The 122756-nt window shown below is 39.7% G+C and overlaps 2 protein-coding genes across 3 annotated transcripts; one reads left to right on the top strand and one right to left on the bottom strand.

Annotated features, from left to right (window-relative positions):
* Nucleotides 1-434: 434 nt before the first annotated feature.
* Nucleotides 435-32028, bottom strand: SMIM13 (small integral membrane protein 13). The gene is made up of 2 exons (XM_004432188.3): nucleotides 31484-32028; nucleotides 435-4762 (listed from the first exon to the last, which is right to left on the bottom strand). The coding sequence occupies exons 1-2, from the start codon at nucleotides 31557-31559 to the stop codon at nucleotides 4575-4577; spliced, it is 264 nt and encodes an 87-aa protein (XP_004432245.1). The 5' UTR covers nucleotides 31560-32028; the 3' UTR covers nucleotides 435-4574.
* A 33629-nt stretch (nucleotides 32029-65657) lies between these two features.
* Nucleotides 65658-120490, top strand: ELOVL2 (ELOVL fatty acid elongase 2). 2 transcript variants are annotated; one of them, XM_087437998.1, is made up of 8 exons: nucleotides 65658-65758; nucleotides 98239-98302; nucleotides 103081-103268; nucleotides 107465-107542; nucleotides 111242-111413; nucleotides 113587-113711; nucleotides 115007-115141; nucleotides 117301-120490. In XM_087437998.1, the coding sequence occupies exons 1-8, from the start codon at nucleotides 65756-65758 to the stop codon at nucleotides 117424-117426; spliced, it is 891 nt and encodes a 296-aa protein (XP_087294124.1). In that variant the 5' UTR covers nucleotides 65658-65755; the 3' UTR covers nucleotides 117427-120490. The 2 variants fall into 2 exon arrangements, with proteins under 2 accessions (XP_087294124.1, XP_087294125.1); XM_087437999.1 differs by lacking the exon at nucleotides 103081-103268.
* The last annotated feature ends 2266 nt before the right edge of the window (nucleotides 120491-122756 follow it).

Here is a 122756-nt window from a genome sequence, read left to right as displayed (position 1 = left end):
ACTGCAATTAATGGTTTCCTATCTCACATGGGTTTTCAAAGGCATTCCTCATTCTTTTTCCTTGGCTTTGGTCAGTTTCTTCACTCCATCTTCCTGGCAATTAATACTAACAAAAATGTGAGACATGATCTCTGGTAAACAGTTTACCAAAACAATCTTGAGGGTGTTGGATAAATGCATGAGAAGAAAACAAAAGGCTAACCATGGTAAATGTAATTTAGCTCTACGGCTATATGTCCTTAGGTTCTAAGTCAATTACTTTCATGGCATTAAGAATACTACTGCTATCTGGTCTTAATTCTTACAGATTTTCAGAGGTTGAAAAACGAGGTGAAGGGTAGACCACTGGTAAAAATGGCTGCTTTCAAATCCCCCACGTTCAAGGTCCCCTTCATACTTACTACACTTGATCAATGAAACATACACAATTTCTGTTTTCATTTTAATTTATTTTATGCAGTTAAAAGTGAAAGTTAAAACATCATACAAACCACAGAAGCTTTATATTACTGACCAGTTTTAAAAAAAAAAAACAGTGAATGATCATTTACATACATTCTTCATCTCTAATTTTACGTCTCGTTATACAAAGGTACTAGTAACATACACAGTTCTAATTCCTTAAAAACCTATTTGCCAAGCAGCAAGATGACAATGCAGCATAGCACAGCACAGAAGGTTTCCTTTAAGAAACCATAGCAGCAGTATTTGGTAAATGGTTATGCATAGAACTGACTTAGAGGGTAACATTAAACACTGGTCATAAAACAGGCAGCACACGTACATTAACAAATAGAAAATGTAACTTTTACTAATATAAGCTAAAATGTTACTCTTTACGCTTTAATTTAAAAACTACAGGATACTTTAAAAGAAGACAATACAAGGTGCCTTCATTCTAGACTCCATAACAAGATACTATTCCATTAATTGCTTGGGAGTCTATAACCTTTGACACTGCTCATTGGCTTCTTAAAGTCAACTTAAAATATAAAAGCACTTGAAGTTTACCATCAAAAGCTAAAGTTACATTGGTTGCATGTTACATTAAAACACACCTTTTAAGAAAAACTAACATTAAAAAATACCACATTGTTGACTTAATTTCAAAAATTGTTGCTCTTAAAAGTAAAAATGCACTACTTTCAAATCTTTCAACACATTTTGGTTTAAAATGCCATATTTTGTGAAAACGTTACTTGAAGTATTCCCAACTTTCAGCAAAATAACAGTTTGAAGTTGTTTTTAAACCTAATAACATCTAAAGAAATGGGTCAGCACATGTGTGAATTGGCTCTCCACCAAATAACAAAATACTTGTTTCCTCCACGAAAACAATACTACAAAATCCATCGGATGAATTCTATTTTTAGTTTGATGTAAATATTAAAAACCTCATTTAACAGTGCCACACAAATATTTAGTGTTTTTTGGCATTTAAAATCAGAGCAATGCTACCAATACATTTGATACAGGCAACTTTCACAGACATTTCAGAGGCAAAAAAGAAAGATTTGGAAATGGTTGGTTGGGAAGGAAATGAAACAACCTGCCAGTGTCCTCAATTTTAAAATTAATCCTCAAAAGATGGCATACTTGATCACCATCATTGTTTGTCAGTAGTCAGACAAAACTAATACTTGTACGTGTTTTTAATGCTCAGAACCTTCTAAACTTCTAAACCAAATTAACCACAGCCTAGTCTGTCTCCTACTGCGAAACTGAAAACGCACTTATGATGAAGTTCTGGTAAGCTCAGCTACAAAAGCTCTACAACAGGAAAAGAACAGAAACACCATACCACACAAATAACTCTGTGTTAACAACTATTTCTTCTGTCTTTCATAGTGGCCTTAGAAATAGGTACTATGTGGGGGAAGAGAGGTGTAGGGGGGAAAAAGATGTTAAACAAAGGAAATTAGTTTGTAGAATTTTCATATTGGCATCAGTGATTTCTTTTGACTCTCCTAAGAGTTAAAACACGGCAGGATGTGAGCTATTAATATGCTTTTGGGTATATTTCCCAAGTAAGTTAAGCAGAACATTTCTTAAGATTCTATTAAGACACACATCTTTGAAGCATAAATATTAATAAATAATACCAACACGTACACCTTTACATGAATTTGTAGATGACCCTTGTAGATTTGGGGAGGTCATGTCAGCCACCACTCTTTAATACTGACACAATATGGAAGTTCATCAGCTACTTAAAAGTTCGTCAGCAACTATTATTATCTAAACCTAAGATTATCCACTATAAAGCAGAATCCACAGCTCAAAATGTTAGACTATGAAAAATCTAATTTAAATATCCTCCCAGTACCGAGCTTTTTAGTCATTTTTTTCCTAACTGATGATCATTTTAACACATTTAGCTAGTATGAAGCCCTAAAATTAATGCTCAAAACTTGTGTCACTGTTTTGTTAATACCTAAGTCACATAAAAATAGAAAATTGCATCCAATAAGGAAATGAAGACAGAAAGATTATGCCCCATTCTCAGCTGCTGGGGATTTTCCCCAGCAAGCACTTAAAGTTATTTTCTGTAAATTCCCTTTTAGTATACCCAAAGGGCTACAGTGACAGCAGAGGTGTTCATCAGGAATAAAACTTGAGGCAGAACAAGTGAACTGTTAACAAACAAAACTATCGGCATACAGTATGAGGTATCAAACATAAAATTACATACCATCATAGAATAGAGGTGATATTCTGTGATGAATAGTTTTTATGAGAACAGGTTAAAAACACAAAAAGAACTTAGATTAATAGGACAAGTTGGCTTTGCAATTCATTCTAGTACAAAGGAGGTAACACTAAACAGGAAGGTTCTTTGATCCGTATCTCTCTCCCCAGTAAACACACAGTCCAAAGTTCAGTGAAGACAAACATGGGAACCTGGTAAGAGTCATTTCACAGGGAAGCAGGCATTTTCACCCGCTCTCTATTTTTCCCTCTATACCCTGTACCTCTGAGGTCTTGTCACTGAATTGCTGCTTGTGAAGAAATATTTTCTCCACAACACAGGCCTTGAGCATGAAGTCCTCCCATAGAAAGGGAGTAACTAATCCTACTCTCCCTAAAGTAGAAGACAGTTCTTAGGTTTCTAAGTTACTACTCTAATATCTTGAGTGAGTTGCCAAAAAAATGTATCTCATAGAAGATAACTATTTTAGCAATATTGTTAAGAGGCAGGATTAAGTTCTCCAATAAATAATTATCATCCTAGAAAGAAAAATAAATTTACAAACTATTTTTTATCTAAGATACCATCAATTGTAGGATGCACCTTATGTATCACTAAGAAAAAACACAGGCAATTAAACTACGACACAATGCTTTCGTATCATGTAGAATGTTTATATTTATTGAAACAGAGCTTTTAGAGTTAAACAGATTTTACCACGTCAATCCTGTGCATACGTAAAGAGAATATATGAAATACACTGGTTAAGTTATAACTATAACCTCATATTCTGAGTCCAACTCTTCGGAATCACTTCTCAGATCACAGTCGTCGACGTCTGCACGCTTCCACACAACAGCACCCTTGGTGTCACCAAGAGCGCTGATGACACAGCATTTCTCAAAAGAGTGCTCCACCACTGTCTTCTGTTTAAGGTCAGCAGGAAGCTTTGGACAAAACAATGTTTGACGCCTTAACGACAGTCCTGCTCGACGCATGAATCGATCACACCAGCCTCGTGTTGCTCTGAATTTTGTTTCATCTATTCCAAGGGTTTTGGCAATTTCTCCCGCCTTCAACTGCATCGCCTGGCGTGTGACACGCAGTCCTTTTGCACGTGTCTCACTGACAAAGTATAGTACAGCTTCGTCTACCTGTGGGTATCTTCCTTTCTTAGGTTCCGTAAAGCATTTTGTTGTTGCTTTACAAGAAAATATGGAATTTCGGTCATTCCTCCAGTGATGGACATTTGCTTCACTGATATCAAATGTACGCCCCGCTGCTCTGTTTCCATGTGTTTCTGCATATACAATAACTTTTCGTTTCAATGCTGAATCATAGTGTAATCTTTTTGAAGACATCTTAAATGCCAATTAAACCTGACATGTCTGATACCCACAATACAGTGATGACGCTATGATAAGCTATAAGTTCACACATGCAGGCTGGATAATTACATCATGACTATTGCCTAGTTGACAGTAATCGTGAGATGCATTCCAATTTTAGACAAGGTAAAATGTGAAAACAAAAACCACAAAAAAACAAAAAACGTACATTATAGAATTAATATGGTTTTTCAAGCCTGTAATGTTTACCAGATTCATACCAGTCCAAGAAAATAAGCCCAATAGCCAAGGATTAAGTACATAAGTAAATGCTAGTGAAGCGAAAGGTTATCTTTAAGATGAAATTTGCAACGGTCCAATTTGGTTTTAATTCCCTTTACTTTCATATGGCTTATATGTAAATCTTTTTTTGAATTGGACTTAAAACCAAGTACAAATGTTCTTCAATCTTTTAAGCAAATTGCAAAGCCGAGTCACTAAAGACAGAGGCTCCCAACTGCCTTTCATCATTCACTAACACAGGACTATGGCCGGGGTCAGCGGCCTTCATCAGCAGGTGCCCTTCTTTGGCGAGCGGATCTGATCCTCTGCGGAGACGATGAAGTGTCCTCTTCTGTTTCAGACCCTGAAGGCTCATGATCTCCCTCCTGGGATCCTGTGTCTCCCACCAGTTCCCGCAGAAACTTAAATTTCGATAAAAAGAGATGCCATACAAAATACCAACCTAAAGAAAGAGAAAAACATTAAAGAAAAATTATTACACACAATGTTATCAATTGACAACATTCCAGTTAATTGTGGGGAGGTATATTACAAAATAATATGTATAACATAAATAAATATATAAATATATATGTATATTACAAACACTTAAGCATTTACTAAGGACAAGGCATAAGGATAAACTCTGGGAGTATACAGGGACAGCAAAAACAGTTTCTGCCTTTACGAAATTTAAAATCCAAGCTTGGTCCATCTACATCAAAATTATAATGAGATTATGATACCTAAGTGAAAGTGTTTATTATATTAAAATTAAATTTTTGAGAGAATTTTTCTGGGAAGAAAGAATACACTATGCTAATATTTACTAAAAGCCAAGTTTTCTTCAATCAGAATGCAAAAGACATTAAATAGGAAGAATCAACCACACTACCATGAAAACCTCTCAGTCAGGACCAAGCTATTCATAAGTTTCTAGAAATAAATTTTCACAGAAAATTAATAAATTTTCTTCAATTACATGATGAAAGAATAAAGCCAGAGCACCAGCATCTTAAGTTCAAGATTTTAAAAAATACAGTATTCTCTTGTCCAAGTCATTAAGAAGTTTGAATAAACTCTCCTTAAAAAAAAAATTACTAACCAAATTTTGCTTATTTTTGCAAGGAGTTTTAAGTGTACTAAGTTTTCGGTGCCCACTAATAAGGAACAAAAAATCAATCAAGGAGCACACAGGACAAACCTCTGGGCCCACAAGTGGTTGCTCTGAAATCTTAAGAGCATAAAATAAACCAAATCAACCACTGTAACCAAGTTTTTCATGCTAGCATGTTTCCTTGATGCCTTCTACTTTAAACTCTCTAGTTTCATTGAAAAGCAATGGATCACAGCATATTCTGATGAGTAGCATCTAACACCAGGCCAAGATGAATGGCCACTTTAAGGAAGTTCCTAATTTTACTTGTTTCTTTCTTACAATCTCTGGGAAAAAAAGATCAACATAAACTCCTTTGTACTAAAGGACTAACTTCAGAGATTTAACCCATTTCTCAAGTTTTTGCTTTAAGCTTGAGTGCTGAGTACTAACTGAACCATACCACAAATATATTTTGGTTAACCATGTGTTTGAGTAAAGCACTTAACTTTCTAAAATAGTATTTTAATCAATGTTCCAAATTAGCAAGCTCTCTTTTCACCCAAAATTCTTTGTAAAAATAGGCAGAGCATATTAGTGGAAAGAACACTGGCGAAGGAGTCAGGAGTCTCAGTGCTGATGGAAGATTCATCAAGCTATTGGGAGGGAAAAATGAGAAGGTATCTAAAGGGCTTAGGTGCCTGGCACTGAGTTCCCATTTTGTAAAACGCTCAATTGACATGAGCTGTGGTTGTCCCTGTGCAGCGGAATCTGAGGTGGCCTCTATTTTCCTGTTTAATTATCTTTTTTTTAATTGAGTTACAATTCACATATCATAAAATCCTCCCTTGTAAAGTATACAATTCAGTGGTTTTTAGTATATTCACAAGGCTGTGCAACCATCACCATTAACGAACTCCAGAACATTTTCATCAACCCCAAAAGGAACCACATACCCATCAGGAGTCATTCCCCATTTCTTCCTTCCCCTAGCCCCTGGCAACCAATAATCTACTTTTCTGTCTCTACGGATTTGTCTATTCTGAACATTTCATATAAATGGAAACACAATATGTAGTCTTTTGTCTGGCTTCTTTAGCATATGTTTTCAAGGTTCATCATCCATGTTGTTGCATGTATTACTTCGTTCCTTTTTGTTGTTGAATAGTGATATTCCATTGTATGGATACATCACATTTTGTTTAACCATTCACCAATTAATGGACATTTGGGTAGTTTCCACTTTTTTTGGCTATTATCAAAAACAAGGTTTCCCTATTTTGTTTGTTTTTTTATAATTTTATTTATTTTTCCCCCAAAGCCCCAGTAGATAGTTGTATGTCATAGTTGCACATCCTTCTAGTTGCTGTATTTGGGACGTGGTGTCAGCATGGCCGGAGAACTGGTGCGTCAGTGCACTCCTGGGATCCGAACCCGGGCCGCCAGCAGCGGAGTGCGCACACTTAACCACTAAGCCACGGGGCCGGCCCAAGGTTTCCATATTTTGGCTGCAATGACCATTGTGTACAAGTTTTTGCATGGGCATGTTTTCATTTCTTTTGGGTATATATCTAGGAGTAGAAATGCTGAATCATATTGGTAACTTTACGCTTTGCCATTTGTGAAATTGCTAAACTGTTTTCCAAAGCAGCTGCACCAATTTACATTCCCACCAGCTACGTACGAGGTTCCAGTTTCTCTACAACCTCACCAGGACTTTCTACTCTTCACCTTTTTCATTATACTCATCCTAACAGGTGTGAAGTGGCATATCATTGTGGCTTTTATTTGCATTTCCCTAATGGCTAAAGATGTTGAAAGTCTTTTCATGTGTTTATTGGCCATTTGTATATCTTCTCTGGAGAAATGTGTATTCAAGTCCTTTGCTCATTTTTTAATCAAGTTGTTTGTTTTTTTATTGAGTTGTACAAGTTCTTTACATATTCTTGATTCTAGGCCCTTTTCAGATATATAATTTGCAAATATTTTCTCCCATTCTGTGAGTTGTCTTTTCACTGGTCTGATAATGTTTTTTTAAGTACAAAAGTTTTTTATTATGATGAAGCCTAATTTATCATTTTTTCTTTGTGAAATCCAATTTATCTATTTTTTTTCTTTGATTGCTTGTGCTTTTGGTGTCATATCTAAGGAACTACTGATTAACCCAAGGTCATCAAGATTTATACCTATGTATTCCTCTAAGAGTTTTAGTTTTAGTTTTTACATTTAGGTCTTTGATCCATTTTAGTTAATTCTGCTGTGAGAGTGAGGTCCAAATTCATTCTTTTGCATGTGGATATCAAGTTGTTCTAGAAGCACTTGGTGGAAAGACTGTTCTTCCCTTCATTTAATTGTCTTGGCACCTTTGTCAAAAATCAAACAACCATAAATCTTACAGGTTATTTCTGGACTCTCAATTCTATTCCATTGATCTGTATGTCTATCCTTATGCCAGTACCACACCACCTTGATTACAGTAGCTTTGTATTAAGTTTTGAAATCAAGAGTATAAGTCCACCAACTTTGTTTTCTTCAAGATTGTTTTGGCTATTCTGAGTCCCTTGCATTTCCATGTGAATTTTAGAATTATCTTGTCAATTTCTGCAAAAAAGGCAGAGAGAAGTTTAATAGGGATTGCACTGAATCTGTAGATCAATGTTGGGACCTACACTGTTTTTTCAATAGTGCTCTGTACTTACCCAATTTTTCCACGACGGACACACATGATTTAGAAAATCAGGAGAAAAGTCAGAAACTGATAAGTAAATCATGAATACTCTATAGATTTATATGTTTTAAATACCCCAATGCTATTAATTGGCCCAAACTAATAAGGCCAGTTGATTTCAACAGATACTAAGGAAAACCCCTAACTCTTACGTTAGTTTCGAGAACCCAACCTAAAAGTTAAGAGAACTCATTTGCCCAAGGTACTGCACTAAACAGAGATTATGGCAGTGAATTTACCACCAGGGAAATTATAATCAAACTCAAAGAGAGTAGTCTTGACCTCATAAAAACCAAAGATTCCAACAGTAGCTACAAGGTACAAAATCATAAAGAAAAGTAAGGAAGGTTACTGGAAGTCTTTTTACTGAAAAGAGACTATGGTGAAGGGCTGTCACCACTGAGGTTCCCACCACAAAATACTACAGTGCCCTTGGGATGGTTAAGAGAAAGCGAAGTCTCCCAGCACAGAAATCTACAAAATACAGAACTGAGGATAGCTGCAGCAGTCATAAGAGCATTCAGCTAGATCACAAACTCTCTTTCCCAATTTTAATAAAACAAACCAAAAAAAATTTTTTCTAAATCACTGCCAGCAACCAAACAATGTAAGGGATTCAACGTCAAGTCAAAACTCAGAATGTGTTGGCCAATGAGAGATACTCTCGAGTTTGGAGCAGCAAAATACAGCCACTACCTCCAAACTCATCACTCCCCTCTCTACCCACACCAGCTAAACCACTCGACTTCAGACCTCTTTAATTTTTACCCTAAATCTAGAGTAAGCAAACTTGAAAAGTACGCTAATTTTTCCCTATTCTGCCTGAGTGTAAGGTGTGTGAGGATTGGGGTTAGAAGGGGAGAATGTGGATAGTGACACTGCTTCCCACAAAAAATCAAGAAGTAGAGAATTCCCCTAATGCAGACATGGAGTTCATATGCTGGGCAGCCAAAAAGAAAAACACCCACTGTGCTTGGTTTTTTACAATGACTACTGTAATGACAGGGTGGGAATGTAAAGCTAAGAGATAAATTGTAGTGTTGATAAGAATTGCAGGGGTATCCACTCAATTGAGGGAAGTTCAACAAGTTGCTCTCCAAGTAAAATGACTAAGTTCTTACACAGCTGTAATTTTGGGGAGAGAGATGGGAGGAGGAGGGGAAGGAGGGGGATTTCCAGATGATAATACCTAGGATTGGTAAGATCTCATGCTTCTATAATAGATCTTTTATCAACGAGTGTTAACAGTCTAAACAAAGGATGATACTAAAACTTCCAGGCAGTTTGATCAGAAAAACAACTATACACAACATATTTATTTTGGAAAAAGAACCATTATTAAAAGCCCAATGAGTATATACCAGGAACAGCATGACTTAGCAAAGAAGAAACTAATAAGAGAGGTACTATAGTACCAGATAAAACTGCCAATAAGATATTCACTGGCTATGTTAATTAGATAGCTAACTTTTTTTTTTTTTTTAACTTTGGGACAGGTACTGTGAAGAAATGCTTTGCACATATCATTTACTGGCCAGACTAAAGTGTCCCTTCACATACTTATGGTATGTCACACTCCCTGTAGCTGATTAATAGGTCCCTGACCTATTCATCCACAGCATTTTACTTGTACTGATCTTATGAGAAATACAAAGTAGAAAGTCATATACATAGTTGATCTTCTGTTATTTTAATAAAGCAGCTTTTAGTTCAAATAACAAAAATCCTGACTTAGCTTAACCAAAAAGGAGGAATTTGTTATTAGCTTACAGGAACGTCTCAAAGAGTGCATGGGAGGAAGAACCCTTACAGGGACTAGAACTAGGAGAAGGCTCTTGTGAACTGAGGTCATTCTCTCAGCATCTGTTGCTCTCTACATACTTGCTTCATTTTTTCTAGGCTTCTTTCACACACAGCTGCTGCTTCACACTTGATATGACTTCTCGTTCATATCCTCAAAAAAACAGCTTAGAATCTCTCTCCCAACTTGGGTCAACTGTCATCCCCAGCACCACCGGGCACTACCTGGGTCAGGCATTGTGAACATGGCTATAGGGCCACCCCCAAGAGTTCAAGGGTGATTTTAGAGATTGGAGGGGAGTGGATAGGATAGCCTGGCAACAGAACTTTAATAAAGACGTCCCCTCTACTTTTATTAGGCAATAGCCTCCTGAAGGATGGTCTCCTCTAAAGAAGTCACCAAATAAACCATCCCCGATCCAGGCAGGCAATTCTTTTGTTGGATCAAGTCTAACCAAAACCTTCAATCTTCTTGGGATCTGCCTTGATTCCTTCAAAACATCAACACAATGTGACCTTTGATGAATGTCCACACTGTAAGAGGTCCTCAACCTCCCGAGCTGAGGAACTATTTTGGGTGAGGGTAAGGTGGAATCAGATGAGGCTAGGAGTCATATTCTCCCTTTTAGGAAAAAGAACACATGTAAATGTAAGGCAAGTTCAAAAGCATTTATTATCCAATGGAATGGCCCTAGTTGAGAAATCTGATTATCACACTGCAGCGATTCAGAAGAAGAATCACTCAAACTGTCTACTCATCATATTTTGCTAGGGAGCTTTTAGAAACTATAGATTCTCAATGACTCATCCCAGATAGCTCAAATCAACATCCAGGGATTATGCTTACTCTTTTTTTTTTAAAACTCCCTAGCTGATTCTGATTCACATGCAGGTCTGGAGAAGAGAAATAGAGTGAAGAAGAAACACGAGTATTGTTGTGGATCAACTATGGAGATTGGCCAAGGAAAAGGAAAAAACAACTAGCAATGGAGCACCAGTGGGAAAAGACGGAACAACAGTTGACCAGATCACCTATTTGAGAAGATCCCACTTGGGAAATGGCAACAAAGCCTCACTAGTACTTACTAATTGGACAAAGTGAGTATTAAGAGGGAGCTATAAAGAAACCGCCCAAGCATCACTGATGAGTGGGGCAATGCTGCTGGGGGACAATGGATGTCTGATGAATGATGAAATGGATAGTCAGAAGTTAGACATAAAGAATGATTATATCTTTGCTCCAAGTAGAATTGTATTGTGTCAGGTTAACAAAATGGTTTAATATAATACTTATGTATTCAGAGTTCATTATCTTGTAAGAGACAACAAGTGGAAATTTATGTAATATAAAAGCATCACACTCTATCTGCATGTTATTTGTTGTAAGAGAACATCAAATAAGAGAGGTGAGGGTGTGTAAGAGTGTGTTCTGGGAGAGGGAGAAGCATCACAGAAACAAGGGATAGAATCACCAGTTCAGATTTACAACTCTGACTTTCTGTAAGAACAGACCAGCCTAATTTGGACTCCGGGCCCTAGTGACTAACTTCCCCCAGCTGTGTGTATTATCTTTGGGAGAGAACAGGATAGGAGGAAGAATAACCACTAAAATCCAGGCTATCTTTTACTGAAAGGGACTCACCCCTTGTACGCTACATGCCTATAGAAAACAGGACCTCTTAGGGAAGTATAGCTCATACAATTCCTCCCACCCAGACTGATATACAGACACCAGAAACTCCTTACCTACCCTTATTCTATAGGGCATGTGTCTTGTATCTTGTCCTGGGATTTAATAAGAGAGAAATGGGAAGGAGGAAGGGAGAGAAGAAAGGAGAGGTAGGAGGAAAAGACTGTCCACAACTATATGCACTTATAATCAGAAATTTATGCTAATTGTTCAAACAGGTACTGCAGTTTTTCATAGTTTAAAAGGCAAGTCTGCACCTTGCTCCAATCTCACACTGGTAAGCACTATATGTCAGAAAAACGGGCTGGCAACAGAGGGTATATATTCTGGGATAAGCAAAGGAGCATTCACTTGTGTGCGCCAATAACCAAGTGTTAGTTCAAAGGATGAATTTCATGAAACACACTGTACATTGTTTTTCTATGCAAGATAAATGTGCTGGCAGCAGAAGGGTAGCAATGGCAGATGAACTTGAGTGATGAACCTATCACCATCAACACACCACAAACCCAGGGGATAGTTGTAATTATAGAGTTCTCAGTTCACAAAGGGCTTTTTCATTGAACATCTCATTTAATCCTCCCAATAGTCCTCTGAATTAACTGGAATAGGAATCATTAACCCCATTTTCTAGATAAGAAATAAAGGCTCGAAGTGACTCATAACCATGGAAGAGGCCAGTTAGGTAAAATAGAGCAATGAGTTTAAAAACTACCAAATTTCTCAGATTTTCATGGTGCAAGTAGAGCTAAAACAAAAAACACTAATTAGGGAATGAGAATTTGATTTCAGTACCCAAGATCTTTTTAGGTCAAAACCCAGATGCAATATAACCACAAATTCTTATCTTTGTGGAATCATTCCAGTGGAGTTACATAACCCTACCTTCATGACAGTATCCAAGTGGTTAACTAACTGGTTCAATACTAATCTCAGTTTGTATAAAGCTCGTTTCCGTTTTCAATCCTATTACCTTATTTTCATTTTATTCTGAAGGCAGCTAAGGGCTCACTTCTAAGATACTATGCCCTAGCAGGCTAAGTAAAAATAGAGCCATGCTCTTCAAACTCCTACCACAATGCTCCCTCTACTGCACACCCCTTTCACAATGAGACACTGGGCAACACCAGAAGCTAAGCTCTTGGAGATACCATTACTGAATCAACATAATGTTGAACCATAGTACCTCCGCATATCCAAAACTCTTTTATCCAATAAATGTAAGAAATTTTAAAGTTGCCTGTTAAAACCTCCCCTCTATTTTCTTTTCCCTTTGGTGATCACAACATTCCCAGGGATCCAAATACCTCTATTACAAATGATGACCAAAGTTTTCATGCATACTTTCTACCATTCTTGAACCCCAGGGAAGGAATCTCTACCTGGTTGGCTTAAAAAAGTATATACATCCAATAGCTCCTTCTGATTTTCCTATTTCTGTGATGTGTATTGTGTCCTCTCCCCATCTGTCTAGTGGAACATTGCCCCTCCCCTACTTTACCTCAGTGCTATAGATTCTACCTTAATAAACCCTCTCCCATCTGTTTCCTTCTCTACATTCTCTATCCGAGATCAAATCCTTATTATCTGTCAACTGGATTATCACCATAATCTCGTACATCTCTGAGGCATGTTGGAGCCACACTGCTTGGTTGAATCCTAACTCAACAATTTACCTGCACCTTGGGCAAGTTAACCTCTATGTGCCTCAGTTTCCTCTTCTATAAAATGGAGATAACAGTACCCACTCCCAACCAGTCAATATGGTAATAAAAAGAATATACGTAACATGCTAAAAAGAACGTCTGGCACATAGTAAACACTCATGAAATGTTAGCCCTTGTTACTGTCTCCTAGGCTCCAGTCTCTTCCCTTCCAGGACAAACTCCACAGACACAAGGCTACTACCACTGTTACTGAGAACTGTAAGCACCATTAATACATAATTTTTACATCTTTCTACTATATTCATCTCTTTAGTATAGTGCTCCCTTAGGTGACTGCTTTAGCACTTCATGCTCACTTCCACCCCTCGTTGTGTTAATAACTGTCTGTCATCTCCCCAAGACAGAAGTTTCTTAAAGAAGAGAAATGTATACTTTACTAATGTTTTCCACTGTGCTCTCTCTGTCTTGGAACAGTATCTGACAGAGTAGATACTCAAAACAAATCAACCAACCTCCAACATCCCCCCACCAACACACACACACACACACACACACACACACACACACACACACACACACAGAAAACTACCCATGAATTTAAAGGTTTAATGACTTTCACCAATTATCCCATTTCAGAGCTCTGATGATGCCTACTATATAATACAGTAGCTGATAAATGGAGAGAACTGTTGGATGCCCTTTCACAAAAATATTGAACAACCGTATCAACCAAGTTGACCTGACATGTACAGAACATTCCACTCAATAACAGCAGAATAATCATTCTTTTCAAGTATACACAGAACATTCACCAAAACAGTCCATTAATTAGTCTCATTAAACTGAAGGGTAAACCCTCTTAAAATTTTATTACACAAAATACATTTTTCTGAACATAAAAAAATTAAACCAGAAACTGATTAACAAAATGATATATGGGGAATAACCAAATATTCAAAATTTAAACAATGTACTTCTAAATAATCCATGGTTCAAAAGAGAAATCACAAGAAACTAGAAAGTATTTTGAACTGAATAAATTTTTTTTAAAAGTCAAAAGCAATACCTGGAAAGAAATTTGTATCAGTAAATGTCTATTTTTTAAAAATAAGAAAGGTCTAAAATCAATAATCTAAGCTTCTACCATGAGAAACTAGAAAAAAGTGCAAATTAAACTCAAAATAAGTAGAAGAAAATAAAGACACAAGCATAAAGCAATAAAATTGAATATGGACAAATAACAGAGGGAAAAAAAAAATCGATGAAACCAAAGCTGATTCCTTAAAAAGATCAATAAAATCTATAAACCTCTAGCCAGACTGATAATGCAAAAAAAAAGGAAAGAACAGAAATAGCCAATATCAGGAATGAAAGAGAAGACATCACCACAGATCCTACAGATATTACAAGGATGAGAGATTATAAACTTTATCCCTGTAAATTATACAATTCAGATTAAATAGATATAGTGTGCTTGAAAGACACAAACTATGCAAGTTCACTCAAGAAGAATAGACAGGGGAGATCGGCGTCAAGATGGCGGCATAGGTGGACTCTGAACTCACCTCCTCCTATGGACACAAAATACTTACAACTACTCTTGGAACAATTACCCCTGCGAGAGAACTGAAAACTAGATACGAGGAACCCCTGCACCACACAACAGTCCTGACTGAGGTGGAAGAGACAGAAATTCCCTTCTAGAGAGAAAAAAAAGCCACCTTCACAAGCAGCAGCGCCTCCTGGCCACCCAGGAGCAATCCAAAGGTACACAGCCTTCCCTGGAGGAGTGGGGGACCTGAGCAGGGACTGCTGCTGCTATAAGCATTTTTTGGACCCAACACAACCGAGACAAGTGTCACAATATCTGGCTTTGCTGGCTACTAACAACAACGGGGAATATCCCCAGAAAAGCTACCTGACATAAGAAAAAAAACTAACCAGCTCTTAAAGGACCCACACACTAATTCACCCATTTTGGAAAGCAATCTAAAACCACCAGAAAGAAAGGTGGACAGTCCTTTGGTGAAAAGAGACTCACCTGATAGGCCTTGAGTGCATCTTGGTGAGAAGTGAGACCTCTCCAGGGACTGAGACATTGGTGGCAGCCATTGTTGTGACCTGGTGCAGGCATGCTGACAGAGCTCGTGGCAGACACCCCTGAAGTTCTCCCCTGGCCTCTCCGCCCAGGGACTGCTCCACCCTCTAGATTACAGATTTAATCCAGTTCAGCCAGGGCAAGCAGCTCACCCTAGGGACTGGCTCCACCCAACAACAAGCCATCAGTCAACTTTTGGGCCTGCATAATCTAGGTGCCTGGATTCTCTGCTGCCAGGCGAGTGAGTTCACCTCTGTGGTGCAGGGCGTGCGTGAGGAGTGTGCAGGGCATTGGGGGAGTGTGTAGGGCCTCTGCTGTGTGGTGACTGGGTCCACTTCAGGGGTCAGGAGGTGCGCATGGGACAGGACTGTGTCGATGGTGTGTGTGGCCCTATGGGTGGTGGGGATTGTCAGCTGCAGAAGACTTGTGCTTCCCAAACAGCCACACAGGGGAACAGCTCCACCTTCCAAGGCCTGAAACAACTGGGTGTTCCCCTGCCTGGGGCCAGCCCTCCCAGCTGCAATCCTGAGAGAGCTGACAAAAGCCTTATAGGCTAGAGGGCTACAGCAATTATAAACCCCTGAGACTAGCATCCAGCTATGCTGGGAGCCTACTCACCTAGCAGAAAAACTGCAACAGGAATGTGCTATTAGACCTTGCAGCCAACTGTGCTGGGACTCCCCACACCCGATAAAGAGACTGAAAGGTCCATAACAGCCACAGGCAGCTGAGCATTCCAACCAGCCAGCCAGGGGGACAGTTCAGCCTCCCTGGGCGTCTGCAAGAGCAACCCTGCCACAACAGAAGGACATACGTGGCCCACACGGGGGTCACTCCTGGAACATCCGGCACTGGTGATAAGACAGAAGCACACTGCTGGGCCTTGTAAGGCATCTCTTATATATGGTCACCTCTCCAAGATCAAAAGATGTAGCTAACCTACCCAATACATAGATATAAGGACAGAGAAAGAGACGAAATGAGGAGGCAAAGGAATATATTCCAATTAAGAGAACAAGACAAAACCCCAGAAAAACAACTAAAATGAAACAGAAATGAGCAATCTACCCAATGAAGAGTTCAAACAGAGTCATATGGATGCTCACTGATCTTGGGAGAAGAATGGATGAACTCAGTGAAAACGTCAACAAAGAAATGATAAATATAAAAAAGAACCAATCAGAAATGAAGCATACAAGACTGGAAATGAAAAATTCACTAGAGGGACTCAAAAGCAGAGTAGAGGATACCGAGGAATGGATCAGCGAGCTAGATGAAAGACTAGAGGAAATCACCCAAGCCGAACAGACAAAAGAAAAAAGAATTAAAAAGAGTAAGGACAGTCTAAGGGACCTCTGGGACAATATCAAGCACACTAACATCCGTGTTATAGGTGTTCCAGAGGGAGAAGAGAGAGACAAAGGGGCAGAGAATCTATTTGAAGAAATAATAGCTGAGAACTTTCCTAACCTAAGGAAGGAAACAGACATCCAGGTACAGGAAGCACAGAGAGCACCAAAAAAGATAAAACCAAAGAGGCCCACACCAAGACACATCATAATTAAAATGCCCAGAATTAAAGATAAAGAGAGAATCTTAAAAGCCACAAGAGAAAGGCACAAAGTTACATACAAAGGAAACCCCATAAGGCTATGAGCCGACTTCTCAGCAGAAACCTTACAGGCTAGAAGAGAGTGGCACTATATATTTAAAGTGCTAAAAGGAAAAAACCCACAGCCAAGAATACTCTACCTGGCAAGGTTATGATTCAGAATGGGAGGAGAGATAATACATTAGAGTTTCCCAGACAAGCAAGAACTAAAGAAGTTTATCACCAATAAACCATAAAGTTGCAGGATACAAAATCAACATACAAAAATCAGTCGTATTTCTATATAATAACAATGAAGTAGCAGAAAGAGACATTAAGAATACAATCCCATTTACAAGTGCAATAAAAAGAATAAAATACCTAGGAATAAACTTAACCAAAGAAGTGAAAGACCTGTACACTGAAAACTATAAAACACTGTGGAAAGAAACTGAAAAAGACACAAAGAAATGGAAAGATATTCTGTGCTCTTGGATTGGAAGAATTAACATAGCTAAAATGTCCATACCTCCTAAAGCAATTTACAGATTCAACAGAATCCCTACCAAAGTTCCAACAACATTTTTCACAGAAACAGAACAAAGAATCCTAAAACTTACACGGAACAACAAAAGACCCCGAATAGCCAAAGGAATCCTGAGAAAAAAGAACAAAGCTGGAGGCATCACACTCCCTGATTTCAAAACATACTACAAAACTACAGTAACCAAAACAGCATGGTACTGGCACAAAAATAGACACAAAGATCAATGGAACAGAATCAGGAACCCAGAAATAAACCCACACATATATGGACAGCTAATTTTTGACAAGGGAACCAAGAGCATACGATGGAGAAAGGAAAGTCTCTTCAATAAATGGTGTTGGGAAAACTGGTCAGCCACATGCAAAAAAATGAAAGTAGACCATTATCTTACACCATACACAAAAATTCACTCCAAATGGATTAAAGACTTGAATGTAAGACCTGAAACCATGAAACTTCTAGAAGAAAACATAGGCAGTACACTCTTCGACATCCGACTTAGCAACATATTTTCAAGTACCATGTCTCACCAGGCAAGGGAAACAATAGAAAAAATAAACAAATGGGACTACATCAGACTAAAAATCTTCTGCACAGCAAAGGAAACCATCAACAAAATGAAAAGACAACCTAACAATTGGGAGAAGATATTTGCAAACCATATATCTGATAAGGTGTTAATATCCAAAATAAATAAAGAACTCATACATCTCAACAACAAAAACACTAACAACCCAATTAAAAAATGGGCAAAAGACCTGAACAGACATTTCTCCAAAGAAGATATACAGATGGCCAACAGGCACATGAAAAGATGTTCAACATCATTATCGGGGAAATGCAAATCAAAACTACAATGAGATCACCTCACTCCCATCAGAACGGCTATAATTAACAAGACAGGAAACAACAACTGTTGGAGAGGATGTGGAGAGAAGGGAACTCTCATACACTGCTGGTGGGAATGCAAACTGGTGCAGTCACTATAGAAAACAGTATGGAGATACCTCAAAAAATTAAGAATCGAACTACCATACGATCCAGCTATTCCACTGCTGGGTATTTATCCAAAGAACATGAAAATACCAATGCGTAAAGATACATGCACCCCTATGTTCACTGCAGCATTGTTCACAATGCTAAGACTTGGAAGCAACCTAGGTGCACATAAAGGGATGAATGGATAAAGATACAATATATACACAAAATGGAATACTATTCATCTAAAGAAACAACGAAATCCAGCCATTTGTGACAACATGGATGGACCTTGAGGGTATTATGCTAAATGAAATAAGTCAGAGGGAGAAAGTCAAATACCATACGATCTCATTCATAAGTAGAAGATAACAACAACAACAAATAATCACATCGAGACAGAGACTGGACTGGTGGTTACCAGAGGGGAAGTGGGGAGGGAGGAAGGTGAAAGGGATGATTAGGCACATGTGTGTGGTGATGGATTATAATTAGTCTTTGGGTGGTGAACATGATATAATCTACACAGAAACTGAAATATAATGATGTACATCTGAAATTTATATAACGTTACAAACCGTTACCACAATAAAAAGAAAGAAGAAATAGATAACTAGAATAGCCCAGTATCTATTAAAGAAATTGAATTGGTAGTTAAAAACCCTCCCCAAAAGAAAAGTCCTGGCCCAGATTAATTCTACCAAACTTTTAAGAAAGAAAGTATATGAATTATGGCAGACACATCTTAATAACCTCAATGAGCCAAGCCTTTGTACAATCCTCGCGTGACCTGTTTCCTTGAGTGTGGGCAGAACCTGTGACCTGCTTCCAACCCACAGTATATGGCAAAGGTGATGGTATAGTTACTCCCTTTATTAGGTTATGCTATATGGTAAAGGTAAAGGGATTTTGCACATGTAATTAAGATCTCCATCAGTTGATCCTGAGTTACTCACAACGGAAATTATCCTAGGTGGACCTAACTCAATTTTACGCGAAAATCTTTAAACAAGAGACTGAGACCTTCGCTGGTGTCGGAGAGATTCTCTTGCTTGAAGAAGCAAGCCACCATGAGTCCTACAGTCACAAGGAACCGAACTCTGCTAAGAACTACGTGAGCCAGGACAACGCCTTTACTGTAGACCTGCGAGATGAGGAACAGAGAACCCAACTAAGCCATACCCAGACTCCTGTCCCACAGAAACTGTGAGCTAATAATTATATGTTGTTTTAAGATGCTAAGTTAGTGGTAATTTGTCATGCAGCAATATAAAACTAATATACCAATTCTATGCAAACTCTTCCAAAAAACAAAAGAGAAAGGAACATTTCCCAACTCATTTGATGAGGTCTGCATGACTCTTACAGCAAACTAGACAAAGGCATTTAAGAAAACTACAAATATTCCTCATGAATGTCAATATGAAAACCTTAAATATTTAGTAAATCAAATCCTGCAATATATAAAAAAGATAAGAAATCATGAACAAGAGGGTTTATCTGAGGAATGTAGAGTTGGTTTAACATTCAAAACTCAATCAATGTAATTCACCATAGTAACTGACAAAGAAAATCCACATGATCTTCTCAATAGATACAGAAAAAGCATTTGGAAAAAAATCCAACATCTACTTCTAATTTTTTTAAAAAAATCAGCAAAGTAGGAATAGAAGGAAACATTTCTTCTTCAACCTGATAAAGAATATCTACAAAGAACTCATAGCTGACATTATATTCAATGGTGAAAGACTAAATGTTTCTTTCCAAAAGATCAGGGAGGAAAGTGTGCTCTTATCCCTTTCTTTCAACACTGTACTGGTGGTACAATAAGGCAAAAACTACAAGACATACACACTGGAAAGAATAGGTAAAACAATCCTCATTTGCAGTTAACATGAGCCTCAGGGTAGAAAATCTGAGGCAATTTACAAAAAATAGGGGTAATAAATAAGTTTAACAGTTTTGCCAAATACACTGTCAACATACAAAAATCATTTGTATTTGTATATATTAGCAGCAAACATTAAAAGAATACCATTTACAATAGCATAAAAAATATGAAATTTTTACAGCTAAATTTGACAAAATTAGTGAAAGACCTATATTATACATGGAAAAATATAAAATGTTGCTGAGAGAAATTAAAGTCCTAAAAAAAAATGGAGAGATACAATATGGTCATGGATCTCAACATTAACATGTCATTTCTCTCCAACTTGACCTATTGATTTAATAGATCTATTTTGAAAAGCTGATTCGGAAGCTTACAAGGAAATGCAAAGGATCTAAAATAGCCAAAACATTTTGAAAAGAATAACATTGCATAACCTACACAACTGACATAAGGATAGACACACAGGTCAATGAATAGAAGAGTTCAGAAATAAACCCATACATATAGGGTCAAAAGATTTTCAACAACTGCCTTTTCAATAAATGATGCTAAATCAGTTGGATATCCTTATGCAAAAAAAAAAAAAAAAAAAAAAGAGGGGCCAGCCCTGTGGCGTAGCGGTTAAGTGCGCACGCTCCGCTGCTGGTGGCCCGGTTTCGGATCCTGGGCACGCACCGAGGCACCACTTGTCAAGCCATGCTGTGGCGGCCTCCCATATAAAGTGGAGGAAGATGGGCACAAATGTTAGCCCAGGGCCAGTCTTCCTCAGCAAAAAGAGGAAAAGGATTGGCATGGATGTTAGCTCAGGGTTGATCTTCCTCAAACACACACACAGACAAAAAAAGAACCCCAATCCTTAACTCAAACCATACACAAATTTACCTCAAAGGAGATGACAAACCTATGAGTAAAACCTAAACATCAGGGAAATGCAAATCAAAACAACACTAAGATATCATCACCTCACGCCCGTTAGAACGTCTATAATCACCAAGACAAAAAACAACGAATGTTGGAGAGGATGTGGAGAAACAGGAACCCTCCTACACAGCTGGTGGGAATGCGAACTGGTGCAGCCTCTATGGAAAACGGGATGGAGATTCCTCACAGAATTAAAAATAGAGATGCCCTATGATCCAGCCATGCCACTACTGGGAATCTATCCAACGAACCTGAAGTCAACAATCCAAAGAGGCTTATGCACCCCTATGTTCATTGCAGCATTATTCACCATAGCCAAGAAGTGGAAGCAACCTAAGTGTCCCTCGACTGACGACTGGATCAAGAAAATGTGGTGTATATATACAATGGAATACTACTCAGCCATAAAAAAAGACAAAATCGTCCCATTTGCAACAACATGGATGGGCCTGGAGGGGATTATGTTAAGTGAAGTAAGCCAGAAGGAGAAAGACAAACACCGTATGATCTCATTCATATGTGGAATATAAACCAACACATGGACAGAGAAAACTGTATTGTGGTTACCAGGGGCTATGGGGGTGGGGGTGGGCACAAGGGGTGAACGGAGTCATATATATGGTGATGGACGAACAAAAATGTACAAGCCAAAATTTCACAATGTTAAAAACTATTAAAACATCAATAAAAAATAAATTAAAAAAAAAATACATCTCCCCTACACACCTATTAGAGTAGTCAAATCCGGAACATTGAGAACATGGAATGCTGCAAGGACGTGGAGCAACAGCAGGTCTCATACATTGCTGGTGAGAATGCACAATGGCACAGACACTGTGGAAGGCAGTCTGGTGGTTCCTTACAAAACTAAACATTCTCACCGGATGATCCAGCAATCACGCTCCTTGATATTGACCCAAAGGAGTTGAGAACTTCTGTCCACAAAAAACCTCCACAGGGATATTTACAGCAGCTTTGTTCATAATTGCCAAACCTGGAAAGTAACCAAGATGGCTTTCAGGAGGTGAATGGATAAACTGTGGTACATCCTGACAATGGAATATTCTTCGGCACTCAAAAAAAATGCGCTATCCAGCCATGAAAAGGCATGGATGAACCTTAAATGCCTATTACCAAGTGAAAGAAGGCAATCTGAAAAGGCTACATGCTGTATGATTCCACCTAAATGACATTCGGGAAAAAGCAAAACTATAGAGACAGAAAAAGATGAGTGTTTGCCAGTAGCCAGGGGTCAGGGAAGAGGCGGGTATAGAGATTTTTAGGCCAGTGAAACTTCTCTGTATGATCCTATCATGGTGGATATATGTCAGTGTACATTTGTCGAAACTCAGAGAATGTGCAAGACCGAAAAAAAAAAAAAAAAACTGCTGGAAGAAAATGTAGGAGAAAATCTGTGACCTTGGGGTAAGCAATGATTTCTTAGGACTTAAAAAGCATGAAATACACAAGAAAAAACTGATAAATGGGACTTAAAATACAAAACACTTGCTCTTCTAATGATACTTAAAAATGAAAAGGCAAGACATATATTTGAAGAAAATCTTCATAAAAAATATATCTGATAAAAGACGGTACCCAAAATACATAGAAAATTGTTACAACTTAATAATAAAAGACAATGCAGTTTTTTAAAATGGGCAAAAAATTTGAACAGAAACTTTACCACATGGCTGTTTGGAATGCAAAATGTCTGGCAGTTTATTATAAAGTTACTCAAGAGAAATGAAAATATATATTCCCACCAAGACTTGTAATTGAATGCTAATGATAGTAATAATACTTGTAAATAGCTAAAAGCTGGAAACAACCATAACATCCATCAATAAGTAAATGGATAAACAAATTGTGGTATATCTATACAATGAAATATTATCTATCAATAAAAACAGTGAATCACTGATATACACAGCAACAGATGGATTTCAAAAGCATCGTGCTAAGTGAAAGATATCAAACAAAAAATATGTTGTATGATTCCATTTATATTAAATTCTAGATAAGGCAAAATTATGGTTACGGAAAGCCAGGCAGTTGTTGCCAGAGGCTTGAGGACTGACTACAAAAGGACACAAGGGAACTTTCTAGAGTGATGAAAATGTTCTATATCCTGATTGTGGTGGTAGTCACACTACCACATACATTTGCTAAAGCTCATCAAATTATACAATTTCTGTTCACACTTTTCTGTGATCAACACATTTTATCTTATTCTATCATTACCTTTGAAATATATATTATCCTAAGTAAAACCATATTAAACTAAGGATAGTTTAAATTTCTAAAACCAGATTTAATCTTTGGAAATCTATTTTTCAAACATCAATTAATTTATATTTATTCACCTGTACCTCAATTTAAGACAGATAAGCAGAAATACAGTCGCCCCTCAGTACTCCCAGAGTCTATTACTTGCAAAGTCATCTACTGGCTAAAATTAGAGAGGATGAGTGCGCTGCTCAAGTCACACAGTTAATAAGCGTCAGTGCTGGTAGTCTTTAAAGCTAGATCAGCCAGAGTCCGACTCTGTTCATTGACTCCCTGACCCTGTCAGGCACAGCAGGAACCTGGGACTGGGTACTAGACAAGGCCTGCAAATTTCAGTCGGCCAGGGTCTGTTGAACTAGGGCACACAACCAAGCCAACCTCTGGAGAAGGGAGGGTCTGCACACCAGACAAACAACTACTTCTCACTCCTCAGGTAGTCCCACGCTGATAGTCTCCTAGGACCTAAAGACTTCAAATCTCACAGAGGCAGGCAGAGCAGACAGAATTGGCGTCACTGTCGCTGGGTCACACTACAATCAGAAAGCCACCACCATTCCCAGCCCCTACTGTTGGCGCCTTAGCTCAAACTCATCAACTCTTAACACAAGGTCTAATTGGTTTCCTTGCTTCTAGCCTCCCACTCTCCACACACTGTAGTTAGAGCAGCCTATAAAATTCTAAGTTCCTGCTAAAACCTCTTAGACAGCTCCTCATGGCCTATCAGAAAGCATAAACTCCGCAGGTGATGCATATAAGGTGCCATATAAGGTGCCATAACCTGGATGCCTCCTGTCCCATCTATAGCCTCATCCTAGTCAATTCTTCAAGGGCTGAAAATTCATTCATTTCTTCATTCATTCAAACATTCATCAAGCACCTACGACGTTCCAAATACCACCCTTACTGCAACATATTTGCCCAATGATAATGAAGAACTAGAGGAAAAAATACAGCAGAGGAAGGGGAAAGGGGGCATGTGTGCCAGGCTGGTGTCTTACAGAGCGGTTAGGGAGGCCTCACTGACAACTGGAATGACAAAGTTGCCATTTACTGAGATGGAGAAGGCTGCAAGAAAAGCAAGATCAAGAATGTGGTTTTAGATATGCTAAGTTTGGAATGCTCATATAATCATTGTTCAAGAATTTTTATAACCCAATCTCTAGGTCTCCTCCCTCCCGGGAGGTCAGAGGGTAGAGCTGAAACTTCCCACCCACTAATCATATGTTCTGTCTCTTTGGTGACGGCCCCTCATTAGCATAAACACAGGCAAGGTCAAAAGGGGCTTGCTATGAATAACAAAAGATGCTCCTTTCACTCAGGAAATTCCACCGGTTTGGGGAGCTCTGTACTAGAGACCAGGGACAAAGACCAAACATATTTTTTATTATCCTACCGAGGTAAATTCAGTGTTTGCTGATTGCTCTTGGAGCCTTAGGAAAAGAAAAAGCTTGTTTCTATTGGAAAGGAAGATGTTAACAAGGAATGAATATATACATGCAAGTTGATGAATTTCATATAAAAAGTACAGTGTACCTACATTAGTAGACCTTTTCGTAGACATTTGCAATTTGTTGTTGGAAGTAATGACTGTATCCTCTTCCAGAACTTGTGATTTAGGCGTGGGACCAGGTTTCAGTTATCTTTGTATCTCAGAACCATGCTTACAAGAGATGCTCCAATATCTGGGGGATGAATGTGTGTATGACATAGGGCCCAATGATTGTGAATAAACGAGGAAGGTAAAATAACGCCTACGGTTTTGTGCATAAACTGAAAACAAGGAGTTGTTTCAGGGTAAGATTCTGAGCTCTATGAAACAACCAGAAAAAGGAGTTAAGAGTTGTGAATGCAGAAGTGGAGCTCAGAAGCCTAGGTTTTACCAGTTATCTTGTACGCGCGTCTTCCCTACTGGAGTATAAGACCCTCAGGAGCAGGTATTATGCTTTATTAATGTTTGGAAACCCATGACCACCACCACAGCTCCTGAACATAAGAGCTCATTAGGCATATTTTATTGAGTAATATAAGGGTTATCCATCTTGAGACAACCCTGGTTGTACCACACGTAAGACTTATTTTGTCACGGGAATTTCACTTAATAATTTATATTGAGGAATCTTTCTTCATTCCTTCTTCAAATATATCAGGGCCTACTACACGCCAGGCACTACTCTAGGATCCAGGGATAACACAATGAACAAACCAAACCAGGGCCCCACCTTCATGAAGCTTACACTCTAACTGGGGGAAACAAACATATAAAATAGCTCATTTCAGAAAGGGTGAAGAGCTCTGAAAACGAAGGGTCAATGAAATAGATGGGCTACCTGAGGTGGTCAGGGCAGGTCTCTCTGAGATGACAGTTGATGTGAAACCTGAATGAAAGGGAACCAGCCATTTGAAGAACCAGAGGAAGACTGAGGGCAAAGGCCCTGAGGAGAGTAGAAGGTTGGCCTGTGGTGGAATGTTGAGAGTAGTGGGGAGGAGAATGGAGAGGCAAGTGGAGAAGTGGTAGGGGGCTACATCACACAGATGCTTGGAGGCCATAGTAAGAAATCTGGATTATATTTCAAGGGAAATGAGAAACCATTGGAGGATAGGTTTCAAGCAAGTAGTGAAATTTTTTTTTTTTTTTTTTTTTTTAAGATTTTATTTATTCATTTTTCCCCCCAAAGCCCCAGTAGATAGTTGTATGTCATAGGTTCACATCCTTCTAGTTGCTGTACGTGGGACTCGGCCTCCCGTTGGACGGAGAAGTGGTGCCCTGGGGCATGCCCGGGATCCGAACCCGGGCCGCCAGCATCAGAGCGCGCTGAGTAGTGAAATTTTTAAAAGGGTGATAACTGACGTAGCAGAGTAAAGGAAACAAAAATCCGGATGGCAGAGGAGGGGGATACCAAGTTGAGCCAAAATTCAATCAAGAACCATGGAAAACATCAGGACTTGGGATAGGAAGAGGGGAGGGAAGGAAAACGGATTAGCTGAAAGTCTATTTACAGAACTGTCATGTAGGCAGCTAAGTTTATAATTCCCAAGCAAAAAAGGAGAGGATTCATCTCTGGAGAGATGGAATACCTACAGAGAATAGCCCTCCAGACACTAACAATTGGGGATTCCCCTAGAGAAGAAGCCAACTTTCTGCCCAGTCACCCTGCAGTGAGCCCAGAGCTGACACTGAGAATTTACCACCATCTTTTACTACCTCACCCTTAAACATGAACAGAGAACAGATCACTAGACATGTGCAGAAAACCTCCCATCACAAAGAGAGTCCAAAGCAAAAAAGCAAAAAGAAAATACACGGAAGAAACAAAGGCAATGTAGGGAGAAGAAAAACACTAAAAACAACAATAAAAACAACTGTAACTAATATGCTTATGGAGATGAGATATTACATACATGAAGCAAGAACAGGTACTACAGAAGAAAAGTCATCAGTGAACAAGCAAGCTCTGAAATTAAAAACTGGATATTAAAATAAAAACAGAAGAGGGAGAAGACAAACCCAAAACAGCAGAAGAAAGAGAGAGGAGGAAGATAAAAAATAGAAGATAAAAAGATAAAATTAAAGAATCAGCCCATAAAGTCCAACATCCAACTAACAGAAGTTTCAGAAAGAATTAAGAAAATGGAGGAGAGAAAATAATCGAAGACCTAATAGAAAATTTTCCCAGAAATAAAGAATAAATCTGAGTCAAAAAGGCCCAGAAAAATGAAAGAGAAACATACCCAGGCATATTATTATGACGTTTCAGAGTAACAATGATTAAAAAAAACTATCCAGAAAGCATCTAGAAAGAGAAACTAAGTCACTTACAAGGACAAGGAAACAGAAGGCATTAGATTTTTCAAAATGAGGCCCAGGACGCTACAAATAAATGGAGTAATAATTTTTAAATTCTGGATGAAAATTATTTGCAACCTGAAATCTATTCAAATTATCAATCAAGTATAAAGGTAGAAAATAAAGAAGACATTTTCAGGCAGGCATTAACTCAAAAAATTATTTTTCATGCATTGTTTCTTAGAAAGCTACTAGAAAATGTGCTCCAGCAAAACAAGAGTGTAAACTGAGAAAGATGATGACACAAGATCCTGAAAACAGGGTTTATAGCAGAGAAATAAAGGGTAGGCTAAGAATGAAAGCTGTTGAGAAGGAATGGGGGTTTTGGCACTAGGTGGGGGAATTGGAGGAAGGGTTCCGGGAGAGGAGAGGAACAATTCCCTTGAACATATGAGATATATTACTGATGAGTATGTGTAAGAGATTATGGAACATTGGTGGGGAATGAATTAACAATGTGTACCCGCAAAAAAGTAATACTAGGTAAATTAAAAAGGAATTATTAACTTTAAGAAAATGGAGAACCATATAAGAAAGGACGTGTGGTCATATTACACTATTTGACCAGCAGGGACTATTTACATAGTCAAAATATAAATCTTGACTATCAAATCACCCAAAAGCTGTTGTTTTTAATGGCATGCAGGGAAAGAAATGGGGACTCTACCATGGTTAATAAATATCATGTCTAAAATTACAAAATCAAAAGACAGCTATGAATAAATTATTTAGGAATATGGAAGTAAATAACTAAGGGAAACAGTGAAACTGAGGGTTGAAAGGAACTACTTTTTTATGTCTTTTACTACTATTGACTTTTGAAACTTTCTTTTGTTAAAAACTTTCAAGAAAAGCACTGTCTTAATAAAAGAGTCTGGCTAGTATATGAAAAGTGGCTTATAAAGAAAAGAGGAGGTGGAAAAACACTAGTTAGGAAACTAAGGTAAGCCAAAGAGGGTGGGGGTGGTGGACTTGGAGAAGAGGACATATTTCAGATTTTTTAAAAGAGATAAAAACTGAAGAGACTTCCAGATGGAGTTGATATTTGTAAGGGGCGGGGGATGGGGAGTAAAGGAAAGGGCAAAACGAAGGAAATCAAGGATGACACCTATGTCCTTGGCTGCTTGTAACATGTGAGATTGGGGGCGGGGGTCACAGCAGGTGGAGGGGAGCTGGGACAGAAGGACGGACGGGTGGCTGATCTCAGATGGGAATGGAATGGGGCCGGGGGACAGGTGGTAGAAATCAAGAGTTCTGTTTTAGATGTATTACATTTGAGATGCTTCTTAGATCTCCAACTGGGGTATCAAGAAAAAAAGTTTGCTGCATGAGCCCAGGGTGCAGGAAAGAAGTGAGAGCTGGATATTAGTCATTAGTTACAGTTAATATTTAAATCTCTAGAACTGGATAAGAATCCATAGAGAGAGAACAGGAGAAATGAGAAAATAAAAATATATATTTGTATTATAACATATTATAGAAATTTAATAGAAAATAGCACGCATTTCACAGAGTAAGGGCAAGTATTAGTCCATAAATTTTTTATTTCAGAGATATGATAGGTAGATAGATGTATATATAAACTGATTGATATATGTAATTTATATACTTATGAATGTACTGGGAATAATGTAAAATGATTTCCTATGGTAGACTGTGATCAAAAAAGTCAAGAAATTTTAGAGGATGAGAAGCCAGGAAAAGATGAACAATTAGCTACCATGGCAGGAAGAGTACCACGCAAGTACAGTGTACAAAAGCCGAAAGAAATGCTTCATGGAAGAAATGCTCACTTGTATTGAATGAGTATGAGAGATGAAGTACAATTAGGGCTAATAAGTAACCATGGACTTGGCAATATGGAGGCCACTTGTTACTGACCTTGACAAGGGCAGCTTCAGTGAACAGTGGGCATGGAAAACATTATAGAATGAATGAGAGGCGAGAAAAGAGACATAACCAATATAGATAGGAGAAGGAAAACCTCCCTAGGAACCTGAAATTTGAAAATCAGAATTAGCTAGGGTATGAGGTTCTTGCGGCAGACCATGTCATAGATTTCTAACCCCCAATGTGACTGCATTTGGAGAGACGGCCTTTAAAGAGTTAATTAAGGTTCGATTAATTCCTAAGGGCAGGGCCCTAATCCAATATGACTGGTGTTCTTATTAGAAAAGATTAGGACACAGAAAGACACAGAGGAAAGACCATGTGAAGACACAGGGAGGAGACGGCCATCTACAAGACAAGGAGAGAGGCCTCATGAGAAATCAACCCTGCTGACACCTTGACCTCAAACTTCTAGCCTCCAGACCTGTGAGAAAATAAATTTCTGTTTAATGTCTGTGGTAATGTAGTTTGTTAACGGCAGCCCCAGCAAACTAATACAACGCCCTAGTTTCTCTCTCAAGTCTGGTCGGATCCTTCCCTCCTCTCCCAAATCCCTAGTCACAGCATGAAGCTACGCCATCATTAGCTCTCCCAACAAAAAAGGGCTTGGATTACTTCTTCATAGAGTCATTAGTTCTTGACCATTCCAATCAAAATGAGGTGTTCTTTTACTTACCACACCTTACCTCTCATTCCATAATGTTTTCTGAAATGAAACGCAGGGCACTTTTAGAAAAATAAGTAAAATTTAAAATCAACTAGCTATTGGGAGCTGAGAGAGCAAGTCTGATGTATGTAGCAATTAGGAATTTTTATGCCCCAAAGGCAAGTTTGGCAAATATTCTATCGAAGGTGTTGTGTGGTCCACGTGTCACATCTCCATCTCCAGGTAGCCTGCATCTCCAAATGAGAAAACAAAGCATACGCCCTCTCCTTTTTCTCTTCTTCCTCACATCCAAACAAATCACAAAGATCTGGGTTTCCTTACTTGAAGAATCTTAAACCTCTACAACTAGCCCCAAATCCTGATATCACAAGCAGGAAATTGAGAAAGGATTTTCAATTGTTTTATTATCAGAAAAGAAAGACTGTAAGTGAGAAGCTTTAACTCTGGTGCCTTAGTAAAGCAAGAAAATTAAAAATACACATACAAGTATATAAATACATAATATGCATATGCACAAGTGCACACATATCTTCTCCAAGCACAGCTGATAATGCACATTTAGCAAATTAATCATGTAATGAACAAGCCCAAATAGTATTTATTTTGAATTCTGGCCAATTATTGCATCAACCTGAACCCATACTTCAATATCATGATTATAAAAAATTCACTGACATCTGGTTTTAAACACTTCCCAAATTTTCACAATTGCTCACTTTGCTAAGAGACCTGCGGTTATCGGTTACTGTGTATAAAGAAATCAAAAAGATCTAATATTGCTCTAATACTACCTTGAGAAGAAAGTTTTATGTCCTCTCATTCCAAGAAGGAAAAAAGCTACAGCAAACAAAATAGCACCGTTATTACAGAAGACTCAGGTTACCTGACCGTGGAAGTTTAATATAGCCGCTGTTTTTAAGTTCTGCCTACTCTCAATATTTCTGTTTGGAATTTAGTTTAAGCATGAACTCGAAGCAAACAAACAATTTCACGTGTGCTTCAAACCCCACTCTGTCCCTTCCCTTTCGCTGATTAAATGGAGAAAGCGAAACCTCTCATTATCATTAGGGTCAGAACCCGTAAAAAAGAAAAAAAAAGAAAAAGAAAAAGGAGTAACCAATCAATCACTTCACCTTCGAATACAGGCCAAGGTTAAAATCTGGGCAGACTGTGATAAGAACGGCAATCAAGAGCAGACGCTGCCGGTGAAGCAGTTATCTGGTTTAACCCCGAGTCAAGATGCCCAGCCCTGGATCCTGTTCTTTCCCTCTCCAGGATGCCAGCGGGCCTGTCACGCGTCAGGGTCCCTCTCCTCTGAGCTCACTCCTGAGAAGTGGGCAAGAGTGGACAAGAGATGATTTTAAGACACTTGTCCATCCACGCCTTTTTCAAAAAAAAAAACAGCCAAAACAAGCAAGCCGGCAACATGAGTCGGGCAAGCGTGTGGACTGCGGTGCGGAACTGCCCCCGGCGGATGCCCCACTCACCGCACACCATCAGCAGCAGGACGATCAGCAGCGTGGCCACGAACACCAGCAGGGTCAGCCCGACGTTGTGCCACATCTTGGGGGGCGGCGGGGCGGCGGGCGCAGGCCGGCGGGCGGCGCGTCCTGAGCTTCAGTGGCGAGCGCCGGGCGCGGCTGGCCCCCGGGCGGGCATGGGCGCCTGGCGCCCCTCGGCAGCGCCCCCAGGGGGCGGGGCGGGCAGCCGGCCCGACCGACCCAACCGACTCTCCTTCTCCGCCGGGCAGACGGAGCGCGGACGGGAGGCGAGCGCCCCTACTCCCTCATCGCTCCGGGGAGCCGGGGACGCGGCGCCCGGAGACCCCGGCAGCGGCCGGATGCGCTTCCATGGCGAACGCCGCGCGCTCGTGGACAGGAGAGAGGGCGAGCACAGGGACGCGCGCTGGCCACCAGGCCCTCGTCGCCACCCGCCCGAGGGTCCCTCGGCCCCCAAGGACGGCAAATGTTAACGTCTCCCGACGGCGGCCGCGGCAGCTTCTCGGCCCCAGGCCCCCTCCTCCCGCGGCAGCTCATCACCGAGCGCCCCCGCCACTCGCCTCCTCCGCGGCGCGGGGGTGGCTGGGAGGTGGAGTGCAGAGCCGGGTGAAGGCTTGAGGAGGCAGCCCCGTAGGGACTACAACTCCCAGAATGCACCGCCGATTCAGCGGCTTTGCTTCTTTCCTCTCGCCCCCTCTGCCTTTGGTTTTTCTCAAGCCGCAACCTCTGTCTACCGACTGCGGGTTGGTGTTCTCGGAATCCGCGCAGTTAGTTGCTCCTCTGGCGTGTACCAAAGCGCCAGAGTGATTTCAACCATTACCCCACACACAAAGTCGTTTTGTTTAAAGCCATGATCAACGAATCACGAAGAGGGAAGAAAGGGGAGGCAATTGCCTTAAAAACTGGTTTCGTGTAAACCTAGCCCTATTGCTGGAGGCGAAGGCTGGATAAACGGGACTTTTGAGGAAACACCCCCATTCCTGCCAAAGAGAAGGGCTAGAGACAGGAAATCTCTGTTTTTCACCTGTAATAGGGAAACTGTTCTGTTTTCATAGGTAACATTTCAGAAATGGTCCACGAGGGAATTAAGAACATCTGCTTTGCCCTTAATTCACTTGAATTGTAAATTTAATTCAGCTCCTTCCTTGAGACCACGCGACAGATGACCCACAGCTGAAGATTTTGCTGCACTGGCTTGAGCAAACCACTGTGAAACAAGATGCTTCAATAATCTCAAGTACTCTATCTGTACCTGAAATTAAAACTCAATTCCGCCAGATTACATTCATTCATTAAAGAGGTGCCCCCAGAAGAGGAGAGGATAAATGTGTAGCCCACTTTCAGAAGGAACCAGATATAGCCTTCACGTTTTCCTGTGACTATTGCTCCCTGCACTACGTTTCCATTTTTCTGCAAATTTACTGTCCTGTCTCCAAAAACAAGTAAATAAAATCTAAGCAGCAATTCCTTGATTTAATAGATATATCCTGTCCATACCCAGCTGCCCTACTCTCTGATCTGTATTCTCTAAGCAGCAGTATTGTGAACAAATATTGTATATGAAAATACATTAAGGGATAATGACTTTGTAGCAGATTTAATACAGGGTTCCCATGAAGAGAGAATGAACCCAGTGCAATTAAGATACATTTACAGAAAAATCAATTGATGCTTTTTTCATACATGGTTCAATTCTATTGCATAAATAAAACACATTTTATTAAAACCCAGCTGAATAATTGAAAAGCACACACAAGAACTGAAAGAATTTATTTTAAAGCTTTTTATTTCTCTTTCATTCACATGTATTGAATACCTGATAGAAGCCAACCACTGTGTAAGTGCTGAGGTTACAGCAGTGAATCAGACAAGCAAAGGTGTTTATGCTCAAGATGCTTATTATAGTTGGAAGATACAAATGATAAGCATACATAGGGAAATCTCACGAACTGCTAATTCCTATAATGAAAAAAAGCAAGATAGTGTGATAAAGATAGGAGTGTTATTTTAGACTGGGAGATCAGGGAAGGCCTACCTGAGAAAGCGACATTTAATCTGAGACCTGAATGACAAGAGGGATCCACCCAAGGAAAGACCTACCAGGAAGAGTGTACCAGGTGATAGGAGCAGCTAGAGCAAAGGCCACAAAGAGCAAACAAATTTAGCCATTCCTGTAAGCCTTTGGAGTGTTTCTCAATCCTGGATGCACATTTTGAATCACCGAGGGAGATTTAAAAATTATGAATGGCCAGACCTCGTCCCCATACCAAATGAATCATAATCTGTGGCGGTCAGGCCCAAACACAGTAATTTCTAAAAGCTCCCAGGTGATTCTAATGTGCACCCATGGTTAAGAACCATTGCTCTAAAGCAGTGGTTCTCAAAGAATGGTCTCTGGACCAGCTGCATCAGCATCAGCTGGGAACTTGTTGGAAATGCAAGTTCTCAGTCCCTGCCCCAGATCTACTGAATCCAAAACTCTGGGGTAATCCAAAGGAAAGGTGGTGTCTTGGATTAGGGTAGTAATCAACGGAGTCGGTGAAAGGTGGACAGATTTGGGCTATGTTTTGGAAGGAGAATCATCAGGATTAGTTGACGGATTAGATGCAGAGACAGGTGAGAAAAAGTAATCAAAAATAACGCCTAGGTTTTTAGCCTGAGCTCCCATGTGAATGGCAGTGCCATTTCCTGAAATGGGGAAGACCGCTCAACCATCTCCCCAGAATGCTTTAGGAACTCCTGTCTCTACAGATGACCCTTAAATATCCTGTTGAAGGATGTTGTGACTGGGCCAAAGTCACACAGCCAGGAACCAAAGTCTCCTAACTTTCAAAAGCCCAAGATCTTTTCCACTAAACCATGTGGCCACATGTAATATCATTTGCTAGATTAGCATAGATCATTTTTCCAAGAATAAATCTGTGAGATCTTGAGGTTACTCTTGAGCCATGGTTATTTCTGGAGTCCCTCTACTTACCTTTCTCATCCCTGTATAAAACTTCTGCTGCTTCCTTTCTCACTACCTCAATCTTACTTATCCCACAATGTCTGTCCAATTTCCCTCCCAGTAAGACTTCCCGGATTCCTGTTCAGTTGTCTGTCTAGCTCCTCTAAGCCAATGGTTCTCAGCCTTACCTGTACAATGGAACTACTGGGAAGCTTAAAAAACCCTGGAGTCTAGGGTTTTAAGCCAGGTGTACTGAAGGGGTGAGGGGAATATAGAGAGTCTGTAATTATTTAGTCTTCTCCAGGTTTTGATGAACAGTCAGACTTGAGAAACACAGTGCCAACTACATTTAGCAATTAATTATGTACCTACCTTGTGATATTCCTTGAATTGTTTTATAGTACTATTCAATATTTCATATATATGAATATACATATATGTCTTGTTTCCCAAATCTGATTCTGAGGAACACTTACCTCTCCTCTGCTGTTTCCTTCCAATGGAGGAATCTCAATTGGTAATAATATGTGTGGTCTCTCTATGCTCTTTTATTCCCTCTGTCCCTGGTCAGTGGAGAAATGACTTATGTAATTGGTGCATTTAGGAAAAACAAGCTGGGTTTGCTGAGCTCAGCTCCTCCCACATTCCTCTTGGGTGTGGGCTGCCTCATGCCTCCTCTGCATAGGCCGTCAGCATAGGGAGGGCCCTCTTAGTTCAGCGTTGCCTCAATTTAGGGTTTAATAACAGGTCTGACTGGCTCTCACATTATTATGTGTTCTCTGACACTTAGTTGTTATTATTAATAAAGGTGCTATTTTGGCCTCCATATGTCTTACTCCTTTTTTTAATTTCTCGGTAGGGCAACATTATTGATCGGACCCTTAGCAATCCCACACTGCTTTTAAGATAATTAAGGCAAGGAGCTATGAATTCGGTATTTATGTATTGCCACATAGTAGGTGCTTGTCAGATATTGATTGATCCAAATGTTTAATCTCTAAAGTTTGGCAATAGGCCTGAATTTTAGCCATTTGGTCTCCAAATATTGTGGGAAGAATTATGCTAAATGTGGGATGGATACAAGGTAACTAAGACAAAGATTCCTGCTCTCAAGGAAAACCCAGTCCTAGGCTAAGTATTTACCAAATACCTACTTTGTGCCAGGCACTGCGCTTGCCAGTAGCAATACCAAAACATAGCAATACAAAAACAAATCAAATATGCTCTGTTACATAAACGAACCCAAACGGGCACAGCGTTTTTAACATTGACCCATCTGTGCTTCGTGAAATCAATTTAGTGAGTCATGACCAGCATCGTAAGGGATAGAATAGGAAGAATTAGCATAGGATAGGATAGGATAGGATAGGATAGGATAGGATAGGATAGGATAGGATAGGATAGGATAGGATAGGATAGGATAGGATAGGGTAGATCAATGTGTGCTACAAGGAGAGAGGGCAAGCACTATTCGTGAAACTTGTTTGTTATCTATGTATACGGATGTATGGATCTGTGTAGGGAGTGTGTGTGTGTGTGTGTGTGTGCGTGCGTGTGTGAATTGAGTCGCAAGGCAAAATATATTCTTACTGTGGGTTGTAGTTCTTAAAAGGTTGAAGATCCATAGTCTGTCTAGCAGGGAGAGCCAGACATGTCTATAAGTGACTATATTATTTTACATGTATAACATAAGAATTTTACAGATAAGATCGAGGCTTAGGGAATCTAAAAAATTTGAGGGTGGGGGTCATGGCCGTCACCGCCAGCTCTGCACCCTGCGACCCTGACCCTTCGCGTCCCCCTCTGCCCCTCCTCTGGATGCGCCAGGCCAGCCAGGACTGCCTGGGCGGAAGATTCCGCAGCAGAGGATGGAGATGGAGAAGGTAATCTGCTTGTTCAAGGACTTCTTCAACTCCGAAGACTCTGGCTGGGGCGAGAACCACAGCAGCCTGAGAAATGACTTGACTAGTTTCAAAACCCAAATAAGACAAGGCTGAGAATATAAGGCCCCTTTTGAAAGCTAAAATAAATAAATAAATAAAATTTGGTAGTAGCAAGAAATGGATAGAGCTGACATTCAAAACCAGGCTAGTCTGACTTAAAAAGAAAATTTTGTTTCCCTTGTACCAGAAGACTGGGGGTTTCACTGGGGAAGTTCCTGGGAAAAGGGGAATATTAAGGGAAAAGGCACGAGCAAAGTCTTGAAGTCATGAAAATGCATTTTGTGTGGGGGTGGGGTGGGGGAGGGTCCTTAAGATTCCGTGGAAAAGATACAATTCCTTTCAGTTCTAATGAATTTGGAGTGGAGGTTTACTATGGTGGTTGACAATTCCTGTTCTGTAATTAGACTCTGGGTATGAATTCTGACTTGGTTGAATTACTTTATCTCTCTGAGAGATTAAGCCTCTGTTAACATTTGTAAACATTTGCAAAATAGGCATAATAATAGTACCTTCTTCATAGAATGGTTTCGAGAATTTAATAAGCTATTAATCTTAATAACCTAATATATTCTAATATATAATGAAAGGAACTGGGGAGTAGAATTGATTTCATTCAATTCATTTTTACTTAATTTGGGAAACAGTCTGTTAGGGTTTGATCAGAGAAGCAGAACCACCGTGTGTGGTATGGAATAAAGAAATTATCATAAGAATTAAAGGCAATTGTGTGAGTGGTGGGGCAGTCTATACCAGCAGTTGCCTCCATGTCTAGTGTTGAGTCTACAGGGGCTACACTGGCAGTTGGGAAGGAAAGTTGGATGTGGACCAGGCTAAGGGCAAACCAGAACCAACAAAGACGATGATTACCCAGAAAGACTAACTGGAACCCACGTCTGCCTCTCCCCACCTCCAACCTCGATATGTAGGAGAAGCAGGCGCCCTTCACTATGGAGCTGCTCAAACACTCAGTCCAGGAGGTGGAGAGACTGGAGGAGGAGATCTGCCAGGAGCTGGAGTGTATTTGTTTCTTAGGGCTGCCATGGCAAAGTACCAAAAACCAGGTGGCTTAAAACAACAGAAATTTATTCTCTCACAGTTCTGGAGGCTACAAGTCTGAAGTGATGGTGCTGGCAGGGCACCTCCGAAGGCTCTACGGGAGAATCCTTCCTAGCTTCTGGTGCTGGCTGGAAATTTTTGACCTTCCCTGACTTGCAGCTGCCTCACTCCAATCTCTGCCTCCATTTTCACGCTGCCTTCTCCCCTACGTGTATCTTTCTGTCTTCACACAGCCTTCTTAAAAGGACACCAGTCACTGGATTTAGGGCCTGTCCTGATCTAGCAGGACCTCATCTTAATGTAACTAATTACATTTGCAAAGACTCTATTTCCAAATAAGGTTTCTGAGATTCTATGTGGATGTGAATTTTGGGGGGGGTGGGGAGCGGAAGGGACAATACCAGTCAACCCCCTACGTGGAGGAACTGTGGTTTGGGTGCTTCCCTATGACAACAGGTGGGCTAGCTGCAGATCAGAGATGACGTGCCTGGCGCCTTCCACCAGCCATTAAAACATTAAAAAAATAATTAGCAGCTGCCTTATATCTACCTCCCAAATAGAGTCCAAAATGTCTCTATTAGCCAACACTGATCCAGAGCCATACAGAAAAGGAAACTTTGGGAAATTCCAGTTTAGCTAAGTTGATACAGTACAGAGCCACCACACAGTGAGAGTCATTGAGGATTTTTTTGAGCAGGGAAGTGACTTGATGGAAATATTTTAAAAATATTGATCTGGCAGGAGAGTGGAGGAGAGACTGGGGGTGAGGAAAGATTGGAGACATTAAGAGATCATTGGCGGGCCGGTCCCGTGGCTTAGCGGTTAAGTACGCGTGCTCAGCTACTGGCAGCCCGGGTTCGGATCCCGGGCGTGCACCGACGCACCACTTGTCCCGCCATGCTGGGGCCGCGTCCCACATACAGCAACTAGAAGGATGTGCAACTATGACATACAACTATCTACTGGGCCTTTGGGGGAAAAAATAAATAAATAAAATTATAAAAAAACAAGAGAAATCATTGGCATAGTCTAGGATAGTGGTCTCTAAATGTTTTTTAGTTGAACTTTTGGTAATAGTAGGCTAGATAAATGGGGCCAGCTCTCTGGCTGAATACAACTTAGAAATCTGAATTATAAACAAATCTTTCTAAGTGTCAAAGAACTAATAAAATAATGAGAAATAACTGGGCCAAGATTGGGGAGCAGGCGGAAATGGAAATCCAGAAAAGTGAACCGGGCCTTTGGGAGCTCTCTTACCTAGGGGAGCATTGGAAGGTCCGGAAGAGGATGCTGGGCAGTGTTTTTCACAACTTTGGGGGACCGGGGCGAAGCTGGAGTCCTGGGCTTGGGGCGTTGGGAGAACACCAGGCCCGTAGGGCTAGACCCAGAGGGCTGCGCTGCAGGAGAAGGGAGAAACAAAAATAAACCTGCAGCCTGGGTCCGCTTTGACTGATCTGGCTGACCCAGAAAATTTCAAATCCTGAAATTGGATTAAGGGAATCCTGGATTACTATGGCTCAGCCCCAAGGCCTGGCAGAAACAAACGAAGCTCAAGATCCTAGGCTTCAATTATTTCTACAAGTAACTTCAAACACAATTTCGAGCACATACTCAAACATTTTTTTATTGCTTTGCCATTCTTAGTTAAAAAAAAAAAATCAGTGCACACCTTTAACCCCTGTTAATTTGCTTACAAAGATGAGAGAGAGATGAAATAAAATATTTAAGTTCTTAAAATTTTATTTTATTTTATTTTATTTATTTTTTTTTTTTAAAGATTTTATTTATTTTATTTTTTCCCCCCAAAGCCACAGTGGATAGTTGTATGTCATAGCTGCACATCCTTCTAGTTGCTGTATGCGGGACTCGGCCTCAGGATGAACGGAGAAGTGGTGCCTCGATGCGCACCCGGGATCCGAACCCGGGCCACCAGCATCGCAGCGCGCGCACTTAACCACCAAGCCACAGGGCCGGCCCTTAAAATTTTATTTTTAATGGTAGGAAACATTTTTAATATCCCTGTTTAGTTTGCTAGGGCTGCCATAACAAAGTACCACCATCTTGGTGCCTTAAAAAGATGGAAAGATATTCTCTCACCGTTCTGGAGAAGCGCACAGTCAAGTGGTCAGCAGGGCAATGCCCTCTCTGAAGCCTCTTCTTTTGGCAGCCCCGGGCATTTCTTGGTTTGTGGCAGCATAAGTCCAATCTCTGCCTCCTCTTCACATGGCTGTCTGCCTTCTGTGCCTCTGCCTTCTCTTCTTATAAGGACACCAGTCATTAATTTAACTAATTATATCTGCATTGACCCTATTTCCAAATAAAATCATTTTGAGGTACTGGAGGTGAGGATTTCAACTTATCTCTTCATGGGCCACAACTCAACCATAATAATCACCAAATAGTCTTCATGGCTTTAAAAACTCTTTTGAAAATGATTAATACTTTGAGAATCACCAGCTCAATGATCTATGTTCGGTTTATCTTAACATTTAATTTTAATGTTTGTCATAATTGTAAAAGACGCCTCGAAAAGATCCAGAGATCCAAACGAAAGCAGAGCGTCTCTGACTGACTTTCTGAATTGTGATACATATTTTTTCAATCTCATCCACTTACTATACAAAGATTTTTGTTGATATTCAGCTAGTAGATTTCCATCTTTCCTCTGTTAATTAGTTTTTCTTGAACACCAATTGGAAGATGTTGCATTTTTATTACTTTGATAAATAGGCTAAAAATCCATGAGAATCTTCGTTTGGAAAATTTTTAAACGTGAAAAAATTCTGGTTCCAAGTTTGTGTGCAGATAGGCAATGCAATTGTGTAGTTTTTGACAATTCAGTCATAAAAGAGTGGACGTGTTTTCCAAATATTCTCTCCATGGGGTGTATTTCTTTCAAAAATAACTATGTTCTCATTCATTGTTAAGACACCCTATTTATCTTGAGGAAACAGATTAAATGTGTTTATTTTTCCAAAACCATCTGCTGCAGAGTATGCTATAGAGAGCCACTCTATCATCTCACTGCAGAAAAGGCCAGCAAACTTTGTATGGTTGTCTTCTGTGATGGACACTGGGATCCCCCACCCATGCACGTGCCCCTCGATGTCGGACTGTGGCTCCAGCTGTAGTGAGTGCTGGTGGCACTTCAGGACTGCCTTGCCACACCCCCTCCTAGGCAGCCCACCACCAGGATCCACGCAGGAAGATAAAGATCTGGCCATCTCAGCCCAACTCAGGACAACCTGGAAGGCTGTTGTAGCTCCAGAGCTCCTGCGGGGTCAGCCAAGGAGTCTTGGCCTGCAGTGCAGCCCGACTTCTCTCTCTGCTCAGTCCTGCTCCCTTCTTCCCCTTCCTTCTACTCATGTCGAAAACAAGGGTGTGCCCTCATCATTTGTGTCTCAGAATTTCCTTTTCAGGAACCCAAGCTGTGACACCTTCATTTAAGAGGAAAAAAAAAGCATAACCTATCTTTACATACTTTGCCAAGAGAAAACCAGAAGACTCCTGTATGGTACAAAAGGTCTGCATGGCCATTGTAGTGATGACCCATTTTAAAGTCTTGCTTTTACAAAATTAAGCCCATTGAAAACAACTCATATCAAGGAAACAACAATGCATAGAGATACACTGGAAGTGGAACTCCTCCTATGCCCTCAGGATATTTCCTAGTGTTCTATTTGACATATGACCATGTAACATAAGGACCAAGTGAGGCCCCAGTGCCAATCCTTATAGTAAATAGTAGGGAAGCTTACTCTCTTACCTTCTAAAATAAAAATATATACTTTCTCATATTTTCTTTCTATGTCCTCAATGTGTTATACTGCACATTCCACTCATCCAGGCAAAAACCCACAAGAACTGAACATAGGGTGTGGCAAAGGAAGGGCAGATGGGAACAACACTGTGGAGACACGACCTGTGAGTTGTCTATGCTGCTGAGGATGCAGAAAGAGCCAGTGATAACTTCCAGACTGATAGCCTGGGTGACTGAATGAAAGTTGGTGCTTCTGAACAGAAATCTTTGACTTGGGGATAAGGTGACATTTGCCGTGCTGGATTTGGAGTGTGATGATGGGACCTCTAGATAAAGATGTCCAGCAGGAAGATCTCAGTGTGTGTCTGGAGGGAGTTCAAGAGAGCAGTCAGGTCTCAAGCAGCCATCTGCAAATTTGGGAAAGTTAAAGCTAAAGGAGTGACGAAAGTATAAAAAGAGAAGATGACAAGATCAAAGCAGTGTTTTTAAAAGATTAGGCCTGAAAAAAAAAGAAATTTTGGAAAAAAAATAGATTAGGCCTAGCAGTGGTGTTGAGGTATGTTGGAAAGACCTTAGATCTTGTAGGGGTTCCGAGCATGTCAGCCCAAAATATGGCACTTTGGCATATTGTTATTTTGGGTTAAAAGCACTTGAGAAATAGCAGATGCAAGGACACTTTGAGCCTCCTTTTTCTTCCTGACAGCAGGAGATAAAACTCCCAGGTGAACGGTGCCCTCCCTGTACCAGGAGGAAGGAAGACATTCTTATCACCAGAGACAGGGAGTCAAGGCTGAGAGAAATCTGTACAAACAAACCTTGTTAAACTAATCGTTATCTTCCTAGTCACTTCTCCATGATTAATTGCCCTAGCCCAAACCCCTTTGTTTTGTCACATTTTCACAATTTACTATCTCTGTCCAAGCTAGTATATAATCTTGGACTCTAACTGCATCTTTGGGTCTTCATTTTTCTTGTAAAGGCTCCTATGCACATGTAAAAATTACTAAGTAAAATTTGTATGCTTTTCTCTTGTTAATCTGTGTTATGTCAGTTTAATTCTTAGGCCCAGCCAGAGACCTAAGGGTAGAGGAGAAATTTTGCCTCACCTACAAGTCTTAAGGTGACATAAAGGAGGCTGCAAGGATGCAAATGGAGGCTACTGAAGTCTGAGGCAAGGGCATGGGGAGGGTGGAGGGGTGGAAAGGAGAGGATGGGTTCACGAGTTCTCATTAAGAAGGGCAAGCTTTGTGACTAACGGGAGTGAGGAACCAGGAAAGGAAAGAGTTCAGATTTTCCTTTTAGACCTTACTTGGAAAAATATCTTCATTTTAAATATGCTGTCCCCTACTCTCATTCTGACCTCATGGAAATCCACTAAATATGAAGCCTTTAGGGTTCAAGTCTTAGGAGTGGTTTGGTTAAGTTGTCATTAAGCACTGAACACACAACACTTTCCCTATGGGAATTTAAACAGCTAGCTATAGTAATAGATTTTTATCTATACAGACAGCAACAATTTGTCATGAGCAAGAAGACACATATGGCTGATACTCATTTCCTTTCTTGGTCTAATCATTCCGATGACAGGTAGAATATTCGGTTTTAGACCATATGTATAAAAGTTTATAGTGTAGCTGTTTAGGGTAATTTGTTAGTTTTTTTAACGAAAGGCTAAACAATTTAGAACTTTAAAAGATAGCTATACTATTATTTTCACAATTTAATAGGATGAACATTTATAATGGATGTCATCTTCATCCATTTGGGCTGCTATAACAAAAATGCCATAGACAGAGTGGCTTAAACAACACACATTTATTTCTCACGGTTCTGGAGGCTGAGAAGCCCGAGATCAAGGTGCCAGCAGATTCAGTGTCTGGTGAGGAACCACTTCCTGGTTCATAAAAGGCTATCTTCTGGCTGTGTACTCACATGGCAGAAAAAGAACGAGAGCTCTCTGGGGCCCCTTTTATAAGTGCACAATCTCACTGAGGAGGGCTCTACCCTCATGACCTAATCACCTCCCAAAGGCCCCACCTCCTAATACCATCACGTAGGATGTTAAGATTTTAACATATGAATTTCGGGAGGACACAAACATTTAGTCCGTAAGACATATCATATTTCTTTCCTTCAGCAGCTCAACTTATCTTATTTCTAAAGTACCATAACCACTTCCATCTACCAAAAAATTGGGTAACAACAAAGGGGAAAAAAGGGCACTAAGCAAAAAGAAACAAATTCCTAAATCATGTCATGTTTTCCTTGGTGAAAACATGTTGTGCTTGTCTATGTTAATTCATTTAATCTTTACCTCAATTCTATTAGGTAGGAACTATTATTATTCCCATTTTACAGATGAGGAAGCTGAGGCACGAGAGGCTAAATGACTAGACCAAAGTTACATAACTAATAAATGGGAGAGCTAAGGTGCAGACCCAGATAGTCAGCCCGAGCTCATGCTCTAAACCACTCTGCTATTCTGCCTCCTTAAGTGAGAGGTAAGCGGTTACAGGGAAAAAAACACTCCAGCTTGCCTCCATAAAATTCTAAGAATCAAACACATAGTTATGCTGTAGATTGGGGGGAAAAAATCAAAGAATTGGGACGAATAATATAAACTGCCCCTGGAAGACACGGCACAGTCTGTGCCGTCCAGCCTGCCCTGGAATCCCATCTTCCAACATTCCATCTCGCACAATAAGAAAGACAAATGCATGATTCAGGAACTTAAATGCAACATAGTATTATGACATTTTATTGACGAATGGTGATCAAAAGTAAAAAGACAGCTGAAAGTGGCCTCTAGTTCAGATTTTTCAAACTTCAGGCCACCACGCATTCATGAGTTGTGAGAAGTATGTTTCTAATGAATTACAACGGAATAAAAAAATATCAAAATACCTTTCATAGTGTAAAGATATTGTCTTATTTGTGAAACTTTTATTTACAGGATCACAACCTAAAATATATTTCTTACTCTGAGTTGCAAACAAAAAACTTGGATATCTACTGATATAGTCTATATCGCCCTTCCTGTGGGACTAAGACCAAACCTTCACTCAGCCATGGCTGTCCATCTGATCTTAAGTGTACCCTTACAAATTCAGGCCTAGCACTTACCACTTGCTTTGACAATTTTTATTGTCTTAAAAATAACTCTGGAGTATGTTAAAGACCGTTACTTAACTTTTGGATTCCTTGCCTTGCAATGTCCTATTTTTTCACCTAAAACTATATCGATTAAGCTATAAGTGATTTATAGGTGAATACTTCCAAAAAGTAGAGAGTTTTTCAAACAAAACAATTGCCAAGAACTGGAAAGGACTACTGGAAATCATCCAGTCCCTTGCTATCTCAAGTGTGGGCCACAGACTGGCAGATTCAACATCACCTGAAGCAGAACCTCAGGCTCCACCCCCGTCTACTCAATCAGAATCTGAAGATTCCCAGCTGTTGCTTATGCACTGCTCTCATCCTTAGCCTCCCTTCAAGTCAGGACTTTTAGTTATTGGCAGGGGGAACACATCATCTTAGATTTTATAGAGCTTTTTCCCAAACTAGAAAATGACAAAGGAAAATAGTAAGTACAAGGTACATCTTGTCATATATATATATGTAGATATATAGATACAGATACATAGATACGTATATATGTAAAATAGTTTCTCTGTGACTATTACAAATCTGTTTTCCCAACTCCTAATGTAAATGTACAAGAAAGACACAGTCGTGTGAAGCAAGACTTTAACTTTATAGATAAGCCTGGTTATTCCTGTCCTCCTTCTCTCGTCACTTCACTTACTACTCACCCTCTCACCTGCTTGCCCACCTGCTCTAACTCACCTCCTTGCTCATTCCCACCTCGCCTCCCTTTCTCTACTTTCTACTGTGTTCTCTCTCAACCTAAGCAAAACATTAACCTTTTGCCCATTCTGCTCTTAGGAGTGCATATCTAAATGTATTTATGTGTGTGGATGTATCCTTATTAGTTTGTATCTAGGGTAGATTTAATGAAATTTATTAGGGAGTATAATGAGATTTCACTTTAAAATGAATTTGTTGAGTTTAAAGCAATGATCTAGGAAATATGGGGAGGAGGTAAAGAGGATATTGTCTCTATCATATCTTTAACAATCTCACTGGGGGAGTGAAGTGTGAAACGTGTTGTGTAGAAATGCAGATCCTTTGTTATGGAAGTGTAGAGGAAGCAAAAGCAGAATTCATTTTGAGAGACTCAGAAAAAGGTTCCCAAAGGAAGGAGGTGGTTTTGCATTGGTCTTTTAAGAATGAATAGCATTTCTATAGGTGGAGAAAGGAGAGGGGAGAAAAAGAAAGGGCATTTCAAATGAGCCTAGTGGGTGTTCTTAGGGAACAATAAGCAATCATAGACAGAACCTATGGAAGAGTGAGATTGGAGAAATAGACCGTGCCTAGTGATGGAGAACTGTGATGTCACGCTTGCCAGCCCTGGTGGTCTAGTGGTTAAGATCCAGCGCGCTCTCCACCATAGCCCAGGTTTGTTTCCGGGTCAGGAAACCACACCACCCGTCTGTAGATTGTCATACCGCAGCAGCTGCGTGTTGCTGTGACGCTGAAAGCTATGCCACTGGTATTTCAAATACCAGTGGGGTCACTCAAGGTGGACAGGTTTCAGCAGAGCTTCCAGACTAGACAGACTAGGAAGAAAGTCCAGGTCACTCACTGCCAGTAAAACGGGCCATGATAACCCTATGAAGAGCGGAGGAGTATTGTCTGATGTAGGCCGGAAGGTGAGAAGATGGTGCAAAAAGACCGGGCAGGGTTCCGCTCTGCTGTACACAGGTCGCTAGGGGTTGGCTAGGTTGCACTAACAACAGCAATGTTAGGCTCAGGCACAAGATTCAATTTTAGAGTCGAAGGGAAAGCTCTCGTGTTGTATCCAATCAGTTATTCCTTCTCTAAGGCCCAGCAGGAGTAATTCTGTTTTGAAACACGGAGCTGATAGTGTCCTGCCTGTACCGTCTACCCTACCTCCCACCCTCCTTTCACCAGCTCCCATTGTTCTTAAGTCCAAGAGCACAACTCCCTCCCATGACCCAGAGGGCCCCTTGGTCTGGCCATGCCTCCGCTCCTTCCCCTCTCCCCCTTGATCTCTTCAGGGAACCTTGTTTGTCTTTCACTCCTGGAACCACCCAGGCTCCCCCTCCAGGCAGAGTGCCGCTCCTGTTGCTCTCTGTGCCTGGAATGCTCTTCCCGCCACCCAGCTCTTTAGCTAGTTAGGGCCTGTCCATCAACTTCAGTTCTTCTCAGCTCAATCACTGCCTTCTGACTTAGCCAACCGAAGTTAGGTCTCCCCGCTACATATTCACAGAGAATTGTATCCTTTCAATTAAACACACTGATCTCTTCATTTAGTGAAAGTTGGATCCCCAATAAGATTGTAAACTCCCTGAGGACCAATTTAACATCTGTTTAGCTCACAATGGAATTCCTGCCCTTAGCACTACGTCTGTCACATACTTTGCTGAATGAATGATTGGGAATGACATAATTTGTAATGAGATTTGGCACATAACTCAGAAGACACTGTAGAGAGATTGGAGGCTGATAAGCGCAGGTGTGTGAGCATAGGGGAGGGGTGTTGGGGAGGGAAGCGTGGTATGACAAATTTCTAATTTTCACTAAGGATATTTTTACATTGTGAATGTGTAAATTATACACACATTAATGACCACATGTGAATCTGTATTTCTTTTTCCACGGGATCTGCCGGAGACACATACCATTGGTAGATGGATAGTTTGTCAGAAGGTTATTTGTTTAAAGGAGAAACTTCTTTTAGTACAGAGTATAAATAATACATTCTCCAGAGCCTATATTTGAAAACCAAAAGTCAAAAAGATCACATTGGCAGGAATCGCCTATATTTACCAGAGGTGCACATAATTTCTCCAGCAGAGGGTGCTAAAATATAAATTTGGCACAGTGAAGCTTAGCAAAAGTTTTAGTTGAATAATAGATTTGCCTCTTCAGTCTTGTCAGATTCTTATAGTAAATACATCTAAAAATGGCTAGTTTTGTAGAATATAGGCATAGGAGGTCTTAAGAACCAAAGTTTTAAAAATGTAAAATTTTTAATATTAAATCAAGTACAAAGATTATTTCCTCCACGTTGCCTTGTCACTCTGTTAAACTTTTCATGTTCTTGGGGAAAAAAAAAACTTGTTGTATGGTGCCATATTATATATTATGTAAGTTACCAGAAGACTGGAAAATGAGCCTCTTTAGAAAGCTTGGCAAAGTTATCATTAGTCCCTCAAATTTGTAAAGGGTGAGTGTTTTAAGACACTCATCAAGCCAAAAGCTTTTCTGAGGTTATCTAAAAGCTTATCTGGAGGCTCATTTGTTTAATCTTCAGAAGTTTTTATGAAATCCTACGTATCAGCCAAACAAAGCTAGATAGTGCTGGGGTAACAATCTCAGTTTCAGTAACTTAACCAGCAAAGGTTTATGTCTCGCTCACACTTTATGTCCATCATATCGTTGTCTGGGGGCTCTGCGCAGTGTTGTCATCATCAGGGGAATCAGGTTGATGGAGTAGCCACCACCTTGAAAGTCACCAGTCACATGGCAGAGGGAAAGGGAAGCATGGGCAATCATGCATTGGCCCTCAGAAGCTTGTCTGGAGGTGGCATCCAATATCTTCACTCACATTTTCTCAACTGAAGCAAATCACATGGCCACACCTAATTTGTCGAGTTCTGGAAATATAAATACTATGGTGCAGCTGGGAGGAAAATCAGAAATATTTGATGGATAGCCCTAGTTACTACCACACGCTACAAATGTAATAATAATAAAAGTCACTGGAAATAATATAACAACATTGATTTTGAAGTTATCATTATATCTTCCAAGTAAGGGCTGGTAGGCTATATTGTTAACTCAACTTTCTTCCTTAATTGTAAGAATTGCTGGCATGGATAATTAAATATTTTGCTTTGGGCTTTTAAATTCATTGCTACACATGATTTGGAGGGGAGGAGTGGATAGTAGATTTACTTGTCGACTTTGGTTTTGCTTTGATTAAAGTTAAACCTATTTGTCTTTTCCGAGAGCACAATACCTGCTGTATGTATGAGCAGATGGGAAGGGGAACAACAAGGCTGGGGCAAGAGGGTCAGGCAGCTGGAGGCTAACCTTTTGCTGCTGATGGGTAACAAAATAGAAATAAAAACTTGCTGCTCAGCGTTCTCTTTTCACGTAACCTCATAAAGCCAGACAAACAGGTTTCTCTAATAAGGATGTAAAATGAAGTAGTCTTTCCAGTACTGGAAAGAAGAGCTTTGTTTCTTAATGTAACAGACCTAAAAGGAATCTCAGTTGGATCTGCCACTAAGCATGGGGCTTGACTGTCTCCTGCAGTGATAGCCAGCACTGCTCACCAAGAACAATCCAGGGTTGTAATCAGGTTGTAATCAGAGAGGCACAAAACTGGCTATCTCGGGAAGTGAGGCTCTCCTGCCAAGATGGAGCTGGCAAGTTGCCTGACCTCAACAAAACCAAAGGATGCTTTAGGTCAGAAGCAGGCTGGTGATATAGATGGCAGCAGGGGTCTCAGGGACCATGACCACTAGTATTTGGCCATTGTCCAAAGACAATACTGTGCTTTTTTAAAGGGACGGGCAAAGAGATAAGTGGCAGTTAATATGCACGGTCAATATGTCCTTACTATCACCACCCCAACCAGGAACCTGCCTGGAGAGAAGGCGAAGGCAGGTGAGGAGCCAGTTCCCATCTGCCTATGGTGCACGTTGATGAGCTGTGGAGAAAGCTGCAAGGAATGCTTTGTGCATTTCCACAAAATCAACAGAGGAAACAGAAGACCCTAATGAACTTCATTAGAATGTAGTATTATAGTTCAATATTCATCATCTTTACTCCCCCTCCATCTAAACTTTGTTTGCTAATATCCTACTCATCATTCAAGGGACTTGCAGCTCCCATGTTCTCCAAAAGCTTTTTCTAATCCCCCAAATTGGAATTCTTCTTCTCTCTCTGCTGTGCATGACTTTTTATTGGTAGCTCTGTGATAGCACTCACTGCGGTCCACTTCTCATTGCATCTGCTTGTGTATCTGTCTGCCTGTCTCCACACCGACCTCTGGATTGTGAGCCTTTGGAAGGCAGTGATTAAATATTGTTTATCTGCTGAGTCTGCCCAGATCCTACCCAGTTCTGTGTACACAGAAGTTGCTCAATACATGTCTGTTGATTTAGATTGACTACATGGATGTTTTATGATGACATTCAACTTCGTTTGTTAACCTAAGAAATATTTCTAACATCCATAAAAGAAAGGAGAATAAGAAAGCCCACACTCAGGGTGGCATTAATTTCTCCTAATGTGTTTTCCTTGGGCAGTATAACCTAGAGGTTAAGAACATGGACTTTGGAATTAGAATGATGTGGTTTTGAATCTCAGCTCTGTTTCTTATTAACTGTATGTTTTCAGGCAAATTACTTCATCTTCCTAACCCTCAGCTTTCTGTCTATAAAGTGGGGTTGATAATACCTACTCACTGGCTTGTTGTAAGAATTAAATAAGATAATATATACAAAGCACTTGCCACAGTGCCTGGCTCATAAAAGGCCTCACAAAAGGCAGCTACTGTTAGCATCATATACATTACCACAAGCTCTTGTGACTCTAAGCATGGTAATCATAAAAGTGGAAAAGTATACTGTTTAAAAACTGATGAGAGAGAGAAAGAGAACCTGTAGACCAAAAGAGCATTAAAAGATCTATCAATCAGTGGCAATGTAGGGGACCTTATATAGATCCTGATTGAAACTAACTGAACACTGACTTTGTTGGTATGAAGGAATTGTTGTTAATTTTTAAAGATATGATACTGGTATTGCAGTTATGGTTTTTAAAAAGAAGTATCCTTATCTTTTAGAGATACATCTTGATATACTCACACATTAAAATTTATGATATCTGGGATTTGCTTCAAAATAAGCTAGGGTGGGATTAGGGGAAGTGAATGAGGGTTTAGATGAAACAAAATTGGCTGTCAGTTGATAGTTGTTAAAGCTGGGTAAGGGGTACATGGCAGTTCCATTCATTTGAAATTTCGGAGTTTTCCATAAATATTCAGCTACTTGAACATATCTGTCATGGGTTGGTTTCCCCCTGGGAAGCAGGGGAGATAGAGAAAATTTCCCGGGGAGCACTCTTGGGATCAGCATCTGTGAGGGAACAAAGGAAGCAGGACGAGGCAGTGGGAGGAGGACTCATTCGATCCTATGGGGTGCTCTGGGGGTGGGATGGCCTTCAGAGTCATCCTGAATTAGGTCAAGGAACTGGACCTTTCCATCCTCTCGTAACCAGTCGCTGGATGTGGGCATAACCTGGGCAAAAGAGGGGTGTAACCTTTGAGCAAGGCAGCAAGACTCTCCAGCCTGGAGTAAGTCCAGAAATACACTCGGCTATCTGAAGCCAACACTCTCAGCAACTGGGGCAATAAGTGGACATGAATAATGATACCTATTGGTCAGTAACAAAAAAGCCCTTATTTATTCCATCTGAAGTACGATGACTGGATCTTTCATATCCTTGATAAAAACTGCCTGATAGCAGGTATTTTATTTTTGTATGTATGTCAGGAAGTCATATTTCTCTTCATTATCCACCAGTCATAGCCCGAAGAAGACATTTCTGTCATTCCATAGAATGGATGCAAGTGAGTGAGGCATGCAGGCTAATATGCTTTTTCAGGTCCATCATGAGTAGCTTTCTCTTGAAACCTTCCTTAAGAGGAAGCTAGAGGAAGTAAATAAAAATATTGAAAATTCCTAGATAGTCACATTAATTGACTCATGGTCACAGCCAGTTCTGTTTTCTCCTAAGGCTGAATGGCAGGCTTCTGATTCCATCTCACAAGAGAGCGTCATCTTGCTAAGCCCAGACACAATGCTCTAGCCCTTTGTGTGCATAACCAGCTGAAGGCTTGCAGCCAAAGAGCATTACTCAGTTTCAGTGAAGAATGAAACCTCTCTTCTGCCACAAAACACTTTAAAATTTGAATGAAGAAAAAAATGCAAGATTTTTTTTTCAACTGAATAAAATGCTAGTAGATCCTTAATATCTGAACTTGGTGAGTGCAACCAATGAGGAGATGTAAATTGTATTTAATGAAACTCTGTTAGTTGACTGTACATAGAAAAATTACTATTGCTAGTCCATGCAATCAGCTAGGAGACACCTAATAATCCTGAATTACAAGAAAGTAGGGGAACTAGTGCTACGTAATTTTAGGGTTTTCACTCTTATTCAGTGGCTTATCAGCAGAGGGGGAAGCAGTTCTATCTGGTGCAAGCAACAAGGGAGTGGACTGTTTGTCAAGAATGTAAACACATTTTTTAAGTGGACTTAACATCTGTCTGACTTTTATTATCACCATGTGATGGAGCTGGGAATCTGGGCAGGGAAAAGATGGGTGGCTCTTCTGCTCTGTGTGGAATCGGCTGAGGTCACTCTGTCAATTGAATTTAGCAGATAGCTGAGCTGGGATGGAAGGCCCAAGATGGCTTCACTTAGATGTCTGGTGCCTGCTCTTCCTCCGTGTTGCTTTTTTCTCATCACACAGTATCTCATAAATCAGTAGTGTGCGTGAGCTTCTTTACATCCAGGTGGCTGGTCTCCTCAAGCAAATGCGGAAGCTGCCAGTCCTCTTATAGGCTAGACTCAGAACTGGCTGGTGATTACTTCTGCCATATTCATTGATCACAGCAAGTCATAAGAGCATCCCAGGTTTATGAGGAGGGGAAATAGATTTCACCTCTTAATGTGCTTATGGAGAAAAAGAAATTGATGGCATTCATCTTTAGACACCCATCTCAGGTAAAATATTTAAAACGTCATGTAAATACCAGCCAAAAAAAAAAAAAAAAACACAAGAGAATTAATTATCAAAGGACCTATACCACAAGAAAAAATCAAGGAAATTCTACGGGCAGAGGAATATGATGCTAGACAGAAACTTGAATCTATACAAAGAAATGAAGATTTTCAGAAATGGTTAAACTGCAAGTAGAATATAAAAGACATTTTGTTTTTAACTGCTCTAAAATATAATTGATTATCTAAAGCAAACATAGTAGCAATGAATTGTAGAATTATAGCATATATAAAAGAAAAATGTATGCCACGCAAAAGATAGAAGCTGGGAATTGGAAATATACAGTCATAACATCTTATACCTTATGAGAAGCAGTGTAATATTATTTGAAGGTAGACTGTAATTAGTTAAAGATTAGGGCAACCTAAGTATATAAAAGACCACATACCATGAGCCAACTTGACTTAGCTGACGTTGGCTGAAACCAACATTGCACCCAATAACAGCAGAAGACACATTCTTTTCAAGTACACATGGAATATTCACCAAGATAGGCCATATTCTAGGCTAAATGAATAGATTCATATTCTTAAATGCTTCCACAAATTTAAAAGAAGTAAAGTCATACAAAGTACGTTTTCTAACTATAACAGAATTAAACTATAAATTCATAACAAAGAGATATCAGGAAAATCCCCAAATCTTTGTGCATAAAAAATTACTAAATAACACATGAGTAAAAGAGGAAGTCACAGGGAAAGGAGAAAATATTTTGAATTGAATAAAAATGAAATCACAACATATCAAAATGTGTGGGATGTAGCTAAAGCAATGCTTAGAGAAAAAATTATAGCATTATATGCTTACATTAGAAAAGAAGAAAATCTTAAGTCAATAATCTGCTTCCACCTTAAAAAATTGGAAAAAGAAAAATAAACTAACCCAAAGCAAGAGAAGAAAGAAAATAACAAAGGAAGAGCAGAATTCAATGAAATTGAACAGTAAAAAAAAAAAACAAAAATAGAGGAAACAATGAAACCAAAAGCTGATTCTTTGAAAAGATCAATAAAAATGATAAACCTTTAGCAAGACTGACCATGGATATAAGAGAGGATTCAAATTACCAATATTAGAATAAAAGAGGGAAAATTACTACAGATCCTGCAGACATTTAAAGGACAATAAGTGAATGTGATGTACAACATTATGCCCACAGATTTGACAATTTAGATAAAATGGACAAATTCTTTGAAAGACACAAATTACCAAAGTTCACTCAAAAAGAATATATGACCTGAATAGTCCTATGTTTATTAAAGAAATTGAATTCATATTTTAAATTTTTCTAAGAAATTTCTGGCTCAGATGAGCTTAATGGTATGTACTACAAGACATGGTAAAGAATAAATAGCACCAGTTCTACACAAGCCCCTCCAGAAAATAAAAGAGGAGGGAGGACTTCCAACTCATTTATTGAGGCCAGCTTTATCCTGATACCAAAACCAGTCAAAAAACATTATAAGGAAACAATAGAATAATAACTCTTAAGAACACAAATGCAAAAAAATTCTCAACAAAATATTTGCAAATGGAATTCAGCCATGCATAAGAATGATAATACACTGTGACCAAGTGAGCTTTATCTAGGAAACGAAAGGTTAATTCAACATTCAAAAATTAGTCAATGCAATTTACCACATCAATAGACTAAAGAAGAAAAAAACATGATTATCTCAAGAAACATTGCAAAAAAGCATTTTACCAAATTCAACATCCATTTATAATATTTATAATAATATTATATATTATATTAATTATTATAATAATTTAATATTATTTATAATAATTATTATTTTAAAAAAACTCTCAGCAAACTAGGAAAAGAGGAAATTTCCTCAACCTGATAAAGGACATCTACAAAAAAATTTCTGCAACCATCATCACATTTAATAGTGAAAGACTGAAAGCTTTACCCCTGATATCAGGAACGAGGAATGGATGTCTGCTCTCATACTCCTATTCAACATCCTATTGGAGGTTCTGGTCAGTATAATGAATCAGGAAAAGGAAATAAAAGGCATACAGATGGGAAAGGAAGAAATATAACTGTCTCTGTTCACAGATGACATGATTGTATATGTAGAAAATCTCAAAGAATCTACAAAAAAGAACTAATAAATAAGTTTAGCAAGGTCACAAGATACAATGTCAATGTACAAAAATCAATGGTCATTCTACATACTATGCAACAAACAATCATAAATTGAAAAATTTTTTTAAATCATTTACAGTAGCACCAAAAATCATTAAATACTTTGGTGTAAATCTAATGAAATATATGCAAGATATGCTTAAAACTATGAAACAGTGATGAAAGAAGACAAAGAAGATCTAATTAAATGGAAAGAAATACTAGTTCATGGAGTGGAAAACTCAATATTATTAAGATGTCAATTCTCCCCAAATTGATCTATAGATTCAACACAATCCCAATCAAACTTTCCACAAGAATTATTGTGGAATGTTGACAGTTGATTCTAAAATTTATATGGGAAAGAAAAGGAGCTAGAATAGCCAAAACAATTTTGAAAAAGAGAGTGGGAAACTTACAAAATTTGACTTCAAGACTTACTCTAAAGAAACAGTAATCGAGACAGTGTGGTATTGGTGAAAAGACAGACACATAGATCAATGGAACCAAATAGGAAGCCAGAAATAGACCCACAAACATATGGTCAATTGATTTTTGACAAGCTGCCAAGCCAACTCAAAAGAAAAATGATAGTCTTTTCAACAAATGGTGCTGGAACAATTGGACATCCATATACAGAAAAAAAATAAAGAACTTTGCCTCATCCCTTATACCAAATACAAAAACTAACCAAAAATGAATCACATAGACCTAAATGTAAAACACAACACTATAAAATTTCTCTAGAGAAATCTTTGTGACCTTGGGAAAGCAAATATTTCTTATAAAGAAAAAACAAGCCATAGACTAGAAGAAAATATTTGCACTATGAATATCTGATAAAGGACTTATATACAGAGTATATGAAGAATTCTTAAAACCCAACAATAAGAAAACAACCCACCCAATAAAAAATGGGCAGAAGATTTACAGAGACTCTTTACTGAAGAAGGGATGCTGGTGGCAAATGCACACATGAAAATGCTCAGAAAAACCTATTTAATGGATGAATGAAAGAGCTTTGGCCTTTCTGAAAGTATTTGCTACTTGACTAACTCTTTAGAATTTATTTTGATGATTGTTCTAGTAACTAGAACAAGTGAAAATTATTCTAGTACAAACATATATACTAAAGCCAGATTTAAAAAAGTTGTAAGTATCTCTGGTCCCTTCAAGTAGGGGAAATAATGAAAAAAGTTAAGATAAACACAATAAAATATTTCATAGAGCTGCTTCTTATGGCATTTTTTTGTGTGTGTGTGAGGAAGATCAGCGCTGAACTAATATCCATGCCAATCCTCCTCTTTTTTTGCTGAGGAAGACCAGCCCTGAGCTAACATCTCTTATGGTATTTCTTAAAAAAATGATGGTATCATGCAAAGTTCATTTCAGCGAAACAATTTAGTGGGGCCAATTTGATTTGGTCCACATCCTCAGCTTTCTTTTTTTTGTGTGTGTGAGGAAGATCAGCCCTGAGCTAACATCCATGCCAATCTTCCTCTTTTTGCTGAGGAAGACTGGCCCTGGGCTAACATCTGTGCCCATCTTCCTCCACTTCATATGGGACGCCGCCACAGCACGGCCTGGGAAGCGGTGCCTCAGTGCGTGCCCAGGATCCGAACCCGGGTCGCCAGCAGCAGAGCGCGTGCACTTAACTGCTACGCCAGGGGCCCAGCTCCCATCCTCAGCTTTCTAAAGATTTGGCTTAATGCAGGGATAGATTTAGACTATTTAGACAAGACTGCAAAAATGACAAATTCCCATAAAAAAAATTCCTCTCTGTTAGGCTTTTGATACTCAGTATCAGTGAGTTCAAGATACTACTACTAAACCGAGTGCAAACATCCATTAATGACCCCAACAAAGACGTGTCTGAGAAGACCACTCCACTACGACAACTTGGCTACAAGTTGGAGTTTCTGCTTTGTTTCATTGCTAACAGTTTATTTCCTCAGCTCTCCTCATTTGCAGAAAGGAGCAAAGAATTAAAAGTAGTTATTACCTTGTTTTCACGAAGACTTTTTAGACGATCTTTAGAGGTCTCTGAGATTATGTACTTCTCCCTTGGTCTCTATTATTTCATATTTTAAATTTTAATTTGCAACCTATCTTCTGGTAGAATCTTAACTAGTCTCATTGAAACATGTTGATGTTGTTTTCTATTTGTTTTTCTTTTTCCTGAAGTGGAGTAAAGGCTATTGACTTGTTCCTCAGCCAGTTCCAAAGGATATCAGTTTAAAACTGTTTAAGGAATTCAAAAGATGGACAGGCCTTTGTATTTATTTGTATGCTCTGAGTACTATTATGAGAGAGCACGCTCAAGTTCCAAGACATAGTCTAGCTACTGAACACAGCTTAGTCTGGATGATAAAATTATGTAGAGTCAGCAGCAGAAGTTCATTTAGCAAGGTCCAAAGCTATGCAGTACTTGCTGGTAGAGTTTGGAGTTGGAGTGAGGGTTGGAGGAGCAGGGTGAGTCCAAAGTTGCATGGTGAAGGAGGCCATCCTCCCAATGTGGGGTCCTTAATGACTACTGCATATGAAAGTTCAGGAATTTAGTGACTTCAGTTAACCAGAAATGATGGACTATAAATTGTTGCAGGAATTCTAGCTATTGGTATATTGCCTTTTAAAGCTACAGACCTTTGTAAAAGAGCAGGTGAGCACAAATTCCATTGGAAGCATCACCATGCTTCATTCAATTTCACTACAGGGAAGGTGATCAGGATAGGTACATAGGAATTTCAGTATGTGTTCTTTTAAGGACAAAAAATAGAGAAAAATGCAAAGGAGCTAAATTCTACTTCTTTCATTGGCAATAAGAAATAAGTTATGTGGCCGCACACTTGCTAGCTAACCTTCTCTCATGCCCTAACACATGTAAGTTTCTTAGAAGTGAACTTCTAGTTCACCAAATTGCAGCTACTACTAGAATTCAACAGGCCCCATGGGCACTAATGGTGGGGTTTTTCGCTGCTGGTACCATGTTTAACGCCCCTATCAGAAATGTGGAGATAATGCTAGAACCTATGAAATTCAAACTCCTAATGCAAACATCATGCTTAATAGATGATAGCTGGAACCAGGTCTCCCAACTTTTTTGTAAACACCTCATTTGTAGCATGGTGCAGCCTTTGAAAGTGTAATGACCACATTTTTTCAAGATATCGTTAATATAAATGATATCACTAAATTAGCATTTGTTCAGGGACTACATTCCCACCAGCTAATAATATACTTTTCAAAGACCTTTGAATCTAATGAGATTCTCATTAGAATGTCACAGAAACTTTAGGTAGCATGGAGTAAAGGAGAGGTCTGTCTTAAATATTAATTGAATGTCTACTATGTGACAGAAACTATCAGACAGTTGGAATTAACATTTTAAGTCAAATTCTGACGTAAGGTGAAGTATTTGTAGAACGAAATTAATTACAATTTACCTTTAACAGAACTAGTTATAGACTGGTGACAGGGTATATCAAAATTATTGTCACATGTACCTTTCTATCCAACTAGTTTAATGTGAGAACCAAGTAATATTTTACTCAAAAAATTCTTCATGACTCATTCTCCTGAGTTCTGACCTATTCCCTTGAAAAGGACCAATTACACAAAGCCCTGTGTTCATTTTTTTTCCTTTTCAGAGCTTATATAAATTAAAAAAAATTCTTTGAAAGTCACTCTATTTTCAGATAAAATATGGTAGATGTAAAAAAGCCAAGTTGGGCAACAACAGTTAATGTGGCATTGTTGGTATTGGCAGCTGGCACAAGTATTTCCAAATGTTATTTATTCTTATTTTCATATCTAAATTTTGAACTCTCTAAATCTTTACATTGCTAGTGAACCAATTCTTCATTTTAAAACTATCATTTAGCCTGTATTTTCTATATGAAGTTTACCAGGTAACCAAACAGTATATAAGGGGAAGTCTCTGGAAGTACTCTAGCTAATAACTGACGAAGGAATGATAGAGGTAGAATATCACATTTTTGCAGCCCCTAATGAATCACTGGATGTAGGTAGTGAGCATCAACTGATGCCTAAACATCACAAAAAGAGTGACAATCAGATATTATGTGCCTCCTGAGGGAAACATATACTACCCCAATGAAGTATTCTTGTCAAAAAAATTCTAACCAGAATCCGATCAAGCCTCTAGAGCTAGTTACAGTTATCAGTTTACAAAAACAGAGGTCAGAAGCACATGTTAAACTGTACTCTGGGGACGCCATCAACAAAATCCAGACTGGGGGAAATTCTACGGTATACACAAATAAATTGCAAGAAAATAAAAAGAGATAGAGAGGGGGGCCTGGCCCAGTGGCGTAGCAGTTAAGTTCACACGCTCCACTTCGGTGGCCCGGGGTTTGCAGGATCAGATCCTGGGCGTGGACCGATGCACCGCTTGTCAAGCCATGCTGTGGCAGCGTCCCATATAAAGTAGAGGAAGATGGGCACTGATGTTAGGCCAGGGCCAATCTTCCTCAGCAAAAAGAGGAGGACTGGCATCAGATGTTAGCCTAGCACTAATCTTCCTCAAAAAAAAAAAAAAAGAGTTAGAGAGGGGAAGTAGAGATTGAAAGAGACTTACAAGGGCCGGCCCCGTGGCCTAGCAGTTAAGTGCTCGTGCTCTGATGCTGGCGGCCTGGGTTTGGATCCCGGGCGTGCATCGACGGGCCGCTTCTCTAGCCATGCTGAGGCTGCGTCCCACATACAGCAACTAGAAGGATGTGCAGCTATGACATACAACTATCTACTGGGGCTTTGGGGGGGAAATAAATAAATAAATAAATAAAATTATTAAAAAAAAAAAAGAAAGAGACTTACAAGATTACCAATTGCAATGTTAAAAAAGACAAATTGCGGAAATTTGTACACTCAATGTCTATAATCAATGACATCAAGAAATTATGGTTAATTTTTAAGGTATTGTAATGGTATTATGACTATGCATGTTTTTTTAAAAGAATTCTTATCTTTAGTGATAGATACTGAAATATTTACAGATAAACTATTACATCTGGGATTTGCTTCAAAATAATAGAATGGGGGAAGTAGGTAGGGATATAGATAAAACAAGATTGGCCATGAGTAGATAATTTTTTAAGGTGCATGATAGATGCATTGGGGTTCCTTATTATTCTGTCTACTTTCATAGCTTTGAAAAAAAATTAGATTGCCAGAAGGCTCATACTTCATCTTCTTTTCTGACTTGCAGAATGTGAGTGTCTCTGCCAAGTTTATAAGGATTCTCAAAGTCAGGATTATTCAAAACAGCACAGTGTTGTAGAAAGAATCTAACAGGCCTCAGATTGAATCCTGGCTTCCCCACTTTCCAACATGCCTGACCATGTGACACTGCGCACTTAACGTCCTTGGGCCTCAGGTTCCTCATCTGTACAATGGTCACAGGACTGTTGTGAGGATTAAATGAGCTACTGTTGTAAGGCATTTAGCATGGTTTATGTTAGACACTAATAGTTACCTGCAAATACCACACTTGAGCTAAAAGAATGATGAGGTTATAAGCTGAGGCTGCTTGCTATGACTTCTGGATTTATTTCAGGATCCCTTTGGCCTGTTTCCCAGAGGTTGAAGAAGTTGCATGGGTAGCAACAAATGCAAGGTTGAAATCTGTGTCAAGCAAAAGGCTCTTCAAACTCTTGAACCTCCTTTAGGTTCCTCATCTCTATTTCCTCTAGGCTCATTCACCAATACACTGGTGTAATAAAATGTTAACTTTTTGGGGACTGTTATTCTATATACTCACTGAATACCAATTAGAACAAATATAATAATGTACTAGCTAATTTTTAATAAAACTATACTCTTCCAGCTATTTTTTATTAGCCTATCGTAAAACATTCAAATGCCTTACTTTCATTTAGATGGAATCAACAAAATTTGTGAGTAAAGTTTTTTGTTGGCATATATGGTTTTAATACTGAATGCCTTTTTTTGTGGATGAGGATAGAAAGAATATGCAAGACAAATCAGTCCAAAGAAAGGTAAAAAGTCAGGGGAGGAGTCCATTGCACTTTATGTGTTCATGCAAATTCTACCATCGCCTATGTTCAGGTTGCTAACATCTCAATAATTTACAATAATGTTGTAAAAATGGTTTATTATAGATCAGCTATTTCTGACCAAGTTTTACTGTGGGGCCAGAAAATCATAAACTTCGAAATGGTTAATTATGAGGCCCTAGTCTCTAGTCTACCTCTCTCTCTCCAGGCATGAGCATTTCTGGCAGAGAAGGATGTGTGGCTACACACCCTCTCCCCTCGACATACACACTCACACACTTTTAAGGGGGAAAGAAAAAGGGGGGTGCATGCAATGTGACCCTCCTTGAGACCTGAATGGTTGGGTTTTAATCAGCAATTTCTCTCTTTCCTCAGTTGATTTCTAGGTTTCAAGTTAGGTGTGGAGTAGGTTTGTAACAAAAATAAGCTGGGGGAATACTGCCTAGGGTTAATCCCAGAGGGTACACTTGAGTAAGGAACAGCCCCCCCCCCATGTGGGTTGGAAAGGTTATTGCAGGTCATCTGAGGGACTGTGACATCTCACCTTCCTTGTGAAATAGGCTAGCCAACTTTATGCCTGTGCTACTTGACATTTATAAAAGAATTCTTTTTTTTTTAAAACTTTTATTTTTATTTATTTATTTATTTGTTTGCGAGGAAGATCAGCCCTGAGCTAACATCCATGCTAATCCTCCTCTTTTTGCTGAGGAAGACTGGCCCTGAGTTAACATCTATTGCCAATCCTCCTCCTTTTTTTCCCCAAAGCCCCAGTAGATAGTTGTGTGTCATAGTTGCACATCCTTCTAGTTGCTGTATGTGGACACGGCCTCAGCATGGCCGGACAAGCGGTGCGTCGGTGCGCGCCCGGGATCCGAACCCGGGCCGCCAGTTGCCAAGTGCACTCACTTAACCACTAAGCCACGGGGCCAGCCCTATAAAAGAATTCTTAAAAAAGAATATTAAAAGGAAATCAATAAATGCAATTTAACTAAAATGGCATATATGAAAGACAAAACGGTAAAGTAAATGAATGCTTCAAAATGAACATAACAAAAAGACAAAAGATAAAGTCAAACAGCCATAAGAGTACCCAGTAATGGCCCCACTAGGGTTTCTTGAACTGGGATGGCTGCAGGTGACCAGTAGACATCATATGAGAACGTCTAGGGATTTCCCCTAGACGTTCTCATGGCTCCATAGTTGGCTTGTTCCACCACTGAGATCTCAATTCAAATATCATCCACTTAGAGACGCCTTTGCTGACCATCCTATCCAAAGTGCCTCTTCCCAACAAAGTCACTCTCTCCCATAATATTATGTCTTCACGATGCTTCTCTATCTAAAATTATTTTGTTTATTGTCTCCTTCCTTCCCACCAAAATATAAGCTTCCTAAAAGAAAAGGATCTATCTATATTGTTCCAGGGCTTATTCACAACATCTAGACTCTACAGGGATCGGCACACTTTCTTTGTAAAGGGCCAAACAGTAGATATTCGAGGATTTGCTGCGACACAGTTTCTGTCACAACTACTCAGCTCTGCCATCGTAGTGCGAAAGCCACCATAGACAATGTGTAAACGTATGGGCATGGTTGTGTTCTAAGAAAACTTTATCTATAAAAACAGGCAGCTGGCCAGGTTTGGCCTGTGGCTGTAGTTTGCCAACTCCTGCTTTAGAACATTGTGCTGGAACTTAGTACTCAGTAAACATTTTTAAGTTAATGAACATAAATCTCTTTTTACTTGGATTAATACAGGGTAATGACTGTCCACGTGTTACTCCATTCCAACCAAATAAGCGATATATACATATATTGCTTTGTCAATTTATAATTTATTGTGATAAATAATTATAAATCCTTAGCCTTGATAATATGGAGTAAAAGATGCACGAAATTTGTTGGGGTAACCAGTTGTGCTAATGTGACTTGGGTCTGGATTTACTCTTCATCTTAATATTTTTCATTTCTAAATTCATGAGTACAGAGCTTTCTTTACACAAAGGCAGAGTATATGGCCAAGGAAAGGATGTGATTTCCCGAGTCTGTTTCTATTATTAGCCTAAGAATACAAATACTCTGGAGAAAAGCAGTGGATTGATTTAAAATCACAATAAATTATAAGTGAGTATTTTTCTCAGGATAAAATAAAAAGATGCTAAGTGCCAAAAGAAGCGATGCTTCAGAAGAAGAAAACCACCCAAGATTAGACTCACAGAAGACAAAATTTGCCTACTTCATAATTTTGATGAGGCCTAGAAGGCTGGAACTGTGGAGGCAGCAATGACCCTGAGAACACCGACCCAGGGGTCAGGAGATCAGGCTTTAGTACTGTGACCTCTTAGTTGTCGGCCTTCTCTAACTTCTCTGAGATAGACTTTCTTCACCCGTAAAACATAAAATATATATACATAAAAGAGAGAGAGTCTGATCTCTATGTCTAGGTTTAAGATTCTTAGGTTATGCTAATGACTACTTTCTATAGCACAACACCCATGTGAGTACCTAACACACGATTAGGCTCTAATTCTGTGACTGTGGGGCTTTAGCTGATACACATGCTCAGGACAGGCTTGCCCTACAGCTGAGAAACACAAGCAGATGCCAGGTTTGGTGTGATCCATACTAGAGAACAAATCATAAAGGGAAGCAATCTTATTATCATATTAACATGCCTTTCTTGTAGTGAGAAGGAAAGCCATAAAAATAATATTTTAAGGAAGAGATAAGATATAGTGGACTTTTTAGGCCTCTGTCTGCCCCTGGGGGTTGATGTGTGTTTTTAGATAATAAAGGTAAAATAACGATTATCAGGCTAAATGGTAGCGGGAAGTATAGAGCTAATTCAAAGTTTAAGAGTTAATGTGTGTTAACCTGGTGTGCTTTGCAGGGAACAGATGACATCAATGGTACAATTCCTGCCAGCAAACAGTGGAGTGTTAGAGGCTAGTTGTCACACTTTTATCCCTTAATGTTGTTAGAGAAATGGACTAAAGCTTTTCCTGAGTAGATGATGGACGTAACGTTCTCAAAAAGTGATCTATGGGCCACCTGCCTGCACCAGCATCATTTGTGATGCTTATTAAAAGTTCGTAGTCCTGTCTGCGCCTGAGACTACCTGGAGGGGTCCCAGGTCTGTAGTTGACTAAATCCTCAGGTGCAATTTACACACAATAATGTCTTAGAATCACTATCTAGATTAAGAATTCACATTCTACTGCATCAGATTAATGATACAGTGAAATTCAGATCCAGTATTTTTATAGTTCAACACCGCAGGAATGTGGAAGCTATTTTTATGGCTTTAAAAATATAAAATAATGGGGCCGGCCCGGTGGTTAAGTTTGCTTGCTCCGCTTCCAAGGCCCTGGGATTTGTGGGCCGGGATCCTGGGCGTGGTGGACCTGGCTCATCAAGCCATGCTGTGGAGGCATCCCACATACAAAATAGAGGAGGATTGGTGCAGATGTAAGCTCAGGGACAATCTTCCTCACCTATATATATATATATTTATTTATATATATTTAAATAATATATTTAAATAATTTATTTATATATATTTAAATAATTTATTTATATATATTTAAATAATATATTTAAATAATTTATTTATATATATATAAATAAAACAATACATGTAAAAAATCTGAAAAATGAAGAGAAAATAGAAAAAGAAAAAAATCATTCCATAGTACTGCTATCTGGGGGAAAAACACTTAATATTTGGTGAATAATTGGGTGAATTTCCTTCCAGCTTCTGGATGTCATAACATGGATCATCATAGATACTGAAAACTCCTAATAGCAGGATTTGTTCATTGTTTCCCCAGCTCTTACCACCGTGCCTGCTGTACGAGGCACTCAAATATTTGTGAAATGAACAAAGTGAATGAATGAATAGAACTGGCATCAAATTGTTGATTTGGTTTTGGCCCTATGGACACTTTTTATAAAAATACGCCAGCATTAAATAGAACATCACTTTCTGAATCCCACAGGCATCAGATCAATAGCAACATCAATAATTACTTTAGCTCCATTTTTTCTAGTGTTTTACTCATATTAATGTAATCCTGACAAGAATATGTAGTGTAACTGCCATTTTTATCACCATTTTATAGATCAGGAAACAGGAGCACAGAGAGGTCAGGTAACTAACCCAGTATCACACAGCCAGTATGTGGCAGGGCTGACTCCAGACCCCCTGCTAGTGAGATTTTATGAGACTTGGTTAACAAATACGTACCTGCTCATGGTCTAAAGTTATCCACCCCTTATAACCAAATACGTACCTGATGTTTAACACTCCAACGACAGGAAACTCTAAATATTAGGTGATTATATGACAATTAAGAGTTAGCCCTGGCACCTATGGTTATTCACTCTGCTACTTTACAAAACTGCAAATACGTCTGCATTACTTCAGGTGTGGAGTGCTAAGTGTATGTCCATGCACATCTCGATGTGGTGTTCCCAACTCCAATAAACATGGTTACCTTGGCTTGCATTTTAGTTTACCACATCAACCACATAAAGGAGCAAGCACACATTCTTAATGCTAAAATAGAGGAAAGATCATGTAACACTCTTAAGTCTACCTTTCCCAACATCTTTCACACGGGCAACAAAAAATTAAAAGCCCAGGATCCAAGATCCCATACTTTCTGTTCACAATTAAGTGTTAAACTAACCATTCAGGGCATTAGCTAAGAAGCCCCTGGAATAAGATCCTTTGGAGGTAGCGTCGTGTGACACAAGGAATCTCCTGCTCATACTGATGCTCCCCGACCTCATGCCAAAAGGAACCCGACTGATCCCCAAATCTAAAACACCCACATCCCGCAAACCTGCATGAGCAAGAGCTATTTTCGCTTTAACATGTGCTTGAAAGCCAGGGCGCCCAGCTAAAAGCTGGGACCAGTGCCCTGGCCCTCTGAAGCCTTCTCCTCCCCAAGATCCCGCAGCCGTCGCAGCCTCCGGGGGCGACAGACAGAGGCCCCTGTGGACGGGTCCTCGCCCAGGCTCTGCCAACACTGAGCCGTAGCGCGCGGCGGGAGCCAGCTGGGCCTGCAAATCGCCGCCCTCCCGGCAGGGGGCGCCGCGGCCGCGCGGGAAAAGCCGGGCGCCCGGGAGGGGGCGCGCGAGGCCGCACGTGCCGCCGCCTCGTCTGCCCCCGCCCCTCCCCCGCCGCCCTCCTCGCGACACGGCGACGAGGCCCCGGCGAGGGGAGGGGGCGGGAGCGGCGGGCGCCCGAAACGGCCCTGAGCTTGGAGCGCCGCGCGGGAGCGGCGCGAGCCCGAGGGGGCGGGGAGGCGGGCGTGCGCGCGCCGGGCGTGGGCGTCGGTGGGGGTAAGTGGAGCGGGCGCCGCGGGAGCGCGGGGCAGAGGGACGCTGGGTACCCTGGACAGCGCATCGCCGGCCGCCGGGGTCGCCGCCGCGGATCATGGTGAGTGGGGCCGCGCGCCGCCGCTGCTCTTTCTTTCTGTCCCCGACCGACGCACCGGGCGGGAAGGGGCCGAGCGGGCGGCGGCGCGGGGCTGCGGGTTCGACCGCTGGAACCCGTCGCTGGCGGCGGGCCCGGCCCCCGCAGGCCCGAGGGGCGCGCGGGCCGGGCCGGGGTCCCCCGCCGGGGCCGCTGTGTCCGGTCCGCGGTCCGCCCGGCCCCTCGGCGCGCCCGCTCGCGTCCAGCCCCCTGTTGCATGCACGCGGCCGGCGGGGCACGCCGACGAACGGCCCCTCCGCCCGCGGCGGCCATTCTTCCCCCGCCGCCCACCGCCCGCCGGCGCGGGCTGGGGAGTGGCGTTGACCCTACCCCGCCTCGGGAAATGCCGGGTTTGGGGGTCTAACGGTTGAATTCATGCCTCCTCTCCGCCCTGCACCGTGCCTGGCGCCCGGGGGTGTGTCCGTGTGCCTGCCCGCGCCTCGCCGGGTGTGCGTAGCGGAGTCGGGGCAGGTTTCCACCCGTATCCCGGGATGGAGGGGCCTTGGGTGTGTTCTTCCCAGCCACTCCTCTCTCCCGTTTCCCAGGCCGGTACTGGACTCTGAATTCATAGCGCTTCTGCGCGCATTAAATTCTGTTCCTGGAGAGAGAGACAGGGGTGTGTGTCTGTGTCCCTGTACGTCTGTCCCCTTGTCTGATGAACTGCCTGAGAGTTTTGGCATCAGAGCCAGGTTCCGCGACTACAAAAAGAGAAGTGTGTCGTGCCAGGCTCAAAGGACCAGGCAGTCCTGGGCCAAATGGGAAGCCCGCGTTTGTCCTCAGTGGTCCATATTTTATCTTTGCTTCTCTCCTCCCTTCCATATGGTTTCCTCTCCACTTCAGGGCTTGTTAAAATATGCTAATCTCCTTCTTTTCCCTACTCCACCTGACACTAATCAGCCCTAGATTTTGCTCTCTATCCTTTCCGGCGCACACTGTCTACCTGATTATATGTGAAGTTTTGTCTGACCACTTTATTTAAAATTCCAGTCTTTCCCACCCCACCCACCACAGTTCATATTCCCCTTGAGTGCTTTTTTTTTCTCTTCAGCATCTAATATTTAACATACTATTTTGTTTATTTATCTTGTTTATTGAACGTGTTCCCCACCAGAATGTAAATTTCAGTAGGGCTGAGATTTTTGTCATTTGGTTCACTGCTGTATTTCTAGTACCTACAGCAGTGCCTGGCATAGTAGGTGCTCAATAAATTTTTTACACAAGTAACCCAATAAAGCAGCACACTTCATGCTAAAGAGAAGCAGCAATGCAACTACAAGGATTATCTGTCCAATTGACAGTAGTAATAATGAGGATCTCAAGTGAAGTTTGAGAGGAGGGATACTCTTGGACAGGAGGGACTCAATTTGGTGGCCCTCAATGATAAGAGCATAGGTGGCCATCTCTTATGCCCAGGTTTATCACTTCATGCTCTAGACACCTTGGCACCTGGTTGGACTAGGCATTTTTAGGGCCACCTAGCTCTCTCCTTCAGGGTCTGACTCTTTGTTCCAAATTATTGTGAACTGCAATGAGCAAGGGAACAAGTCCAAGGATATCTCCCTAATTGGATGGAAGAGTCCTGGGAATTAACCTAAAAGAGCCAAAATAAAGGGCAAGCTCTTATAAGCTCTACCCTATACAATTATCATACTACCTCTATAGATAAGCGTGTTTCAGAAACTTTGGGTCTTCAGATGAGATATTTTTATAAATGTGTCCAAATCAAAGTCATCTCACTTAAGAAAAAAAAGTGAGGCAGGGAGTGGGAAGGGTTGGAGTTTAAATTCATAAATAAATTAGTGGGTCAGTTGAGAGAGATACCGTCTTGGATCCATGTCCAACATGAACCGTCTCTCACGACGTCTGCTAATTAGTCTTATTCTAAAACAAGTATTTTGCCTTCAAATTCTCTTTTGTTTTTCCATTCCATGGTGTAAATTGATGGCAATCCTTTGTTTCAAGCCTGGGGAAGTGTGTTTTCATAATTTGAGCCAAACTGCTTTATAAAATTTACATGGGCAAGTTCCTGAAAATGTCGTAATTATAGCCATCATTGTATAAGTTCAGTGGTTCTGTGATTACTGTTTTGTCCAGATAGGTGTTAGACATTAAAGGTAAAAAGAAAAGAAAGATTCAAGTTTGTATTTGAAATTAAAACCAACCAACCAAACGTAAATGAAAGAGACCTCTTTCTTTTGATCCCAATTTATATTTGTATGAGATTTTGCTATGTTATGAGTCCAGTCAAAATATCAAGCCATTTTTGTTTTCAAAAGTGTTGAATTTTCAAGGAGTTTGAAAATTTGAATTTTCAAATCCATTTTTAAAGTATCCGGTTGGGTAAGCTTAATTTTTGGTTCTTCAACAAAAGGTTGGAATTTAATCCAGCTCCCTGCAGAACATTTCATCACAGTTTGGGAGGTTCAGGTGCTTTCATAGTTTGAAAGCGAGTGTTTAAATTTGAAGTGGATGCATATCATATATCTAGTTATATTCAGAAAACAGGGCTCTGCTGTCCAGGGTTGTGCCCACGATCATTTCTGTTTGATAGTCAGATGTGTACTATCTAACTTGACAGGTTTGGGTTTTTAGGAGTAGACATTGGTAAAGGACAAGAAGTTGCACTGGAAACTCTTAGTTAGGTCCAGCGTGGTGAAAACAGGCCAAGATCAGTAACTCATCATAATTCTAAAGTTACAAACTCACACGTTTGTATCTTTTCTTAATCAAATTAGGACGTCACTGGTATATCACTGACTCTGACAATGAACCATTTGAATAAAATGTTAGTTTAAATATGACCATGTAAAATCTAACAATTTAATAATTGCAAAGTATCAGTTGTTCTGGAATCAACGATGTGGCAGTTTAGAACTTGAGGTCTGGAGTCAGTCGTGGGTTTGAATCCCAACACCAGCATTTAGCTGTGTGACCTTGGACAGATTAACTTCTTTAGGTTCAGTTTTTTCTTTTGTAAAAGAAGACTGTAGTATTATTTCATAACGTTGTTCAGAGGAACAAATGAGATGATGCACTTAACGTGTCTAGCAAAGTACTCAGAGTGCTCAGTAAATATTGACTATTATGGTGATGTATGTTCTTTCCCCCATACCTGACTGTTTTTGATTGAGACTTCTCAGAATGATGGCTGTGATTCCCTTCAGAGTTCTCTTCCTCTTATGTGATCCTAATACATCTCTAGCGTTGCTCTATATCAAGTGTCCAGTAGAAAATATAATGCAAGCCACATATGTAATTTTTAATTTTCTAGTAGTTACATGAAAAAGTAAAAAGAGACAGGTGAAATTAATTTTAATAATATATTTAACCCAATCCATGCAAATATTATTTCAACATGTAATAATGTAAAAAAAAATACTAGTGAGATATTTTACATTCTTTTTTTTCGTATGATATCTTCCAAGTCTGGTGTGTATTTATACTTCCGGCGCATTCAGTTCAGGCTAGCCACAATGGCAAGTGCTCAGTAGCCACATGTGGTTAGAGGCTACTGTAGTGGACGGAACAGCTCTAGGTGATGCGTGTCTTCCAAATTTGCCTCTTATCTACTAGACCCTTTCCACTCCTGAGAACCTTACTGCCACCTTAAACCAGCATTACGGAAAGAAAGCTCATCTTTCAGACTCCTCTCTGCTGCCTTTTGCTGTTAGTAATTCCACCAGCTCTCAAGTCTACTGTGTCTGAAATCTGATTCTTACTCTCTTTTTTGTTTTATATTGTTTATTGTATAATATTCTCATATTTTTACTTGAAAACATCTTTAAATCTCTTTTCCTCTCCTCTTCAGCCTCCTTTCCACTATTCTTGCCTTTTCTACAGGTTTCCTCTTTTGTGGTCTCTCTGTTTTTCTTTACTTGAAGTTCATTATTTCTTCAAGGCCAGAATCATGGTTTTTATTTAGTAGCTTAGTGTTGGGAGGCACTAGTCCTAGTGTGTTCCAAAGGTGCCCCCCCCACCCTGGAGCTCTGCTTCCCTTTCTCCTGCCCCGCCCTCCAGCCTCTCTCAAGAAGTGGGGTTCTCTACCTCACAATCACTGGGCTCCACATTCTCTCCACTCTTTCATCAGCTCTTTGCATGTTAACATAAATGGTTTCTATTTTATAGCTTATTCGTATGCTTCACACCTTTCCTAAATATCCAAAGAAATATAATTACTTTAACTGATAGTCTGATGTTAAAATGATCTATTCAAGAAAGAAAACACAGATAAAGGAAGAAGAAAAATAAACCATAGGAAGGGAAAATGAAATTATTCTTTGAGCTTTATCTACCTTTCAAAAGATATCAACGGACCTGATTAATAATAATAATCACCACCACCACAGCAGTGATGACACCTTACATGTACTCAGTGCTTATAGGAGGCAGAGCACTTTCCTCTGTGCCTGGTGAACAAAGCCACAGCACAGAATGAAGGCACTGGACCGAGAGTCAAGGAACCTGGTTCCTAGTCCTGGCTTTACTGTTGACTAGCTTTATTCCCTTGATCAAGTCACTCTGAGACACTGTTTACTAACCTGCAAAATGGGTATTATCTTTTTCACAGGATTGTTTTGTCAGAATCAGATGGGGCCTTTACGCTGGCTGTTCCCTCTGGCTGGCTGGCTCTTCCCCCAGAGAGCTGTGTGGCTGTCTTCTTCATACTTTCTTCATTAGACCTGAACCTCTCTGTTTAAAACTGGAACCTGCCCTGCCATATTCACACAGGCCTGATCCCCATACACTGCTCTCTTTTTTCATAGCACTTATAACCTAGCAATTGACTGACTCACATAGCATTTGAACCTTCTAATAATTTACTTATTTGTTCTGTGATTGTTGTTTGTCCCTTCCTACCTGAATGCACGCTTTGTGAGGACAGATTTTTGTCCGCGTTGCTCAGTAATGCATCTCAGGCACCTAGGCTGCTGCCTGATGTACAGTCAACAGTTGTTGATAAAGCGTAGGGCAGTTCTGCCACTTCCCAGGGCATTGCTCTTTTCTGTTCACATCCCATTTACCACCCATAAAGGATGAATTGAGGTGCTCAATAAATGTTTTTGAATTTGTGAAGGCTGTAGACCAACAGGATTATGGGATGGATCAAGTCAGATTTTGACAAGGCTTGAATCTAAGGCTTTCTCCTAGATTTATAGGTAGTAGAAAACAGGTTTTTGAAATGGAGAGTCAAATGAAAGCAACATTTAGGAAGATTAATCTGGTTTCCATAACATCTAGGTCTGGGACAGCCTGGATAAGGAGGTTATAAAGGGGCTGAACTAATATGTCAGTTCCTCTCGCTTATTTTCATGTTGTCAACTTTTGAAAACTTGTCTCTTTAACCACACAGTCCTGGGTTCAATTTTCTACTCCATTTATGTCATCTATAAAATATATATAATAATATACATAGTAAAGATTGGAATATATATGAAGTCCCTCGTAATATACAAGCTAGATGCTCAGAAGTGGTGGCTGTTACCTGCAGCCACTTCATCATGTTCTTCTTTACAACCCTAACTTTTTTCTCTGCCTAGAATAGAGATATTTTTAAAAACTAACTTGATCGATCTACATGTATTTACATTTAAAAAAATCCTTATATTCCTGTGATAATGGATTTTCGTTTTAATGTTTAGGACTTTTTCTGGAGAGAATGAAAACATGATAAAGATTTCATTCTCTGATTTTTGATTCCTTTTCTTTAGGCTGCATGGATTCTATTAATTGGGAAAAAGGAAAAACTAAACTATGTGCTTGTTTCAAAACAGTTTTTCTTATTGAATAGTTCTCACCTATACATGCATTCATATTATAAAACTGAAAGTATTTTGAAAATTGTTTCATGGATTTGAATCACAACTTTAGAAAATCCCAAGAGTTCCACATAATCAGATTAACTTTAGCTATTTGCCCCACCGCCTACATCAAATTGCCTATGTCTTGAGCTTCTTAATAGCGCTGAATCTAATGCTTTAACTCATAAAAATTTGCCCTATGAGAAAACATAACCTCCATTCTCTGCCTTTCCCACAGGGTCGCCATTATTTCAGTTACTAAAATCCTAAATATAGCAGATTATTGGATTTGTATATTTTATTGGAAATAATGAGGAAAGAGAATGCATATATGTACACAGCTTCTTTTCCCTGTCAGTTTGGAAGTAGTAAAATTGATGAGAAATTTAAGTGCGTGGGTAAAACTGAAATAAGTTGACAATACAGGACTGACTTTGTGTGATGTAGGAGGGGACGATGTTAGAAGAGGCTAAGATTAGGTGGGAAAAGTGGAAGACACGGTGGACATGTTGAGAGCAGCAAACAGACCAGCCTGGCTGGCCTGAAGTTGCTGCCAAGACTCGTCCAAGCAAGGCTGGAGGAGCGCTTTGAATGGATGGAGTCTCTGGGTTTCTGGTCAAAGTCCACATTGCCCTGCAGCGTGAAACTCTTTCCTGCCTGGTAGACTTATTTTGTCTTGTGTGGCTTGATTGTCTATTAGTTCATTTTCAAGTAAAATAGAGTCATTACACCTTCAATTTGTGAGCAACTTTAGAGGAACTTTCCACGGCATCCCTAATGATGGGACTCATAATACCATATTTTTGTATAATGCTTTTTTTGCAGAATACTTTTACAGCATCATCTCCGTTGCATGTTATTTAGTTAGTTGCTTGTTTATTATCTTTGTTGACTTGTTTATCATCTACCTCCCCCACTGCAAATAAGCTCTATTAGGGCAAGAACTTTGTATGTCTTGTTTACCACTGTAATTTCAGCATTAGAATGGTGCCAGCACATAAGACACTCTCCAAGAATACTTGTTGGATAAATGAGCAGATGTGTAAAGCTTTCCCATGTTTGAGGAAACTGAGACTCAGAGAGACTGTTTTGTTGAGTCATACAACTAGTAAATGGTGGATTGGAGATTCAAACCCACTTCATACCTATGTCTCTTGTCTTCTACCCCGTTGCTTGTTTTCATTATACCAATTGGCTTTCCATGATACCCATGGCATTTTCAGCAAGACTGAAAAGACACAGACCATAAAAAGTGACAGGTTTGATCATATCAAAATTTAAAATTTTGAAATGACAGAAGACACTATAGGCAGAGATTAAAAAAAAACAAAAAAACAAGCAACAGACTGGGAGAAGGTATTTGCAATCTATATAACAATATAAATTGTTATATAGACAAACGACTCTTATAAATCAATAAACAGAAGACAGGAAACCCATTAGAAACATGGATAAGGGTTATTAATGGCAGCTCACGGCAGAGGAACCCTGCTCAGCCAATAAACATTTAACGAGATGCACAACTGCAGTAGTAATAGGAAATGCAAATTAATACCATCCACACCCATGCACTTGGCAAAAATTTAAAACACTGACAGTAGCAAGTCCCATAAATTTTTTAGAGTAATATGGTGGTTTTTACTAAAACTAAAAATGTATTCCCCAAACAACATAGCAATACCACAACTAGATTTATTTCCAGAGAAATTCTCACTTGTGAACACAAGGAGATTTGTAAAAAGCAGCATTGTTTGTAATGCCAAAAAAATGGAAACAACCTAAAATATCCCTCAGTAAGGAAATGGATAAATAACAAGTTGGACTATTCATATGATGGAATACTATATAGCAGTTACAATGAATGAACTAGATCTACATGTGTCAACATGAATAGATCAAGCTGCAGAAAGATAAGTATGATATGTTATAATTTATATAAATCCTTAAAATGTACAAAACTGCTATTTTTGTTTGTGAATATCTGTGTATAAATGCATAAAAACATAGAGAGGATGGCTTGATATCAAACTTATCAAAATAGTTATATCTGAGGAAGGAACAAGGGACCCAGGGTTGGGAGCTATACAAAGGGAATGACAGCTTTATCACTTATCTTTCTGAGTTCCCATAATAAATATTTAATAAATATTAATAATTAATTTAAAAAGATTTGAAACAGATATGACACAATTTTAACATATGTGATATGTTTATTTTATTATTCTCTACATTTTTATGCCTTTACATTTTTTCCCATGTCAAAAATAGGTTCGGATTTGAGATCTGCATTAGAATCTCAGGTCAGAGACCTATTAAGCATCACACATGTAGGACAGATGAGCCACAGGGCAGGAGGGCCTTCTATTGTTTCCTTAACGCTAATCCTTTCTTCTTGGCTGGCTGAATCAACATGTGAAAGGCCTTACAAGGTCAGACTCCGCATCCCTGCACTTCTAGAGAACTAAAGGACGTATGTAGAAGGGCATGTTTGTCATTCTCAACACCAATTAAAGGAATAAGGATATTTTCCCATGTGCGAGAAGAGAGAGAAAAGCCCAATACTAACAGCAGCAGCAACTAATCACATTTATTGAGTTCTTACTATGTGCCAGGTACTGTTATTAGCACTTTTCCTGTATTCATGTATCCTCAGCAACCCTGGCAGTTGGTACTACCATTTTGTTTTTGCATATAGGGAAACTGAGGCAGGCTGGGGAAAGGAGCATAAAGGAACAAGAGCATTTTTATTCAAACAAGTTGTACGCCATGAATATTTGTGTTTCCTAATCGAAGTCAGTCGTCAGGGGCTCTTGAACCCCCTGCATGTGGCATCCTCTCCCTTTCCCCTCTCTGGTACCGAATTACTGAACGTGGTCTTCGAGAAGGGCTCTGTTGAATATCCTTTGGATCCCTTTCCAGTGTTAAAACTCAAACTGGAATTGTTACTCTTTTTTACACCCCTGCATTCCCTCTTCTAATTTTTTTGAAAAAGATATCACTGTTGAGACAAGCACTAATTAAAGACAGTTCTCCGATATGACGTCACTGCCTTTAGATTATCCAAGTGTGATGGCAGTGAGAGATAAAAGGATATGACACTGTGCCGCTAAGTTGGGATTTGAAAATGCAGGACACTGAATGAATGATTGTCTGTTGAGCTTCTAGTCAGTATACAGGCCTGTCATAGATAGTTTTACAATTATGAAATCCTTTAATCTTCACAACACGATGCAGTTAGGATTTTCTCATTTTATAGATAATGATGATGTTGCTCAGAGATAACATTTTGCCCAAGGTTATGCAGCTACTCAGTGTCAGAACCAAGACTAGAATCTGTGCAAAACTCCCGTTCTTTGCAGTGAACCACACTGAATGCCAGGCTACCGCTTTCCAGCAGAGCATTCCGTGACCTCTCCACACACCTGCCAGACACGGGGGTGGCTAAAAATAATCGCCACCTGAGTGGGTGGCAGAGAGACCCGCATTCCTGGAAACAATGACGGTTCATCATTTACTAGCTCTGGGAAATCAGGCAAGTTCTTTACGTCTCTAGGCCTCACATTCCTGACCTGTCAAGGGAGATGAATAATCCTTATCTTATAGAGTAGTTGAGAGAATTAATTGAAATAATAGTATGTAATATTGCTCAATAAATACAATGGCTAATACTTAGTAAACACATTCTAACTATTTTCGTTTATTATTAATATTATTATTACTATCATCTGTAGTTTCTACAATGAAGAAAGCAGTGACAATGGGGGTAATTCTGAAATTATAAACTCCTTAATATATTTTTTAAAATGAAAAAAGTACCATTAAAGAAAAGCAAGCTTCGTGGCAGCTGTAGGTAGCTAGTGAGGGAGAATTGAATCCTTTTCTTTATAAACCAATAAGTAAAAAAGAAAGGAAAAGAAATCCTATAACTGTTATTACAACTTGGAGGCAGTTTATTCTTCTGATGGATCTAGTTATTCTAGACTGAAGCCATCAATCACAGATCAGCCTGTGTGTCCACACCTGCGTCTAGCCAACAGTAAAATCTCTTTATAAAGTGGCCAAACCAGAGTCAGATAAATAGCAAGTTAAATCAAGCAATAGTTTATTAGGGCAGCCATGACAAGGAAGGCGTACGGTGTTCTGGAACAAGGACCCATTTCAATCTGTTACAGATTTAAAATGGTGTATCCAAACCTAAAGCAAAACCAAATCCCCAAGAGGAAAAGACGTCCTGTAACCAAAGCAACTTATACACAGATGTAGAGAACCTCTATAGTCATCATTTGGTTGGTAGAAGAGAAGAGAAATCCATGTGTCTGTATATCCCCTTGCCCACCAAAACTCCAAATTCGGCCCATTTGGAGTTATGGTATTGGGGGAAAGTTTTTAGCTAGGCACAGGCGAGAGGAATTGGCTATATCAATAGAAATATGGCTTTCAGAGTAAGAGAGGTAATAATTCTGCCACATTCTGAAATTGTTCACTTCTGAGGTCTCTATTAAAAAAAGGTGTTGACAAACTGGAATAAATCCAGAAGATGAAGAAGGTGAGGGTCTAGAGCTCATGTCGTGTATGCACGTGTGTCTAATACCTAGTATATTCAATTAATGCTTGTGGAAGGAGGAAGGAAGGAAAGCAGGAAAGGTCAGACAACAAAGTAGGGAAGAGAGGGAGGGAATGAAAGAATGGGAGAAGTTGAATTTCCTGAGGTTCTTTAACTGGGAAAGGTGAAGGCTTGGTGTGAAATGATGCCTATCATCAAATATCTGAAGAGCTCTCATGTGGGGAAAAAAGTTTTGTGTGATTTCAAAGGAAAGAACTAAGAGTGATGGGTAACAGTTGAATGGAGAAAGATTTTTAGCACAAAATAAGAAAGGGTTTTCCAAAACCAAGAAACATTTAAAAAATAGAATGTGCTACCCTGCAAAGTAGAGAGAAGTCTTTCTCTGGAGGTTTTCTAGTAAGGTGGGTGAATTTCTATCAGAATTATTGTAGAAAGCAATTATTTCCAGCTTTGGCTGGAAGGTTGGATTAGATGCCTGTGATTCTCTCATAACTGCGAGAGCCAATAGGCTGCTCCTTGATTCCTCTGAGGTTTAAAAAAGTCATTCTGAATTTCCCCTTTCTATGTTTCTGTTCACAAGAAAAAGTCTGGATCATGCAGAGCTAATTCTTATGCCTTTATAGTGCTATGTGATGGGAAATGAATCCTTATAAATAAACATGTTACTTTTTACTATAATACATTGCAAAGTTATTTTTCATAGAACACAGAAGGGTAAATTTGAGAAATGGAGGAGTAATCACATCAAAACTTTTCAAATATTTTCAAATATTATTTTACCTAAAGATATTAAATCTCCATGTAAGGCAAGAGAGTTGCTCTTTAGAGTAAGATAGTTACTTTTAGAAAGATAGTTACCCTGTTAGATATAATAATATTAATACTCCATATAGCTATGTTAAAGTTTATATGAAGAAATCGGGCTATAATGTATAAACTGGCAATAAATCCTGTCACTTCTATTTTTCATATGCTGGATACGTATGAACTTAGAGACTCTTTTGTATGAGTTGAGAGTGTGACCAAGACAAAAATTTCATATCATTAATCCAGTGATTGTATTGGAATTACATGTGAATAATGACACAAAGATGTACTTATTTTATTGATTCTAAAATGTAGTTGGACATCTTGAGGCATATGTTCCATGGACACTTGTCATAAAATCTTTGTTTCTAGGTAAATGACACTCAGCAGTAGCTAATTCAGTCATCTTAAGAAGGGAGGTGGGGGCCGGCCCTGTGGCATAGCAGTTAAGTGCATGCGCTCTGCTGCTGGCTGCCCGGGTTCGGATCCTGGGTGCGCACTAATGCACCGCTTGTCAAGCCGTGCTGTCGTGGCGTCCCATATAAAGTGGAGGAAGATGGGCACAAATGTTAGCCCAGGGCAGTCTTCCTCAGCAAAAAGTGGAGGATTGGCATGGATGTTAGCTCACGGCTGATCTCCTTCACAAAAAGGAAAAGAAAAAAGAAGGGAGGTGGGTTTTTTCCCTTGTATTATGTAAATGATGTTCAAGGCCACAAAATTTTTGGGTGCCAGAGTCAAAACAAGAACCTGGGGCTCTTAATTCATATTCCAGTGCTTCTGCCTCATTATGATGATTGCTGACTTTGTAGTAAAGCAGTAATCTTTACTAAGTGGCTAAATGTATGAGCATTCCCTTTAAGCGATTCATGTGGAATTGGGAAAGCCCATTTTGGTTAAATAGATTTTTAATTAATATATATAACATTGAGTTCATCCTACACTGTGACATCCTGCTAAGTGCATACAGGTTACCTTTATGGGTTTGATGTGAATATGTTTTATTCTAAAAGATTTGATCCTAAGCTAAAATAACCATTGCTGTCATGAAGTTAAATAGCTTTCTCTGGGAATATATTTAAGTGACTCCTATATTAGAGAATTCTAGAGACTGAAGGAATAGCAAGCTAGAATGAACAATTAGGTGAAAATCAGACAACTCCTCACTCCAGTCCTTCAAAGTGAAGGGTTAGAGAAAGTGGCAAATGAGTGTGTGTGTGTGTGTGTGTATGTGTTTGTATGTATATGTGCATACCATTTTAAGGTTTTCTCTTCTGATTGCTTTCAGCTGCTACCTTCATAGTAAGTCTTTTGGTGGATTTAAGAGCCCTATACTACTGAGACAATGGACGTGAAGAAAATACTAATAAACAGCTTCCATTTTCCCACAATTTCTATTTTGTCTGGTGAAACAAAAGTGGCTCTCTATGTAAGAATCAGTTTCTTGGTGGCTGTCCCAGAGATCAGTAATATAACACTTCATCCCCAATCCAGGATTAACGTATAAGAGTTGGCTTGTTCCCCCTGTTACAACCAAGAAGGATCACAAAAGATTTCCTGCCACGTGCTGCCCGCTGTGTCTTTGCAGCCCAGGATGGCATGATCTGACCTTTTGCCCAGCTTGCTGTTGGCTACGGGAGTCTTGTACATTTTCAACCCTTGGGCTATTTTCAAGCTATACAAATGAGTTGGCCAGACTTTCTCCTTTAAAAAACAAACAAACAAACTCATAGTCTAATATCTCCTTCTTTCACTTTTCTAATACAGTTATGTGTCACTTAATGACAGAGATACCTTCTGAGAAATGCATCATTAGGCAGTTTTGTCCTTGCACAAACATCATAGAGTGTACTAAAGGGGAACACAGTTTTCCATCCCAAGTGTGTCTCTTTAACATGAGGATTATTTTAGGCTGATAATTTCTAAGAAACAATGGACTCAGAAAATTTTTCTTGTTACCTCCCCCTTAACTGCCTAAAAGAATTCAAATAAAAAAAACCTGTCTCAGGAAGGGAGCTATCACCTTAGCATCACCTGAATTAGTGGTAGACAGGGAGGAACCCAGCCTGTTTATTGGACTGCCCTCTGTATTCTTCTGTTTCTGTGTGGCCAAACGCTTGTTTTCCAAAATGTTTCCTCCTTTTCACCTCCCTGTGAATTGTCTTCCTTCCCTTTGAAGTCCCTGACTCTCCCCACCTCTAACATCTTTCTTTGTCTTTAGCTGAGGATGGTATTTAAGGTGAAGACTTTGGCCATTTTGACGAGTTACATGGTTTTCCTGGGTTTCTCCCATGTGTACATGTAATTAAACTTTTGTTTTTCTCCTGTTAATCTGTCTCATGTCAATTTAATTCTTAGGTCAACCAGAAGAACCCAAGGTAGAGGAAAATTTCTTCCTTCCCTACAGTACTTACACAAACCTAGATGGTATGGTCTACTACACACCTAGGCTGTATGGTACTGATTTTACGGGACCACTGTCGTACATATGATCCGTCATTGACCGAGACATTGTTATGTGGCGCATGAGTGTGTATCTAAATCCAGCACACGTTTATTTTCATACAATCAGAACAGGAAGCTTTCTTTAAGTCTTTATCTCTCTCAAGACTAATTTTGGCCACAATGTGAGAAACAACTAGAACCACTAATTGAGATCACTAGTGAAGTGGAAGACATACTCTCATAACTGTTGCAATTGCTCCTTCCATTGTATCTTCCTGAAAACATGTCTGCATCAAATATCTCCTTAAAGAAAACTGAGGAATGTTTCTCAACCACCCCTTCCCCTGCCAAGAGTCACTACCCATTAGTGTTCCTGAATTCATCCTTTCTCTTTTAGAGGTTGGGAGGGAAAACACTATAAATCTTTCATAGCTGCATTAGCTATAGTAATTAACATTCTCTATAGTGATACAATTCTAAAAAGCTATATTTAAAAAGAAAAATCAAATAATATTTGAGTGCTGAAAGGCTAAAACTAGGTGAAGACTTCTGTCAAGAAAATATTTTTAAAATCATAAGATCATGAAAATAACAATTAGAAAATAACTTTGTGCATGTTTCTTTATTTTATAGAATTCAACTAGTTTCTAATAGACAAAGGAATAGATTGATGCTCACACTTTTTAAAGAAAATTTGGTAATATTCTCTTAAATTATTTATATAACTTAAAATGGTTGTGCTTCTCTAACTCCATTTTAAATTTTGATACATTTATAATTGTTTCAAATAAGCATTTATTCACTTTAAAACATTTCTTCTACCCTATTAAAAGTTACACTGAAGATAAGCATTCAAAAGAAGACTGCCTGCATGCAGTTGAACTAAAATTACTGAAGTAACCCAATTTACCAAACAGAAATTGCTCAGTGTTAATTTAAAGGACTGCAGATTTCAGTTCTGTCTGCCCAGTTCATTTCCAAAAATTACATATTAGTTCTACATACTTCAGATACTGGCACCATACATGAAGGTAAAAATATATTAATTTATATATAATTTGTATATTTATATATTAATATATATTAATTTTATCATTGCCTTTATTATGTTTTATATTATTTCCAGTAGTAGCTTCAAAATTTTTATATAGGTAAAGAACAGGATGGCTGTCTGGTTGGAAGCTGGCATGGAGGATAGGGACTAGAGGGTAGGGCGTCAAGCTTCTATTATTAGTACTTTAAAGAAAGTTGGGAAAACATACTATAAAATGCTTTCTATTATCTGTTGAATAGAAGTGATTTATCAATAAGAAAAAGGGTAGTAATATTTCATAATAGTGCTCATTTAACAGGATTCAAAACAACAGCTAAAGAAGAACCCAGAGAGAAGATTGACACAATGCTAATAAAAAAATGGGGGTCAGAACTTATATTTACATAATTTCCTTTATTTTGACACACTCTCTTGGCAAAGGCAATGGGTTTAGCCACACGTGGTATATAATTGTAATAAATCACTTTGTCTTCTGCGTCTTATCATCTGTAAAATAGATAATACGTGTCACCTCTTTCTTCTCTCCTCCCCATAGAGTTGTCTGTCTTTGTCCATGAGCCCAATGTTTTGGGAGACCACGTTGGGCTGATGATTGAACGTGAATGAATGAATGAATGAATGAAGATATCCCAGAAAGTGCTCAAAATAACATGAGATTCAAATATCTAAAATTCATTCTAAAACTGTAACCATCATAAAGGTCAAGAAAGGTGTCCTTGCATTTTTTTCACACACAGCTCAGGCTGCATTTGCCTTTTGATGATTTATTTTCCTCTTAGAGCCTGCTAATGACACTCAATTTGATTTTACATTATCGGGATTAAAATGCTAAGGGAAAGGTATGATTTTCCTTCACCTCTTAGAAAAGACTTTACACAAAGAAGTGTGGCTCAGGTGTCACTGTAGTGATAGTATATTGCCAAACAAAAAAGTATGTGATAAAGATTTCATTCAGTAGGGAAAGGATCTGGATTGCTCAATAAATCCCCATATTGGTTGATTTTATAGCTTGAAAGAAGCAAAATATAAAACAGTCCATCCATATGACTCACAGATTGTCTCTTGCTCATATTAGCAGTAAAAGAACACATCTTTTGATTTTACCATAACTATACTGAAATACTCTAGATATTTTTAGAATATGTAGAAATAATATAGGTATGATTATTGCTTTAAAAATTAAAAATAAAATCTGGCCCATGTTTTTCCCAAGAAATCATTAAAAGCTTTCTTTTGTTTTCATATTCAAAAGGATACCACTTGTACATGCAGAATAGCCGACCTGCTTCCCCTCTGGTCAGTGCTTGATAACCAGAGCACATACAAACAGAATCTCCTTTCATTGCTATTGTTAACTGTGAAAGAGCTTTATTCTTCCCCATGTCCCTAAGTTCAGAAACTGGTACAGTTCCAAGGCGTCCTGAATACAGCTATCTGGCCTTGGGTTAAATCTCCAAGGAGTTTTGTATTCACTCACTACTTCCTGTGGAAGTAGAAGTTGTAGTAATCGTTACAAATATCTTGAATTGCAACCTTAGCAGCATCATTAGCTTTTTTTGTTCCTCGTATATGCGGTGTTGAATCACTGTATGACTTTATTTTCTAATTGTGAAGTTGAAGCTCTTTGTTTTTCTGTATAGTGGATTTCATTTTATTCACTTGAAATTAAGGCAAGTTATTTAATATCTTTTAATGAGACCAGAATGTTATTAAAGAAATATGTGTTTGGATTTTACTTCCATACTCTTGGAGAGAAGGCTATAACTTGCAAAATGACTAGTATTATTATATTCATTGTTAAGAATATGTATTTGTTTAGTAAAATTTCAGTTTCTATGTAACCGGTGAATTTTCACATCATTTTAGCCTTGTGAATATATTTTAAAAGTGTTTAAAAGTCTATTTTTGAGACTTAATAAAGAAGATATACTTATCTCCTATCTTTGTTAACCAAGGACCATTCTGTGCTCCAGAGATCACACCTGAGCAGTAGCTCACGACACTTGGTGTATCTATAATTTGTCTCACCAGTTCTTTCCCCAGCTCCTCATAAATTGCCTACACTATTCTCCACCCTCGACGTACACCCGTACCCAGACAGTCTTTTCAGAAGTCCTCATAGGGTTGTTCATGAGTAGTTCTAGTCAGTTATTTCATGACGTCTATGGGGGTAGTCCTCTTGCTCAGATCCCTTCTGCTGGGTAAGGCTGGTGCCGCCATATCTACTGAAGCCCCGCCACTACATCTGTGGAGTGCTGACTGCCTGCTGAGCACTGCTGCTTGGCAGAGGTCACTGTTGCTCATACCAGGTATCCCAGACTCTGCTGGGTACCAGTGCTGATGCAAAGGAGCCCTGCAGGTACCAGCTTCTCTGCAGTATTTTGTGGAGAAAAGCTGAGGAGAATTCCTGGCTCTTCTCTTCTGTTCTGTGTTGGAGAGATCACAAAGCTCTCTCTTACGACCCCAGTATCTTATGTAAATTTAAGTACATCCCATTATTTTTTCATCACTGCCTTCTCTCTCCCTGGGACCCACAGGTGACTGAGCTATGAAGAATCCCAAGGAACAGACTCTTTACTTAACATTGCTTTACTCCTCTCACGTCCAAAGCTTTGTTACTGAGACAATTTTGTCAGTGTCTGACCACACCATCAGTGCACTTCCTTAGGGCGGGTTCCCGCGCAAGAGGTAGCTCAGGCTCTCATGCAAAGTGGACTGCCTCACCAGTTTGTAGAGGATTCTGAAGCCAAGAGGTGAGCCAGCAGCACCACCCCAAATGTATAGATATAGCAGGTGACCGAATGCATAGATGCCCTATAGCATGCTAGAAAACTGCTACTTAAAATACATTATTGAAATTAGTAATTCTACAACATTGGTATTTATCTCTTAAAAATATATAACAAAAAAAGATATTTAAGAGTTCTACTAGTTGCTTTCCACAGAGTCATAGGTCTCTTTACAATTTTGGAATTACCACTATCTTAATATCCCTCTGCTTTAAAATATAGTGATACTTTACCAAAGCTCTTTCCGTGTCTCATTCTCTGTTCCTACTCCCCAGCAGGAGTAGGAACACATACATGTAAAGAGTATGTGTTTACTTGCCATATATATGTTCATACATGCGTAATCCTGATAACTCTCTGAACCTGTCAAGGAAGAGTGTTGTCAAAGGAAAAAGAGGTCAAAAGTGGACCCCTGAAGCTTGCCAGCCACAGTCCTGGTATGATTTTGGCAAACTCATTCATTTGTTACTAAATGCATTCCACAAATGCTCACTGAGTGCCTTGTATGTGTGCCAGGCACAGAGGATCTTAACTAGTTGGGAGGAGGAGAGGGGTCAGGGAAAACCAGAAAACGATTAGGAGTCATCCAGGCAAAAGGGAGAAGACTTGCAGAGGCACAGGAGAGGGCACCTGATGCGCTGGGGGAGCCTCAGATCATTGGATGTGCCCAGAGCAGGGTGCACGCAGCGTCTGCAAGGAGGAGGCGTGGAGAAGTGGGCAGAGGTCATGGAGTCGTGGCCCCGTCAGCAAAGAACTTAGTAACAATTATTTGATTTTTAAAAAATTCCTCAGATTTTATGCTGAACAGAATGCAAATTCTTCCTACAACATCCAGTTGGATGCCAAGGAATAAAGGTTAAAATTCATAGTGCATATGTCTGGACTACCTTGGTAGCCCACTGAGGTAGGCTTTCCTTCCTCTGAGCTCTGTACTGTACTATTTGCACTGTACTGAAATGATAGTAACAGATGATAATAACAGTAACAACACTTGTAATGATAAAAATAATGAAATTGTTACTAGACAAAGCTTGCTTTGGGGCTTTGATTTTTATATAATTTTAACTTACACGGGGAAAAATACTGTTTTTACTTTTAATGAAATGGTGATCTGACCAGTACTCTGAGGAAAGACTGCTGAAAACCCACTGACGGAAGCCCTATGTGGGTTTATTTGTTTTGATTGAAGAAAAATCCTTCTCTTAGTGTGGGCATGGGTCACTCTTCACCCAGACACCTTGTTCTTAGGGTGTGTGTGAGTGGATAAAGCAGAGTGGAGTAACTGAAGAGTTGACCCCTCTCGTCCCCTTCTGTGAGCGTCTCTGAAGGACCTAGAGAGAAGTATCAGAGTAGACAGCTGCTGGTGGTCCTGATCTTTTGAAGATAGTTGGATTTTGGTAGCTTAGAGTATGTGACATGAGATTCAAGATTTAACCAAACACTTACTGCTAATTATTGTTGAGAGTTGGGCTGATTACTATTGTTTTCCCAGATTTATTGAGATATAATTGACATATTGTGTAAGCTTAAGATCTTGATTTGATACACTTGTATATTGTAAAATGATTATCACCATAGTGCTAGCTAACATCTCCACCCCATCACATAATTACCATTTCTTTTTTGTGGTGGGGACATTTAAGATATACTCTCTTAGCAACCTTCGAGTATATAATACAGTATTAACTATATATACAATGCTGTGTATTAGGTCCCCAAAACTTGTTCATCTTATAAGTGGAAGTTTGTACCCTTTGACCAGTATCCTCATTTCCCCCAGCTCCCAACCCCCTGGTCACCACCACTCTACTCTTTTTGTTTCTATGACTTTGGCTTTTTTACATTCCACATACTTGTCTTTCTCTCTCTGACTTATTTCACTTAGCCTAATGCCCTCAAGGTTCACCCAAGTTATTGTAAATGGCAGGATTTCCTTCTTTTTATGGCTGAATAATATTCCAGTGTGTGTGTTTGCCTGTGTGTGTGTGTGTGTGTGTATATATATATATATAGATATATACACACACCACAATTTCTTTATCCTTTCATCTGTCAGTGGACACTTAGGTCATATCCATGTCTTGGCTATTGTGAATAATGCTGCAGTGAACATGGGGGTGAAGATATCTCTTCAAGATAGTGATTTCATTTCCTTTGACTATATACCCAGATATGGAATTGCTGGATCATTTCATATAATTTTTTTTTAATTTTCTTTTTGAGGAAGATCAGCCCTGAGCTAACATCCAATGCCAATCTTCCTCTTTTTTTTTTTTGCTGAGGAAGATTGGCCCTGAGCTAACATCCGTGCCCATCTTCCTCTACTTTGTATGGGACTCCGCCACAGCATGGCTTGACAAGCAGTGTGTTGGTGCGCACCCAGGATCCGAACCTGCAAACCCCTGGCCGTCGCAGCGGAGTGCACACACTTAACCGCTTGCGCCACCGGGCCGGTCCCCATATAAATTTTAGAGTAAGTTTGTCAAGTTACTTAAGTTCACTGAAATTTTGATAGGGATTGTATTAAATATATAGATTAACTTGAAGTGTATTGACATCTTTAAAATATTAAATCATCCTACACAAGAATACAAAATATCTCTGCATTGATTTATATCATTATCTATGTTCTTTATAGAGTTCTGAAGTTTTCTGTATAAAGGGCTTATGTAGGTTAATTCCTAGATATTTATAGTTTTGTTACTATTGGTTTTTACTTGGTTATTGCTAAAGTAGAGAGAGTCTATTGGTTTTTAGTCCTGTGTCTGGCAGTCTTGCTGAATTCTTCTTAGGTCTAATAGTTTATTTGTTGATTCTCTTGGCTGTTCTAAGTAGATGATTCTATCATTTGCAAATAGTGATAGATTATCTCTTTCCTTCTAATACCCTGTCTTTTGCTTTTCATTCTTCATAGCATTGGCCAATACCTTCAGTATGTATTAGATATAGCAGTGAAAGTCTGCGTCCTTGTCTTATTTCCAATTTTATAGGGAATGCATCTGAAGTTTCTCGATTAACTAAAATGTTTGCTGTCAGTTTTTAGTATATAATCTTTGCCAAGTTAAAGAAGTTTCCTTCTATTTGAAATTTGCTCTGAGTTTTTTTTAATTGAGATATAACATTATATTAGTTTCAGGTGTACAACATAATGATTCAATATTTGTATATATTGTGAAATGATATCCACAATGTCTCCTTAACATCTATAACCACACATAGTTACAAATCTTTTTTTCTTGTGATGAGAGCTTTTAAGGTTTATTCTCTTAGCAACTTTCAAATATACGATACAGTATTATTAACTATAGTCACCATGCTGTGCATGACACCCCCAGGACTTAATTTATTTTATAACTGGAAGTTTGTACCTTTGACCCCCTTCACCCATTTTGCCTACCCACCACCCCCCGCCTCTGGCAACCACCAATCTATTCTCTGTGTCTATGTGTTCATTTTTTTGTTTTGTTTTTTAGATTCCACATATCAGTAAGATCAAGTCTTTCTCTGTCTGACTTACTTCATAATGCCCTCAAGGTCCATGTATGTTGTTGCAAATGGCGAGATTTCCTTCTTTTTTAGCTGAATAATATTTCATTATTTATCTCTGTCTCTCTCCCCCCCTATATATAGGGAGAGATATGTATATGTATATGTATACACCTCTCTCTATATCTATCTCACATTTTCTTTATCTGTTCATCCTTTGATGGACGCTTAGGTTGCTTCCAGTCCTGACTATTGTAAATAATGCTGCAATGAACATGAGGGTGCATATATCTTTTCAAGTTAGTGTTTTTGTTTCCTTCAGATAGATACCCAGAATGAAATTGCTGGATCATATAGTAGTTCTGTTTTTAATTTTTTGAGGAAACTCCACACTGCTTTCTGTAGTGGCTGCACCGGTTTACAATCCCACCAATAGTGCACAAGGGTTCCCATTTCTCCACGTCCTCACCAGCACTTGTGATTTCTTGTCTTTTTGATAATAGCCATTCTAACAGGTGTGAGGTGATATCTCATTATGGTTTTGATTTGCATTTCGCCGATGATTAGTGATGTTGAGCACCTTTGCATGTACCTATTGGCCATCTGTATGTCTTTGGAAAAATGTCTATTCAGATCTTCTGCCCATTTTTTAATAGGGTTCTTTGTTTTTTTGCTATTGAGTTATTTGCATTCTTTATATAGTTTGGATATTAACCCCTTATCAGATATAGGATTTGCAGATATTTTCTCCCATTCAGTAGGTTGCCTTTCCATTTTGTTGTTGGTTTCCTTTCCTGTGCAGAAGCTTTTTAGTTTGATGTAGTCCCACTTGTGATTTTTGCTTTTGTTGCCTTTGCTTTTGGTGTCAAATCCATAAAATTGGCCAAAACTGATGTCAAGAAGCTTTTTCTCTGTTTTCTTCTAGGAGTTTTATGGTTTCAGGTCTTATGTCCAAGACTTTAATTCATTTTGAGGGGTCCAGTTTCATGTTTCCGCATGTGGCTGTCCAGTTTCCCAGTACCATTTATTGAAGAGACCACCCTTTCCCCATTGGGTATTCTTGGCTCCCTTGTTAAATATTAGTTGACTGTTTATGCCAGGGTTTATTTCTGGGCTCTTGATTCTGTTCCATTGATCTAGGTGTCTTTTTTTATGCTAGTACTGTACTGTTTTGATTACTATAGCTTTGTAGTATAGGTTGACATCAGGAAGTGTGATGCCTCCAGCTTTGTGCTTCTTTCTCAGAATTGCTTGGCTATTCAGGGTTTTGTTGTTCCATATAAGTTTCAGGATTGTTTTTTCTTTTTCTGTGAAAATGCCATTGGGATTTTGGTAGGGATTACATTGAATCTATAGACGATTTTTGGTAGTATGGACATTTTAACAACATTAATTCTTCTGATCCATGGACATGGGATATCTGTTTGTGTCTTCTTCAATTTCTTTCACCAAAGTCTTGTAGTTTTCAGTGTACAGATCTTTCTCCTCTTTGGTTATATTTATTCCTAAGTCTTCCTAACTTTTTTCTGACTTAGTCTAGCTAAAGTTTTGCCAATTTTGTTTATCTTTTCAAAAAATGAGCGTTGGGGTGATTATTATAATCACTAATCTGTTTGTATCAGCAGAAAATAATAAAAAACATATTTGATGAAAATTCAAGTACTTGTCACATACTTAGTCAAGAATTTCTCAAATAGAGTCATGCCTTTTAGTCATTTTATTTAATATCATCTACTTCATCTCATCTTTTATTTTAAATGAATAGGAAGAAACCAACCTATTAAAGATTGTGATTTTTTTAAAGACTTATGGAGGAAATTGCACAACTTTCCTCTATAAGTCATTTCATTAACAATATTTACTTTAATTTTTAGGTGTAATATTTTAATTACACAATTAATATATTGACAATGATTTATTATTGAAAACTAAAACATAAGACACTTTCCCACTACCCTCCACCCTTCTCCCTTCCTCCCTGGAGGTAATCATTGTTAACAGTTTGATATGTGTCCTTCCAAAACTTTTCCTATACATATGTATACTTGTACATATACATGCATAGGCAAATAGATTCGAGTTTATTAAACAATTTATTTATCTAAACCAAATTTGATGATGTGAAGCTTGTACTTCACTTTGGATGATTTCAAGCCATGATTTTCTTTTATGGTTTTCTTCAAAGCTATTTTTTTTGCTTTTACTCAGTGTCTTATTCAGCTCAAGCTCTAACAACAGAATACCATATCCTGGGTGGCTTAAACACAGGAATTTATTTTCTCAGTTCTGGAGCCTGAAGTCTGAGATTAGGTGCCAGTGTGGTCGAGTTCTGGTGAAGGCCCTCTTCCTGGTTTGTAGACAGCTGCCCTCTCACTGTGGCCTCACATGGTTGGGGGAGAGAGCACAAACTCACTGGTGTCTCATCTTATAAGCGCACTAATCTCATCATGAGAGCCTCTTCCTCATAACCTCATCTAAACCTGATTATCTCCTCAAAGCCCCATCTCTAAATATCATCACATTGAGGGTTAGGGCATCAATGTATGAATATTGAGGGACATAACATTGACTCTCTACCACCCAGACTGTGCGACTTCTTTTCATTAGTAATTTGATTAAAGATGCCGAAATTTTTAAATATACTAAACCTAAAGAGAAAACAAATATGTATTTAGGAATTTGGATAATCTTACCAGAGTGCAAAGGTGGAGCTGAAATGAAGACGATAAATTCAAAAGGGATAAAAGTTTAGTCAGAGTTTTTTTCTTTCCTTTTATTTTGTTTTGAGGAAGATGAGCCCTGAGCTAACATCTGTTGCCAATCCTCCTCTTTTTGCTGAGGAAGATTGGCCCTGGGCTAACATCCATGCCTATCCTCCTCTACTTTATAAGGGACACCGCCACAGCATGGCTTGGGAAGCAGATCCCTAGATCTGCACCAGGGATCCAAACCTGGGAACCCTGAGCCACAGAAGTGGAGCGCTCGAACTTAACCACTATGCCACCAGGCAGCCTCCCGAAAAGGGATAAAAGTTTAAAATTCTATTTAAGTAAAAAAAAAATCAGCTGTGTAAGTATACGGTGGGTAAGGCTTGAATTTGATGGCAATGAGCATGAAAAGTATCTAGTGACGTTTGTTGACAAGGACTAACTGATGCAATATGCAAATACAATCATATGATACTTTAACAGAAATATAATATCCTGATCAAGAGAGGCCACTAGTCTTTCTGCACTCTTCCCTGAGTAGGCCGCTTTCAGCAAATATAAGGAAAAATACAATCAAATCAGTATTACATTTCTGTTTAGAGCAATGTGGATACTAAGTGGGTTTGTATAGACAGTTAATGCCTGTGAAATTAATGGTGATGTAATTAGTATATAGCAAGTTTCAATTTCATAGAGAAGAATGTATAATAAAATTCTTGGTAGATTTGTAGAAAGTAAGCAAGAATGTGGTATTTTTTATAATAAAAGCACATCAAAAAGTTAACACCTTAATTATAATCCAAACAGATTTCAAGAGACTCTCATCTAAATTATTGCTACTCAAAGTGCAGTCTGTGGACCAGTAGCCTTAACATCACCTGGGAGCTTGGTAGAAATGCAGACTCTTCAGGCCCCATCCTAGAACAATGGGATGAAAACCTGTACTTTAACTAGATTCTCAGGTGATTTGTATGATCATTAAAATTTAACATGAAAACTTCTGAAGTTGTAAATGTGTTCAATGAAAGCTTTAAAAAGCTATAAAGATGATGTCCCCAAACTTCTTTATATCTTCTTAAAGGATGATGCAATACTTTGGTTAAAGTAGTAAGAAAAATGAAGGATGATGTCACAGTGATGGCTTATTTGACGATTGCATTGTCCTTCTAGGCAATTCCATCATTCTTACATTTTCATATATTTTTCTTTTTTTTTAGCATAGATTGAAATGATTATTAATGAGGTAATTCCTATGTTGATTAAATAGCAAAGTGTTTTAAGATAGCAAAAAATAAGATCACTAAGATCCCATAGTGTATCTTAGATTTATAAAGGATCCACTGGACTCATATGTTAATTGCAAGATAGGATGAGTCTTCTACTTTAAAAATACATAAACAATTTTTTTTCTTTGTTCTTTGGAAGAATGAAACTTCTAAAAAAGAAACTCAAAAAATAAAATTGGGTCCAATAGACCCTGATGATATACTGAGTGTTTAGTGTTAGGGATCTTTCAAAATATATTGGAAACAAGATGACATATATGAAAATATAGCTAGGAATGCAAAATAATATGAAACAAGTATCAAGTGAGTACTATGAAGGTTTAAAAGAATGAGAGTTTCATTAGTCCATGCAACAAATATTAAATGCCTATTATGTGCCAGGCATTATTCTTGGAATTGGGGATAAAATGGCCTATTGGAGCTTATATTTTAGTGGAGGACACAGAGTACAAACAAATTAACTAGCCAGTGAAAGTTTGTATAATGACAAGTGTTATAAAGAAAAAATAGAGCAGGTAAGAGGATGGAGAATGATTCTGCACCACAGACCGGAAAGTTACAAGGCAGATGCTTTCCTCCTCCTTTGTAATTAGGCCCAGGAGAGATGGATCAGGGAAACATGTAAGGAGTTTCCATCTGACTATACACTGAATAAAATGAGATAGAAAGCCATTTGGGGGAAGTGGAACATAACAGAAAAGCCTGCAGTAATATTTTCTGTTCTAAAAAAGACCTTTCATCTCCTTAATTGAGTGAAACTGTTCTACAGTGTCAGGGTTACCCAGGATGCAAATAAAATCAGCCCCTATTTTCTTTGTCAACTTAGTGTCCTGAGATGTACTGCAGCACAAGAAACATGAGCATGAGCTTTGCATAGAGCCCTTCCTCTGCTGTCCCAGCTCTGAAACCTTTCAGTCTGAAGGTGTAAAAAACGCTGATTGGGGCTGGCCTGGTGCGCGCGCTCTGCTTCGGCAGCCGGGGGTTCGCAGGTTCAGATCCCGGGCGCACACTGACACACCGCTTGTCAAACCATGCTGTGGCAGCATCCCATATAAAAAAGTAGAGGAAGATGGGCATGGATGTTAGCTCAGAGCCAATCTTCCTTGGCAAAAAGAGGAGGATTGGCATCAGATGTTAGCTCAGGGCTGATCTTCCTAACAACAAAAAAACAAAAAACACACTGATTAGTTGTTACTGAACTTAGTTCAAGTTTCAGACAACAGTGCCACTCTTGAGCTTGCAGTCTCAATTTTCACATCTGTAAACTGGGAAAAATACCCAACTTGCAAAGTTATTGTAAAAATCATAGATAATGTACATCAAATGCCTGGCACATATTAAGTGTTTGATAAACAGGAGCTATTATTACTCACCATTAGGGTTAGTTCATTTTGTAGGGGCATAAAATTTTTCCCTTCTTCCTTTCTAGGTTCTTTGGCTGGCTTAATATTCAAATTGACATAAGACAGAGTAACAGGAGAAAAACAAACTTAATTTTGTATGTACGGGAGCCCCATAAAAATATGAGACTCAAAGAAGTGACCAAAGCAGGCTGATTTTATACATTTTAGACAAGGAAACAATAAATTTCTGAAGAATCTTCTGACAAGACAAAGGGGCTTGGGCTTTGGCTGGTAAATTAGTGAAGAAGTAACAAGGTTTATTTATACAGCCTTCGTGGCCCTAAATTTCCCATCTCTGATGATAAGGATGCCTTCTATTCTCCTGGTACAGGGAAGGTACCTTTCACATTGGAGATTTATTTCCTGCTTTCAGGGGAACAAACGAGGGTCACAGTGTCTTTCTTGCACCAGCTGTTTCTTAAATAACTTTAATTCCGAGTGGCATATTGGGGTGGCCCTCCTTTGATTCATATCTATATTAAGATGTGATAACCAAACATAAATGTTCCTACAGATTCTTCAATACCTGACTTAGTTTCAGTCTTGTGAAAATTACACCATAAGACACATAATAACAATTTAGAGTTCCCGTAAATGAATAAGAATTCCCTACCTGTTGCCTACCCTCAGCTTCACTTAGTATTGCTCCCTCTAGAGTACAACAGTGGGAGGTCGAGATGTTAAGAGGGTAGGCCTCTCAAAGGCAGTTAGGAGTATGAGTGTAAAATATGCATGAATACACATGGTGTGAAGTCAGCTGCTTGAAAGCCAGGTAATTTTATACGTCCACTTTTTGCTATCTAAACCTTCTAGTTTCGTTCACAAATGTGAACACGTTTAGACTCTTCAAATACATGAGAGACTGGCTGGAAACAATCCCTGAGGAGTCTGCCAAAAGAGCTTGCAGCATTTAACAGCCATCCTGAGCCCCGGGAACAATGTAGAAGACTCGTTGTGTGACAGTACGCAGTCGGTGTCCCCTGCCCCTGGGGGAGATGCCATCTCCTTGTCTCTCCTTCTGTACAACTCAGCCTGGCTCATGAGGTTCCCAGGGATCTTTCAGAGTTGTGTGTCATTACTCTGAACTAGGATATCTTCCTGAGCTGGTCAGATGCCATTTCTTGATCTGCTGTCATTGGATACTGCAGATTTAGTTTTCTCTGCTATATACAAAAAAAAAAAGAAAGAAAGTAAGGATTTGGATACTATGTCTTCCAAACTTAATAGTCAGTTGCATGATCTTAATGGCTTTTGCTCATTTTTAAAGCAGTGAGGAAGGGAGTTGGTGGTGGGAAATAACTATTCTGATTGAATAAGAGTCTTTAAAACATTCTGTAAAACTGTATCAACAAAATAGGACAAACACCGAGATCTTGAATCATTGGATTTTTATGCAACATAATGCCCATGGTAGATAAATACTAACAACCACAAAATGGCTAAAACATAAATAAAAGAAGGAATGTGAAGAAGGAAGGAGTGAAAGAGGGAGGGAACAGAGGAAGGAGGGGAAGGAAAGGAGGAAGAAAAAAAGGTGGAATGAAGCAAGTAAAGGGAGGAAAGAAGGAAAGAAAGGAATGGAAGGCAAGAAAAGGAGCAAGGAAAGTAACAGACGAGAGAAAGAAGAAGGGAAGAAGGAAAGGAAGAACGGAATCTGGAATCCTATCCTTTAGCGATCAGAGAAAGCACAGACAGAGTTTTTGTGGTGGGGTTGATTTCTGCCAGGCTTTCTGTTGTGGCTTCTATAGAATGGCCCTTAGTCGTGGTGATAGCGATTCTGATTGCAAGACTGCCTTTGCTGAAGAAGATCTGAGCCATCAGGTTGTTCAGGTTGAGGCTGTCCCCACAGTAATCACAGAGGTCATACCTTCAGGAACCGAGTAGGAAATGGCCTCCCATTTGAGATGCCCCTGGTTTATGAGGAGCTGCAACAGGTGCAGTTAGGGCTGGGTGGAAGTCCCAATCAGCATCATGGTGGCAGAAACAGGCGTGCCCTTCATGGCTCTCCTGTTTCCCAGGTACTCTCAGAAAATGGTAGCTGAGGCAGGAGTGCATGGTGATCCAATCCACTAGCACTGGGAGTTGCATGTCACATGGCCACTCAGCTTTCTATAAGAAGTCAATCCAGTGGGTCTGCCTCAGATGGGTCACCATTACCTCCGAGTGGTCATCCTGCTGGCAGTAGGACAAGGAACAGGTGCAGGACATCACCTGGGTGTTATGCAACACTGCTCCTGATGGCAGGAATGAGCATGGTGTGACAGGTGATGATGGCAGTTCAGTGGATGTGATGAGGTGGTAGAGGCTAGCTTGCTGTGGGCTGCTCCGAGTTATGGCTCTTTGATTAGATCTGTTTCTGGTGCTCTTGCTTCTTTTCTGTAAATGCTGCTTTCCATATGGAATCATTTCCCTTTGGCATGAAGAACATCTTGAGCATACCTTGTAGTGTAGTTCTGCTGGCTACATCTCTCACTTATGCATATATGAAAATGTCCTTATTTCAACCTTCATTTTTGAAGAATGTTCTGCATATTTTGAAGGATATTTTGAGGATATGCCCTCCCCTGCAGTCTCCACGCAACCACTGATTTGCTCTCTGTCGCATAGATAAGTTTATATTTTCTAGAATTTCGTGTAAGTGGAAACATATAGAATGTACTCCTTTTTTTTTTGGTTTAGTTTCTTTTAATGCAGCATAATAATTTTGAGACCTATCCATGTTGTGTGTGCATCAATAGTTCACTCCTTTATATTGCTGAGTAATGTTTCAGTGTGACTACACTACCATTTGTCTATCCATTTACCTGGTGATGGACATTTGGGACGTTTCCTTTTTTTAACTATTACAAATAAATCTACCATGAATATTTGTGTGCAAGTCTTTGCATGGATATATGCTTTATTTTCTCTTAGTAAGTACCCAGAAGTGGCATGCTGGATCATATGGTGGGTGAATGTTTATGTTTTTACCAAACTGCCAACTACTTTCCAATGTGTTTGTACCATTTTACATTCTCACCAGCTGTGGTAAGTGATCAGGGATACACAGTTAAATAAGGCCCTACTTCTGATCTTTCCATCCTTCAGCTACTGCTGAACATAGTCACAAGCTGAATTCAAAGCCATGGAACATGGACTTTATTATGTGGGCAAGGAGAAATCACTAAAGTTCTGGAAGTGGGCTCAGGTTTGTTTGGCAGAGAATTCTGTGGCCTGGGGAATTTGGAGCATAGTCTGGAGAAGGGAAGCTGTGGCCGTGAGTAGGCACTTCCCTTGGCTCAGAAGTCCTGTGTGGAGGGCTATAGCCAAAGGATGACCAGAGTGGGGCCTCTGAAGTGTGGAGTTCCGGACAGCACCCCTCTTGCCCACGTTCAAGGGCAATACTATTCCCCTCTCTTCTAATCTGTCCAAATTCTAAACATCTTTAACAGCCCATCTTTGGTCCTCACTCCTTTGATGTCTTCCATTATTGTGGCAGTTCTGTGTATCTCCTTCTCCTCAATTGTTTGCTATTTGCCTTTGTATTACTTGTTTTCTCAATTTGTCTACAAGATTTTTTGTCAACCTCTCTATCCCTTTTTTTCCCATATGTCTGACAAAGTATTATATACAGAATAGCTGTTCACGAATGTTGGTTGAAGGAATGAAGGGCTGCATGTAGTTGGTTTTTCTTAGCTCCTAGCTATGGTGTTAGTCATGAGAAATTGTCCAGCATACTTTTACACTTACACATATAGAACCTAATGCACAGCTATTAATTCCTTGCCCAAGCTCTGCTCCATCATCCTTTGCTAAGCATTCATCTTTAGTTGACTAACCCAGACTCTGTAGTTACACTTAGGTTTTACTAATCCAGGGTAAATCTTAATTTGTTCTTCTGATCTCATCTCATCGGTGTCTTTTTAGCCTATATTCTTTCTATATTAAATAACCCAGAAATAAAGAGGTAATTTTTTTCAGATTTCTGATTTTTCCCAGCATTGGCTTTATTTCTATCTGTCATGTATGTCACTAGAAACCCTGGCCTTAAATATTTCCCCAAAGAGTCATGCCTTGATGTATTTGTATATGCTGACCCTTCTTCCTGAAATGCTCGCTCTTTCCTTCTCCATCTAGATGATGTCCTAGAGTCTTCCAAAACTCGGTGACAGCAGCACCTGTTCCTGGAAGCCTTCTTTTTTTAAGAGATGCAAATTGAATTTACTTACTCTATGTTCTTATAGTACATCCCTGTAAACCTCTCTCATCATATTTAAGATGCTGCTACTGTAATTTTTGACTTCCTTGTCCATTGTCCTGTGTGAGGATGAGGACCATGTCTCATTTGGCTTTGTGTTTCAGCACCTAACGTGGTGCTGGCACATCGTGATTCTCAGATAATCAGTTAATGAATCAGTAAGTTAATGACTGAAATAATGGAATGCCCCTCCTTATTTATCTCTGTCATGCTCTCTCGTCATATCTTCCCCTCTCTTACTTATCTTTTGTTTCTACCCTTCTTCCACTGTGACTAAATTTCTCCAAGATTATAGAAATAATACAAGCTTTGTGACCTTTAGTTAGAGTTTTCTTAGCTCTACAAATGTTGGAAAATGGATTTTGAACCTTAGCAAACAAACTAAAATAGTTTAAACATTTGCTGTGGATGTGGCAATGAAAGAAAGATTTCACTGGTATTTGTTAGGAGGCCGGTGCATCAGTGAGGTTAACATTCTTTGCTCAAGAATGAGAGGCCTCTGGACAGATCTGCCCTGTTCTAACGGCAACACGAATCTTATTCCGTCACACTGTGCTGTTGGGTAACTGACCTTTCTCAAGTCTGGAGGTCTCCTGAAATGTCCTTCATGGAAACCAGAGATAAGAATCCCTATTTAAAAACTTCCATGCTTGGTTTAGCCCAGATACTTTTTATAGAGATACTATGAAATAATCAAGTTCCTAACACACTGGCCTGCAGTAGCAGGTGCTAATAAATGTTAGCGTGTAGTTCCCATCCTCCTTCCCAAGTTTTCTTGAAATTTCTCCCAGGATCAGAGTCACAGATAAGGAATGGGTCCAAACAGTATGTGCCAATCACCAAACGTGTAGATCTTTTAAGATGCCAGTAAATTAATTCTCCTCTTTGGCACTTACACTTTCTTTGAGAATGAGACGCTTTTGGTGTCTTGACTGCACTCCAACTGTTGACTGTAGAGAACATTCTGTGTGAACTTCCCTCCTGAAGGCCGTCATACTCGATTCACATTATAGTCAGGGACCAACTTGCTGGTCCAAAATCCTCATCAGAGATGCCTTTCCTGGGACCGTTGGGTAGTGCTCTGTCTCTTCCTCCCTTTGCTTGAGGAGGTGCTGGACCTTCGTCGCAAGGGGAAGGAACACATTTGCAGGTGTTTTGAGCAGTATAATAGCAGGCCAGCATGAATAGGAGCTCAGGAGGGAGCAGCCTATTTATCCATCTTAAGATTCTTAGCAGAAATTCTCCAGTCCCAACCTGAATCCAATTAAAGTCACAGTAATCAATCTGGTGCACCCAAGTGACACTATTTACTGTAATATTAAGTAGATGTTAATGTATAAAAAAAAGTTTTGAAAACAAATAGAACATAAAGGTAATAGAAAAAATAGCTGTAGTGCTTAATTTCCTTACTTGAAAAACAAGTCCTCTTGAAAGCTTTAGATTCAGCTTTGTGAAATACAATTCAGCTGAATTTTCATTTAATAATTACATTATATCCTGTGGGTATAGGCTTTCCCTGTTGCTTGCACACAACTCCTGTTAGTTGCAACAATGGAAGTTGCTTATAGAATCAGCATGTTAGAGGGAAATGCAAGCAAGGTAGTAACCCTTCAGTGTTTAAGTATACCAAGACTGCTTTCCAGGACTCCTCTTGCCTAAGCAAATGAAAGAGAAGTTTCCTTCCAGATCCTTACAAGCTTGTGAAAGGTGAGGCTGCACTTACTGGGCCACTTTCCTTATGTCTTTGCAGTCAGAAGTCCCTGAGGCTAGGAACCTTGGAGAGTCTGTCAACTACACCTTGTCAGTAGTGGTTTGTTTTGCGAGTTCCCCAAAAACACCCACTTAAATCATTTTTTCTTTATCTTTTCAGGAGCATCTAAAGGCCTTTGATGATGAAATCAATGCTTTTTTGGACACTATGTTTGGACCTCGAGGTGAGTGAGCTTCTTGAGAACTTAATGTGGAAAAAATACAGTTTAGTTATAGAAGGAGTATGTCTGCTCTAGTGTTTTGAAAATAGTGTGGTGACTAACATTTAGAGACTTAATTTCCCTCACCTTTGATATCCTTCTCCCAGAACATCCAGAAGCCTCGTTTCTCCTGCTCGGCCTCTCCTGGGATTACAGTTCTGGGAGCAGGAAGCAGGAACAGAGTGCAGTGCAGTACTTTCCTCCGGTGTCTCTCTGGCTACTGGAGCCGGTTGTAGCTTTCCTTCGGAACTGCACTACTGCTTTCTCTCCTCTCTCCATCGCCCATTCACCTTCCACCTTCCTCAAATGCACAGTCATATATAGTCTTCCTGCCCTTACATGTCTTAGTTCTCTTTAAAGACTTGTGAGTTTTCTGTGCCAGGGCCATGAGGTGGAGCCTCTAAGCTCTCAGTCAGTCTGAGTCTCTCATCTCCCTCCATCGCAGTCCCTTAGACCACTGCAGGGACCTCCTCACTCGTCTCCCTCTTCCACACTTGCCCGCTTCCAGTCGTTGATTAATTATCAGCTGGAATAATATTTTAAAAGCCTAAATCATATTTGTGGTACTCTAGCTTAAAACTCATCAATGTCTTCCCAGTGCCCTTAGGATAAAAACCAAATTTCTTATCCTGGCCACATACCCCTGTGTATCCACCCTCAGCCACCTCTCCAACAGCCGGTTGCATGCTCCCTCACCCCCTTTGATGTAGCCATGCTAGATGTACTTTACCTCCTCAAAGATGTAACATGCTTTTGTATGCTGTTCCTTGAGCCTCGGATTCCTTCCCCTACCTCCCACCCACCTCCCAGTACAGTCAGCCCTTCTCATCCTTCACACCTTCTCAGATAGGCTTTCCTGGCAAGGATGGCAGGGAAGTTTTCCCTCTAAAGTAGGCCCCTCATTATTCTCTAGTTCCACCGGTGTTTGTTTCCTTCAGAGACTTTATTGTTATTAAAAGCTCTTTGTCCCATGAGGGCAGGAACCCTGACTGTTATCTCCAGTGCTTATTACAGTTCTAGGAACATATTAGGCACTACATAGTCTGCAAATAAATAAATTCTAAACAACATGTTTGATTTCACTTGAGCCTTGCTGGTTCACAAAGCTGTGGAAAATATACAAGTAATTGGGTGGGGGGAGGAGGAAAATAAGGAGCTTTACCTGTTTCTCAAAATCTTTAAACAGAATCACGTAGAGATTATTTAGGCCACACTCCAGTTTCTGTACAGGCTCCATAAACTATTCTCAGTGAATGACTGTTTATATAGTTTTAATATAATGATACTCAGTGAGATTTTACAAAAATACTTTCACATAGTCTTTGTTTTGTTTTGTTTTTTCCATTTTGTATTTGTGATGATCTTGTGGGGTAGGCAGGTGGGATATCTGTATCTTGTAACCCACTTTATTTAATATGTTGTCTGCCTCACAGTTCTAGTGGGTAATGTAGAGAGCATGACCGTCTAATTTAAGCATGTAGTATTTCTTGGTGACTGGCTTTCGATTTGATCCTTCCATTAGAGGGTTAAACAACATTCTCTCTGAGCCATTCTCACTGAACTTTGCCATCAGTAAGGTCACCAGGATCTGGAATTATGTAGAGATGGGATCAATTAAGGATAAGATTGCAGGTGTTTACTCAGCTTTGGTCATTTTTGTGGAAGTTTCCTTTGTAGCAAGGAGAGTATAGGATTGACAGTTGACAACCAGATCAGGTGACCTGCACAATGACAGGGAGCCTGGCATCCAGACCATCAGGAATCCATTGTCCCTTCCTAAAAGTGGCACAAGCTTAGGTTGACTGTCAGGCCACCCAGTGAACGTCTAGGTGTCCCCTAGTCTTTTCTGATTTTACCTACGTCATATTAGTACCATCAGGGGATATTGTTCTGGGCAAATGCCTGACACAGATGCACAGCTAAGTCCCAAAGATAATAATACTGCAAGTATTTGTTCCTGTCTTTTGGTTGGAACAGTTATGATTCTCCTTAACAACTGCAGCAAACATTTACAGGGCCATGACAAAAGAAAACAAAAAACTTCAGGTGCTATGTTACTTTTGCAATATGTGCTTGACTCAATGTGCCAATTGATATATATTTAATGACCCTTTCCTCTCAGCAATAAGTGGATATAAGTTAGAAGTGAGACAGTAGATAGGTAAGACCTAGTCCCTGTCTCATGGAGTGTGTCCTGTAGTTGGGGAGGTAAAACTAACATCTGAAACAGTTGGAAAGCAATGAAGTGAACCACACATGTTCATTTCCTAGGGCTGTAGGAACAAGTACCACAAACTGAGTGACTTAAAACCACAGAAGTTTAGTCCCTCAGTTCTGGAGGCAAGAAGTCTGAAATGCAGGTGTTGACAGTGCCGAATCTGTTCTGGGGAAGAATCTGTTCATGCCTCTCTCCTAGCTTCTGGGAGTTGCCAGTAATCTTTGACATTCCTTGGCTTGTAGCTGCATCACTCCAATCTCTGCCTCCCTCTTCACACGGTGTTCTCCTCTTTCTGTCCCTGCATCCAAATCTCCCCTTTCTATAAGGACGCCTGTCACTGGGTTAGGGCCCATCTGAATCCACTGTGACCTCATCTTAACTGGTTATACCTGCAAAGACCCTATTTCCAAATAAGATCACAATCACAGATACCAGGAGTTAGGGCTAGAACATAGTTTTTTGGGGACACAGTTCAACCCATAACACCATAACAGGAGCTACGGTAGCAGTTTAGTGCAAGTTATTTAGCTTTTTCCCCTCTGTGGCTCAATTTTTCTCAAACGTAAACTGCAGATAATACTATTACCTGTAATAAAACTGTTGCCTTGACTATGGTGATGGCGTCATGGGTGTTTTCATATGTCCAAACTCATCAAATTGTACACATTAAATACGTGCAGGTTTTTGTATATCAATTATACCTCAATAAAGCTGTTGAAACTAATATCACCTACATAATAAGACTGCTTTGAGAATTAAATAGGTTAACACATGTAAAAGGCTTTAGAAGAGTGCCTGGCACAGAATAAGTACTCAGTAAGTGTGAGTTATAATAACAGTATTGCAGCCATAATAATATGTAAATTATAAAATGATAATAATTATTTTGTAATGCACATGAGGAACTGTACTTACAAAAGAGCTCCCTTAGGAAATGGCTCCCTTAGAAGGCAGGACTTTTTCTGAGCAGTAGAGGAGGAATAGGATTTAGATGTGGAGATGAACATTAGGAAGTGGCAGAGAACACGGACTTTTATGGCAGATGATTACGAGCTAGCTGTATGAAAGACGATATCTATTAGACATGTGAATGCTGAGAAGAGCTCCTTTCTTACCTTTTTATCTTTATCACAAATGACAGAAGTTTACAGAAGTAGTGATGGGACAGTTAGAGCTTGAGAAGGCACTTTCCTCATAGAAATGGAACTGTCCGTAGGGCGGGGTGGTTTAAAGAGAGACTGGGGGTCGATGGGTTAGAGTAGAGCAGAAAGAGGGACAGAGATTGGGGGAGAACCAGAGAGATCAAGAAAAGCCCTGGTGGCGTAGTGGTTAAGTTCACGCACTCTGCTTCGGTGGCCCAGGATTCGTGAGTTTGGATCCCAGGCACAGACCTACACACTGCTCATCAAGCCATGCTGTGGCGGCATCCCACATGCAAAATGGAGGAAGATTGGCACAGATGTTAGCTCAGGGCCAGTCTTCCTTACCAAAAAAGAAAGAAAGAAAAGAGCATTATCCCCTGGAGAAACCAGCTCCTTACAACTCTATTTATGGAGATTAAAAACAGCACGCAATTTTTTTGTAATTCTGGGCCAAATCACTTTCTTTCTTTAAACAACAACAAAAAAGAGCAGAATAGAGAACAAAAATCATTGTGCCTACAGTTATTTTCAGGTCTTCCTAATTGTATTATAGCTCTATTATGTGTGTTTCACTTAGGAGTTTACACTTTGACTCCAGAGAGTAAGGCACACTTGATGTGTCCAGGTTCTTGCCTCCTGGCTCTTTGTACTTCTAGTCCATGGTCAAGTTTGGGTTCTTAAATTTATTTTCTGCTCTCGGTTCCGAATCATCAGCTCTAAGGCTTTGCCTTCACCATCTTCAGCTTCCCATGCTTGCCGTTTTGTAATCCCATTGCTGTGTTGGGATCAGCTGAACTCTAAACCCATTCCTGGTTTACTGCACAGTGATCACAGGCAAATGCTGGGGAGGGTGGGTTTCAGCCATTAGGATTCAGTATCAATAGCCCTTCCCTCCTGCCTACTCAGATCTCCTCCGTGGGAGGCAGCAACAGGTCTAGTGGGCTGGGAGTCAGATGTGAATTCAAATCCTAACTCTGCTGCTGATGAGTGTATGGCCTTTTGTAAGTTACTGAAGCTTTCTGAGATGTTTTTTCATCCATAAAATGGCATAATAGTACTTACTTCATATTTTTGGGTTAGAGTAAATAAACATAGTAACTGTTCTAGAGCAGACGTTCAAGAACTGTTGCTTTCCACCTTCATTACATTTCCCTATCATGCAGTGTTCAGCTTAATTCCTGTTTGCTCCATGAAACCTTCCTTAACTATTCCAGCCCTCACTGGTTTCTTCTGAATTGTAACCCAAATCCAGCTTACTTAATGCTATGTCATAGTGTTCCCTGTTGTATTGGGTATGTACAGATAAAACATATGTGACAATATCTTATAACTAGACAGAAGTGTTACTCTTCAGGATGCTCACTGTATGTGTTTCTTTTCAGATTCTCGAGTCAGAGGATGGTTCATGTTGGACTCTTACCTTCCTACCTTTTTTCTTACTGTCATATATCTGCTTTCAATATGGCTGGGTAACAAATGTATGAGGAACAGACCTGCTCTTTCCCTCAGGGGTACCCTCACGTTGTATAATCTCGGAATCACTCTTCTCTCCCTATATATGCTGGTAGAGGTAAGTGTTTATGTAGCCAAAGCTGGAGTCCGGTAATTGAGTGATTTCTAGAAGCAATTAAATCTAGCAAACTGGAACTATCCAATGTTGCCATCACTACCGTTCTTTAAGATCTCAAGAACTTGTTCAGCGTTTGATATTATTCCTTCCAAAAGTCCTGGAAGTCTTTGTTTCTAACTTGAATTTTTCTTATCCTGCTTGAGGCCTATTTCTTTAGTCCTTAGTCTTTCATTATGGTTTAGAATCACAACTTAGATCTGAATGGGTCTTTAAACAGCATATGTTATAATTTTCTCCTTTTTCAGATTATGTACTGAGGCTTAGGAAAGTTACATGATTTGCCTGAGAATAGACAGTTATTAACAGAGTATTTTTTTAAAATTAAATATCAAATGCAGTTAGTTTGACTGAAATGCAAATGCATAGTCCCTTCAAGAAGACTCCCGCTTCCTTGGACACTGTGACAGTGGCATAGCTGTTCTCAGGACTGCATTCTGGAGGCTGAGTCAACATTCCAGCTTAGCTCTAGCAGCCCTCATGTACTCCTCTGTCCTGTGTCAAGTGCCAAACCTGAGTAATTTTACAGGAAAAAGAACAAGTAATCATTGCCCTGCCTATACAACCAAAGGTTAGTTTACTATAATACAAGGGAAAATCTACAAGTGTTAAATGAACCTGCTCTAGCGAGCAGCCCCAGAAAGAAAAAGAGAGAATGAAAACATAACAAAACCTTTTTTAGGGAAAAGTTAAGATAAAATCATTCATATAAATTATAAATGGCTGATAATGGTATAGCTGCCTTCCTGGTGTCCTTGAATTCTAAAAGAAAATAACTCCTTGCCTAAAATTTAGGTCCTCTCACCCATAGAATTTAATCTGTGCATTAGTCTAATATGCACCATTCTAATAATGGTTAATAACCATTACCTTAAATGATTATAATGAAGCTCTAATAATGGAATTTTAGGCATCAGAGTGCAGAAGATGGAATCTGGGGTCAGGAAAGCCATGCTAACAACTCCAAAATCATATCACACAGGTACTCACTCATTTACCTGACTCTGAAAGGGGAATTTTTGGTTTAGGTTCTCTACCAGTGAATTTTAGTTCACTAGATGAGCTTGCAAGAGCTTGTAACTTGTGGGGTCAGTTTCTCTGTATCACAAAGGGAAAGGTACTCCTCCGTGGATTGTTTTCAGAAGCAGCAGCTGCGTCGAGAGGGCCGGCCTGAATGTCTGACTGCCTTGGAAGCTCCAATACCTGCTAGACACTTTGGGGCAGTGGGGTCGGAAGACCCGAATTCAAGTGTCAGCTCTGTCACTTTCTCTGTAATTCTAGAGGAGTTACTTAGGCTCCCTGAACCTTAGGCAACTTCTCCTTAAAAAGGAGATATGATATTTTTCCGACTTAACTCATGAGTGAGTTGTAAGGATTAATCAGTCTGTTCCACCAGCATCCAGTGAGCCCCTCCTAGGTGCTGTGAACTGCACTGAGCCCAGGGGATACAAAGATGGGTGAGACACAGTTTCTGTACTTGAAGAGCGCACAGACCAGTACAAGGTGGAGTTAGTAAATGTGAAAAGGCATGGTAAGTGTTAAAGTGAATATCAGTCACCATCAGCAGGAGCGAGAACAACAGTTTAGTGTTTGAAGAACCAAGTAAATGGTTTCTGTCTTTTTTAGGGAGAACATGTGCACTGAGCTCATTCCCTACGACGAATTTTATCTCCTGCTTGTCCAGGAGATAAAATCTCACACTCTTGGTTCAAAATCACTGCTGTTGATTGCCTCCTAGTCTCCCATGATTGTAACCTCTTTCAGGGCAGGCATGAGGTTTTTTCTTTGACACTTTGGGGGTATGTTTAATAGATACCAGTGGAGTGACAGGTTGATTTAACCTTGCTAACCTGTTTGCTCAGGCCAGATGTTTGCTTAGGCCAGGAAGTTACTGCTAAACTTATTAATGTTCTTTCAACAAATATGTATTGAGTTCCTACACTGTGTCAGATTCTATTCTAGATTCCAGAACACAGCCTTTGCCCTAGTGCGATAGAGTGAGGGGCTGCTGGTGGGGCACGAATGCCTCTCTGAGGAGGTGATATTGAGCTGAGACTGAATGATGAAAATAAGCCAGGCATATAAAGATCTGGGGAGAGTGTGTTCATGCAGAAAGAGCAGCAAGTGTAAAGGCCTTGAGGCAGGAACAACCTTGGGGTGTTCAAGGACCATAAAAAGAAGCCATGTAGCCAGGATCCCGTGGACAGAGGAGAGAAGGATTCAAGATGAGGGGAAGAGGTGGCGGATTGTATAGGGCCTGGTAAGGAATTTGGCTTTTATTCTAAGTATAACAGAAAGCCATTGGAGGATTGTAATGAGGGGAGTGATATGATCTCCCTTTTTAAATAGATTATTCTGGCTGAGACATGGAAAATGGACTATGAGAGTGAGTTGGGGGCAAGAATGGAAGCAAAGAGTTCAGTTAGGAGACGATTGCAGTACTAGAGTCAGCAGTTGCTGGTGGCCTGGATTAAGGTGGAGATGGGGAGAAGCCAGTGAATTCTAGACATATTTTAGAGTGAGTTAGCCCACAACTCCTTAAGGCTAATCCTGTTTGACAGCCTGGTTTCCTTTTCTTCAGTGCCTAGGTTGGATGGCTCCTTACACCAACGCAGCTAGGGGATTAGGAATGGTCCAGAGTGAGGCAGATAGAGCCTCCTGTAGCCTGGCTGTTTAATTCTGCTATTTAGGTGTTAAGTTGTCAGGCAGTTCTGCAGATGTGCCACGGGGGTGGGGGACAACCTGGATAAATCTGACTAAAGCAGGAAATGTCATAGGGTAATAGAGAATACGGCCTGTCCTCTCCCACTACTGTACTGTTAGTATACAAAGTAGAGACTAGAGCCCCTTACTACAAAACTACAGCCTGACCATAGAGGTTTTTAATTAATCTTTCTGCAGAAAGTTAAACAGCTTTCTTATTTTGCAAAATGTACCAACACACAAATTTACATATACTTTTAGGTTTTCCTAGATCCCCTCTAGCCTATCACTGGTTCCCACTTGGGAATTAGGCACATAAAGCTCTGAGGAGTATGGAGGGTGACTTGATTTGTAATAGACCCTATGAGGAAAATTCAGTCTTTTTTACTTTCACTGGATTCGTTTATCCTGACAATCTATAATTATCAAGATGTTAACTGAAAGCTGCTTTTGTAAAAAGGAAAGAGAGGTGGTAAATCAGGATAATGGAGAAAAGACTCACAAAGATTCTAAAACATTCTAAATGTTTTTTAGTAGTTCATCTCTTTAATGTTCAGTTCATTAACATCTCATCCTTCCCTGCTCTGTATGTGTATTTTAACAGTTCTATACCTTTACACATTTCTGAAGCAACAGAAAATAGGCTTTTGCGTATAATCCCTTATGTAAATCAAAGCCAAATGCCTTATATTCTAGAATTTTAAGTTTCTTCAGTAATAGTGGGAAAGAAAGGAGACAAGTTCTTTTGTAGAATTTTTCACAAAGAATAAAAAGGCTCATTTTCTTATGATGTTGTGGAAAGAACACTAGACAAGGAATTAGAAGATCTGAATTCTAGTCATTGTTCTACCAATTTCCAGCCATGTAATCTTGAGCAAGTCATTTACTCACCGTGTATTGATTGAGCACTTTCTGTGTGTCAGGCGTTGGGCAAGGAAGTGCAGATGCAGAGATGAGCAAAAGAGGAGGCGGAGATTTTATGGAGCTTTTTGTTTTGTGAGCACAATGGAGAATACAGACATTAACCACTTACAATCACACAAATGAGTGATTACCACATAGCAAAAAGACAATGAAGAAAACGCAGAAAATGGTTTAAGAACCTTTCTGAGCCCTGGTTTTCTTATCTGTAAAATGGTAAATATGTACTTCATAAAATCATTGATGATCAAATAAGATAAATGTTGATATATAAGGCAATATAAAGGTTAGAAATAAGTTGTATTAATTAAGGAATATAACCACTGATATCAGTTCAACAGCAAGAATTAAATCCTTTGATAGTGTGTGTGTGAGGACAGGATCGAGTCAAACTCAAATTCTAGGAAGTTTCTACTTAAACCTTGAATAGCTGCCAATTAGAAACATGAATGGGAAATTCAGTTTTTGTCTAGATTCTTGTGTTGATTTTTCCCCCCTTCTTGTTTCTTTGGCAGCTTATTCTCTCCAGTTGGGAAGGAGGCTACAACTTACAGTGTCAAGATCTTGCCAGTGCAGGGGAAGCCGATATTCGGGTGAGTCATGAGAAGCAAATCAACTATCTATAACCATTTCTCACTGAAAAGGAGAGAAGGCTTTCTCCTTCCAGATATGAGGTTGGGGGCTGAGATTAGATAAGAAAGGGACTCCTGTTCTAATAGAAGTGCTTGGTCACAAAAATGTTTTCCAAATGTCCATCTATGGGACTGACTGAATACACCATGGCACATCCACGTAGTGGGTCCCTTTGCAAAATGGAATAAGGAAGATCCTTATACTGTGATAGAATAATCTCCAGGATGTATCTAAGTGAAAACAAGCAGCCTGCAGACTGTGTTCATAAGATAGCAGCTTTTGTGCAAGAAATGATATGAATATATGTGTGTGTATGTATTTGCTTATGTCTTTAAAAAGAAACAATGGCAGAATAAACCAAAAGCTAACAAAATGGTTTCCTTTTTTGGGGAGGGAACAGGACAGAGGGGATAGGCATGGAAGCCAGACTTCTCTGAATGTACCTTGTGTATCTGGTTTGGGAACTATTAAGTGTTTTACAGAATTATAAAACAAAATTAAATTTAAAAAGAAAGTAAAGCAACCTCCCCGAAAAAACTTGGAAATAAACTAAGATAAATGAATCTACCCATATATTAAGTTGGTGACATAATCACCCAAAGAATTATTATTTCAGCTGACTTTCAAACAGTGTTTTGACTGGACATCCCTGGGGAGATATGTCTTAACATATTCAGTAATTTTTTTGGATGCTATTATTAATAAAAATATTGGTATTGTTTTTGAGACTATTATAGGTATACTGTAGGATAAAGTAAGTATATAATAATAATCATTACAATTGATTACATGTAATCAATGTTAATATTGCAACTAATATTTGAAACATAGAAGGAAAAAGATACCAATAAAAAAGTTAAACTAAAACCCAGTAATCATAGACTCAAATTGGAAATAGCAGAATTAACTTTATTTTTTCTAAAACCAAAACATGTTTTTTAGCTCTGTGTATAGAAAAGCCCTCACTTATGACAACCCAGTACAGTGAGCAATGAATACCCAGATTGTGCTCTCTAAATATAATTTCTACCAGAAGGGATTAGAGTTCTTAGAGAATTGGCCACTTCCTGGTTTGGGCTGGGAAATGTACATAAAAAGAATCCAGGACTTCTTGTGACAGAAAGCAAGGAAGCTGTCCAAGACTACTAGGGTTATGACAGAAAGATATGGGAGCCACCTTGAAGGGACTCCCACTGCTAAGGATGGGACAATTTGAGTCGTCAAAAAGAAGACTGACTGGAATGGATTGAAACATTTTAAAGATTTTATTTATTCATTTTTTTCCCCCCAAAGCCCCAGTAGATAGTTGCATGTCATAGGTTCACATCCTTCTAGTTGCTGTACGTGGGACTCGGCCTCGCGTTGGACGGAGAAGTGGTGCCTCGGGGCGCTCCCGGGATCTGAACCCGGGCCGCCAGCATCAGAGCGCGCGCACTTAACCGCTAAGCCACGGAGCCGGCCCTGAAACATTTTAAATTTATAAAAAACCTTGAGTTTAAAATGATACAAAGAGAAAACAACCCTCATTGTTACCTTTTGAAGGTTGCTAGAACACCAGCTCATTCTAGAAAAAAAAAAGGGAAAGAATTAAACATTTATCTTGCCTTTCATATGTGAATTTCCAAATAGATGAAGAGGAAGAGTTCGTCTCTGTAGAAGAGAAAAATGCATAAGTAACAAGAAAATGAGAAAATCACGGTTTTGCAGCTCCTACTGAAGTAATGGACCTAGACAGCAGTCATTGGTACATGGTAAAACTACTCGGTGAAAGTGACGGAAGCTTCATAACGATTGGATTAGGCTGACAACACGTGTACTCGCTGTTCCTCTGAATATCAGTGGACCAAGCAGAGATCATGTCCCCCTTGATGTGAGGCGATAGGAAGGACACAGAACCACCCGTGATGTCTTCTGGCCAAAAACCTTAAACCTGAATCCAGTGGAGCCTCTACATCCAATTGCTAGTTACAGAAAATGTGGGAGAGAGAGAAACAAGTTAGATAACACTAGGAAGAAACAGTCATCCAAATCTATGATATTAGGAATCCTACACAACAACTGAGCTGGTTTGTCTAAGAAGAGCGAGCTGTGGGAGAAAAGGGAGGAGCAAGGAAAGGGAACTGTTACTGATGAGAAGAGACTGAACAACCACATCAGACAGATGCAAGCCGGCCCCTGTTTGGGTCCTGATGCAAACAAACCAATTCTAAGAAGACATTTTTGAGACGGAGATTTGAACGTGGGCTGGGCTATTAGAAGATAGTAAGGAAACATTAATTTTATCAGATAATATCTCGGTGGTTATATTAAAACAAAGTCTCCCCATCTATTAGAAGTTTTTATAGATAAAATTATATTTTGGATTTGCTTATAATACTACACTCTCTCCCAAAAAAGTGGTGGGAAATAGAATTGATTCAACAATTGTAATCATATTGAAAATTTTGAAGTTCAGTGCTAGACATCGGGGGGTTCGTTATACTTATTCTCCCTGCATTTGTGAATGTTTGAAAATTTCCATAATAAAAAACATGGGTTATTAATAATAGAGATGGTAGAAACCTTTTAATTAAAATCTTTAAGATATACACTTTCAAAACACCTATAAAGCTATAATACAAAAAAGTAAGATACATAGATTTCTCTATACCCATCTTATTTCTAACGTATTATCACAAACCAGTGCACTTTGGGATACCATACAATTCTCTAGAGGCCATTGTTGTATTTAGTTATTTATGGTTTAATATTTTGGAAGTTAACTATTCCCTGCTGCTAATTTAGTTAATCATGACCTATTGCTGTTGGGGAGGAGGAAGAGACATGAAAGAAGTAGTATAATGCTACTGCTCTTGGGAGGATAATGCTTGAGACAAAACATATGTACATTAGAGGAATAGAGAAAAATTGAAATCTAGTGTAACCAACAGTAGTGCTCTCCTGTTGAGTGCTAGGCACTGAGCAGCGGTGAATGAGACAGTCTCTGCCTTCAAGTGATTTACAGACTATTGGAAAGATAGATTCATGACACTACCCTTTATTATAGTTACTGATGATAGAGGCAGAAAGTAATTTGCGAATACAAATGAAGAAGTGGTTGATTCAGCCTGAAAAAAGCAAGGAGAGGGCCAGGTAGAGTCCCAGAGAAGAGGTGGCATTTAAGAGGAGTGTTAATCAAGGATGACTAGGAATATGCCAGCCATGAGGGAGGGAAGGAGAGTTGGAGGCGGGGAGCAGAGTATTAAGAGGCATGGTGCAGAGAGGGCAGCAGGGCTCGAGGGGGAGCAAAGCCCACTTTAACAGCACGCAGAATTCCTTGGTGGTGTGCTCGGAGGAGGATGGTGGAAACAGCAGTCAGCGCAAACCCGGGAAAGATCCTGTGTCAGACTAGGAATCATGGACTTGGTTCTGTAAGTGCAGAGGAAGAACTTGATCAGATATGTATTTTGGAAAATTAATTCATGTTCAATAGAGTGGGTGGATTGCTGGGAATAGGAAAAACGAGGCAAAGATATCAGGTAAGGTGCTTTCTCGAAAGTCTGCGAGAGCAATGCACGCTAGCGAAACACAGCAGCACGCAGAGTGCTGAGAGGTAGGGCAGCACGGGGGCGTTTTCATTGCTCACCTTTTTTCTCTTTCCCGTTGGAAAATTCTTGTAGGTCGCCAAGGTGCTATGGTGGTACTACTTCTCCAAATTAATAGAGTTCCTGGACACAATTTTCTTTGTTTTGCGGAAAAAAACCGGTCAGATTACTTTTCTTCATGTATACCATCATGCCTCTATGTTCAACATCTGGTGGTGTGTTTTGAACTGGATACCTTGTGGGCAAAGTAAGTTATTTTGTTAAATTTTTGGTTCTGGGTAATGAATCTTGCCAGAGCTCTAGTGAGTCTCTTGTACTGAGCACTGCATGCGGTTCGGGAGGGAGGGAAGGGTGGCCAGGCGTGGCCGGCTGTGTCACACGGGGAAGTGCCGGTTTGCCAGGGGCCAGTTAGCTTCTGATACTGACAAAATCTGAGTCTTACCTTAAATTTTAAAAATATTTTCTTTTCCGTCCACCAAGTGTCCGATGCCCAGAAGCACGTACCTCAGCTGGAGCAGTTTTACTCCAGTACCTGAGACTGTAGAACTAAATATAGCATCTTCCACAATCACCACTTGGCCATGGTATAGATTGAGTCGTTTCAATTTTTAGGGCTTGTTTTTCCGTTCTGAAAAATTAAAGTCACATCACTGTGACCCACCAAAGCAGTGGCTTTCAAATTTTTTTTTTTTTACTGAAAACTACAATAAGAAATACATTTTATATCACAGCTCAATGTACTCATTCATATGGATATATTTTGTATGAAACAAATTTCATAAACAATATTTACGCTGGCTGTGTGTGATGTAATTTTTTTTTATTCTATTTCACTTTTTTAAAAAGCTGATGACAACTCTCACTATGCTGATTTCACAGTTCACTAATGGGTCAGTTATGACCTGCAGTTTGAGAAACACCGAGCTAGAGAGAACAGTACTTTCTATTCAATGTTGTCTTGTACCCAAGAATTTAAAAATTATTTTAAATGATTATTTTACCCATTTCCAGATGAGAAAATCAAAATTTACAAAGTCAAGGTAACGTATCCAAGGGGACATAGCTAATAGGGGTCCTCTAGCTCCACAGTCTCTTCTGCCACAGGATTGACAGCTCACAGACCACCCATCTGGACCCCAAGCTCACACATGGCGCTCACGCTGTGCTGGGCACTGTTCTGAGCCCTTTACACATATCGATTGATTTAATCCTCACAACAGCGAGCTCCCTGTTTCCAACAAATAACCCATCTCTGACATCTCACCTCTTACAGCTAAATCCTTTTGACCCTTAGTTGACCCAACATAGAACTTAGCCCTTTCTCCTTGGTTTCCTGAAACACCATCCACCCGTGTTGATGGCGGTTATAGAGAAGATTTCATGAAGATGATGTCAGAGGATGGGGGAGTGCTACAGCACAGCTTAGCACAGAAAATATCCTAAAACTGGATTTTAGCTATTCCTTGTCCTAAAAGTCCATGAGATGGCCCAGCCACTGGGAAGGGCTCATTGGCCAGTCTCTCCTCAGTTTCAGCCTTTTCTCATCCTGCTGGACCCTCTCTCTCCTCCATATTCTCTCACCTTCCCCAGCATCTCCTGGTTCCTAGGTCCCTTTCGGGTAGGTTTTATTTACTTAATTATAAAGAGCAACGAATTTTCCTTGCCTCTTTAGCACCCTGTTTAGCTGTGTACTGAAGGGTCTCTTTCTACAATCAAAATGGCTCATCAAAGGTTTAGCTAGGGCCCGCCCCGTGGCTTAGCGGTTAAGTGCGCGCGCTCTGCTACTGGCGGCCCGGGTTCAGATCCCGGGCGCGCACCGATGCACCGCTTCTCCGGCCATGCTGAGGCCACGTCCCACATACAGCAACTAGAAGGATGTGCAGCTATGACGTACAACTATCTACTGGGGCTTTGGGGATAAAAAGGAGGAGGATTGGCAGTGGATGTTAGCTCAGAGCCGGTCTTCCTCAGCAAAGAGAGGAAGATTAGCATCGATGTTAGCTCAGGGCTGATCTCCCTCACAAAAAAGAATAAATAAAATAAAATAAAAAAGGTTTAGCTAAAGCAAAGACACTTCTTTCAAAGAAATTCTGCCACCAGCTTTAAGCTGACATTTCTTTTTCTCCGATTAGCTGATAGTAATGACAGTTAAAGAGATAGTAAAGACTTTGCACATCAGGAATTCCCTGTGTGGTTGGCACTCCGACTGAAAAGCTATCCCAGGTTAGTCCTTCTATCTAGGCAGCTTTTGGTGAATCTTGGAGTAACAGCACGATATTCGGGTGATTTTTCAGGGTGAATTTTGTTAGCGCCATATTTGTTATTCGTCTTCAATTATGATGCACCGGAAGAATCTCACTGGACAAAGAGTCAGTCCTACTTTCTAGAAGAGCAGTAATTGCTATGTTGTCCTTTTATAGGTTTCTTTGGACCCACACTGAACAGTTTTATCCACATTCTCATGTACTCCTACTACGGCCTTTCTGTGTTTCCCTCGATGCACAAGTACCTTTGGTGGAAGAAGTACCTCACACAGGCTCAGCTGGTATGTTAGCCCTTCTTTCAGCTCTTCTCCATGTGAGGCAGCCAGATATCCTCCTGGATGAGAAAAGGAAAGAGGAATCTGCCTTCTTGGAAAAGTCAGAGGCTTTTCTAAGTGTGATGAGGCTGCCTATTTTTCTCTAAAAATGGCCTTTTAAGAGTGAAACCTTGTATTAAAACATCCTTTATGGGGCCAGCCCCCTGGCTTAGTGGTTAAGTGCGCACGCTCTGCTGCTGGTGGCCCGGGTTCTGATCCCGGGCGTGCACCGACGCACCGCTTCTCCGGCCATGCTGAGGCCACGTCCCACATACAGCAACTAGAAGGATGTGCAGCTATGACGTACAACTATCTACTGGGACTTTGGGGAAAAAAAAAAGAAGAGGATTGGCAATAGATGTTAGCTCAGAGCCAGTCTTCCTCAGCAAAAAAAAGAGAAGGATTAGCATGGATGTTAGCTCAGTGCTGATCTTCCTCACAAGAAAAAAAAAAAGAAAATCTTTGTGTATGCAATTCAGTTAGCTTATTCCTTGCTTTGAAATGTAGACAGATACTTTTTTGTGTGAGGAAGGCTAGCCCTGAGCTAACATCTGTTGCCAATCATCCTCTTTTTGCTGAGGAAGATTGGCCCTGGGCTAACATCTGTGCCCATCTTCCTCTACTCTGTATGGGACATGGGACGCCGCCACAGCATGGCCTGATGAGCGGTGCGTAGGTCCACGCCCAGGATCCGAACCTGGGAACCCTGGGCCCCCGAAGTGGAGCGCAAGAACTCAACCACTACGCCACTGGGCCAGACCCACAGATACTTTTAAAGTTAATGTCTATGTTAAATCATTTTTATCTAAATAATTTCAACTGCTACTTTTCCATGAGAAAATTAATAATGGGCAATTATATATACTTACAAATATAATTTCAAATAGAGTTTGTGGACAGGCTAGTGGGCTGCTTCAGTGTTTTCTTGTTTTATCCCTGCAAAATTTAGGGAGTAAGAGTACAGTCATGTGTTGCTCAATGACGGGGATGCATTCTGAGAAATGTGTTGTTAGGTGATTTTGTCGGTGTTTGAACATCACAGAGTGTACTCACACAAACCTGGATGGAATAGCCTGCTACACACCTAGGCTTTAGGGGACTAATCTTACGGGAGCACCGTCGTATATGCCGTCTGTGCTTGACTGAGATGTCGTTATGCAGCGCATGACTGTAGTTGATTTCTAAATGTATAAAACTTGAGAGGGGCTTTTACACAGCTCGGCCTGGTTCCCTCACGGTGCTGCCCTTTCCACCCCTTCCAGGTGCAGTTCGTGCTCACCATCACGCACACCATGAGTGCTGTCGTGAAACCGTGCGGCTTCCCCTTCGGCTGTCTCATCTTCCAGTCTTCGTACATGCTTACATTAGTGATCCTATTCTTAAATTTTTATGTTCAGGTAAGTTAAATGTAACTATTCAGAAGTAAAACGTAACAGACTGCGTATTTTTGCATCATATATGTTTAATTTTACTGATTAAATATTATAGCAGCACGTGCTAATTGATGGATTCAAGTGCCAGAGGTGCACAAAGTCAACCATAGACCTTGCATTCCTACCTCCTCTCCCCACATCCTCCTCCTCCTCGAAGGATAACTGCTGTTAATAGTCTAGCGGGCATTCTGTTAAACATTTTTCAATGCCTGTATATAAAATTCTATCAAAAATATTATGCATTTGTAGCACGTATTTGTACCATGCCACCAAAGTCTGACATCTGAAAATTAAACACTGTGTATAGTAAGACAGATCCAGGAAATTTATGTGAATGGAGAAAAATATGGGCTAAATGAATTGAATATTAAAAAATTGTTTCCATATCAGCTACTGTGATGTTGCAGACTCACTGTTTATTTGGAAAAAATTCTTTTAAGGCAAACCAGTGTGGAAAGGTCACATTGACTTTTTCTGAAGTGTCATTTTCTTTTTAATTAACAATTTAAATGGAAGAGAGCTTCAAAATGCAATTTCAAAGCAACTCCGTTATGCAGAACTGATCAAAGTGGAAACAGCACAGGCCTCAGGTGGCTGTAGATTTTAAATTGCTCTCCTTTGTGGGCTAGGGAAACAGAAAGCTTCTGAAAAAAATAAGTACATTTATATTCAAAACAGTCCTTTTGAAATTGTATTCAGCTGTATTTTCTTCTTCAGACAAACAAGTGCTTTCTGACTTTTTAGTTTGCACTTGTTGAAAGTCAAGCCATAGTGGTTTTATACAAAGTACAGCTGTGGGAACTCAACTTTTGACAGCTTTTCAGCTCTTGTGTCTCTGACGGATTGGCTAGGGTTTGCCTTTTATGAGACAGAAGTTTCCTTTGAGAATTTTTAAAGAAATAACCATTGATAGAACCAAACAAAGCCACACACACACACAAAAAAGGCAGAATGTTAAAGGAAAGCTCACGTTTTGGTGCGTGGTGTGGAAACTTGGAGAGAAGCGTGTGGCCGGGCAGGGCACGCACAGCTCTGCCCCTACTGTTGGCTCAGACTGAACCTTAGTCCTTTATGGCTGAGCATATTCTTTTAGTCTTGACCCTTGTTAATACTACTGCTTAGGGAAAAAAAAGATAAAAATGAGATGAGATCAGGTATTTTTGTCTGTATAGGAAGGATATGCAAAAACCAAGCCAGAATCCCAGGTACTAGTACTTTTAAAGTAACAGCACTTTTTCACTTGAATTGTATTGTTAAAAAATTATATCCTTAAATAAGTCATAGGGATGTAATGTACAGCATGGCAACTATAGTTAATAGTACTGTAGTGTCTATTTGAAAGTTGCTCAGAGAATAGATCTTAAAAGTTCTCATCACAAGAAAAAAAATCTGTAACTATGTATGGTGACAGATGTTAACTAGACTTACTGTGGTGATCATTTTGCAATATATACAAATATTGAATCATTATGTTGTACACCTGAAACTAATGTATATCAGTTATACCTCAATTAAAAAAAGCTCAAAAAATTATATCCTTTCCTAGTAAGCAAGTAATGCAGAATAATTTTAATGCTAATCCCATAGTACATAATACATAAATACTAACCTAATGTAGATAAAGTGAAAGAAACAACCTTTCATTAGAATTCATGCATTTATCTTGGTTTTACCCTATTTTTATTTTTATTTATTTATTTATTTATTTTGTGAGGCGATCAGCCCTGTGCTAACATCTGCCAATCCTCCTCTGTTTGCTGAGGAAGACTGGCCCTGGGCCAACATCCGTGCCCATCTTCCTCCACTTTACATGGGACGCCACCACAGCATGGCTTGCCAAGCAGTGCATGGGTGCCCGCCTGGGATCCAAACCAGCGAAACCCGGGCAGCTGCAGCAGAGCGCACGCACTTAACCGCTTGCGCCACCGGGCCGCCCCCCCCCCCTTCTTTTATTTTTAACCAGAAGCTTAAAAGAAATGCCATACTACAAACAAGAATTCTTATTAGTCCAGTACCTGAGAAAATCATGCACTGTTTTAGACTATATGCCACATTAGAGACAAGGTCTTATTAAAGAATCCTTTTTTCTTTCTTTTTCTCTTCAAAATACACACATCTAACAGACATACCGAAAAAAGCCAATGAAGAAAGGTATGGAAGAGCCACCTGCAGGAAAAGAAGTGAAGAATGGTTTTTCCAAAGCCTACTTCACTGCGGCTAATGGAGTGATAAACAAGAAAGCCCAGTAGACGTCGAGGAGCAGACAAAGCATATAGAATAGCCTAACAGATTCGCTTGTTCTAAAGCAAAGACTGATTTGAAAGTTATATATGTTTTAACATAAACTAATTTCTTTTGAGTTTATAAATCATTTGTACCCGGAATGTGTTAATATATTGCTATTAGGTTAATCTGTTAACTGAATGCTTCCGTCAGCATTGAGGTGAGGCTGAACTCTGCAGACCTCAGAACCGGTGCAACTTCTCTCTCCTCCCCTCCTCCCCAGACTCAACCCTCCCCAGAAACTGTCGTCATAACGCCTTATACACAGACAAAGCCAGGAAACATAGAATGTTGTTTTTCACAGCAAGTCTTCAAATAAAAAGTTAGAGTTTTGTTCAGATTAAAATGTTTAAAACAAAATGTTAATTGTCTTCTAAGTACAGGGTATGTTCTAATCTCTATTAAGCAATAATTGTCAGTGCGTAAAGTAATCAATCATCCATTTGTTCCTTTAGGAATCAACTCCAGAAAATATTAACATGAGATCATAAATGGGAGATCTAGCAAAACTTTTCTCTCTTAAGTTAGAGTCTGTCTGTCAAATTCCCACAACTACTCTTAATTCTCAACTTAGTGATATGGTAATGAAATGTGTATTTTTTATTTTGAAGATTAGTTTTTTTTAAGAAGAAAGAAAATCTTCTGCCAAACCCTCATAGCTCAGGGGCTTTGGATAGGAGTTGTTTCTCAGTTTTAATTTGGTTTCCTTAATTATTCACATATTCATGTCTACCTCCCCCGTTAAGTTACCCTATGTTAGGATATAGACAGACACAACACTCAGTATTAAAAGCAGGATCTAAATCTGGATGCTCATTTCCTTTCTGAACAGGAACTTGAGTCCAGTCTGCCCTTTTCCTTAGAATGATATACTGCTGGAATATTTATAAATCAGAATTAACAGAGCAGTGGGGGGTGCAAAATAGACATTGAATTTGTCAACTATTTCTTGTGAGCCTACTTCTGAGTATTATCCCCAAATACCTGCTATCACTTTGCAGGTTAAGCTTTTGAAAATAGGAAGAAAAAGATGGAGGACTATGAAAAGATTCCCACACTGAGCCACGGCCTGGTCAAGAGCCATGATTAAAAGTCATTTGGCAAACCCAGCACACCTTTCTCTGCTAAAATAATGCAGTCTCTACTGAGAGAACCCAGCACAAGAGCAGAGGAAGGCGTTCATGAAGATTTCCCTTCCCCCTCAGTGTGGGACTGTTATTTACTATTAAATTGTACCAAGAATGGGAACAATATTTTCTAAAGATTTGATGTTTTATACCCGATAAAACAAGACTTGCCAACTTGGACACTTGATCTTCTTTCCTACTTTCTTCTTTTTAAAGTTAAGTTTTTAGGTCATAATGTTGACATCAAATGCTTAAGTGCCAGAAAGGCGTTTTCACATTACCCCAACACATTACAGTCTGTTTGGACTGCCTTTCTGTCTTTGTGCCATTTTTTACCTGAGCTCCAGTTTTTAAATTATTTTTCCTGTTTTTTTTTTTTTAAAAAAACAAAAAACATTGACTTTTGTTCTGACATGGTACTGACTCTAACTTCTCTTTCATGTCAGCTCCCCCCTCGGGATTCTGGCCCCTTTCTGAAAGGTGACTGATCCTAGTCTAGTCCTCATGGTGAAGGTGCTGTGCCCTCTCACTTCCTCTTCTCTACCCGCTGACCCATCTCTATTGAACAGACGTCTTCTGTCTGATGCCCACGTACTCTTGGATTTATTTTTCTAGAAAGTTTTCTAAAACTGACTTGCTCTAGGGTGCTCAGTCCCCACTTCCATCACATTATAACTGTGTGCTGTAAGTTTCGTTCTCTCCCAGAAACTCACTGTAAAATAAGGGCTAGCTTTGAGTATGGCTGTTATTGCTCCTCCGTGACAAAACATGGGTTGGACTAAGCAGCAGCCCCTTGGAGCGACTGGACTCTGGTTCAGTTTTAGGTCTCAAACACGGGCTAAAATCTGTTACCCCAGTTCATTCCAGGTAAAGATGAGACTCAGACATCACTGGTCATTCGCTGTATTCAGCTTATTCTTAATTGTCAACGAGGCCCTCAAGTCTCATCACTCAGCATCATACCTGCGATTTTGGATGCTCGCATGGGCTTCATATCTGCATAGCAAGGAGGGAAGCCATCCTTCAGAATGACCAAGTCAAGCAGCTATAAGTACAAGGCAGCTTGAAACTTCTCAGATCAAAGGGAAAAACTTGGGTAGTTTATACTTTCAAGCTGAATTTAGTTAGAGGTTTCAGGAAGCTTATTTCCAATTTGGTCTTTAATTCTAGAGAAGGTTAATAAAACACTTATAGCCTTAAACCATTCAAGGGCTGGTAAAAATACACAGAAATGTCTTAGCCACAAAATTGGAATCAGGTAAATATTTTAACCTGTCATTGTGTTGCAACTTTAAAAAACAAAATGTTTACTTTGAATGTGATTTTCCTAAAAAACTAAAAAAAAATGTGTATAATCTGTTATGGGAAATGTTTTTTTTTCCCAAATAAGTTTCCTCTTATTAATAGGAATAAAAACACTTAAATGAATAGTAAGCATATCTGTTAATAATTCCCAAAATTTTTTAAACAAAATAGAATATCTACTTAATGAAACACAGAAATCAAACAGAAATTTTAACCTATCAAAATTACATATTGAACTATTTAGGCATTTGGAGGATAAAGTCCTCCTCATCCCCATCAGAAAGATATTTCTTATTTTTATTTTAAGGCATAATGGTATTTACTGTGATGGGCAGAATAGCACTTTGTGTATAAGAGATCATTCTAGTTCTTTCCAATATCATTTTACAATGTTTCTGGGGGCTTCCTTATTTGGACAATAAGGATATCACTTTTGTGGTTTTCCTTTGAAAGTACTTACATCTTAAGAACATAGTATCATGACTGGGATGGCTAGGGAGGCAGGAGAAGTCATTTTTCTTTGTAGATAAAAAGTATTCTGTATGATTGTTGTATAATAAATTGATTTTTACACTAAAGTAAAGCCAAGTTGTGAGTTTTCTTATTTGGTTCAGAGAAGTTAAAATATGTGCCTGCAAGGTATTCCAAATGACCTATTACTCAGGAATTTTTTTACACAATAAAGTGATATTTTAGCAATTTCAGACATTTAATTATTCCTTCATTTCAATAAGCAATGGTCTTTTATCTAACATTATTACCTTTACATAGTATTTTCTTTTTCTTCTGGGAAAGATTCACCCTGAGCTAATATCTGTTGTAAATCTTCCTTCCTCTCTTTTTCTTTTTTCTCTCTCCCCAAAGCCCCAGTACATACTTGTATATTCTAGTATAAGTCCTAGTTCTTGTATGTGAGCCACCACCACAGCATGGCTACTGACAGATGAGTGGTGTGGTTCCACATGCAGGAACCGAACCTGGGCCGCTGAAGCGGAGTGCACCAAACTTTTAACTGCTAGGCCATAAGGGCTGGCTCTACATAGTATTCTTATACCAAGTAAAACTATTCAGAAAGTGGTCATTCACAAGAAAAATTTAAGACCAATTAGATAAGCAGAGGATATAAAGATTATAACAAGCAAATTGCTGTATAGAATAACACAGGGAGGAACATGCATTTGTTGAGGAGATGACATTAGGTACAAACAACATCATGGGATGCTCTGGAGCCAAGGACTCTCCCTTTGCCTGCCCAGACAGGCAGAGAGGAGGCTGTAGCAGCTCAGGCCGGGGGTATGTGGGCTGAGACTGGACCATGGTGAAGACTTAAGTGGAGGTCGTGGGGCAGATTACAGAGTGGCGTTGTGCCAGTGTGGAGTTTGGAATGTGATGTTAACAAGAACAAGACATAGCTCCAAAGGAAAGCTACGAAAGATGTGCTCAAAGTCTGCTTCTGAAGTTGCTTAAATTCCTAGGTAGTAACTGGGCTGGGACAGGCTATAGTAAGGGAGGGCAGGAGGGGAAGAGGGAATGGGAGAGGAAGAAAACAGGGAATGGGAGGTGGCACTGAAGAGGGGAAACTTCATTAACTCGCTGAAGGGGGGCTAGAGTTTGAGGGGGAGAGTGGGCATTTTAAAGAGCCTCCTCTTCAGCTACTGGGATTTAATTATTTTAAACAGTGGGTGAAACCAATTCGTTACAACTTTGTGCTTAAAAATAAAAGGTAAATCCTATGTCCCTATGGCAAGGCCTAATACCTGTTGTTGCAAATTAAAGGCTGCTTATACATGATAAATGTTCACCTAAATAAGTTGCTTAGTTTCTTTACATAAAGAAAAATTCAGTGTGTGTTTTGATTACAGCAGGCTTTCTTCAAAATCAAATTCCATTCACGTATTTAAGGAAGAGTTCCACTCCAGAGCACACAAAGAAATAATCATTCTTACAAGACTAGCTACAGTCACCTAAAATATCCCTTGACCTTCAGTAAAACTTGGCTTTCAATCATGGAAAACAAAAGAGTAAAAGCTATTGATTTGTAGGTCATTTTTCTGTCTTGAGAAAGTGCACTGAGGCAATATTAGAATGACACCAGAAGGACAAGTAAATCTGAAATTCATACCCTCATTGAGCAATTTGTAAATGCAGTCCTCATGGCTCTTATGAGCAACCCACTGGGAGCCCATTAGAACCGTGTCTGAGGCTGAATCGTGTCTGGCAGCCCGGGTGGCTCAGCTGTCCTCATCCTTGGTGCTCTCCAAGCTCCTGGCACCTACCTTGACGTCTGCATGCACCCCAGTCTGTAACCTTGAGATGGGGCCTGTGCTCTCGTATTTTCCACGGTTTACCATCACTCATCATTTTACATTTGGCCCATCAACCTAGCTGACCCTCGAAGTTAACTGAATTCGTGAATCCTGAGCACTGAACAAAAGAAAAAAATCCTGCACAGTTTTGCCTGGACTGATGTCGTATACTTAGAGTGAAATGAACGTAACATTCCTGTTGGCTGCGATCCTAGTAACACATGTTAGAAGTTGCAAATTTCTCTGACAAGTTTAAGAACTCTACCTAGATAGTCCGTGTAGAACTAGCCTTTATTTTTTTTAAAGCTAGTTTAGTCCTATGGGCTTTGATGAACTGTGGAAACAGTAATGTTCAATTGAAAACGTCATCAAATCTGCCTTTCCCAGCGCTATTACGCTGTGTATTATGCTAGAGACACAGAAGTGACCCAGAGGAACTCTCTGCCCTTAGACTCCATCTTCGGGTACAGTCAATAGAGAAACATTTAGTTATAAAATAATAGAAGTACTTAAAACAGCTCACCAAGAAAACTTCCCTCAAGAAGGCAGTGCCTGAGC

The sequence above is a fragment of the Ceratotherium simum genome, chromosome 13 (assembly GCF_057802395.1).
Source record: "Ceratotherium simum simum isolate JZ-2026a chromosome 13, ASM5780239v1, whole genome shotgun sequence".
NCBI classification, from domain to species: Eukaryota; Metazoa; Chordata; class Mammalia; order Perissodactyla; family Rhinocerotidae; genus Ceratotherium; species Ceratotherium simum.
The sequence above is the reverse complement of the archived record's forward strand: the minus strand, read 5'-3'. Positions and strand labels throughout refer to the sequence as shown.

What these genes read in the sequence shown, in the direction of transcription:
- SMIM13 (XM_004432188.3), bottom strand. Translation starts at nt 31,559, where the DNA reads ATGTGGCACAACGTCGGGCTGACCCTGCTGGTGTTCGTGGCCACGCTG. An exon ending in CCTGCTGCTGATGGTGTGCG is followed by an intron (nt 4,763 to 31,483) that starts GTGAGTGGGGCA and finishes CTCTTTCTTTAG; the next exon opens with GTTGGTATTTTGTATGGCAT.
- ELOVL2 (XM_087437998.1), top strand. An exon ending in CTGGATACCTTGTGGGCAAA is followed by an intron (nt 111,414 to 113,586) that starts GTAAGTTATTTT and finishes GTCCTTTTATAG; the next exon opens with GTTTCTTTGGACCCACACTG. An exon ending in ACCTCACACAGGCTCAGCTG is followed by an intron (nt 113,712 to 115,006) that starts GTATGTTAGCCC and finishes CACCCCTTCCAG; the next exon opens with GTGCAGTTCGTGCTCACCAT.